Source organism: Tasmannia lanceolata, unplaced genomic scaffold (assembly GCF_043159265.1).
Source record: "Tasmannia lanceolata isolate RefF3 unplaced genomic scaffold, GAP_Taslan_0.1 ptg000024l, whole genome shotgun sequence".
NCBI lineage: Eukaryota > Viridiplantae > Streptophyta > Magnoliopsida > Canellales > Winteraceae > Tasmannia > Tasmannia lanceolata.
In genome coordinates, this window is record NW_027518701.1 from 7578446 (window position 1) to 7722624 (window position 144179).

Consider the following 144179-nt stretch of genomic DNA (forward strand, 5'->3'; position numbering starts at 1 on the left):
CTACTAACACCAACTAAAGGATATATGAGTCAAAGACTCTCTAAAGGAAAAGAAACACGAGTCAAAGACTCCACTAACACCAACTAAAGGATAAATGAGTCAAAGACTCTCTAAAAGAGATGAAAACACAAGTCAAATCAGATAATATAAGATTGAAAATCTGTGATCAAGATGAAATGAGATAGCATAAGATTGCTTTCAACGGATGGATCATGAATGACTAATCCTATGAGATCTTTGGAAATGAATGGGATTTACATCCTAACCCCAAAGGAAAAGTTTTTTTTTTTAATCTTCGCACATTTTATCAGTGTTACCTGAAGGCATCAACCCTAACCCTAATCTAACGGAGTGGAGAAAGGATCTCGACTCATGACTTTGTTTGTGTACCTATGACCGATCGTAGCCATTGGAAGATGGACTACGGCCTAATCTAGACACAAATGGGTAGGATATCCTAAACTAGGCTCACACACGTGATGCACATGTGTTCGTATACTACATGCATGTGTGGGTTAATCTAGGGGTAAGGCCAAGAGTTCCCTTAGCGCGAATCCATGTTCGATATACTGTACCAGTGTCCGGCGTATCAGTACGTGAACAAGAGATCCGTTTACGTACCATAAAGGTACTAGGCTAAGGGTGGAATGCTTCTCTAGCACAGAGGCACCAGGTGATGAAATCCCAGTCAACCATGCTAGATAACACTCCGGGTTCCTAAAATAGGACGTGTGTGCATGTGAGATGCAGGGGTTTAGATGCAAGTGATGTAAGTGTGTGCAATAAGTTCGCGCAATCTATGATGCCTTCAGGTTTTGTTAGATTAAGTTTGAGTAAATGTGATTTTATCAATGGATTTTATCAATTTTAATTTCGAATTTCGAATGTTGAAAATCACTTGGTAGTAATTAATTTCAAATTTTCAATGGATTGTATCAATTTTAAGCATATGAATGATTTTACAAGTGAAATTATTGCAAACGAATTCGAAATGAGTTGAAATTTCTACAGCAGCAAGATGGGAATGTATGTAGCTTAATAGATGAGTTTTGCAGATTTTTACATTAAATTCATATTTAATCTTGATTTAACAATTAAATGACCAGATTGCCAAATTAACACAGAAACTACAAGAAATAGACATATAAATTCTATGCAATTTCTACAGAAATAAGATATCAATAAAATGAGCATGCGGTGAGAATTTCATAAATTATAAAGACTATTTACTACCGATTTCGGATTTTACAATTTTCAGACCAGATTAAGAATTAACACTACATCCCATATGAAAACAGATCCAAATCACTCGAAAATTTTACAGTAACAAGAAATATGGAAGATAAGACTACTGTAAAAAGTTTAAGAATTTTAAGGGTGATTTGATGTCAGTAACAAGTCTCACAAAATCTGATAATTTTCAAAGAAAGCATTAAATAATATACCAAATAAACTCCAAAAATCCTTAAAAATTCATGGTAAAATGAATCAGTACCATATTAATTTCCCACGAAATTGCATTAAATTTGGAATCTGTTTGGTATATAATTTAATTTTTCTTCGTCAAAAGATGTTTTTTTGAAGAGTTTTCTATTTTTAAAACACAATTTGCGGAAAAAATCAGAAAAATTCGGAAAAATACAGAAATATTTTGAGAAAAATGCACCTACCTGTGGTGAAGATCTTGTCGCCGCCGATCCGATCCGCCGTCTTTCGCTTTCTCTTAGAGGGAAGGATTGGGAGAGATAATGGAAGAAGAATATAGGGAAAGGGATTTGAGGGAGTGATTGGAAGAGATAATGGAAGAGAAAGAGATAATGGAAGGTAAATCTCCTCCTCTTTCTCCTCTTTTTTATGGATGGGAAGGAAGATATATATAGGGAGAGAAAGAGAGAGAGAGAGATGTGTTGGTGGAGAGCTCATCATGTTGTCCCTCTTAGTGGAGAATCCATCATCATTCTTCTTAGTGGAGGGCCCATCATGTTTCTTAGTGGAGAATCCATCATCATTCTTCTTAGTGGAGGGCCCATCATGTTTCTTAGTGGAGAATCCATCATCATTCTTCTTAGTGGAGGGCCCATCATGTTTCTTAGTGGAGAATCCATCATCATTCTTCTTAGTGGAGGGCCCATCATGTTTCTTAGTGGAGAATCCATCATTATTGTTCTTAGTGGAGGGCCCATCATGTTTCTTTAGTGGAGAATCCATCATTATTGTTCTTCATAAGAGGCCTCACAAGAGGCCCTACTGAGGCCCCACAATGTGGGCCCCACAACGCGGGCCCCACAACGTGGGCCCCACAATGTGGGCCCTCGGTTGATTCGAATTTTAAACAAATGTTCAATGCGGGCCCACCAAACGGGTCCAAATTCTCCCTCGCTTGGATTCTTATGAATAATCTCTCTCAACCTCTCACGGAAAAATGCAAAACATGGCGGAAATGATCGGATGGGGTTTCTCCCAAGCATAGCGAACTTGGGTCCGGTCAAAATGGGGTGTCTACAGCAAGCAAACACAAGATGGAAGATCAATTGAAGACCAAGACTAAAAAGAAGTTGAAAGCTACATAGGTATCATTGTACATCCTTTCTCTTTAGATTTTCAAGTCAAGGCAAAACGTTTTTCAAAGTGTTTTCAACTTGGTTTTCAAAGAACACTTAAGAACTTAAAATGCATTAGTGAATGGTTATGTGGTGGACCAACATGTTGGGACCCTCATAAACATTCCAAAATAACCATAGGGTTTGAGTTCCAAAAGCTAAAAATCAAACAAGCAATAAAAATCAAAAACTGCGGATTTTTAGGCTTCTCGGAACTCCGAGAATTTTTCTCGGAGCTCCGAGCTCGGAACTCCGAGAAAAGGTCCAGTAGCATCTGGACATTTTCTCGGAACTCCGAGAAATGGTCCAGTAGAAATTTTATTTCTTCTGACCGTTGTCTCGGAACTCCGAGAATATTTCTCGGAACTCCGAGAATGGTTCTCGGAACTCCGAGAACCTTGCGACAGCTCAAAAAAGAGCCGTTGGGTTTTGAATTAAAATTTGTTTTTTGTTATCTACACCCCCAAACGGTCATATTTTGAGGAGAGACTATTTATACAATATCTAGAGGATTATTTCCTCTCTCTTGATTTTTGAAAAACCCTCTTAAGCACTCAAGCAAACTTGCAACCCTTTCAAGCTTAAGATTTTTGGTTTTTCCCAAACTTGCCTTTCACTTGTGAACCTATTGAGTTTGGATTTAGAGCTATCACTTGCAATCTTTGTTGAAGAGCAATCAAGGAACTACAAAGGGCATCAAGCTTTCAAGAAGAAGCCAAGCTATCAAATCTTCCATATCTTGTATAGGTGGCTAGGGCATTCCTTTTTTAATTCCCTAGAGAGCAACCGCTTAGAACTCGGCGGAGAAGGAGAGTCTTTGTAAAGGTGTAAGGGCATCCTTGTTTAATATCCCTTGGAATTGTAACCGCCTCGGAGCCGGGCATCGTGGAGGTCTCCAATAGTGGAATCCCTCAAGTGCGACCTTGAGTAGAGTGGAGTAGGCCATTGGCCGAACCACTATATATCGGTGTGTCATTTCTCACTCTTGCATTTCCATTATTGTTTTGGTTTGGCATTTCACTTTGTTCTTTCAATTATATTTGCACTAACCAAATATTTAATTAAGTGAAGAAAAATTCCAATTAGGGTTTATAGATAATTTTCAAAAGGCCTAATATTGAGTTAAATTCAATTCACCCCCCCTCTTGAGTATTTCAAAAACCCCCTCCCTTTCTAGCTGTTCTTTATATTGACTGGTCGAAGGATCTGACTTGGGTGTCGAAGTGGTCGTCCGGGACCCACCCCAGACCCCCTGAGCCCCTTTTGTTTGTGATTGCAGACCCCGCGGAAGCCCTCTACCGACCGCGCGATCGCAGACCCGGATCCAGACGCCATCAACGCCCCAACCATACTCACGGCGTAGGACATGACAACGTCGTATACCTGCAAAGCAAGCTTTACAAGTTTACAAGGCAAAACAAAATAATATCAGATCCAAACATAATATAAATTAAACTGAAGGAATTTAACAAAGTCTTTTACAAGTTTCACATAATACTCACTGTCTAACTGATCAAATGAAACTAAAAGATATCCAAAGTTAGTGATCTAGAAATTAAGCCTCCTCTTCCTCGTTCGCCTCATGAGTTTCGAAATCTAAAAGTGTTGTAAACCCTGAAAGCTCAATACATAAAAATAGACTACTTTAAGTGTGGGAATAAGCCTACCAAGGATCGATAAGGGTCAACAAATATAATCAGAATTGAATACTAGAGTCTCAAACAGAAATAGTGTGCATAGCAATAATCAAAGGTGCATGTCAAAACAGAATACTGAACAGGGGTGCAATAGAAACTAAATAGTATCAAAACAATAGTCAAAACTAAAGGGTATCCAGAATACAAATCCACTTCGGAATTACTGGCCTGGTCCAGAAGACGTGATCTTGCTTACACCGGTCGTCCATGGTGTTGGAACTAATTCCTCAAAGTTCTTATACTAGTCGACAGTGCCAACATTCTATCCTACTAATGGGCTAAAAATCCAGTGTAGTACCCCGATGGTGGGTATCAGAAATCCAATGTCCATGGAGGGTATACAAAATAACACAAGACTCAATGGAAGTGTTCAGATAATGAATCAAAAGTCCAAAACAAATAGTGTCAAAGGGTAAAAAAAAAGATTCTCGGCAGAGGTTCAAAGTCTCAGATGACAAATAAAAGAACCCAAGCAATAGCTGAGCGATAAATAGAGCAATGGCAAATACCAAAGTTGTAGGATTCCATTGGGTTACAAAAAGGCATGATAAACCCACGATAATTTGATGCAGAACGCATGGCATTGATCAAATCTTCTATTTTTTATTTCTTATTTTCATCATTTTATTTTTAGTATTTTTTTGGGCATCAAAACTTGTCTATTTAGCTTGATTTTGGTATTTTTAGAAATGTTTTTCGATTACCTATCTAAAGAGCCAAAGATTACACGATTTGGACTTGATTTGGCTAAGTTATAGGCAGTTTTAGGATAGGGTAAGTGTCAATTACAGGATTACTATTTTAGAAATATTTTAGCCATATTTCTACTTTTTATTTATGTTGATTTAGTTAGAAGATTTAGAATAATTGTTAGGCAAGTCTTTAGGGTTGCTATTCTTAGGTTTTGGCTCTTTATATGATGTAATGGCATGAGGAAAGAAGAGTGACTGAATAAAGTTTATTTTTGGGACATCTATTATGAAGAGAGCATTGGCTCTTTCACGTGTTATATTGGAGTTTTTCTCCAAACCGTGGCATGGGCTTCCAACCCCCACGAGATTATTTTAGTCGCTTCTTGTGTTGATCTTCATCTTGGCGTTGCCACTCTCATGCTCCCGGTGTCATAATTTCTGAGATAGTGTAGATACAATATACGGTACGAGTTCTCATAGACAATAACATACTGAAATGAATAGGGTTACAAATCACCCAAAGTAGTATGTTACTACGTACCTCAAATGTTCTCTTCGGACTATTCCAAACTCAAGATAAATCATATAATACCACAATCATTCCATTATTACCAATAGGGAACCACAAAATATGAACCAAAACACAAATACCCAAATTTCTGGAACCAAACAGGGTCAAACGGGAGAAGAACTGTAATCCAAACTAGGGACCTCAAAGTATTTTGAAAGTATGCGTTTCAGGCATGTCTGTAGAGTACACGAGCATCGAAACGGATGAAAAACGAAGAAGTTGTGATTTTTCGAAGTTGGGCTGTCTGGGAGAAAAATTGCTCTAAAATCACCTGACCTTGTTGGTTCGGACGTCCGAACCCTGATGTTCGAGCATCAAAAGCCTCGGGATTGGGTTTTCTCCCCAGGTCGTGAACTTGCTTATTTTGGCCAATTGTCCCCAAACTTTGAGAGGTCATATTTTTTTCGTCTGAACTCCAAATCCGAGGTCAGATCCAATGGACTCCTTACGATGAGGGGAATCCACCAAACCCAATTTCACGGTCCAAAACTACATAGACAATTTATTGTTAAACAATCTAAGCTTTTAGGTCAAAATCCCCCAAATCTAAAATTTTAAAACTACAACGTCTTGATCTTGGATCCATTGGGGATTCAAAGGCAAGATAACCCCTAAAGAATCCAAGGCCAAGTGTAGGGTTCATCTTGAACATAATTAATCATTATTTCATCCCTTCTAAATACACTAATCTTTCTTTTTAGGGTTCTTTAATGATCAAAATCAACTTCGGGTATGGATCTTACCTTAATTCATGATCTCCGATTACAAAACTTGATCTTCTCTTCTGTTCCAACAAAAAATTTCTCAGAAGATGTATTTATAGGCTTTCTTAAAGAATCCCTAATAAAATAGACTTACTCTAAGACAAAAATGCCCCTTTTCTAAAGAGGGGGACGAATTCGCAAGTAGAGGTAATTTCGGGTATTTACAATTCTGCAACAGTTACAGGAGAATTTAGCTGCCACACAAGATCATATAAAGAGTTACGCCGATAAGAAACGTAGAGAGCGAGAATTTCGCCTTGGTGATTATGTAGTCTTACATTTACAACCCTATCACTGTTGTTTTTCTGAGTTCAATGAAATTAGCAACAAAGTGTTTCGGTCCATATCAAGTGTTGGAACGCATCGGGCAAGAAGCATATCGATTGGATCTTCCACACGGTAGCAATATGCTTCCCGTTTTTCACGTTTTATGTCACAAAAAAGAAAATTGGTGACAAAGTTTCATCATCAACTACTCTACCTCCAATTTCATATCAGGGTATTTTTCAAATTCAGCCCTACAAAATTTTAGACCGTCGATCAGTAAAGCGTCATAACAAAGCCGGCACTGAAGTATTAATTCAATGGTCCAACATAGCACCTGAAGATGCTACATGGGAAAATTGGTCAAGTTCCAGCAACGATTTCATGATTTTGCACCATGACGACAAGGTGCTCTTTAAGGGGGATGGATTGTGAGGTTCCCTCCGAAATATCCTGCTGATTTTTTGTAAACACCCAAAAACCCCCTTCTCATAATTTCGCTCCTCTTTGTGTGTGTGAAGGGTGTTTTTGTCCTTTGGTTAGAATTAAGAATAGGGCTTCTTAAGTATGCCTATAAATACTCGGAGGGTCTGTGCAAAACATTAATCAACCCTAATCATTTTCTACATCCCCAAGAGAAGATTATCGTGGAGGAAGAAAGTTTTGGAGTCCGAGAACGCGAGTTAAGGTAAGACTGGTGTGTTAAATATGATTTGTGTCTGTGAAAGAATCCCTACAACAAGGATTATGTCTTGGAAAAAGAACTCTCTGGCTGATCTCGGATTCTTGGGGTTTGTTTCGTTCTCAGATCCCTGATGAACCCAAGATCAGATTGTTGTGGCCTTGTAAACTAAGACCATGGGGATTTTGACCTAGAAACTTGATTATTTTACAATAATTATTCGTATTGATTCGGAGTGTGAAATTTAGTTTGGTGGATTCCTCTTGTTGCAAGGAGTCATCAAATCCGTCCACGCGCGATTTGGAGTTCAAATGAAAAATAAATGAATTTTTGAAGTTTTGGAGAAATCGGGTGAAAATATGGAAGTCTCGCGGAAAACCCAGCCCATGCTTCGGATGCCCGAATAAAGGTGTTCGAACGCCCAGTTCGGATGTCTAATTAGGGCACCCAAACACATGTGAACCCGAAACCCGATAGTTCAATTTTCCTTCGAAAGTTCTCAGAGACGTCTGAAGAGGCTTCCGAAGGGGGAGTTCGAAAGTCCGAAGTGGCTTCCGAAGATATTCGGACGTCCGGAGATCCGGTTCGGGTGTCCGAACTAGTTGGAATTTGTGAATAAAATTGGAGATTTTGGATTTTGGAATATTTGTTCTGGCTCACTGTAAGCCCAAGGGTGCAACTCATTCATATTTTGATGATTAACAGACCCAAATTGATGGTAGAATGTTAATGGTTCTAGTGTAGTGATTTAGACAGGAGATATTAAAGTCAACACTTAAAGCAAAGAGAAGAAGGGCACAACTTGGAGAAAGTCAAGCTTTGGTGGTCACCCTACAATCATTGAAGAATCAAGAAAACCACAAGCACAAGAGCAAGATAGAAGACTCGTCCAAGTCCTCTATCTTGCTCTAATCTACAATTTATAGGCTTTCTTAAAAACCCCTAATCTAAGCCAGTTCTTAAAAAACAATAACGCCCCTCTTTAATGAGGTGGACGAATTTTCATAAGGGGGGTATTTTCAGGTATTACAACTAAATTGGATAAAGCTCGGATCTATGCTTTGAATTAGTTTGGCTTGTCCTTGTTGTACTAGCTATGGTTAGAAAGAAAAGGTGAGGATGTAAAACATTTGCTCCGCATGATACTTCAATGGACATGCGGAGATTTGCTAGGGACCATTGCATAAGGCATTTCACGCTCGGGCTGTTGCATAAGAGAGCAGCAACCTCAGATGAATTAAATGCATAAGACAAAAAGTATGCCTGTGTGGCTGCTCACCCATTCAACAGCTCGGGTCACAATGCCTTGCCCGATGGTCCCTAGCAAATCTCTAATTTGTATGCATAGCTTAGTAAATTTACAATTTAATTTAGTAGGGGAGCAATTTGAAAAGGGATCTGCTATCGTCCATCCCAGAAGGCATTTTGCGGATGGGGTGTTGCATGTGAGAGCAGCCACACCTGCTCACTTTTCAACAGATTTTGTCTTCTTTCATGAGGTGGATGCTCTCACATGCAACAGCCCATCCGTAAAATGCCTTCTGCTATGGACGCTAGCAAATCCCATTTGGAAATCCTGAATATTTTCATGAACTATCCGATTTCATAGTAAAATCTCAACCCAAATTCCCAAAAATCGACTATGTAGCGTTTTGGTAGCATTCCTCGGGTATCTTTTGTTAATATATTTCTCCTTGGTATTTATATCTCTAATTCAATGGACCCATTCATCGGGGCAGCCCCATCTTAAACCATCCATTGCCAAAAAAAAAAGAAAAAGGAACTACTGTAACACAGACTGTTTTTCTTTCACCCTCGTCTATTATATTTATGACCACTCTTTTTACACTACAAGGAACTACCTCCACATAACAAGATGAATGGTCCAGATCGTATACATGCGCAACTCGATACTTATTCTAGAGATGGCAATTAACAAAAAAAAAGAAATTATGTCAGCACAACCATGATTTAATAATTGCACTAACCCATCTTTTCAAAAAACTTTCACTGGCCAATTAGAAAAGAAAAGGCAAGGTGAGTTAGTGCAATTATTAAAACATGGTTGTGCTGATATCATTTCCCTAAAAAAAGAGAAGAAATTCCTTAACACCAGCTACCACAGCCTTATTTTTACCTAACTTTTTTCTTTTTCCAGGTAACTATTTCTCATAGAACAATCCCTATCCAATTAAAGATGTGCCCCACTGGAAATCCCAAAATTCTTTACTTGAATAGGCCTATTGAACTATGCTAAGTTCAATATCAGTGATCAATCTGCAATGCATAGAGTCCACAAGCCCATAGACTACGTAGAAGCCTTTCTTATCTTACTTTTCCTATTAAATAAAGGGTTCAATTACAGTTATAACTAACAACTGGGTGACAAAAATAACCACAAACTTGAGACCATTTTCAGAAATAGAATGAAATCCTTGTCTATTAACCAAATTTAGAGTTTTGATTTCGGTTCTGGATTTTGTGTTTTAGCCTTCCTGATTACTCCCTCTTGAGTCAATGATACAATAAGCTGTTCAATCAACATAGAAAAAAAAATTCAGCATCCAACACAAATTTTGGCATGGAAGAAAAGAGAAGAATGAACTGAATGCTTCTAATTAGGTGTTGAGTGGTTCATACCTCTCCCTTTCTGTTTAACATGCGGCCAGAGCAGAACCCACGAGCATTACTGGCAGATGGGCTCTCTATCTGTGAACCCAAGCACCAGAAGTTAGAGTCTAAGAAACCATAGATGAGGAATCTCAAGTGTTCAAGATATTATCTGATACATACCACAAATAACAACCATTCATCAGCTTTGAAGGGTCTGTGAAACCACATCCTGAAAAATAAAGTAAAAAGGAGTGGATATATTATTTTCTACACAAGTGTAATCCTGCTAGGAAATATTTTTCCTAGAACATATACGAAAGTGAGGAGTCATCTGTTTTGGCATGCAAGGAGGGATTGTGATGCAACCCTAGGCTTTTATACCAAATTGGTGCAAACCTAGCATTCGTAGTTTACTTTCTGAGAATTTAGGATCATAAAATGGGGTATAGATCATAGTTGCCAGCGCGGGAAGCAAAAGCAAGAAGCGAAGGCTCTTGGGAAGCTGGGAAGCTGGGAAGCGGGAAGGAAAGCATGAAGGGAAGCGCCGGGGTAAAGTGAAGGGAAGCGAAAGGGGAGTGTGCAATAATTGAAAAAATAACAAAATATGAAAAACAAGTAAATTCCAGTTTCCAACCAACATAAGCAATTTGAATCCAACCATCATAAATGACATGCAACACGTACTTAAAGGATGCTTTTGTTGACAAATGCCTAACTAGATCAAAATTTATTTTAGAGACCAAATGAGATTTTTTTACTAGACTTTTGGGAATTAATAATGTTTGGACATGATAGAATTTATGAATTATTAAAATTGGCAAAATATCCTGTCATTTGGAAGTTAAGATTTTGACCCGGCTCGGAATGAGTGAAAAATATCGGATTTTATATTAGAACTGAAAAAGTTGACCTTTTATCCTTTAAGATTTGGGTCTTCAAACTATTTTAATAAATCCTATGGAGGGTAATTCCCTATTTACATGTAAATCTAATGTAAATGGACACTAAAATAGACACTAAAGACATTTACTAATACCCTATGCATGTATTTCCCTGTATTTCCGTTTTCATGAAATTTTGTAATTGATATAATGTTAAGGTCGAGAAATGCACGGGGAAACACACTTCCCAAATTGGGGAAACGGACTACCGAATTTGGGGAAACACACTTCACGATTTGGGGAGACGTGCTTCCCCAATATTGGGAAGAGTGGCGTTTCCTTCTTCTAAAACGCGTTTCCAAGAAGCACGCTGCCCACTTTCCAGGGACTTTTCCGGTAACTTTGGTATAGATCAATAACAACAGCAACATATATTCCCAAAACAGGTTAACTCAATTCAACTCAACTGAACTAAGCCTTTGTCCCAAACTAGTTGGGGTCGACTAATGAATCCTTTAGAAAATTTTCATGAAGAAGGTGAAAGTGTCTACCCACTCAAATTGACTAAGTCTAATCCTGACACATTGGGTTCATCTACATAGATCATTTTCTTCTATTCTCTCCTATCCAAGGTCATGTTCTCTGTTATGCTCCTAGCCATCACGTCTTGCCTCACTGTTTCTACCCAAGTTGTTTTCGGTTTGCCCCTTCCTCTTTTAACTCCATCAACTTGGCACGAGTCACTTCTTCTCACTGGAGCATCCAAAGGCCTGCATTGGATATGCCTAAACCATCTAAGTGGTGTTTTCTCATCTTCTCCTCAATTGGTGCTATTTCCACCTTTTTCGGATGTCTTCATTTTTAATTCTATCTAACCTTGTGTGGCGCACATCCATCTAAGCATTCGCATATCCGCTACACTCATCTAATGCACATGCTGCTTCTTGGTGGCCAAACATTCTGAGCCGTACATTATGGCTGGCCTCACATCTGTCTTATAAAACTTTCCCTTCAACTTGGTAGGTATTTTGCGGTCGCACATAACTCCTGAAGCATGCTTCCACTTCAATCAACCTGCTCTTATTCTGTGTTAACATCCTCTTCAATCTTTCCTTCCGTATGTAGGGTTGAAACAAGATAGCGAAAGATATCCCTCATAGGTACCTCCTATCCAGTCATATTTACTACATCCTCGCGCCGCCTCCTTACATTACTAAAGTTGCACTTCATATACTCTATCTGAGTCTCACTCAGTTTAAAACCTTTGGATTCCAAAGTAGTTCTCTGTAACTCTAACTTAGCATTAATTCCTGTTTTGGTTTTGTCAATTAACACTATGTCATCTGCAAATAACATACACCACGACACCTCATCATGGATACCCTCCGTGAGTTCATCCATAACTAGCGCAAAAAGATAAGGGCTTAGAGCTGATCCTTGGTGCAGCCCTATTGTTTTTGGAAACTCAAACTCACTAGAAGTTCCATCTGTAGTTCTGATACTAGTTACTGCTCAATCGTACATATCCTTAATCACATCAACATATTTAGTAAGCACTCGTTTCCTTTCTAAGGACCCACCACATAACACTCTTAGGAACCCTATCATACGCTTTCTCCAGATCAATGAAAGCCATATGAAGGTCCTTTTTATTTTCTCTAAATCTCTCCATTATCCGCCTAATCAAGAAGATAGCTTCCATAATCAATCGTCCGAGCATGAAGCCAAACTGATTCTCTGACATCTCTTTTCTTAGTCTATGCTCAATTACCCTCTCCCAAAGCTTCATGGTGTGACTGATTAGCTTAATTCCCCGGTATTAGCTTAAACAATGCATAATAATCAAATAGGTTAAACAAAGCATAATTATCAAATTCAACAATGGTATTCATAGAAATTTTAAATTATAGAGTTAATTCATCAAATAGAAATTAATTTAGCCCAATGTCTGTTCAAGTCCACAAAAAAATAACCAGTTTATGGAAAAATAAACAAACCTCAAATAAGGTATCACAACATCAGATCTATGATGTAAACCTAACTATGACGCAATCAACATTTTAGTTGAGGTAAGAGAATGATGGTGGATGATGTGGTCAAGGTAGGGTGATACGAGTAGGGCTAATTAGGAAAAGTAGAAGTGTAAATCTGATGGAAACGGATTGGGGGTAGGGAATATAGGGGTAAGCTGCTAAAATGAATAGAAAATGTTCCGTAGTTGGGAGTGACGTGTTGGGCTTCGTGCCTTGATCCTCCATTGCAGGTAATGGTTGAGAAGAGAAGAGAGAGAAAGCAAAAGCAAGGGAAAGAAGGGCTTATCTCAACCAAGACAATGAGAGATGAAGGAATAAGGATCAACATCAAGTAAATGGGATCAAGCAAGAGAAAGATAAGGGGGAAAAGGAAAACAGTTCTAAACCTAACCAAAGGGTGAAATGGAAAAGGAAGAAAAATAAATGTAGGATATAAGACGGGAGAAAAAGAGAAGTGATACAGTAAAAAACAAATCCTACATAAAAGAAAAAACAACACATGTCCAATATAGAAAAGCCAAATCTAATGACTAAGACTTCTGAATCACATAAGATTGACAAAAGAGTCCATGACCTCACGGCTATCATGGAGACCACCATCCAGTTAAATAATGGGCTTAATATTGAAAGCGAGCAATTGCTACCCTACAAAAATGAGATGATTTATTTCATACAAGTTAGAAATTGGCTTCTCCATATCGTGATGTATTTTATTGTGTCCATGTATATTTAGTTGTATTGAGCTAGCCTATTTCCTTTTATTTCTTTGTTTCCCTACATTTGTATAGTTATTCTTTGTATATAGCAAAGGTGCTCACTCATTTCCCCATACTTTTCACCATAAACTCCTCGTCCATCTCTTATTCTGTCTTCTACTTCTCATTTCTTGCATTGATTCCATCTAGCATCATGGTATTAGAGCTAATACAAAACTAAAGATTTATGTTTCTACTTTGTGTTTATCAAACCAAAGAAGAGAGTTTTGATTTTGTTTGTGAGAAATGCAAGAGATGTTTCTAATATGATCATTATGATCCCTTGAGCATAATCAGCTGATTTGTGCTCCATTTCATAGATCTTACAAGGGCTAGTTATAGTTTTCCCCCTTTTTCCAATCTTCCTGGCATATATATGCAATTTCTTGCATATTTCTTGTTTTTAACCAAAAGTTTTGAGGATTTCTAGTTCTTCATCGGTGTAGTCTCTTCAAGCCTCCCTCTATTTTGTTTCAAAGTCCAAGCTACACCTTGAAGATGCGACAAGACAAGATGTGAATGCTTGTTTTTTCTTATTCGATTTTTAAGTAAACGGATTTTTTGGAGACATTTTTAGCTTGTTTGTTGGGGTGCTCTCTCTCTCTCTCTCTCTCTCTCTCGGGTTGGCTAATTTCAATTGTCATAATTTTTCCCATATGAGGACAATCTCCTTTGTGTTTTTGGCCACCTTTTGTCACCTTTTATAAATAAAAACCTAGATTGTGAACATCATATCTTTCCATATATCTATTGAGCTATTTTTGTGATTATCAGCTATTATCTCTTGTTATACTTGGAAATCAGTTATTTTTTCTTCATTTGAGCTTCGTCATCATCTTTCTGTGCCATTTGTTTTGGTCATGTATCAAGTTCTTTTTTATGGATTCTCCCACTCTAGAATCCTAGAAGTCCCAATAGCTTTTGAGAATAATCCTACCTTCATTACCGCCACCAAGCTATCTTACACTACTTAGTTTCCATAGTCCAAGGCATTGTTTTGAAAATCTTACGATTTACGAGCCGATTTTACGATTAAAAACAAATCTTATGCATAACGATTTGAACCCCATGATTGAAACTTAATTTGTATGAATCTTACAATTTTCAATTGAATCTTACAATTTGATCGTAAATCCTACGATTCATGCGATTTAACCAAATTAGAGTTTGTATAAAAGAAAATTAACTTTCTTTTGAAATACCTCATTTCCTTTCTACAATACAAGAAGCCTTCGAAATCACTCTAAGTAGAAGGAATAAAACAGAGGACTAGGAGTTCGAACAAATCGAACTAGTCGTGCACAGTGCATGTGCTTGAAGGCATTACTTACATCAAGGTGGGAGATGACTATAATGAGGACAACACCGATAGCTCTAATCTTTTATGACTGATAGTTTTCATTTGATGTTTGAGACTTTGAGAATTGATATCATCTCATGTCTTTTTTTATTTTTAAGATTATTATCCAATATGTATGGGTTTGGATGAGAAATAGATGATTAGTATGTGTCAAGTTTGTTAGAAAACAATTCGTATTACGATATTCAATGACTATCATGTTAATTTCTATTCGTATTAATGAATTTGGACGAAGAATGAACAATTGGCTATTTTTTTTCTTTAACTTGTTTATAAGCATAGAAAACTTTACAATTTTTTATTATTATTATTATATATATATATATATATATATATATATATATGAATGAATCTTACGATTTACGATCCGATACGATTCGACAACTATTACGATTTACAATTCGATTCCGGTTTTCAAAACATTGGTCCAAGGACATTTGACTATATGCCAAAGGGCGTATGAAGATAGGACTTCTTACCGATGCCACTCCAAGGCCCAAGGATGGAACCACTGAGGCCAACAAGTGGGATGCCAACAACTCCAACATCTTAGGGTGGCTCTTCAATTCTATGAAGCCCTCCACTTATCGCATCTACATGTTTTTTGAGTTGGCATCGAATTATGGAACAAGCTAGCTGCGGTGTTCCTAGTGAACATGATCACGGGATATATCAGCTTTCTCAGTGCATTGCCAGGTCTATGCAGGGGAGATCGGACTGTTGGAAAGTACTATGGTGCGTTGGAGCGTATCTGGACTGAGATGAGTCACAATGTGCTTCTCTCATATTTCACATCATAGAATGCGGTTATTTTAGCCAAATGAGAGGAGACAATATTCATACCTTAGTGGACTTCGCCTTGAGTTTGTGTAGACACAAAATTACATTCTCCCCTCCCAACTTATTGCTTCCCACAGCAACATCTATGGCATCCGGTTTGCCATTGAGGCATGTCACTCCAATGCGGTTGCACCCGTGGTTATTCACAAGTCCTCTTCTGATCGTATTAACCTCTCATATTAGACGATTTGATGGCCTATCCTTGTCCTCCCAGGTTATATAGTTCCTTTGTTTTCATTTTTTTTTTGAAAGATGACATATTTTCATTGATACTAAAATAATTGCATTGGCGACCAGGAGTCCCACCTGGCAGTACATAGTATCAAAGAAGACTGGGCAGGGCGTACGCTAAGCCAGGAAATCTAAAAAAATATCAACAGCAAAAGTCTGGGCCCTTTTTTCCTGTGCCATTCCGTGGTCGGGCCTTACACCAAGATCAGTACAAGAGAAGCTTTTCCAAACCATGCCCATCCAACTTCCATCACTACAATCATTCCGACTATCTCCATCATCTCCCTCAAACAGCTTCCAACAACCCCATTACTTTTTAGCAGTAACACCACCCAATTATCATTTTAAAGAATCATCTTAACAACGACCAACAGAACTACCGACTTCCCCTCTGAACATCCCTTTTTTTCTTCCTCACTCTACTAATATTAACACTACAGACCAAACCATATCTATTCAATACTTCATTGGAGACAAATGTTTAAAGCCCTCAGTACCCCACCAAAAAGTGATAGGACTTACTTTTTAATATGAACATTTTTCCAACTCCAAGAGAAGTTGCTCAATCTCGGATACAACAGACTCCTCGACCGGGATCTTTTCCCCTAAGGTCTTTTTCCGACTTAAGAAAGCTCTTCCATCCTCTTAAACCCTGACGCCTTATCTTCTTCCCAACGAAGAAGTCTTTCTTTCTTTTCGTCTTCCAAGAACTTGATGAAGAAAGGGTGCTTGTGCAACGGCGAGTGGGATTCTTTTACATTGTGAGAACCTGTGAGGTTATAGAAGGTCTCTGGACGATTAGCGACAGCCTCCTTAAACAGTTTCCATTGACTATTCAGAAAGGTTTTAATCTTTTCTCTTGGTGTTGGCAGAACCTTGGAGGCCTAGTCTTCATTGTATTCCAAGGCACGCTTGTGAGGTTATAGAAGGTTCCTTTGTTTTCATGAAACCCAACAAAAACATAATCAAGCTCCATATAATCAAGGTTTAAAATTTTGGTTTCGCTTTCGGCTTCCGAAACTGAAATTTTGGCTGAAATACTGAAATTCAGATTATAAAAAAAAAAAAAATTCATCAATGTGCCAAAATTTCGGCCGGCTAAAATTTCAGTAATTTCAGCCTAACTTTTTTTAAAAAAATTACATTTTCCCAAAATTTCGGTCAAAATTACTGAAATTTCTGAAATTTTGGACTCTGGCCGAAATTTCGGATTTTCGTAGTTTCGGTTTCAGCGCCGAAATTTCAGTATTTCGGCCTAAATTTAAAACCATGCATATAATACGACCCTTCCACCCAAATATCAGGATTGCTCTTTTGAAGAAGATGCAAATAAGATCGAGGGAAACCCATGAATGCAAAACCAATTGACAATGCCTCTCCACAGCCCCCTATCCATTGAACAATGGATTAGTTAGTGACTAAAAGAGTTTACATCCTTACACAACATGCGACGATTTGCCATCTGACATCTTTTTTTTAGCACATCTATGGTGAATGGTGCTGACCATTATCCAAATGATCTTCTTACAAAAGCTTTTAGTATTTGGGCCGATGTGAAATCTCCAAATGCACATCCAATGAAAATGACTTACAAGAGAACAGAAGAAATTTCACTCTATAAATATGCCATTGTGATTGGGAGTCCAAATTCTCTGATCCATGCCAGGGGACACATTTTCAAGACAACTCAATAACTCAAGGAGTGTATCAATCTCTTCATCTTTGACAATATGCCAAGTAACCCAGCCGCAGACTACTCTATCCCCCCCCCACTATCGGACAACACTCGACACTACAAACCCCGTTCTCACAAGCTAACCTATATACACATAACACAAGGGAAAGATACCAAACCAAAAAATTTATCATACTCGAATTCCCCCTCCCCCCACGTAGCCCCAAAAAAAAAATCCCACACTAAAGTTGGCAAAAGAGAGGAGTCATTTGTAACACTGTTACCGGGGTCTACATCCCACCCTCCAATCGGTGATCCGAGGTCACACGATCCTAAACGTGGTTTGTTTGTGACCAAGATCGCCAAAAAATGGTGACCTGCGGCGACCCCCAAAAAAGAGAGATGCACATAGAGAGAGAGAGAGAGAGAGGGAAGAAGGTGAGACACGTATACGAATGATCCTTTTAAGAAGACATTGATCAAGAACATACTAATATAGATAATACTATTGTTCGACTGGAGGATTTGAGATGGAGATCACTTGATGATGACGACATAGAAGCTTCAGACGATTATATAGAAAAATATGATATAACATCATCCATGCATCCTTTGATACTTGTTTCTAGCACAAGACCCGCTCCTCCAAATTCAAGAAGGCCATCAATTCATCAACTGGGACTACAACAAACTTGCATATCTAGCTTTGCAAGAGGGAACACTTCGATGGACATGGGAAAGAGAGCTACACAATAGTTTATTAGTTTGATCATTTGTCATATATTTAATTTAGAATTGGGTAGTTGTTTTCTGTTTACTTTTAGTTAGGATTGACAATGCAATATATGTTGGTACTTTTAGTAATATTTGAAGATCTTTAAACTTTATATATTTCGGGTTGGATTGGAACTGGAATTTTCATTTTGAGTAAATATGAATAACATGCATGAGATTTTTATTTTGTTTATTAAATGTATGTAGTATGGACCAAGGTTTTAAATGTCGGTTTCGGTGTTGGTTTTGGCCATGACCGAAATATTTCAGTTTCGGTGGAAATTTTGGTTGAAATCTTGTAAAAAAAAACATAAAATTTTGTTTTTATAAAATTTTCACTGATGTCTCAAATTTTAGTTGAAAATTTTCAAATTTTTATGGACAATTCTAAAATTTTGGTGGAAATTTTGTAAAAAGGGTAAAAAGAAAATGTTACTCTAAATTTCGGCAAAATTTTGAGGAAAAATTGTAAAATGGAAATTCTATGTTTTCATTTCGGCCGTACTCGAAATCAGGAATGTCGGTGATTTCGTTTCGGTTTCAGCTATGGACTATTGAATGATATTCTGGTAAAAAGGAATGCTAAACTCAGGGGCACCCTTACAGAAATTGGAGAAAAGGGCACCCCCATTGGTTGCAACATCACAAAGTGCAATAGATGCTCTTTCACTTTTACATATTATAAATGCACTTTATGAAGTTGCATGGGGGCGCCCTTTCCTCCAATATATCCAGGGGCACCCTTCAGTCTAGCAATACTCCTTGTAAAAATATAAAAAATTATATATATATATATATATATATGGGATTTGCTAGGGTCCATCGCAAAAGGCATTTCGCCACTGGCGGCACTATTCACGGTATTGTTCACGGGTACTATTCACGATAATGTTCACGGCACTATTCACGGGTACTGTTCACGAGTACTATTCACAGGTACTGTTCACGGGCACTGTTCACAGTGAGAGAGAGAGAGAGAGAGAGAGAGAGAGAGAGAGAGAGAGAGAGGTGGAGGCGAGGCGATGGTGGATAGCGGAGGCGTTCGTTCACGGTCCCTGGGGCATCGTAATACTAGGGCTCTGATACCATGTTAGAGTCAGAGAATAAGAATGAAAGAATTGGAGACTTGCTTCCCCTCAGTATGATATTTATATTACAAAGACAAGTACAATGACTATATTGCCCTCAGGCTTATTACATATATCTAACATATATATATAGTTATTTCTTTTGTCTGTAATGTTCATATTATATATATAAGAATTTATATATATATATATATATATATATATATATATATATATATATATATATATATATGAGAAAATGAAGTATGTGCAGTTGCACAGATAAGCTATCTGTGCATGGGTATAAAAATCAGCCCTATTGGTTAATTTTTTGGGGGGTCCAAAGCATTCATTTGGAAGGCCCTTCCATGGATAGGGTGTGTAACAAAAATCAGCCCTATAGGATCATCCTAACCCAATCAAAGATGGAGGGGAAAATGGACATACACAGGTACACACCCTATCCATGGAAAGGCCTTCCAAATGAATGCTTTAGATCCTCCAAAAAATGTGGCCCCCCTATGCTGCACAGATAGCTTATCTGTGCAACTGCACATACCTCTCTCTCTCTCTCTCTCTCTCTCTCTCTCTATATATATATATATATATATATATATATATATATATATATATATGAGAAAAGAGTTCTTACTCCTTAGAGTAGATAACTTATCTACTCCCTAGGCTTAAAATACAGTAGGGGCCACATTGTTTGGGTGATGCAAACAATTCATTTGATGGGCCCTCACATAGATAGGGTGTGCCCAAAAAATCAGCTCCATATGATCATCCCAACTGTTTGAACTGTGGAGGCAAAAACTGGACATTATATATATATATATATATATATATATATATATATATATATATATATATATATATATATATATATAGAGAGAGAGAGAGAGAGAGAGAACTGTTGGTGAGCTTAAGTGCACCACTTTTTTGGTGTGCTTAAGTTGTTATAACGCCGCCCATTGGTGCGCTTAAGCGGGACCCAAACATTTAAACGAATGGGAGGCGTTATAACAACTTAAGCGCACCCAAAAAATGGTGAGCTTAAGCGCACCAACAGTTTTCTCATATATATATATATATATATATATATACACACACACTAGTAAAAGACCCCGTGCGATGCACGGGCCGACAAAGAACTGTACGGACCACATCATAGGTTGATCCAAACCGTCCATGTGATGGAACACAACATCAATACGGTGTGCCCGTAAAATCATTTCCATAGGCTGATCCTAGCCCTCCAATCTATAGAGGCTTCCATAATCTGTTGTTCCTCTCCAGGTGCCCGGAATTCATAAATATGTTTACAGGTGTCCAGAATTCATAATATCCTCAAAAAATTCATAAGGCAAAGTAGTTTTTTCGTAATTGTCATATATCGATACCTCATCGTTGTAGTTTTTCCCGTAATTGTCATATACAGGTACCTATTTCGGTACTTTTTCAGTAATTTTGCGACTTTCAAGCACTCTTTCCGTAATTTCCCTCCAAAACTTTAGTACGTAGTGATTATTATTGTCTTTGTCCACTTTTTTTATTCAAAAAACATAAAGGAGGGGGTTAGGATTGAAATTATGTAGCTTTAATGGGTGCCTTTGTTACAAAGCAGAAAGGAGGGGGTAGGATTGAAAATATGTAGGTTGAATGGGTGCCTTTGTTAAAAAAAGTCAAAAAAAAGTGATGTGTAATTCTATTAGAATTTTGGGAGAAATTCAAATAATTCTCTCCTTTTCTCTTCTGCTATATATATATATATATATATATATATATATATATATGAGGAATAAGATTGTGCGGTCGACCGCACCTAAGCTTAGGTGCGGTCGAGGGCCCAAACACATAGGTCCCACATTTTTTGTGCTGATCAAAACCATTCATTTGCAAGGCCCCATCATAGATAGGGCGTGTACAAAAAATCAGGTCCATTGGATCATCCTAACCCCTCCAAAAATGAAGGGCAAAAATGGGCAGATTTGTGGCAAACGGTGTCTGTCCATTTTGACCTCCACAAATGGATGGGTTAGGATGATCCTAAGGAGCTGATTTTTTGTACATACCCCATCTATGTAAGGGCCTTTCAAATGAATGCTTTGGGTCATCCTAACAAAGTGGGCCTGCATGAGTTTGGGGCCCTCGACCACACCTAAGCTTGGTGCAGTCGACCGCACAATCATTTTTCTCATATATATATATATATATATATAGGTGAAAGGTGGGGGCATGGAGTTTTAACCATGGTTTTAAATTTTCACTGAAACCATCCCGAAATGACCAAAATGTTTCTGTTTCCATCCTAACGAAACATACTGAAACCAAAACCATAATTATATTAGTGGTATACCATATCAATATGTGTTACATTATTATATTTATATGAATAACATGTGAACTATATAGTATGGACTGAATTATCAGACATGCACGACAATTCATGTAACCAAGTTGCTAAACATTGTGGATGGTTGTTTTGCTTATGTGATAGTTTCCAAGTGTGTATTTGTTATATATATATATCGGTGAAAGGTGGGGGCATGGAGTTTTAACCATGGTTTTAAATTTTCACTGAAACCATCCCGAAACGACCAAAATGTTTCTGTTTCCATCCTAACGAAACATACTGAAACCAAAACCATAAGTATATTAGTGGTTTCCCATATTGTTACGACAGAGTTTAGAGAGAAAAAATGAAATGAGTTAGGGTTCTCTCCCCCTTACTCATATCTATATATTAAAGCAAAGGATGTACAAAGTCCTAAATGCCCTTAAGCAAGTTACATATTCCAACACTCCCCCTCAAGCTGGAATGTAGATATCATACATTCCCAGCTTGTTACATATATCACTCAATTTGGATTTATTCAAGGACTTTGTAAACATATCAGCTAATTGGTCCCCTGACTGAGTAAACACAGTACAGATTTCTCCTTTCTGGATTCTGTGGCGGATAAAATGGCAATCCACTTCAATATGCTTGGTGCGCTCATGGAAAACTGGATTGTTAGCAATGTATATAGCAGCTTTGTTATTACAGTAAAGCTGCGAAGGTGAAGATGGAATGAACCCAATCTCAGAAAGAAGTGAGCGTAGCCAAATAAGTTCGGTGCTCGTCTGTGCCATTGCCCTGTATTCAGCCTCTGCACTGGACTTAGCTATAACATCTTGCTTCTTACTTTTCCACGAAACGAGATTACCCCCTACATATGTGCAATACCCAGTGGAAGATCGCCTATCTGCTGGGAATCCAGCCCAATCTGCATTAGAGAATCCTTCAACTTTCAAATGACCATGCCTCTTGAACATCAATCCCTCACCTGGAGCCCCTTTCAAATACTTGAGAATCTGGACTACTGCAGCCCAATGAGAAGTACGTGAAGAGCTCATATACTGACTGACGACTCCAACAACATATGAAATGTCTGGTCGGGTAACTGTCAGATAGATAAGCTTACCAACCAGCCTTCGATATCTACGAGGATCCTCTAACAATTCTCCTTCTTCTGGGACAAGTTTCACATTAGGATCCATAGAAGCAGAAGCTGGTTTAACTCCAAGATTACCTGTCTCTTTAAGCAAGTCCAAGACATACTTTCTCTGTGATAGGAAAAGACCTCTAGAAGAACGAGAAACCTCTATCCCCAAGAAATACCTGAGCTGCCCCAAATCCTTAGTAGAAAACTACTTTTGTATAAACGTTGTATACCTTGTGAATTGCTCCCTGCAATGATTATATCATCAACATACATTATCAACAGAATACACCCAGCTGAAGAGTGATGACTGAAAACTGAGTGATCCACTGCACATTGTTTCATGCCAAAGCGCATAACTGCCTCACTGAATCTCCCAAACCACGCACGTGGAGATTGTTTGAGGCCATAAAGTGACTTGCGTAGGCGACAGACGTAGGAGGATGTCTCCCCCTGAGCAACAAACCCAGGTGGTTGCTCCATATATACCTCCTCAGTCAGATCGTCATGGAGGAAGGCATTCTTAACGTCCAATTGATGAAGAGGCCAGCTATGATTAACAGCAAGAGAGAGGATGACACGGACAGGTGGAATCTTGGCCATGGGGCTAAAGGTCTCAGTATAGTCAATACCAAAAGTCTGTGTATACCCTTCGCGACTAACCGTGACTTTAAGCACTCGACAGTACCATCAGGGAGATACTTGATAGAGAAAACCCAGCGACAACCAACAAGACGAGCACCAGGAGGTAAAGGAACTAGATCCCATGTGTCATTACTATGTAGAGCTCCCATTTCAAGGTTCATCGCATCACGCCAGCCAGGATATTCAAGTGCCTCAGCCACAGACTGCGGTAAAGACATAGAAGACAAAGAGGAAACAAAGCTGTGGAAGGAAGGGGTTAGCTTATCATAAGAAACGAAATTCGAAATAGGGTGTGCAGTAGAGCGGGAACGCGTACGAGACGCAATAGGAGAATCAGAAACAATTGGAGAACCAGAAACAATAGTTAATGGAGGAAGAGACGATACCTGAGTTTCTGGGAGAGGGATCACCGGCTCAGAGGATGATTGTGTGAGTGGAGGTAAGACAGACTTATCGTTTGCCTGAGGTCGTTGATACTGCTTTGTAGTTTTTGGTGGGACTGGCTTCTCCAACGGTGCAGAAGAAGGTGAAGCGATAGGGAGTGGCTGCACAGAAACAGGTGTCACGGTAGGGAGTGGCTGAACAGAAACAGGTGTCACGAAACAGAAGGAAGTAGATTTGGTAAGGAAAGAGATACCTCGGAATCGAAAGAGGATGAGGAAGGTTAGAAAGCCTCAAACTCGAAGAACGTGACATCGGCTGAGATAAACCAGCGACGCAAACGAGGGATATAGCAACGATAGCCTTTCTACATACGGGGGTATCCCAGAAAGACACAACGCTCAGACCGGGGGTCAAGTTTGTCGTGCCCAGGTCCAAGGTGATGGACAAAGCAAACACAGCCAAAGACACGAGGCGTGAGAGGATATGGTTCACCATTAGGCGTTAAAACCTCGAAGGACGACGCACCCTTCAATACAGATGAAGGGAGGCGATTAGCTAAGAACCACGCTGTGAGGAGGGCATCACTCCAATAAACCTTAGGAACACTCATCTGAAAGAGAAGAGTACGACCTACTTCAAGTAAATAGCGAAGCTTCCTCTCAGCGATGCCATTTTGTTGAGGTGTACGCACAGGAAGACTGATGAAGAATCCCATGATGGGAGAGATATGATTGAAAGCCATTTGTTTCAGAAAAATATTCTCTAGCATTATCTGTACGACGACATTTAATATTTGAATTATATTGATTTCTAATCTCAGAATGAAATGTGCGAAAAACATCAAACACCTCAGAACGATTTTTCAATAAATATAACCAGGTCATGCGAGAGAAGTCATCAATAAACACAATAAAATAATGAAATCCAGAACTAGACGCGACCCTAGAGGGTCCCCATACATCATAATGAACTAACTCAAACGGACTAGACACCCTACTGACGACCCGGAAAGGAAATGACACTCGATGGTGTTTCCCGAGTTCACATGACTCGCACTGAAAAGTAGAAAAAGGGCCTGGAACAAGATGAGTCTGTTGCAGCCGCTGAATGGAAGGATGCCCCAGACGACAATGCCACTGAAATGTATCCACAGAATTGTGTAAGATAGGAGGCGGCCGGCAGTCAAGACGATAGAGTCCATCTACCTCACGACCCGTTCCAATCGTCCTCCCAGTCGAGAGATCCTGAAACAAGCAATACGATGGGAAAAATAAGACAGAGCAATTAAGAGATTGAGTAATCTGACTAACGGAAAGTAAGCTAAAAGATGATTTTGGAACACATAAAACAGAAGATAAGGTTAGTGTAGGATGAGTTGAGGTATGACCAACACCAGCGATGGGAGTAGTGGACCCATCAGCAAGGGTGATAGATTGTGAGGAAGACGAAAAAGAACGAAATGACTGAAGCTGAGAGGAGTTACCGATCATATGGTTTGATGCGCCAAAGTCAATGATCGTCATATGGTTTGATGCGCCAGAGTCAATGATCCATGACCCTGAGCTAGAAAGAAGGGTAGTGGGTGAACTACCTGGATGGGCGAAACCTGCAGAGGAATGACGAGAACCGAGGCGAAGTCGTTGGAACTCCTCATAATCAGCACAGGATAAGGTATATGTAGGATCCGCTAGGGCTGGAACAAACGCTGAGGGAGCGGAATCCAAAACAGAACCAGTAATAGCTCCCATGTGCGCCGACCGTGGCGGACGAAGCTCGGGATGTAGGGTATAGCAATGGTCAATATATTGTCCCTCTCGCTGACAGTGAGTGCAAAAGGAACGGCCACGGCCACCACTAGAACGGCCACCACCACGGCCAGCACGGCCACCACCAAAGGAGGCCCCACCATGAGGCGGACGAGTATTGCCATCATAGGTCACGAGAGCTGAGCCATCAACATGAACAGATATCACTGGATCACTGGGAGAGCACTGTTGAACTCGGGAGTATACCTCAGTAAGGGAAGGAATATCACCAGATCCGATAATCTGCTAACGAAGGTGCGTGTACTCTGGACCCAAACTCTCAATGTACTACACAACACGGATCTGATCTCTCTGACGGGCAGCCTCCTTGAGATCTGTGGTAAGCGGCATGTAAATATCAAGCTGCTGGCATAGACCAACAAACTGGCTATAATGGGTGGCAAGAGGTAGACCACCACGGCAGAAGCGCACCCACTCAGAATAGGTAGAGCAGATACGACTGATGTTTGCCACGCCAGAGTTAAGAAGAGTAACCTGATCCCAGATTCGTTTCGCAGTAGGAAGAAGCATCAATGGCCCAGAGACGTGAGGGGCCATACTCTGCCATAGAAGAGTACAAACAAGAGCATCCTCATGTTCCCATCGATCAAAGGTGGGATCAGTCGTAGGAGGAGGATCACGACGAATAACGTGGGCTTTGCCACAGGCAATAAAATACTTCTCGACGGCCGCTTTCCAAGTAATGTAGTTTGCCCCGTCCAACTTAACAGTAGTAATCTGGGGGAATGATCCATCCATAGAGAGAGGTGACGACGAAGAAGATGCCAAAGGGGGTGTCTGACGAACAATAGGAGTCACTCCTGAGGAGGGATTCTCAATCACTTCCTCCATAACAACAAACCAGAAAGAAACAGACAACCCAAACACAGGCGAAGAAGAGTAGATAACTGAATAGGAGGGCAAACTAGGGCAAGCCAAGAAAGCTAGACGCGGCTCCAAGGATGATGGTCATCGGCGAAACGTGAAACGACTGAAGCCATGAGGCACAAAGAGGAGCCGCGAAGACAAACAAGAAATCAAGAAAATAGAAGATGAAGATCTAGCACATAGAAAGAGGGTGAAAGTGGTTTAGGGTTCACAGATAAATGAAATAAAGAGGGGGGAAAATTATTTCGGGTATATATATATATATATATATATATATATATATATATATATATATATATATATATATATATATATATATAGGGTGAGGGGGGGTCGCGGAGGACTGGAAATGGAAGGGGCGGTCGCGGTGGCGAGAGGGTGGGTGGGGAGGTGCGGTGGGCGCGAGTGTGTAGAGGGGGGGGGGGGGGCGGGGGGGTTGGCTGCGGGCAGGGGGCTGCCGGGGGGGAGCAGGGGGGCAACTAGAGAAGAAGAAGATGAAGAAGAAGAAAAGGCAAAGGTTTTGGGTTTTGGGTGTTGGGTTAAAGTAAGGGTTTTGGGTTTCACAAGAGAAGCAAGGGAGAAGGAGATGGAGAATAATGGAAGAAGGGTTTAGAGTTAGGGTTAAGTGAGGGAGATGGAGAAGATGAAGGTTAGTGGAGAACCCTAGGGATCAGAAAACCCTAAGGCTTTGATACCATGTTACGAGAGAGTTTAGAGAGAAAAAATGAAATGAGTTAGGGTTCTCTCCCCCTTACTCATATCTTTATATTAAAGCAAAGGATGTACAAAGTCCTAAATGCCCTTAGGCAGGTTACATATTCCAACACATATCAATATGTGTTACATTATTATATTTATATGAATAACATGTGAACTATATAGTATGGACTGAATTATCAGACATGCACGACAACTCATGTAACCAAGTGTTTGAAATTGCTAAACATTGTGGATGGTTGTTTTGCTTATGTGATAGTTTCCAAGTGTGTATTTGTGCATAGACTAGCATTTCTTGAAGTTTGATCTTGAAATTCTACAATTTGCATTTGTATATATACGTTTCTGTGATTTTACAGGATTTCCACCGAAATTTTCAACCTAAATCATAACATTTCCATTTTTGTGGCGACCCAAACCAAAATTTAAAACCTTGGTTTAAACTTGGGGAATATATTTGAAACTTGTAAGGTTTTCGAAGCTCGTAGTGGAGTGAAGAATTGGTGAGTTTCTTTTTAATATTAATTTGATTTCAAAATAAGTATTGTTTATCTATTGATCTCCTTCTCTTTCTTTGGTATTGAAAATCTCCAACAATTAGTTTTCCTTTGTTTGCATCAATCAAGAAACATCTTGTTCTTGCTAATCGCATAATAAGAATTGAAAACATTAAAGAAAGATTGGAAGACTAAAAGTAGCAGAATGCGCATGATAGTTTTTGCTTAACTCCCAGCATGCATGGGTTCACTTGAAAATTAAAGTATAAAGAAAAAAATGACCATTTTTTAATGAACTTTCAAGACCATCTCAGCATCACCAATAATACAAAATTACAAATGAGATGCATAATCTATTTTAGAAGTAGATCTTCCTGGAGCTGAGTTAGTACACACACACACATATACACATGAACACACATTGTTACATCTCCCTTAAATTATTGAATATAATCCACAAGCAGATGAAAAATAGACTCATTCAACTGAAAATGTACAGTAATATACTATTCAAAATCTACATGTTGATATTCTCTCCAGATTAGCTTATATAGAACTTATTGTTTACTTCAAGGAGATTAAGGAATTGAGACATACGAGTGATCAAGACTGAGTGATGCTGTCTTCAAACCCATTTTACGGTGAGGATTCAGGCTTACTCCTCCGAATATAAGATCGGAAGCATATGCCACCACACATCTGTTGCAAAGCCATTCGAGAAAATCAGGCTCATTAAAAGTTGTGAATAATGAAATGTGTCATTATCATCCAATAAGAGAAATGGAAATATAAGAACCAAATAATAATTTATATCATTTTCACCTGTATGATTTTTCGTCATTGTGCCCTTGTAATTGGCACCTCAAAACACATTAACAAATGCTTTTTTTTAAAACATGCTATTTTAATTTTTGTCTTGTGATAAAACTGAAACAAAAAATAAAAGCATAGACCATTCTTCTTTTATGTTTCAGGAAACAATCAAACTATAATTAAAGGTTTTACCTAGCCATTTATTTATGTTGATTGTTCTAATTCATGCCACAAAATTCACTTGTATCGTTCCAAGGATGCAGTTTTCTTACCAATTCCAACCTTTTAATTTACAAAGTTTTAATCACTAATCACTGAATCCCCTGGGCTTACCCGATGCGGGTGGTTTTACAGGCTATTGCACACATCTGTAGGGACTAGTCCCACCCTAAAAATTGCAGTGGGGACACCCTATGTCACCCAAAAAAAAAAAAAAATTATAATCAATGCTTCATTTAAGAAAACTAGATGTCATGCATGGCACCTGTGTCATGTCACTACAATTGTAACCAGTGGTCCAACTGAAATGTAACCATGCAAACAATCACACTTATAAAACTTGAAAATCAAAGGAAAATAAGATCACTGGTTTAAAAGTCCCACTTCAACAAATCTAAATTTGAATGGGTGCAGAACGAAGCAAAAAATAAAAGTACAAATGGCCCATTATAAAATACCAAATCCACATAACAAGCATTCAGGCAAGTGAAAAAATAATATACGAATTTGAAAATAAATGAAGCTAGCAACTTACCTATGCAAAGCTGGGTCATCTGAAAGCCTTCCTCTAGCTCTAAACCAGTACTTCATACTGCAAACAAAATAAAAATAAAAAATTGATTATCACTAAAAGGAAACACAGTGTATGTGAAAAGAGTCTCCAAGCTCCCACGAAGGGTCACTATTGAGAAATAAATCAAGAATACATTCAAGGGAACAAAGAACACAAGGAAGTATATCTAACCTTGGATGAGAATTATATCGTCTCACAGAGTTGCTTTGATCACAAAACCTTATTTCTATAGGCCACGGTATAAATTTTGCTCTAGCCACCCTCTTCCGATAATCCCTGTGTTGCTATCCAATTGTTAGGCCTCATTATAATCACAACAAACTGGAACATAGAAGTATATTTGGCAGTTCAATATGTGAATGTGATCGAGATAATAACACCTTATTTAGAACCAGTAAAACATGGTGAACGAGTACAAGATACTTCACGGAGGAGATAGTCTATCCAAAATATACACATAATTACGTCAAAAGGCAACGGATATAAAACATGCCATGCAAGAAAGCCCCACATATGCTCCATCATGACCAAAAATTTATTCAAATTTTCATACTCAGACTGCCAGTAGTCTAGAATGTAAATCAACCAAAAAGGATTAGTGAGTTTCAGCGGATAGTGCATTGTGAGCATATCCTAAACAGACTATCCATAGGACCTCTAATCCTATAGCAAACCTACATTTCATTGTGGAATTTATTAGTTTTCTGAAGCTATGTAACCTGATCTGAAGCCTGTATATCCAAGAACTTTAAGAGCCTATCCGGAGTGAGACAACCTTTGTAAAGTGTAGTTTAAAAACAAACAAAAACACCTCAGTAGAAACTTAAAGTCCATATATAGCTTATTTATTTGGTTATGTTTATTTATGAATATTATATAATATTGTCAAGTCATAGATGGCGGGAGCCTCGTGCACAACGCAGCCCTTTTTATTGTCAAGTCATAGATGAATGATGTGTCATGCAGTATATTTAGAAACTGTAAAAATAAGGAGACGAAGATTAAGTGGGGAACACCTTGCACAATGAACAGAAAAATAGGCAAGAAAAAACTATTACACTGATTACCATTCAAAATAAAACTGGATCAAAGCAGTATAGGAACTACCAAAAGGATTCAGTGTATGAGTCCTACATGGGAAGGCGCGGATCAGTAAGGCGTCTCTCCCGCAGCTCTTCCAATGATAGAAGCTGTGACGGAAAAATTGGATTTCACCAAACAGATGGACTTTCAAATAAATAAATATAAGTCCATTTCAAAAAAATTAATATTCCATTTCAAAAAAAATAAATAAATATAAGTGAACTTCATTTACCATCTCCGGCGCAGGCACTTGAGGCATCTCAACTTCCTGGTGTTCAAACCCAGCTTCTTCCTTCTGTAAAATAGATTAAACCAAAATTGATGCATATATTAAACATGCAAGAAATCATGCAATGGTATTTCCCATTACTGTAAGAAAAAATAGGATATGCCAGTCTATCATCAAATTTATAATATTTAGATATGAAAAAATGGCCCAATGGTAAAGTCCTTCCATGAATTATTGCAAACCATGACTTAAATGCTAAATATATAGTTTGATCCACAGTTACTAGGTTGGAAAACGAATATGGGGCACGAAATGTGATATAGAAACAAGAAAGGCTGGGAAAAATAGAAGAGAAACAAGAAATGGAGAAACGGGAAAAATCATACGAGAAAAACATTGAGAATCATCTTACAAAACGGCTTAGAAATGTTTTAGAAATGATAGAGAAACATCAAGGGAAACACATGATAAATAAAGGGAAAAAAGAAATCTGTGTTTGCAAGTCTGTGTTTGCAAGTCTAGAATTTCTTAATTTCAAATTTCTGCGCGCTTTTACCCATACATACATGCAATTATAATCTTTTTCTTAGTTTTCATTAAAATTACAGGCATACATACATGATTTAATTATGTTTTTTGAAATCCCAATAGGCAACACAAGAGGGGGGGTGAATTGGATTATTAAAATTTTTGCCCTAATTATGTATAATGTTAAAACCAATTTTAACAATTAGCAATTATAAATTTAATTAGGCTTTTGAAAAGCATTCCAAGTTTAAATCTAACACTTGTTCAATTAATCATAAACGTAAATGAGGGTTAGAATTTACCAAACACCCAAAGGAGGATAGAAGAAGAGCAAGGACACCACACAATGATTTATAGTGGTTCGGTCACAAACGGACGTACTTCGCTACCCAAGTACTTGGTCTTTCCTTAGGATTTTCCTTCACTATGATAGATCTCTTTAAACGACGAGTCCCAAGCTTTACAATGTACACCGCCTCCAAGGGAACAAACCCTCTTTGCAAAACGCTTCCAAGGAACAATCCCTCTTTGCAAAACCGCCTCCAAGGAAATCACTCATCTTCGCAAACCGCCTCAAAGGTAGTGATCCCTCTTCGCAAAAGCCTCAAAGGGAGAAGCTCCTCTTCGCGTCGAATTCACCTTTGTTGTTAGGCCGAATCGTAGACCCCGATTACAATGAGAATGGAAGAAAATAAAGCTCACTTAATGCCTCTTGATAGGCTAATACAAACACTCAAAAGCTCACACTCTCTCCAAAAGATTACACCAATAAAAGCCCTACGGATATCCTCTTGTTGAATGTAAATGTACAAATCAAAGTATGAAGAGGAGAAAACTAAAAAACCTTAAATTTGCAAGTTTAGGCTCAAAGGATTTGAAAATGATTTGCCAAAAGGTTGATTAGATGGTCTAGGATAGGGTTTAAATAGCCCATGGAAAGATATGACCGTTTGGGGAGTAAAACTGTAAAAACTGGGTTGAAAAAGTCAACCTGCGCAAGCCCCAACGGCTCTTTTTCCAGGCAGCGGCGGTCGACCGAGGCACGGCGGTCGCCCGCCCTTATCAAGCTCTTTATATAAATTTCAAATTTCAGACCGGCCCATGGCGGTCGTCCAGCGAGGGCTACCTGGACTTTTATATTTTTGTCCAGGAACACCTCCGCGGTCGCCCAGGAAGCCCCGGTCGACCGACCTGCTATGTTTCGACAAGTGCTGGATTTCCAGCCACCTTGCCGCGGTCGCCCGGGGAACCCCGGTCGACCGGCCCTATTTGAAAATCCTTTTCAACTTATAAAAATCCAAGGTCTTGGGCAATGGTCTTTGGGCTTTTGTCCAAGGTTTTCAAATACATTTTGGGGAGTGATGATGGTTTCTAAAGACATCAAATTTGTTTTACGAAACCATTTTGAAAACCTTTGAAAGTGCAAATACATTTAAAACAAGAAGACTCCAATACAATCTAAAAGTGTAAACCTTGAGTCTTCTTGATGTCTTGGCTCCTCCACACTTTCTTGGACATCTTCAACTTGTGAATGAACTCTTCAACTTGCTTTGGATCTTGTGACTTCCTCCATTCTTCAAATCATGTTGAGAGGTACATGAGGTGGTCACCAATGCTGGTTCAACTCCAAGCTTCCATTAGCACTTTGCTCGGCATGTTTGTGGGAACTTTTACTTGAGCTCTTTCACTTGAACATCTTCCGAGGATGATGTCTCCCATGTGTGTACAAGCTCTTTGGTTCCTTTATGCATGTTGATCCGCAAGCCATGTGTTGAGTTGTGTAATAGCGATATGACCTGTCAGGTTCCTGTCTAAGGCACAACACTACAAAGCAACACATTAGTCCATAAAGACTAATCAATTTGGGTTTACTAGCATCAAAACAAAAAGGTAAAGGTGAATGTTTGAACCCTTGAGCTTACATTTTTTTATCTGCATGGATTCACATTCGCGTGTCAGGATCCAACACGGATTTGAGGTGTCGGATTCGGCAAACCTAAAAAATAAGACTCAAGGATTCGGTAATTTTTACTAAATAAAATAAAATTTTAAAAATTAAAAATTGATATATATATATATATATATATATATATATATATTTGTGTGTATGGGCGCGCTTGTAAAGGGTCGAGGCATTTTATTAAGAGAGTCGAAGGAGGAAGGGGGTTGATGTTGGAGGGTGGAGGGTTGAGGCGCTAGGGTTTTTATTAAAACAATACAGAATGTGCTTTTATATAAAATAAAAAAAAATTAAGCGGAAAACATGCTCAAGGGGAAATATACAAGATTCGCATTTTAAAACATACAGTGATGTGTTGGATTCGCCCGAAAATACAGGATTCATGCAAGACACGTCTACGTCAAGAATCCGGGTGTGTCCCATGTGAATCCATGTCTGATTCGCGTGTGGAGACTTGTCGACACGGATTCGGCATCAGGGGGCAAAGAATCCATGCAATGTTTTATATATATATATATATATATATATATATATATATATATATATATATATATATAGAGAGAGAGAGAGAGAGGAATGATAGATACAAGGGAGCCCTTGCATAAAGAGCCAAAAAAGGGCTCTTGATTGAATCCACATCATCAAATGTAACTGATTTTACCTTTTCAATCGATTTTAAAATGTAACTGAAAATGACGTGGATCCAATGAAGAGCCCTTTTGCGGCTCTTTATGCAAGGGCTCCCTTGTATCTATCATTGCTCATATATATTGTTATTTAGCATACATTTTTACTCATTTCTAGTTTTTTATATTATATATACTCTATCGTTTTTCTTTTTAATATGTACTCCACAATTTTTTAGTGTGATTCCTGCAAAATGTTTTACATATGTTTTCTACGCATTTCTCATACGTTTCATACAAGTTTAACATATTTTCACACAAGTTTCCCGTATGTTTCCCACATGTTTCCCATATTTTTTCCATGTGTTTAGAAAACATTTCCCCAACTTTTTCACATTTCGGAAATGGGGAAACGCATTTCCCACCCGCAAAAGTCATTTGCGGCAACTATAGTTTGATCAAAGATAGCACCATAGGGAGCTTAATGAATTATGGCAAATCAAGGCTTAATTGTTGGAGATATATTTTAATCTGCATGCTTCCATAGACAAAGCCTCTAGCTACTCAATAGGGAATGTAAGGTTTTGTGGAGATCTTAATGTTCATCTTACGCATTGCTAGAAACTTGGAACTTTCACTGAAACTAAAGGCCCTGCTTGCAACAAACAATATTCATCTAATTTGTAAAGTCCATATAGTCACTATTGAAGAGTATGTAAGGGTAGTTTAGTCATTACTGGTAGTACGAGGGGTATTGTAGTCTTTGTACACATGTTGCCCTAGTTGGGCCTATATATACATCATTTACATGGGAGGACTCCTCAGTGGAGAATCTCACCATCTTCTCCCTCACTCTTCTTCTCCTCTTTCCTTATACACTTCTAACACTGTATGAGAGCAAAGATCCTGAAAAGAGGAAAGAAAGAAGAGTCTCTCTCTCTCTCTCTCTCTCTCTCTCTCTCTCTCTCTCTCTCTGACTACTACTGTTAATAGTCCTACCCTAACTCACCACACCCACTTGTGAATCCCTAACCCCCCCAACCCTAAATCCATCCCAAAACCCTAAATCTCTCTCCAAAACCGCAAATCCTTCTTCCCCAATCCTAAATCACTAAAAACCCTAACCCCTTCTTGTAAGTCCCTAAACCCAACCTCTTTTGTAAATACCATTTGTAAATCCATCGATCCAAAACGCAAAAAGAAAACCCAAAAAGATCCCCTCTTGTATATTTTTTTCCTCCTTTTCCCCCATTCATACCTTCTTTTCTTGTTCCCCACTGGTTTTACATCCATTAATCTCTTTCTTTCTCAATCATTTGTCCATTGTTGGGGTCATTCTAGTTTCCTATTCCCTTTCTTTATGGTTTAAATCATCCCTTTCATTCTCTTTTGAATCCCCTTCTCCCCCACTCCATCCTAATCTTTATTCCCTCTCTATATCCGTTGTGTTATATGGTGTTTCTGTTGATCTCAAAGGTGCATGCCAAGTGTTCGTTGAAATTTCTAAGAGAGATGTCATACCTATGGCCTCAACTTGAGGGGGAATGTTGAAGGCCTCATGTAGTTACAAGGATGGAGTGTTGCCTTGTCGTTGTTATGTTGTTGTCTTGTTGTCGTCTCAGGGTTGATGTAGTCCCGCCCTCTTCGTTGGTGTGTTGTTGGTGACTCAAGTTGATGTCATTTCATCATTCCTTGTTGATAGTCTTGTTGGTGGTTGTTCAACATGGAGTTCCCTGTCGGTGGTTGTTCTTCCTCTTCTGTCTTGTTGTCTTCTCTAGTTGATGTTGTTCTCCATTCTTTATTGGTAGTCTTTTGGTTAGTTTGTTGGTGGACAGGGGTTTTTTGAATGGTTGTGGTTGGTTGTTGATTTATTGCTTGTGGTTGGTTGGGTTGGTTGTGGTTGTGGTTAGTTTGTTGGTTGGGTTGATCATGGTTGAGATCATTGTTGTTCTTTGTTGGTTAGTTCTTCACATTGTTGGTTGGTTCCGTTCATGCTTGGTGTTGTTCGTGGACTCGCTTTGTGAGTCATGTTGTTGATGCTTCTACATAATGAGTATAGTTTCTTGGCGTAGTTTTATGCCTTTTGTCATTGTTGTAGTTTGCGTTGCAATCCACCTTATTGGTACTTCTACACGCGTAATTTTATGCCTTTTTTTGTGATTGTAGTGGTTTGCGTAGCAATCCACATTGTTGTTGGTGGCTATATGCCCGGTCATTAGTGTTGCTTTCAGCCTCGTTGTTGGTGGTGGCAATATGCCCGGTCATTTGCGTTGCATTCGGCCTTATTGTTGTCAGTGGCTATATGCCTTATCATTAGCTTTGCTTTCGGCCTTGTCGTTACTGGTGGCTATATTTGGGGTCATTGGCGTTGATTTCGGCCTTGTTATCTGACGATGTGATGTTTTGCCATCGTTGGTTGGTTGTTGTGCGTCACTTTGTTGTGCCCCTATTGGTTGGTGGTTGATCCTTGTGGTTGTTGGCTGATTTTATATTTCCTTATGGGTTGCGGCTCTTCTTCTATTAGCGATGTGATGTTCACCTGAACTCTGCTCGTGGTGCATCGTCGGTGGTCATGTTGCATCGTCCTTGCTCGTGTGCGCACCTTTGGTGCTTATTTTGCTCGATGGATCGCTGCTATTTCCCTGTCAAGGTGTCTCCGTTCGATCATTCGTGGTCTGCAGATTTATTAGTCGAATTCTCATTCAGGGGAGGCCCTGCTGTGATCGCCTTCGCCGTAGTGCTACTTCAGGAGGGTTGTTCTTTTCTAATGTGCGTTGACCTCGCTGTTGTATTCTTGTGGCCATTGCTATTTTTTGTTATGTTTTTCATTATTTATTCACCACATCATCTTGAGAGGAGTGTTGTACCAAGCTGGGCCGTGTGTATGGGATGATTATCTTTTTTTGTTGTATGGGCTTTACAGTTGTTTGGATGGGTATTGTAGTTTTATTTGTACCAAGTTAGAGTTCCATAGTATATACACTATAGATTGAGGGGGGGAGTGTTGAAGAGTATGTATGGGTAATTTAGTCATTATTTGTAGTATGAGGGGTATTGTAGTCTTTGTACACATGTTGCCCTAGTTGAGCCTATATATACATCATTTACATGGGAGGACTCCTTAGTGGAGAATCTCACCATCTTCTCCCTCGCTATTCTTCTTCTCCTCTTTCCTTATCCACTTCTAACAATCACCATACTTGATTAACCGGGTTAAGGTTTAAAAACCAAATCTAATAACTTCCCAAAGGATTTGAGATACATTACTTGCATCACAAAACTGCATGAATTTAATGTGTGGTGAAAGTACATGATGAAAAATATGTGAAAAATGCACTAAAATTCCTGACTTTGTGGTTCAATCGCAGCTTTCTTCTTTCTATTCTCCAATGGAGCTTGGGATACGACAAACAAGGTACCAAAGCTAAAGGTTCTGATTAGGGTCTTGAAGAAGTGGAGAAAAAAGCCCTAGTACGGTTTCAGTTGTGGAGCCGCCACCCCCCTATTTTGTGCCCAGTGGAGCTTGGGAATTAAAAATGCACTTAAATTCCAGACTTCGTAGTTCAGTCTCAGCTTACTTCTTTCTCTTCTCCAATGGAACTTGGGATACGGCCAACATGGTACCAAACATGGTTTCAAATTTCGGTTTCGGAATGCGTTTCGGTCCTCACTGAAACTGAAATTTTGGCTGAAATTTCAAAATTTCGGCCGAAATCCAACGGAATCTAATCAACGACTATTTTTTCTCGTATTGAATTTCAACAAAACGACCCTAATTGGGTTTCGGTTGCGGAGCCGTCACCCCTACTGTATCCCCCCCCCCCCAATATTTCACTCTCTTTGCCGAACGACCCTAAACTCCAAATCCTAACAAGTCGCACCACCCTACCCCTCACTACAAGCCCTAGCCGCACCCATCTTCCCATCCCAATCCTTCGGACAACCCTTTTTGGGTTATTCGATCCTAGTTTTTTGGTATTTTTCAACATCCGTTTTACCATTCCCACCAACCCTTGGTTGTTCGGGTTGCACACTCCACCTTCTTCATTTTTCGAGCTTGGTTCAACTTCGCTTCTTCATTCGGGACCTTCATCGTTGTTGTGCACTTCAGATGTGAGTCACACTTGGTTGTTTTCTCTTCATGGTATTTCGCCATTGACGTGTGTCCCAATGGGGCTTGAGTTGCTGTTTACTTCGCTCGCACAAGTTATGTGGCTTGTGTCTGGATAGTTTCTGATGGCTCTTGTATGATATGTCAGTAGTTATGCTTGCCGTTGGTGTGGTTTGGTTTGATTCCTTGTTGGTGGTTCTTGTCGTTGGTTGGTTTCCTAAATCCTTTGTTGTTTGTGTTTTCATGGCTATTGCTTCTGGTTCTACTCTGATGGAGCTTCCTATGGTCCTGTTGAGCCAATTGATACTTGGTTATTTCCCATGCTGAATATAAGGAATTTTTGAGGTCCAAGGAGAAAGGCATACATCCTACATCCACTCTCACCAAGGAAGGTAGCACCCCATCCTGTTTTCTCAATAGTTCTGGCTCTTGGCTCATTGACTCTGAAGCCTCCAACCATATGAATGGTCAATCTAGTTTACTTCATTTTAGTCATATTCTTCGTCCGGTAATTTTGTTATAATGGCTGATGGGACTACCTTTTCGGTTTCTAGGGTTGGGGTCGCCTCTCCTAATTCTGGCCAATCCCTTTCCTCTCTTTCTTATGTCCCGTGTTTTCCGTTTAATTTGCTCGCTTTTAGTCAACTCACTAAAAAAAATCTTCATTGTTCTATCACTTTCTTTCCTTGTTGTATGTTTTTGGATCTACAATCTGGGAGGAAGATTGGTTCGGGTCATGAAGTGGACAGGCTATATTATTTTGATCAGAAGGTTACTGCTACAGCTTTACGGAGTTCTATTGACTGGCATCAATGGCATTGACATTTGGGCCACCCTCCTGTGGAAAAGCTACAGCATTCTTCGCTTGTTTATAGTCCAATAAGTCAATTTCAGTGTGAGTCTTGTCAGTTTATTAAACATCGCATCTCTTTTTATTCTAGAGTTGTTAGTCGTGTAAAAGAGTCCTAGTTAGTCCATTCAGAAATATGGGGTCCATGTTGGACTACATCTTTGTTTGGCTTTAAATATTTCGTTGTCTTTGTTGATGACTTTTCGAGAATGGCATGGCTATTCTTAATAAAAGATTGTTCTAAGGTATTTAGAGCATTTTGTTTTTTTATTCTGAAATTTCTAATCAATATAATTGATCAATTAAATGTTTGCGTGGCGATAATTATCGTGAATACTTCTCTACATCTAATGGCTTTCAGCAATTCTTAGAAAATTGTGGTATTATTCATCAATCCTTGTGCCTACACTTCTCGGCAGAATGGGGTTGCCGAGAGGAAACTTAGGTATCTTCTGGATATTGCATGAACCACTGTGTTACAGATGCAGGTCTCGAAGCCTTTTTGGGCTGATGTTGTCCTCACTACACGTTTCTTAGCAAATCGTCTTCCATCTTCTGCTTAGAATCATCCGACCCCTTTCTCTATTTTGCACCCATCTGGCTAGCCATTTCTTCTTCTTCTTCGAGTTTTTGCTTGTGTTTGCTTTGTACATAATCTATCTCCTGTCTGGATAAGCTTGATCCCCATGCAGAGAAGTGCATATTCCTTAGCTACTCCAGGACCCAAATGGGCTACCTCTGTTACAGTCCTAAGTTGTCGATGTGTCTGTCGATGTCACCTTTTTTTAGGATACCACATATTTCGCGGACTCTCCTAACATGTCTACTGGTGATCCTCCACTTCCTCTTCCTTTACCATCCTCGGCTTTGTCTTATTCACCTTCTCCAGTGCAGGTTTACTCCTGTGGTACTCGACTAATTGTTCTCCCTACTTGTGTGGACCGCCCTTCATGCGACCCACGTCCTTCTCAGCCTAACAGATCTGACTCCAACCCTCAAGTACATGTTCCCTCTGTTATAGTTGATGATGCACAAGTTTTTTCTCGCACACGTTCTCATTCTGTTGTACATTTGATTTCTAATGTTGTTTCTTATTCTCGTCTTTTGCCTGTTTACCGTTCTATTCTATCTATCATGTCCTCTGTTTCTCTTCCTCATTCTATTGCAGAAGCATTAGCTCATCCAGGTTGGCAAGCCGCAATGGATTTTGAGATGGGTGCACTTCACTGTAATGATACTTGGCAGTTGGTCCCTCTTTGTTGTCGTTAGGTATTTTCCGTGAAAAACTTACCATATGGGACAGTTGAAAGATTGAAAGCACAGCTGGTTGCCAAAGAGTACATACAGACCTTTTGCATTGATTACACATAAACCTCTTCAGTTTCCAAAATTCCTTCCACTTGTATTCTGATTTATATGGCAGTGAGCATGGGCTGGACGCTTTATCAATTGGATATAAAAAATGCCTTTCCACATAATAACCTATAGGAACAAGTCTTTATGGTGCAACCTCCAGGGTATGTTGCACAGGGGGAGATGAAGCATGCAATATGCCGTCTGCGTAAAGCTTTTATGACCTTAAACAATCTCCTCAAGCTTAGCAAGCCAGTTATGCAATTTGGCATGGAACAATGTGTTGTTGACCATCCTGATTTTAGCTCTCAGTTTGACGAAGGATACATCTAGCCCTCCCTAGATCTCGCCATGGCAAGAGCCTCGTGCACTAGGCCGCCCTTTTGACGAAGGATACACCATCCTAATCATTTATGTGGATGACATTATTATTACTTGGAGTAATAGATAAGGCATACAAGGACTGAATGATTTTCTTGAGAAGGAATTTTACACAAAAGATCTTGGTCACGTTAGGTATTTTCTAGGAGTGGAGGTAGCCTATTCACGTGGTGGATTGTCTCTGTCACAAAGAAAATGTGCAATAGATATATTGGAAGAAACACTACTCTTGAGAGTGAGACCTGCTAAAGTACCCATGGATCGTAATATCAAACTCTATCATGATCAAGAGGATTTACTAGAGGATCAAGGTAGATACAGAAGATTAAATGGAAAATTGATTTATCTCACTTTGACCCGTCCAGATATCTCATTTGCAGTCGGCGTGGTGAGTCACTTCATGAGCTCACCATCTCATTGCATAGCAGTTACCCAGATTGTAAGATACCTGAAGAAAGCTCTTGGTAAAGGAAAAGGCATAATCACATGAGATTACAGGACTGTACTGATGCACATTGGGCTGGGTCACCTGTGTATAGGAGGTCTACTACAGGGGTACTGCACATACGTGGGAGGCAACTTAGTTTCATGGATAAGTAAAACGCAAGATGTGGTAGCCCGTTCAAGGGCTGAAGCGGAGTATTGACCATAGCCCATACGTGTGGTGAAATGATCTGATTGAGATCTTTTTTGTCAAAGAGATTGGCTTGCATTCCTCATCTCCAGCATCACTATATTGGGATAAAAAGGCAACGGTTTATATTGGTTGAAATCCAGTCTTCCATGAGAAGACGAAGCACATTGAGGTGGATTGCCACTTCATTCATGAGAAGATTGAAAAAGCGGAAATACGTAATGTTTTCACTAGATTGGGCAATCAGCCAGCTGACATGTTTACTAAACCACTAGACATAGCGAAGTTAAATGATATGCGTGCCAAGCTGAGGATGTATGACATATAAACTCTAGCTTGAGGAGGAGTGTTAGACGAAGCGGTGTAATTACATACCCAATTATTTTAGACATTGAACACGAACCCTAGTTACATATATATAATACATGTTATGAGAGGGAGAGTCATTCTACTCTCTCTTCTCTTCTTCTCCTCTCTCTCCTTTCTTCTTTCTTCTTTCTCTTCTCTAATGGAGCTTAGGATACGGAAAACATAAACTTGTAAGTTGGAGGATCCCTCGTTTTCAGTTGATTGCTAAGTGATGTTAACTGGCCATATATAAGACCAAAGTACACTTGTATTAAATGGATTGACGCCTAAGCATGAAGAGGAAGCTTTGCTTGAACAAAAAAGTAGAAGTTACTTGCCCCCACTATTCCTTCCAGAAGTTACGTATGTATGGATGTGGGTGTGAGTACATTTTGTACAACAAAAAACTATTAAACGATGTGGCAATGGATAAGAAGGTTGTTTGTACACCAATATGCCTCACAGTTACTCATCCAAACATATTACATGTAGGGAACCTGAGTAGCCAGTTTATGGATGCATTTAGCAATTCTCATCTGGTAGCCATTGTGAAACAACCAGTTACTCCAAAAGCTTAAGCTGTTGGAGAAGGTGTTATTATACACCAATATGCCTCACAGTTACTCATCCAAACATATTACATGTAGTGAACCTGAGTAGCCAGTTTATGGATGCATTTAGCAATTCTCATCTGGTAGCCATTGTGAAACAACCAGTTACTCCAAAAGCTTGAGCTGTTGGAGAAGGTGTTATTAAATCCTTTATATTTTACCAGCCATTTATAGAATTTTAAGGTAGACATCTTCACCGATTAAATCACTCAAGTGATAGATGAAGAAGAGACTATCAGCATTTAATTGGGAATCTTATTTATTTGACTCTTACATATTCAGACCTTATGCTGGGAAGTCAATTCATGCATAAACGATAAAAACATCATTATGAGGATGTTATTTGCATTCTAACGTAATAGAAAGAATCACCGAGTAAAGGTATACTGTATCAGAGTCATGATCGCTTGGATGTTAGCGGATACTGTGATGCTGATTGGGTTGGCTTGTCTGAGGCTAGACGGTCTATCAGCAGGTATGGTATGTTGGTAGTAATTTGGTGACATAGAAGAGTACGAAGCAATCTGTTGTTTTGCCCGTTCTTTAGCTGAAATTGAATATTGATCGATGGTTCGTGCTACATCTGAGCTTATGGAAAATATATTGTCATGCCGTCATACATATTTTATCTAATCCAGTTTTTCATCAGAGGATTAAGCACATAGTGTTGGAATGTCACTCTGTCCATGAGAAAGTGTCTTCTCATACTATCTCCATTCTAGTTGTTTGGTCTGCCTCTCACTTGGCTAATATACTTGTGAAAGGCTACAGTCCGGGTTCATCTTCGTGATGTTATTGACAAGCTGGACATGCAGGTAGAAGAATAAAGGCTGGATGGGACCCATCTTTTGCATTGTTGAAAGGTGAAATGGGGTTTATTAATTTTTATTGTGGTTTTTAGTGTAGATGCGTAGTTTTGTACTTTAATCCTTTCCATGTGATAAAGTTGCCTATGTTTGTGACTTATGTCAATGAACCTTATTTATCTCTTATTTTTTGCGCAAAAATAAAAAAGAGAAGTCCATGGGTGGGGGTTTTCTCCAACCACTCAAACACCTCCCTTCCTCATCTCTTATTCCTTTGTCTACTCATTATCTCTTTGTCTCTTCTTCTCTTCCGGTTTCTTATTTTTTCTCCTGTAGTTTTTCAACCTTGATTTACTAATCTAGAAGAGAGGAAATACCACATCCACAATCCACAATAATCTAAATAACATCTGACCAATGAATGTGTTTTACTTTTTAGAGATTTCTAATTTGAACTGTGATAGAAAGAACTTGTAAATGTCAAACCTTTCAGCAAACACTTTTCTATAGAAGATATCAAACAGAAAAACAAGAAAGAAATCCCATTCTTGACATACATGGTTTTCCAGTCTCAAAAAAAAAAAAAAAAACAAGAAAGAAAAGACAGAAAACTTTTTTATTAAAGAAAAAGGAGCACACAGTAGGCCACTAAAGTGATTAAAATTTAAACCATTTAAAGCCTATAATTAATATTTCTAAACATGTTACTAAATCTAGTGAGAAAATGATTGAATGGATAGAATGCATTACCTGAAAAGAAGCAAGCAAAGTGAACATGACATTTCCTTGTTGTGTTGCATCAACTCGTCGGGTAGCAAAGCTATTCCCATCACGTGCACGATGAACCTGATATATAATCGGTACTGCAAAAATATATTGATGAATCAAGGAAGAACATAAAAGCTTGTATCAAGCGTCAAAATGCTATGTGAAAATAGAAAAAAAATGGACCTGATATGTCACTCCATTCAAATAAAAAAAAGATGCATTACATTAAGTTAGAAAGATCCACACAATCAAGAAGCTATATGAAATCTTATAATGAAAACTTCAAACACTAAAATCATGGATGAATGGAATAGAGGCATCACGATCGTCTTTGAAAAAATTTTAATGTTCCAACTCAAAATTAAACCTCACATAGACGGCTTATAGGCACCACTACTGGGGTGTATATACGTCGTATGGAGATGCTTTTTTAAACAAGTATACATAACACATTTTACATATATAAGTAGAGAGGATATTACCACTATACCCCTTAGTTTATGTACTATATAAAAGGCACATTATTGTCATTGACTAAAGTGACTATTATAAATACAATGGGAGAAAAGTTGTTGGAGAGTCAAAGCAGTGATTTCCCTTTTGTTTGTGGTTTCATTTGTGCTGAGTGTCTCCAAACCACCACCAGCCACCAACGACAGATGAAGCCGGCGACGCCATCGATTCTACTAGTCCAGCGATATAGTTCCCAGAATGATGGACATATAGAAGAAACAAGGCGCAGGCGCAGGCGCAGGCAGAGCACGGGCAACCACTTGACCTAAACTTACACGGATCAATGAGCAATATCGATCCTTTACTACTACTCGGATCATATATCCATTAACATATCATCCCAATGATTCAAATCAATTTACTATGATCTACCCCTTCGATGGTAGTGTGCAAAATCACTTCCAAAACCATTCATCAATCCGTTTCCGGATCAAATATAGAACGGTTAAATTGATAGAAAATTGATCCGAAATTTTCAACAATAAAATCAATTAATCAATCTGGATCAATCACCATAATCCAAAGGTGGCTCCGGTACCAATTGTTAACCTAGAATTACACATAGTAGTTAGTGGAAGCGTACCTCGGCCACGGCGATTAGATCATGAAGCTAAAAATTCTGGCAATCGGTCCTAGTGAATGTATCGATCTACCCCGTGCGCACCACAAACATTGAAAGGAGTTCGTCTAATCTGATGAAGGCCTTATGACTTGATTGAGGGAATCACAGGCTCTCTTCCTTCTCAGACCAGGAACCCCTTTGGATGGAATTCTTTATCTCTTAATATCTCTTTCTCGTCCCATCAAGAAGAGAGAGATATTTATAGAATCTAATTTGATTAGAACTAGGAGTTCTAATGACACCACACCACTAATTAGATATTATTAATTTATCCTGAAGATAGTATGGGATTTATCATCTAAAATTGCCTTTTAAAATAAATCACTAAGTGGGAGACTTCAAGAAGAGTTTGGAGTCCAACTCAATGTGTGGGTCCCAATGTGGGCCACACAATTAACGCCGACGGGGGCAGCAAAGGACAACAAAGAGGTAAAGTGGACTGCAGTATAGAAGAAAAGACATCAAGAAAACATTGGGACAGAAACTATAGACAGCAGTGTGAGAAGAAGATGAGTAGAAGGAAAAGAATGGCAGACAAGGTTGCAACCAGCAGAGTTGGAGGTCGTGGGGTGTAAGAGAGAACGGAGGTGGTTATCGGCCGCCGTATTGTACAGGGATGAAGGGTGATGTCAAGGGGAAATGATAAATTGTGGTGGGGGAGTAGCGGACAATACATAAGGGGGCTGGGACATCAAGGAACAAGACATGGGAGAAAGAAAAAGGAAGAGGAGAAAGGAGGAGAGAAAGGAGAGGGAGAGAGAGAGAGAGATGGCTGCTGCCTTGTGGCTGCCTTTTTTATTTTGGGGTGGCGGGGGTGTTGCTTTGATCCAATTGGCTATAAGCATCTCTTAAGTGACTTACCTTAAGTGACATTTGTTAAGTGGCTTAAGTGGGCCATGGCACGGTTAATGGGTAAAAAAAGGTGATAAGTCAAGGTAAAATGTGGGTCCTATCTGATGTGGCAGCTCCAACATCTAGGATAACAACATACCAAAAAAGAAACCAGCCAAAACTAGAAAAAAGGGCGGCCCAGTGCACGAGGCTCCCGCCATTCTGGGGTTTGGGGAGGGCTAGATGTGCACAGCGTTACCCCTGCTTAGCAGAGAGGCTGTTTCCGTGACTCGAACCAGTGACCACCAGGTCACAATGGAGCAACCTTACCGTTGCGCCAAGGCAAAAATAGAAAGTGGTCAGAAAATAGAAATTGGTCCAAAAAATAAACTATCCAAAAATGGAAACTCTCAGCGCTGAATCACAATAGAAGTGGAAGGCGATTACTTGGTGCAGAAAAGCTAATGAGAAACATTGTCCGGTGGATTCCCCACCTCAAAATTTTATAAAGTTGAATTTCAATATCTTAATATAGGTAACCCAGAAAATGTTGGTATCAGTCACTTCACTTGCTTAGAGATGATTCTATTGACACGGGGGCATTAGTATGGATGGTTCTAGTGAGGTAAAAATTAGAGGGTTATTGAAAAGATTACAAATTAACTTTGGATCAAGAAGGTAGGCACGTTTAGTGGAAGAGGACTTTGTGAGTGCTATTAATTTGTCAGGATGGAGCACCAATGGGCAGTTGGCTTGTCTGCAACAAGGACACTTGTTCGTATTGTAAGCCCAATGGTTCAACCTTTGGCAATTTTCCTAGTCATATTTTGAAGATTCTGTCGAAATCCCCATCTCTTTTACTCCAATACTCCATCATGCTAACAACGTGGTTAATGAGCTTGCCCGAACTTGGACCAACATAGACTCACTTGTTTCTAATGATGTTCGCAATGTTTTCTTGCGAGTAGGTTCAAATGAAAAATTAATCTTGTTTTTTATTAGTGAAAATTTGAGATGTCAATGACTTTGATACCAAAGAAGGTAAGATCCACAATGCACAACTCTGAATCAGAGAAGGAAAGATCCTCAAGTCAATAAGAGATAAAGGAAGAGTAAAAACATTAGATCATGCTCTAGACCCTGTTATTGTTCAAAGATCCCGATCCCTACTTGGGCATACAATGGTAAAAGAAGATTGTGAAGAGAAGAGAAAAGCAGCGAAGTGGAGAAAAGAGAACTCATGTGACTTAGCTCTCAACCCAACGATCTATCATATTTAAAATATTTCACTTAAAGTAATGTCCTTACAGCTAAGATCCCCAGCTCGAAGAAAACAACCGTGCAAACTATGCACAAGCTTAAAGCAATCCACAGTCTTACAAGCTGCTGCCAAAGCCTGCAAACAATAATGGAGACGAAATAAAGCTCGTGTCATATGAGTTCCCAAATATGTTTTCTTCAAATATGGAAACTCCAATCACTTAAACAAAGAAGTAAAAAATTCTCTTATAATTAGCACAAAAGGAAAGTAAGCATGTGAATACATTACTGCAAATTATAACTAAAATAGGATGTGGGATACAAATCTGTGTAGCAGAGAAAGAAAATGAAATCATTAAGATAAGCATGAATTATGTGACATCATGTAGGTACAAAGAATAAGCATCATAGAAACTATCGCTATTTAGCCATGCTAATCTTTATTTGTTTGACATCTAAATATCATCTCAACACACACTAGTTAAAATTCCCAAACAAACATTTGGCGCTACAGGAAATCATAGGCCTTATGCAAGAGAATGAGTTCCCTGATTCTATAAGAATCCACAGACATCTGGATAAATTGGCAATTTAAAATGAGTGCCAGCAAATAGCATAGCCAGCATAATGATATGTTCAAACACTCATGTTTCTTCTTCATTTTTTATAAAAACAAAATTAAGGTAAAAATCCTAAAAACAACAAAGCTCCCTAAAAACAAATATTAGATCTTCAAATGGATGTTAGTCTTCAATCACAAATATCACCAGCATTTTCAAAAAATCACAATTTTTTGCGATTTTTTGTAAAACGACAATCCAAAAATTTACCTGAGATTTTGAAAATTCATTCAGATTCTTCATATTTTATTTTCGATAATGACATTGGCAATACAATGTTTTAATAAATGCACAAACTCAGCGTCTCCTTCCTTTTTTAATTTGCTTCTGAGAGCTTCTTGGGAACCATAATAACCATAGACAGCTTTTTAGATAATAAGACATGTTGAACGTACTAAGGGTATTATGGTCATAGTATGTTAATTATTATTATTAATATATCGAATGGGGGGAGAGAATGCTTTGAACGTATTCTAGACTCTCACGCCAATCTCTCTCTCTCTCTCTCTCTCTCTCTCTCTCTCTCTCTCTCTCTCTCTCTCTCTCTCTCTCTCTTTTGCACCATGTAGTTATCTAACATGGTATCAAAGCTTCAAGGTTGAAGATCGGACCACCCATCCTTGAAGAAACCTAAAACCTAGAACTTCTAAAACTAACCCTGAAGACGCGACGAGACGAGACGAACACAATCCCTTCTCTTTCAACTCTAATCGTAAACACAACCCTAAAACCTATTCCTAACCCACTTGCACCCCCTATTCACACCCAAAACCTAACCCTAATCCACTCACGTCCCCTTCCCTCCACCCTAAACTCTAACTCTCCTTGTTTCTTCCCTTCACATCCTTCAAACCTAACCCTATCTTTTCAAATCAGTCCCTAATTCTTCGTTCTTCTCAAATCAGTCCATAAATCCTACTCTCTTCATAGTTTAAACTTGTTTCTTCTCCATATTTTATTCTCTTGTTGGTTCTGGGAAGTTTGTTGGTGATTCTACTCTCTTTCTTCTATGTGTTGGGGTATTTTTTTTTTTGTCTCTTTATTTGTCCCGGAACATTGTCTTTGTGCCTGCGACCGTGATTTGTTAACAGATTTAGTTGTATGTTGGTGTTGGTGATTGTGGTGTTGGTGTGGATGTTTACTGTTGGCGACTTTATTGGTGATTCCCTGTGGTAGATTTATTGGTGCTTGTTGGTTGCTGGTTAGAGTGATCGGTTGTGCCTCATCGCTTGGTTGTTAGTGATGCTCGGTGGTTGTTGTCGTTGGTGGATTGGTTGACGATTGTTGATAGTCGTGTTGGTTCCTTGTGAATGTTGGGTTGTTATGATTATCGTTCGTGATTGCTGATGATTGTGGATTTATTGTAGATTGTTGGTGGTGTTGGTTGGTTGTTGGCTGCTGAGTGTGGATGATTATTGGTGTTTGTTGGATTATTGACTCTTGTGTTCCTATTGTTATCTGTGGACGAATTGTTGGTGGTTGTTTACTTGGTCCTCGTTAATTATTGGTTATTTGGATTGTCGTAATTGGTAGTTATTATGGCTTCGAAAGATTCCTCATCACAGCCTAAGGTTTTTGAAGCCACTCTTCCCTCTTCGTTCCATTCATCTAGTGCTTTTGGTCGATTTGGCCATGGCCGTGATAGTTGTGGTCGTAGTCGTGGCCGTGATGGTGGTGTTGGACATGGCCGTGGACGTGGGCCCCGTTTTTGCACTCATTGTCGTATGGCTGGACATACCACTGATAATTGCTATGATTTACACCCTGAACTTCGTCCCTACAGAACTGCGAATGCTTCTGCTGCTTCTGATGGTATTTCTTCTGATGCTCCATCTGTGACTCCTGATACTCTGGTTGTCCCTCGTGTTGAATATGAGGAAGTTCTCTGTACCCGGGACAAAGGAAAGCAGCCCACTGCCACGTTTGCGCATCAAGGTAGCCCCTCATGTTTTCTCTCTGGTAGTTCTTCTGGTCCATGGCTCATTGATTCAGGTGCTTCACACCATATGACTGGTAACCCTAACATTCTCTCTTCTTTCCACTCTATTCCGTCTATGGGTCCTCGTACTGTTACCTTGGCTGATGGAACTACATCCCCTATTTCAGGCATGGGTGTAGTCTCCATCTCGACGGGTCTTCACTTGTCTTCTGTTTTATATGTTCCGTCTTTTCCTGTTAATTTATTATCTGTTCGTCAATTAACGCAGTTTCTTAACTGTTCTGTTTCCTTCTTTTATTCTCATTGTGTTTTTCAGGACATGAAGACTGGGACGAGGATTGGCTTGGGCCGTGAGATTGATGGCCTTTACTACCTTGATCAGGATAGTGCTGGTGTTGCTCTTCGTACTTCGGTGGATGCCTATCAGTGGCATTGTCGTTTGGGCCATCCACCAGTGGATATGCTTAGAAAGTCTTCGTTTGTTTCAACTCCAATTCCATCTTTTCATTGCGAGTCCTGTCAGTTGGGAAAACACCATCGTGTGTCCTTCCCTTCTCGAGTTAGTAGTCGAGTGTCTCGTCCATTTGAACTTATACATTCTGATGTTTGGGGTCCAGCTAGAACTACTTCGTTAAATGGACATAAATATTTTATCATATTTGTTGATGATTATTCGAGGACCACATGGTTGTTTTTACTTAAAGATAGATCTCAAGTGTTTCATGCATTTCGTACTTTTTATTTTGAGGTGGAAAATCAATTTAAATGTACGATTAATTGTTTGCGTACTGACAATGCTAAGGAATATTTTTCTGTGGATAACGGCTTTCATGATTTTCTTTCCTCTCGTGGTATTATTCATCAGTCGTCATGTGCACACACATCACAACAGAATGGTATTGCTGAAAAGAAAATTCGTTATTTGCTGGATATGATTCGTACGATTATGTTTCAGATGAAGGTTCCTAAGATTCACTGGGGAGATGCAGCTCTCACGGCATGCTTCCTAAGTAATCGTCTACCTTCTTCAGTTTTATCTGGTCAAACGTCATTTTCTGTCTTGTATCCTCTTGGAGATCTGTTTCCTTTAGTGGCACGTGTCTTTGGATGTACTTGTTTTGTTCATAATTTGTCTCCAGGTATTGACAAGTTAGACCCTTGCGCAGAGAAGTGTATTTTCTTGGGTTTTTCTCGAACCCAAAAAGGATATAAATGTTATACCCCTCGCCTTCGAAAGACATGTTTCTGCGGATGTCGCATTCTTTGAGGACCAGCCTTATTTGTCTGGCTCAGGTCCTCATTTACATGTTGACATCCCTAGCCTTCCCGTTCCTTTAGTGATGGGTCATTCTCTTCCAGGTCCTGTGGGTGCTCCAGACATTGCCACAAGTTCTCCTGTTGACCCTAAGGATTCTGTGGATTCTCTTCCAGGTCCTGTGGATTCTGAACTGAAAACTTTTACTCGGGACCTCGCCAGGTCGTTCTTTCGACGACTGAAGCATCGTCTCAGCCCACTGATCCTCTTCCACAGTCGGATTGTCAACCTTCAGGTATTTGTTCTCCTACTCATGATTCACCTATTGCATCCCGGACTAGATCACGTACTGTGGCTCATCCTATTTCTAATTTTGTTACTTATGAGCATCTCTTACCATCTTTTCGGTCCTTTGTCTCTAGCATGTCTTCAGTTACTTTGCCTAAGTCAGTTACAGATGCTCTCAATCATCCTGGATGGAAGGCTGCTATGGATGCTGAGATGGCTGCACTTCACTCCAATAAAACGTGGCAGTTGGTTTCTCTTCCTTCTGGTGCCCAACCTGTTGGCTGTCGTTGGGTCTTTGCCATCAAGTACCTACCAGATGGGTCTATTGAACGTCTCTAAGCCCGCCTTGTTGCTAAGGGGTACACTCAGACATTTGGCGTTGACTATCAGGAGACTTTCTCACCGGTAGCCAAAATTCCGTTCGTACAAGTACTGATTTCTTTAGCTGTTAATCGTGGTTGGCCTCTGTATCAGCTTGATGTTAAGAATGCCTTCCTTCATGGTGATCTTTCAGAGGAAGTTTATATGGAGCAACCTCCTGGGTATGTTGCTCAGAGGGGAGATGTGCTCTTCTGTATGCCACCTTCAGAAGGCAATTTATGGTCTGAAGCAATCGCCTAAGGCTTCGTTTGGACGATTTAGTGCTGCCGTTTTGCGCTTTGGCTTGAAACAGTGTGTTGTCGATCATTCCGTGTTCAGTCACAAATCTGATTCTGGATATATTCTCTTGATAGTGTATGTTGGTGACATTGTAATTGCAGGAGATGACAAGTCTGGCATCCAAAATCTAAAGTCCTTTCTTCAAGGAGAGTTTTCCACTAAAGATTTGGGCCAGCTCAGATATTTCCTTGGTATTGAGGTAGCACGGTCTCGTCATGGACTAGTTTTGTCACAAAGAATGTATGTGCTGGATATCTTAGAGGAGACAGGCTCAATGGGGGTGAAACCTGCGACTAACCCTATGGATCCAAATGTTAAATTTCTTCCTGATCAAGGAGAGTTGCTGAATGATCCAGGTCGATACAGAAGACTGGTTGGAAAACGAATCTATTTGACTATCACCCGTCTAGACATATCATTTGCAGTTGGTATGGTTAGTCGTTTTATGAGTGCTCCACGTACTTCCCACTGGACTGTTGTCATTCAGATTATCAAATATTTAAAGGGTACTCCAGGTAAGGGTCTATGCTTCAAAAAGTATGGACATGAAAAGGTAGAAGGTTTTAGTGATGCAGATTGGGCAGGATCTCCTGCTGACAGGAGATCAACTACGGGATATTGCACGTTTGTAGGAGGTAATTTGGTGTCTTGGAGAAGTAAAAAGCAAGATGTTGTGTCCAACTCAAGTGCAGAGTCTGAGTATAGAGCTATGTCATATACAAGTGGGGAGCTAATATGGCTTCGATCCTTCTTAGCAGAGATTGGTTTTTCATCTACATCTCCAGCACGGTTGTATTGTGACAATAGAGCTGCAATTCATATTGCAACAAATCCAGTCTTCCATGAACGGACCAAACATATTGAAGTTGATTGTCACTTCATTCATCATCGAATTCAGAGTGGCGAGATCTGCACAGTGTTTACTCGATCTGCAGATCGAGTTGCAAATATGTTTACCAAGCCATTGGGTAGTGCAAAACTAAAAGATTCTTGTAACAAGCTTGGAATGTATGATATATACCTTCCAGCTTGAGGGGGAGTGTTGAACGTACTAAGAGTATTATGGTCATAGTATGTTAATTATTATCATTAATATATCGAATGGGGGGAGAGAATGCTTTGAACGTATTCTGGACTCTCACGCCATTCTTTCTCTCTCTCTCTCTCTCTCTCTCTCTCTCTCTCTCTGCACCATGTAGTTATCTAACAAGACAAAATGGCTTGGTGCAATTATCATAACATGGTAGTGCCAATATCAGTACCTTTATTTTTTAGCATGAAAATATCACAAAAATGTCGGGAGAAATTTCCTATATAAATATTTGTGACTAAGAACTTAATAGACCACATGTAACCTAACTTAAACATTAGTAGGTGTTTAGAGTATAAAAAGACAAAAAAGGGCAAAAAAACTAAATTTTGGGGAGTTAGGTCTTAAAAACGATGTAGATCAATTTTGAACATTAGTATATGATCAGTTTCACCCCTTAGATCAACCTAAGTAAAGCCTAATTTCTAGGTTTAGAAAGTGTTACATGTTGCTGTAAAGCCAAAATTAAGCACCCTACTAGACAAAAAAACTAACTATGTTAGTTTTCTTAGGGCCGACCAAAACATAGTAAAAATTTACCTAGAAATTAAATACAAATCACTGAAAATCCCTAGATATCATAATGACATAGCTTTCCACTACTGTGATGGATGGAACATTGTATGTCCTACTATTTATGTTGGAATGATGTTCTAGTCGCCTTCAGCATACTTCTGGATCTATGTTAACCCTCTTGTTCTATCATGTCATCTTTGCTGAATTATTGGCTTGTTCATGAACTTTGCTTGCATTATGAACCTTCTAGAAGCATAGGTTTCGGAAATTTAGTTATTTTACTTCAAAATAAGTCAGAAAATTCAACCCCGTTCAGTTAATTTAGAGAATAAAGATCTTTATTTATTTTTCTCTCCGGTGAGATGTGTGGTTGTAGCATCACCCATCAAGTGTTTGGGCTTTTAGAGCGACTTCCATGGTGCATAAGAGCAGAATTACACTCCTGCCTTCTGTTGATAGATCCACATTGACAAGATACACCTTAACTAACTCTTCAATGTGTTATGTTTACTTGTAGGGCAAACCTGTTAGCATGAAATTGAGAAACAACTTCAGAATGAACTGATAAAAATACACTAGAGGACACAGTTACCAATCACCAATCTGGTGACCTAATCGGAAAGTAGAAGGGGACTATGTCCTGCTACCTTAGAACAACTCATATTCCAATGGAAACAACTATCATTCAGCTGAGTGCTTCAAACAATTATACAATATTGTACCTTCCTGAAGAGTAGCGTGAAATTTAGACGAATGAATCCCTTTAACAAATCCAGCAACGAGTTCCAAACAATAAAGCTTATTGTTTGCTCTCAAACTCTTCGGTTTCTTGCTTCAAGTTTTGATAACATTCATACTATAGTTGGATATATTTTAGAAGAAAAAATATACCCTAATTTCTTTCTTCATCTTATCCCTTAGTTCATCTTCACCATGGCTGGAATTTTGCTTCTAAAATGCGAAAGCATAACCCTGGATTTTAATCACCATGAGATTAACCTGCTCCTTCTCCGATATTTTAAGTTATATGACTCTCCATCTCGGTCATCCAATCCAATACTTTTTCAGCATGACAATCGTCACTGAAGTATGGTGATAAACTTTTAATTTGGATGTCCTGATCCTTATGTAACTTGAACACCGTCACCACCACTTACTAGTACTCGATTTTGTCACAATTTAACTGAATTTTTCAAGTATCAACTCTACTTATGATCACCTTATCGTGAGAAGTATGATGAAGGGCTGAATATTTCTTGTTCTGGTAAGTGGTGTGGAGATTTGGGGATGTGTTTCATGCCCTCTGATGTTCTCTAGCAACATAGTATAAGGAATAAGTGTTGTATCACTTTTCGAGTTGTGATTCTAATAAAGTCTCTAGACGTGTGAGGTCAAGTGCATGGTCCCCAGTGGTGCAGGGTTATCCCAAGGTTGCCAGAGCGAGAATCGAAGGCTTCCGGGTTGGTTGGAAGCGGGAATCCTGAAGTCGCCGCGAGATGGTCAGAAGCGGGAATCGTAAAGTCACCGGGGAGTCGCCTGGGAATTGTCGGGGATTCGCTGGGGAGTTAGGTATCACTGGGAATTTCGGAGGAATCGCCGGGAAATCGCATTTCACATAATATTAAACCGCGGTTCCCAAAAGTAGGAATCGAGTTTCCGGGGAATCATAAACCACGATTCCCAAAAGTGAGAATCAGGTTTCTGGCGAATCCGAACCGGGAATTCCAATTTTTGGGGATTCGAGAAGATTCCCGTTTCGGATTCGAGAACCAGGGAATCGAGGTTCCCCACTCCCAAGGAAGAATCTTGCTTCCTTGGGTTATCCTTGGGACGCATGTCGTTTCTTTAAGGGATTAGATAAAACGTAAGCATGCGCTACATAGTTTTATTAGATAAAACGTAAGCATGGATGATAAAGAGAATGGGAGAAAAGTCGGGAGGTTGAAAGTGACAGTAAATCAACCCTCACAAAATTTCAGACCTTTAATGTTTATCGCATGCCTCTCTTTTTTTTCTTTTTATAGTTTGAATGATGAGAAATAATATAAGATGGAAGAAGTAAAGAACCCCACCCCTCACCCACCCAAGATGGTCAGTACAGAGAGAGAGAGAGAGAGAATACATAAAAACCCTTAACGAGAAGGAAATCGAACATCTCTATGCCTTCCCTAGCAGCACCAGCCCGAGCTAACCTATCTGCATGATCTCCTCAAACCAATGTGCAAATCTCCATGAACGGGGTTGACTCCTCTTCAGCCACCAGATAACGTTAAGGGAGTCTCCCTCTACAATCAGCCTATCTAGGACATTACTCTCTACTATCCCCATCCCCTGGAGGACTGCTCTCACCTCCACCTCATTGGAATCCGCAACTCCAGTAGATCCTGAGAAGGCCCTACCTCGTAACTCCTGCCTCATCTCTTAGTACCCCACTTGCTCCTTCCGACCCAGGATTTCCTAGGATGGAACCATGAATATTAAATTTCAATTCCGGGATCTAGTGGCTCCCATCCAAGAGATGGGAGTAATCCCTAGCATTCCTTTCTTTCCACAAAACTATGTGTAGCCAGCAAGACCACATTCCACAGGATCTTTCCTTTTGACGTCCAACGCACTAAGAACCATCTCTCCAATAGGTCACTCAACCTTGATGGAAAGACCCACATCACTCAGCCTTAATGTATATCGCATGATGAATATTACAAAAATGCAACTTACAAATGAAAAATGTAATAAAACATAAACTGCAACAAAACTTGAGTACCAAATTTTCATGCAATATCACCATACGATGAAGATGACAGTATTCAATAACTGCAAATCTGCAAGGTCCTAAAAACATGCAACTTGGTAAAGTCACACAACTCAATGAGGAACACCCAAAGATACGTTCTAAGGGCAACAAAATATTACAACAAGTGTGTTTATATGCATGGTTTCAGATTTCGGTATAGAAATGTGTTTCGGTCCTCACCGAAATAGAAATTTCGGCCAAAATCCGACGAAAACAAATAAAATAATATTTTATCTCCAACAAATTTTCAGGAGAAATTACCGGAATTTCTAAATATTAAATAATAAATAAAATAGAGATTTTTGGGTGAAATTCCTTAAATTTTGGACGAAATTTTAGGAAAAAATGAAATTTCAAATTTTCGTTCGAAAACGTTTCGGGTGTAACCGGGTTCGATTTCAGTCTCAACCGAAACCTGAAATTTCAGATTTTGGTTGAAATTTAAAACCATTTTTATATGTACGTACGCATGTCAATAATTAATAGGCATATCTAAGCGAATTAATCTTATATAAAACACGCCATTTCAAAAGATCAAATTGAAACAAGCTAAAGCTTTCCTGTCCAATGAACTGTCCTCCAAAAACTTGTGCAAACTTTGGAGCATCTGGCAATGTAAATCCACGGAATATGTCCACCTTCAAAAGAAAAAGAAAATTGTACATGAGCATAACCTGAAACATAGGATTTTCATGATGACCTCAGACAAGGAATAAAATATGCTTTATCATGGCATGAAGATAAGAAGTGAACATGGAATTCTATGGTAAAGAAATTAAGGGGTTCAAACTTCAATTATCTAAATTTAACTAGTTAGATTCCCCAAGTTATGATCATTAAGAATCGTATTTCCACAGAAAATAAAAATGAATTGTAATAATGTTTGTTGAATAACATGTAAAGGTAGTTTAGGTAATATATGTAGTGTAGAGGGTATTGTAGTCATTGTGTAGATGTTGCCCTATTTGGACCTATATACATCATTTACATGACGAGCTCCCTCGTGGAGACCCTCCATCTCTCCATTCCTCTTCTTCTTCCTCTCCCTAACCCTAGCCTCCATTTCTAACATGGTATCAGCACCAAAGGGCTGATCCTCAGTGAAAGTGAAAGAAGAAGAGTCGATCCCTTCATCTCCACACCATTATCTCTCTCTCATTCTCTCGTGTTCCTTCTCTCGCAAGGCTCTCATTTTCTTTTTTTGAATAGTAACCGTTGGATCATCATTATTGCGCTTTCGACTGTTGGATCATCTTTATTTGCTTTTGGATTGTCATTTTTGCTTTTATTATTGGTCGTTGGATTTATCTATTGGTTATTTAGTATGCCTAGATGTGGAGGTTGTCCACATCATCTAGGGCCCATTTTTGCACCCACCACTCACCCTTGTTTTATTTTATTTATCCACTTTTCCATTTATGCCCCTACTTCTCACCTTGTTTTATGTTATTACAGGAAGGGTATGTTGGTCCTTTCACTTGGAGAATTGCTAGCAAAAGATTATAAATAAAGGGTGGATGAAAGAGAGCCCTAGTTTTGAAAGAAGTTTTGAGAAAACCAAAAAGAGGCCAAAAGGTAGCCGTCTCCTCTCTTCTCCCTCTCCCACGTCCTCTCTTTCTCTTCTCCCTCTCCCACGTTTTCTCTTTCTCCCCCTCACGGCTTTCTCTTTCTCTCTCTCTCCCCTCTCACGATCTTTCTCTCTCTCTACCTCTCCCACGACATTCTTTCTCCCTCTCGTTCTCTCTCTCCCCCTCACCTTCCCGCTTTCTCTCTCTAGTTCTCTTGATCTCTCACTTCCTTCACTCGTTTGATCTCCTCTTTCTTTCTTTCCCTTATTTCTACCCTCACCCACTCTCTCATGGCCATTTCACTTCCATTCATGGAGGCCTTTTGCTGTCCGGTATTTCGAAATGCGATAACGGTCTTCTCCATCATCACCTTGGACCTTTGCTAGTAAGATCTACAAGTGGAAGGGCTGCTGCGTTTTCAGGGTAATATTTTTCTATATTTTCAGCCATGTTACGACCCTTTTAGCCTTTAGGAATCCTTAGGAACATCCCTAGTTAACTACCCTAGGATATTTTGAGCCTTTGCCATTCTATCATCAAGATTTGGGCCCTAGATCTTTATTTTTGTTTGTGGACAGCAACTTATCAGGGAATAAAGTTAGATATTTGAACCTTAAATCCTCTTCTTCTTACATTAATTAAGTTATTTTATGCATTTATGCTTAGTATAGAATGTTTTCCGGATCATGAGTCCTCTTTAAAGATATTTGTTGACTCTTTGAGTTGCAATTAATCATCTTTTAGTGCTTGTTCATTTAATTTGGGATGTGGATATGCCTATATGAATGTGACAGTTTGGTCCCATCAAGCTCCTAAAATCTTGGTAGTTATTCGCGACCCTCCGGGTATGCACCAACGTTCCTCTATTCCGTGCGTCTCTCCGTTCTTTTTTTTCGTGCGCAACTCCCCCAAAATCTGGAAAGTATCTACCAAATCCCTAAAATATCTCTTCCACAACCTTATTTTCTCTCACTTGGCCCATGCAAAAGATTTCTCTCATCTCTTGGTTTTCTTTTCTTTCTTTATGGGTTGTGTAAGTGTTTTTGGGTTTGCCGAAAACCAACCCTAAAATATCTGAACAATATCTCTTGAAAATCCCTCTTCTATATGTGTTGCATCCCCTTGTGATTATTAATCGCACTCTAGGTTCAGCGATTACCCATCATGCAATTAACCTCCTCATGCGATTACTCCAAGTGATTACTCCCTTAATCACATGCGATTACTCCCCCTAATCGTACGCACTTAATCGCCCTTTTCTCTCCAAGTTCTTGCGATTACTCCCAAAACAAAAACAAAAACTCAGATCTCCCAAGTTGCCGCAACCCTCTACTCCTTTATCTTCTGTTGAGAACCTATTTTGAGTGTCTCCACCATCTATTCCCCCTTTCTTTCTCTTTTGAATCTCAAATCTCAACTCAAAATCTCTTTATTTTCTCTTTTCTATATTTTTTAGCCTTCTTCTTGTTCTCCAAGGTTCACCCCAAGTCTTTGATGAAATGTCTAAGAGGGTTTTGGTGCCATGCCTTGGAAGTCTTCTTTTCAAGTTGAAGGTATTAGGATTTCAACTTGAGGGGGAGTGTTGTCATGTAGTTCTTGGTGTTGTCCTCTTTGTTGTCTTTTCTTGAGTGAGTATTGTCTTGCTTTCTTGTCTTGTTGTCTCTCATGTAGTCTCGCCCGAGGGGGAGTATTGTTGGCGATTCTATTCTTCGTCCTTCTTCATGTTGTCTTCTCTTTGATGTATTTCACCATTCTTGAATTGTTTGGTTTCTTCTTCTTCGCATTGTCAGTCGTTCTTCGCATTGTTCGTTGTTTCCTCTTCGTGTTCTTGGCGTAGTTTTACATATTATTGTCCAGCTATATGACTGTTTATTAGTGTTGGTTTCGACCTTATATGCTCCAGACGATGTGCTTTCCGCCAACGTTGGTCTGTGTTCTCTTCAGGCGACGATTTACCGTCGACCTTGTCTCCAGATGATGGTTTCCACATGTTAGTTAGTTATCTTCAGGCGACAATGTTCATGCCGTCGACCTTCTCTCCAAACGATGATTTTTCCATCGTTGGTTAGTTATCTTCAGGTGAGGGTGTCCCTGTCGACCTTCTCTCCAGACGATAGTTCCCCCATCGTTGGTTGGTTATCATCAGGCGGCGATGTTCATGCTATCGTTCATGTCGTCGACCTTGTCTCCGGACGATAGTTTCGCCATCGTTGGTTGGTTATCTTCAAGCGACGGTGTCCTCTCGACCTTCTCTCTAGACGATGGTTTCGCCATCATTGGTTGGTTATCTTCTTATCTACTGCCGTCGACCTTGTCTCCGGAGACCGGACGATGGTTTCCCTATCGTTGGTTGGTTATCTTCAGGTGACGATGTCCCCATCGACCTTCTCTTTAGACGATGGTTTCCCCATCATTGGTTGGTTATCTCGAGACGAAGGTGTCCCCCGTTGTTGGTTGGTTCCGATCACCTTTCCGGTGGTTGTTCTTCTCTTGGCGTTGTGCTACTCAGCTGATGTCGCTGCTAACCAGCGCTACTTTGTTGGTGCTCGTGCACGCCTTTGGTGCTTATTATGGGTGATGGATCGTTGTTATTTCCCTGTCGAGGTGTCATTGTTCGCTCCCGCCATCATGTTGATTCAAGGGGAGCTGCTCTTTTTTATAGTCGCCAATCTCGTTGTTGTATTCTTGTGGCAGTTGCTATCTTTTCATTATGCTTTTCATTATGTTTTACCACACCAGCTTGAAGAGTGTTGTACCAAACTGTATATATGAGATGATTATATTTTTCCCTGCATGGTTATGTTAGTTGGTTGTTGTAGTTTCTTTGTAGCAAGCTGGAGTTCCATAGTATATACACTCCAGCTTGAGGGAGGGAGTGTTGAATAACATGTAAGGATATTTTAAGTATTATATGTAGTTTAGAGGGCATTGTAGTCATTGTACACATGTTGCCCTATTTGGGCCTCTATATACAACATTTACATGAGGAGCTCCCTAGTGGACACTCTCCATCCCTCCATTCATCTTCTTCTTCCTCTCTCTAACCTTAGCCTCCATTTCAACCCACCACCTCTTTGGAGAATAGAAAAGCACCCATACAACACTACTTGGACAAGCCATCCCGGATAATGAGAATCATTCTAGAAAGGAATGACCTCATTACCCTAGAACAATGTTGATAGGTCAAAATTTTCATTTATCATATTGAAATTCACCAAGAATGAATATAAAGATAATTATTTTAGAAATCATGAAAGAAAAGACACTCACTCGAACATAACAAATGGATCATGAAACAGAATCTTCATATCCCATTTCTATATAAATGTTCTCACGCACCTCTCTGCATGGAAGTAATGGTGATTATTTTGTTTCAATGGTTATCAGAGATTCAATTCTGAATATTAAACACAATATCTAATGTGTTGTTGAAATCACAGCATCTAGCTGGTTAAACTGTTAAACCTTAGCCATACAGCATTAAATAATAAAATAGTCAACACTGATCAACCCAAAAGAAGCAACCAAAGTTGAAAGCTTGTTGTGGAAAAAAGAGAATTAGGAATGGAATATCATTAATATTCATTAGAAAATTCACGTATTTCAATTAGTCAAAATCTAGAATATTTGAGTAAAGACTCATCAATCAACAAAGAACAATCCCAAAATTGCGAGAGGAAATAGGAAGCCACCAAGGCGCCTACAAGAAAAGACATGGTACGAAGGAAAGAAGAACATGTTATCATACACCTCCTGACAAAAATGTAAAACAGATAACATTTCATGGCTTTATTTTATTTTAATCGTTTTCTAAAATAGAATGTAGAAAATCAAAAAGAGAACTGTAAGTATTGATTAAATCAAAGGCATAGGTGATTAAAAATTATCCATATGAAGAAAATATAGTAAAATTGGGGCAACACTGCTCAAGGTGGAGATGATATAACTGAATTTAATAGATTGTCCGCAAAAAGGAAGAACAAGGAATTGAAGATCCATTAATATTCACTCAAAGAGCAACTAATGTTGATCAAGTATGCTTAACCAAAAAGAAAAAAATAATCGACGATTAAATTTCCACCGAAACTGACACGAAACGACCGAAATGTTTCTATTTTGCGCCCCACCAAAACCGATGCTGAAACAAAAATTGTAAGTGTATTAGTGGTGAACTGATACGTATCAGTATTTTTACATATTTTCATTCATACAAGCATTCTCATGTATGGGTGTAAAATAATGAGCTCGTGAGTAAAATAATACACCCCACCCCGTCAAAACATTATGGTGGTCCCCAACCTATGCATGGGATTGGTTGGAGATTGTGGGACCTACACCATCTAAATATAAGGAAAATGATGTGTCCCACCATTTTACACCATGTGTTTATAGGGTGGGCCCCACTCATGCTATTCATGAGGTGTAAAAAAGTTCCACCATAGAAAAAGTTCTAGTAATTTTTTATATAGAAAAAATTTTCCATGCAAAGAAAACAAATGATAGAGGAAAGAAACATGGTTAGTAAATATATATATATATATATGAGAAAAGGGTTGTTGCGCTCGAGCACAGAAACGGGGGGGGTTTATCCTAACCATTCAGTTGGAAGGCCCCATCATGGATGGGGGGCCTACGAAAAATCAGCTCCATTGGATCACCAATGGGTGTCCATTTGTGGGGCCAAAAATGGACAGATATTGTTTGTCCACAAATCTGTCCATTTTTGGCCCCACAAATGGACACCCTAAGGTGATCCAATGGAGCTGATTTTTGGTGGACACCCTACCCATGAAAGGGCCCATCAAATGAATGCTTTCGATCCCACCCAAAATGTGGCCCACCCCTGTTTCTGTGCTCGAGTGCAGCTAAGCTTAGCTGCGCTCTAGCGTAGCTACTCTATCCTATATATATATATATCAGAAAAGTGTAGCTACTCGGTCTTGTAGCTAAGTCATCTACTCGGTCGGGTTAAATACAGTGGGGGCCCACATTGTTTGGGTGATCCAAACCATTCATTTGAAAGCCCCTTACCTAGATAGGGTGTCTACAAAAAATCAGACCAATAGGATGATCCTAACCCATCCAACAGTGGAGGGAAAAATGGGCAGATTTGTAGACAAACTGTGTCTATCCATTTTATCCCATTTTCTCCTCCATTGTTGGATGGGTTAGGATTATCCTATGGGTGTGATTTTTTGTGGACACCCTATCTAAGTAAGGGGCTTTCAAATGAATGGTTTGGATCACCCAAACAATGTGGGCCCCCACTGTATTTAACCCGACCAAGTAGATAAGCTTAGCTACAAGACCGAGTAGCAACACTTTTCCGTATATATATATGAGAAAAGTGTCTCTAGTCGGCCGACTAGAGAACCTTCTCTAGTCCGCCTACCCAAAACACAGTGGGCCCACAATGTTTGGATGATCCAAAGCATTCATTTGATAGGCCCTGACATAGATAGGGTGTGCCCAAAAAATCAGTTCCATAGGATCATCTTAACCCTTCGATTTGTGGAGCTAAAAATTGGACAAATTAGTGAAGTTTTATACCCATCCATTTTAACCTCCACAAATCGTAGGGTTGGAATGATCCTATGGAGCTGATTTATTGGGCACACCCTATCCATGTCAGGGCCTATTAAATGAATGCTTCGGATCACAAAAAAACTGTGGGCCCGTACTGATTTTTTGGCGGACGGACTAGAAACATCAACCCCTTTATATATACATAATACATATATATATATATATATATATATATATATGAGGAAACTGTTGGTGACCTTAAGCGCACCAAACTTATGGTGTGCTTAAGCTCCCCGATCACATGGGTCCCAAATTTTCTGTGCTGATCCAAACCATTCATTTGCAAGGCCTTATGATAGATAGGGGGTGTACCAAAAATCAGCTCCACAGGATCATCCTAACCCCTCCATTTGTGGAGGACAAAAAATGGGCAGATTTGTGTCTGTCCATTTTTGTCCTTCACAAATGGAGGGGTTAGGATGATCCTATGGAGCTGATTTTTGGTACACCCCCTATCTATCATAAGGCCTTGCAAATGAATGGTTTGGATCATCCTAACAAAGTGGGCCCCCAAGCGCACCAACAGTTTCCTCATATATATATATATATATATATATATATTAAAAAAAAATATGTATAAACATAATATATTATTAATAATACATAATAAACATAATATATATATAAACATGTATAAACATAATAAACATAATATATAAATATATATATATATATATATATATATTATGTGTGTGTGTGTGTATATATATATATATATACACACATAATATATATATATATATACATTTTATATATATATATATGAGGAAAAGGATTGTACGCTCGAGTGTACCTAACCTTAGGTACGCTCGAGTGCCAAATCACATGGGTCCCACATTTTTTTTGGTCATCTAAACCATTCATTTGCAAGGCCCCATCATAGATAGGGTGCATACCAAAAATCAGCTCCATAGGATCATCCTAACCCATCCATTTGTGGAGGTCAAAATGAACACAAACTGTTTGTCCACAAATCTGCCCATTTTGCACTCCAGTTTTGGAGGGGTTAGGATGATTCAATGGTGCTGATTTTTGGTACACACCCTATCTATGATGCGGCCTTGCAAATGAATGGTTTAGATGACCAAAAAAATTGTGGGACCCATGTGATTTGGCACTCGAGCGTACCTAAGGTTAGGTACACTCGAGCGTACAATCCTTTTCCTCTATATATATATAAAAAGATGATAGATGAATTACATATGAAATACAAAAATATGTATTATGTATACATATATTGTGTATACAAATGTATATAAATTACACGTGAACTTTGGTATGTAGTAAATTATCAGACAAACGAGACAATGCATGACACTACGTGTTCGATGTTTTTAACCTATGAGAAGCGGGATGACAGGTGGTAAGACCGTAAGTAAAGCAAACATTTTGAAATACGAAAAGAGTCCACATTTGTATTAATTGAATATGTTTCCATACATTTCTGTGATTTTACAAGATTTCTACAAAATTTCAAACCCAAACCAAAATTTAAAACCTTGATGATTAGCAAAGTTTTTAAATTTCGATTTAGGTTTCAGTTCTAATCATCACAAAAATGGGAACATTTCGGTTTCGCTTGAAAGTTTTGATGGAGATCCAGTAAAATCACAGAAACACAAGGAACATATGCAAATGATAGAATTTAACAATAAAACTTCATGAAATGCTAGAATATGCACAAATACACACTTAAAAGCAATCACATGTGTGTGAGACTAAGAAACCATCACATAAGCAAGACAATCATCCACAGTGATTTAAAAACATCGAACACATGGTGACATCCACCGTCGCTCATGTCTAATAATTTGCTACAAACCAAATTTCATGTGTAATTCATATAAATATGTATACATAATACATGCACAACTTTCCACATGGAAAAAAAGGGGAGCCCAATGCACGAGGCTCTCGCTATTGCAGGGGGTCTTGGGAGGGCTAGATTTACACAGCCTTACCCCTACTTTGCAGAGAGGCTGTTTCCGTGACTCGAACCCGTGACCACTATGTCACAATGGAGTAATCTTACCGTTGCGCCAAGGCTCGCACAACTTTCCACATGTAAGTCATATAAATATAATAATGCAACGAACACGATATAGCAAACTAGTATTACACTTACAATTTTTGTTTATGCATTTCGATCGTTCCAGTTTTGATTTCAGTGGAGATGGAAATCGGAACATTCCGGTCGTTTCGTATCAATATCAGTGGAAATTTAATACCACGATGGCAAAAACATAGTACATTAAGGATGTTAGCATGGATTGTGTTGAGTATTTCGAGGATTCAACCAAGTATGGAGTCCAATTTCACTGATGAAGGCAGATTTTGAAAATGGCATGCTCTTTTTCTTGTAGGAAAACGTTGGATGCGTAAAATATTTCCATCTTATGTTTTAAAGAAATGGTGAAGCTGCACAGTGTTCCACAAATGATCACTAGTTGAGACACAAAGTGATGGGGACGGTAAGCACCCGTTTTAGACTTACTCTAGGCACGGTTGCAAACCCATGGGGGGCCGATAAGTGGCATATTTGCCCTTTTGATTTTATTTTATTTGTTGATTTTCAATTGCCAATATATATGGGGATGATGTATTGAACATTTCCAGTTTTGGAATAATATTGCGTGCAACTTTCTTCTCCCTTACTTCTCGTCTTCCCTTTTCTTTCTTCCTTCTTCCTCTCTTTCCCTTCTTCCCCTACACTTTCTTCTTCCTTTTCTCGTCCCTATCCTACGTCCAGTGGTATCAGATCAGAGCATAATTTTTGGATTTGGAGTTTTATGGATTGTCGAAGTTTGCTTTGAAGATTAATATGATTGGTGCTAAACTGTTAATCACAGCTGACACGATTTTTTGGTGTTCAATCTTTAAATCGGAAGTAGTAGTTATTGTCAAGTTCACTCAGTTCTAGAAAAACCAGTCGAACAATGTTGGTTTGACATTCACAGTGAAGAACAGCAAATTGTTTTCGAGACATGGTTATAGTACGCAACTAGATTCCGGAATATGAAACCACCGCCCGTGATTGGCTGCAATCTTCAAAGTTCATGAGTACATCGTCACGCCCACTGTGTTACACCCACTCACATTCAGCCATGCCGCCTGGCCACCCCTCTCCCGCAAGCCAAGGAGCAAACACTACCTTCTTTCTCATCCATGAAGCCCACCCGTTTTGTTGCTCACAACCAGCGCTACACAATCTCGAGTCGTGTCCAGCCACTTGGTTACTTCCTTGTCCAACCAAGATCATCGCAACCCCCATCCACTCATAGCAAGGATCAGGTTGTCCGTGTCTCTTCGACACACAACCGCTTGGTTGCCATTGTGGCCACCAAGCCTACCCAATTCACACCATCCACAAGTCGTCGCAAGTCTTGCATAGCTGCTTTAGGTGGATTTCCCGTTCACCCACAAATCGCGGATAGATTTTGGCACTCGAATTAACACGTAATAGATCCGATGTAAGAGCTTCCTTTCTTTCAGTTTCTGTTGCCGTGCTCCAACGGGGAAGGAAAGCCCGTGTAGCCAGTGGTACCACCAAAAATGAAAACGGAAGCTTGAGTTTTGTGTTGTCGTGTTTGACTAAAAAGGAAAAGCCAAAAAAATAAACAAAGCGAAAGGGGGGGAATAGCAAAAAAAGGAAAAAAATAGAAAAGGGGAAAAAAGAAGAAAAAATACATCTCGTTTCACTCTGTCTTCTCTTTCATACTCTCTTTCTATCTCTCTCCCTTTCTCTTTTTTTGTCTCGCTCTCCCTTTTCTCTGTATGTCTTCTTTCTCTTTTCTCTCATACTTTTTCTATCCGACTCTTCTCTCTCTCACGAAACATCTCTCTCTCTCTCACGAAACATCTCTCTCTCTCTCTCCCCATGCTATTTGAAGACTACACTCTTATTCGGGTCGTTTCTAGTCGGATTTCAAAGCTGCCATCAACATGAGAATTGGCTGGGACAACCTGAAGATTGCATCCAATCTAGTCTCAGCCAACAACAAGCATCAGTGCTGATTTTGGATAATTCTCGTCTGTCGGTTGTGATTCGAACACGATCAAGGCCATCCGAGAGTCCGATGCGAGATCCACGAAAGGGTTTCTGTTTCTTTTGACATCAGAAATAAATCAAGCAGTGGTATGGTAGAAATTCTAGCTCAAAGATCGTGGAGTAGTGAATAAGCGCTATTGGAGGCATTTTTTTCAATACCGATTGACACTCTGCCAAAAGGATTAGGTTAACAAGTATCGGCGGACAGTGGACACCATTTCAGAATTGAGCATTGGCTCATGCGACGTTAATCCGCCCCAAAATGACTCTACTATTTGCTCCATATTTTAATGGCTACAAACTATGATACTTGTGGTGATTATGAGGTTGCATGTCTACAGTGGATTGATGCTATTGAGGCACACCATGAATACTACGGTTATGATCACCGAGCGACCATTTACCGAGTCAGAGACATCATGAGAAGAAACGTCAAGTCGATGTGGATATACATGTTAACAAAGCGTCATGACATGGGCGGGCCTCTATTCCGTCGATGAGAGGAGGTCAATGATGAGTTTATGTGGGCTTGTGAGGCATTGGCTTATCATCAGTGTCAACAGAGGTTGATACGTGAAGCAACAACTTGTCATGAACAAGAAGCCGAATCTGAGGAAGCGATAAAAAGGCTAGAGCTTCTCATGAGTTAGTTGGATTGGCAGAGGAGTCGCTTAGCTATTTCTTCTCCTCTACCACCCGATGATGAGGTTAGTTCTCAAGAAGGGGAGGAGGAAGTTGTGAAAACTAATGAGGAGTCACGTGATACACCGGATGCTATTGTACGTGAGGCCGATATTGATGTTGAGCTCGAGCCTATTTCAAAACATGCTCAGTCAGATCCTCCAGCATAGCCAAAGAGAGCAGATACAGAGCCAGAGTATATAGTGACGGATGAGGCATTGCCAGAGTATGGAGAGTTGAAGCATTCCATTGAGGATGCTTATTCCACATCATGACAAGAGCATAGTGCCAATGTTGATTCTGCAATACATGTTCAGATTGAGAGGATTGAGGAGGTTGAGACAGAGGGTTTCAGTACACAAGACGACAATTAGGAGGATTGTCGGTCTGATTTCAATGAGCAAGATAAGATACATGGATTGGTGTCACCCACAGCTATCACGGGATTCACGCAGGTCCAGGAGTACATTGCTATCTTCCCAGCCACTTTACTTTGCAGAAGGGGCTTGCGTTCTTACGATTCTACATGGGTGATTTCTTCCCTATCACTCCGCCCGCGTTTCATACGACTTTCACGAGTGTTGTGAGCATTATACAGCGTGACTGACTTCGACGAGTTACTACTACTGCTAGAGTGGGTCATTTACATATTTGATTGGGGCGGAGTACCACAATGACAAGGCTCGTGGGGGAACTTGAGGACGAGTACTTTCAAGAAGGGGAGAATGATGGGAATTGTAGGCACCCGTTTCAAACTTACTCTAGCCGCAATCGCAAACCCATGGGAGCCAAATAAGTGGCATATTTACCCTTTTAGATTTTCATTTTTATTTTATTTTATTTTATTTTTATTTTAGATTTTCATTTTTATATATATATATATATATATATATATATATATATATATAAATATATATATATATATATAGAGAGAGAGAGAGAGAGAGAGGTGTAGCTACACATACGTGCAGCTAACTTAGCTACACCGACGGCTTAAAATACAGTGGCCCACATTGTTTGGGTGATCCAAACCATTCATTTGATAGGCCCTCACATTGATAGGGTGTACCCAAAAAATCAGCTCCATTGGATCATCCCAACCCTTCAAACTGTGGAGGCAAAAATGGACAGATTTGTGAAGGTTTTTACACGTCCATTTTTGCCTCCACAAATCGTAGGGTTGGGATGATCCTATGGAGCTGATTTTTTGGGCACACGCCATCTATGTGAGGGCCCATCATATGAATGGTTTGCATCACCGAAACAATGTGGGGCCCACTGTATTTTAAGCCGTCGGTGTAGCTAAGCTAGCTACACGTATGTGTAGCTACACTTTTCTCATATATATGGGGATGATGTATTAAACATTTTTAGTTTAATAATGATATTACATGTCTTTCTCTTCTTCCCTTTTCTATCTTCCTTCTTTCCCTCTTCCCCTTCTTCCCTTCTCTTTCTTCTTTTCATTTTCTTCCCTTTCTTATCCGCTTCTGGAGAAGCTTTTGGCAAATACTGGCTAAAAAAATCCAGTACAATAGTGTGTACCATCCATGAACAAATGGACAGAGCACAAACTGACATTGACAACTGTTTTCGCAACTTATTGGGAAGTATCGCAAACAGTAGGAAGCGACAGTTGGACTTAGCATTACCACAACCATACTTTGCTTACAATAGTTAGAGCTGATAAAAGGAAATGAATCTTTAGACTGTTTATCAGTGGAATCCTGATCATCTCCTGGATTTCGTACCACTCCCAATATGTGGGATCGTGAATTGGGACACAAAAGATACGATGAACAACATTATCATTAGCAGGTTAGATGGAGGCTCGAAATTCCGGGTACAAGGTTCAAGTCAAAAACATAGAAGGCATCAAGAATTTCAAGGAGGATTCATGGTCTGTTTTGCAAAAATAATGATTTCCAATGGGTACATACAACAAGTTGAGCAATTGAAGGACTTGTACAAATACCGTGGCAAAGGGAAATACACCAAATACCCATTGGGAGATCGGGGCACACTACTTGAGGATATCAAATGGGCAACAGTTCCATGCAAGGTTGGCCAACACATGGGCCACAAAGTCATAAGGGACCCAAAAGATAGGAGAAAATGAGGGAGGTGCTAATACCCTCTCAAGACGTCTTTATTAGAATTGATTTTAGTTTCTTATCTGATATTAGATATATTTTAGTGATTCCAATTAGTCAATTAACTACTTAAGTAGGGTAATTTTGGTCTTTTACATTGTGTTTTAAGAGATTGAATATGGGTGTAGAAATTGTGGAGTGGAATAAAAATATGATTACATTTTATTTGTGGCCTGAGATAACAAGCAAAAGAATAGGAGAGGGAAACTATGTTATGAGAAGTTTTTCAACAATTCTGAAGAGGAACCGGTCCCTCCATCTCCATTCTAGGTGCAGGTTCTACTTTAGTTTGGAAACACTTTTAAATCTAGATTATATATTCTCTATTTTTTTCTGAATTTTTCCTTTTTCATAACTTGGATCAAATACATTCAGATATGTCCCTAGATCTACAAAAGAAGGGAGCCAATTTTGGGCTCAGTTGTAAATAGAATAATGATATTGGCACTACCGTTTTTTAATGATTACATCAAACAAACATGAGTGTGAACTTCCTCTAGAAAAAGAATGACTACATTGACAAAACTGAGGAACATACTTCTATCGGTTCTAAATGTAATATATTCTCCACCATTGAGCATGTCTGAAGAGTTTCATCTGCATTCCAGATTGACTTTGGTTGCAACAAAGTACCATGCTGATGAGGCAGTACCAAGCAGGTCAGCTGCCACACTAAAAACAATTAGAAACTGGAAGTGCTTGCACGATAACCTATGATACATATCTATGGAGTGATAATTGAAAATTGTACATCATTAATATAAACTAGCACTACAAAAATGATAACTGCAGCCACCTTAGACGATGAAATTACATTGACTTGATGAACAGAAGTAATAGTACCTAGAAAAAGACAAGAATCGATTAAAATCATTAGAAAAGGAAAAACAAGTATTAAAGTATGCAGAGAATAACATAGGTACTTGTCAAATTATACCAACAGGTATCACAGTAATGCATTTATAAAAATGAACTTCAATTTTGCAGGAACTATATGTTGTCATTTCCTAATCACACAATCATTAGCTAGCAATAATGTAATTAATGAGTAAAAAGAGATGGAAATGCATTTCAGAATCAGTATTACTTATTTCTGACCAAGAACATGGGTTGAGATCAATAATGTTGATTAGTCCCTATTTGACAAAATTAATTTAGCATAGTCCCGTCCTATTCTCTTTCTTCTTTTATCAAACCTTAACAAATTGTAACCCTGATTTGTCCCCTGTCCTATTCTCTTTCTTCTTTTATATTAAACCTTAACAAATTGTAACCTTGTTTTTATTCCATATCCCCCCCCCCCCCCCCCTCTCCTCCGAAAGGAAAAAAAAAAAAAGTAAAACAGAAACTTTAACCAAATACTAATATGAATATAGAGAAGAAATCCTAAGGAGAGGGAGCAATGCCTGAAGGGTGCTAGAGAGAGTACGTAACTTATAAACATACAGTAATCAAAAGGTTAATAAACCATTAATTAATTCATATTATGCGTGAGTTGGTGTGGTTCAAGATTCATATGGAACCAATGTGTTTTACTGTTTGCAAGCAAATTGATTCTTACTATGTTGGTGAAAAGGTCACACAAATCTAATGTCTACACTATGTGCTGGGTAACAAGATCAATTAGTTGACATACTTATAGACGAACTTGGAAGTCAGTTTGGTGGTATGTATTCCAACCTCAGAATGGATGATATTTGTTGAAAACCTAGTATTATTTTGTATAATACATTATCAGGTTATGCCCCATCATTATGTCACTTATGTGTGACATACTGGTAAGTTCTTGAAGTTTCGTATTATATATAATACAGAGTCAGACATTGTGGCATTTCACTTCAACCCACAGAACTTCTTTTTCTCCCATTCTTATTGTTCTCTTTATTCTCTTTAATTTACGGCTTATGTATCTCCTTTCTTTTTTCATTCCCCTTCTTCCCTTCCTTTTCTTTTCAGATCTTCGAAAGTTGGGATCGATATGAACCCAAACCTAGAGTTACCTCAACATGCGCAGCCCATGTTGTTAAAATCATACGATTCATGATTTGAATCTAGGATTCAAATCGAATCGAGGGTAGAACGATCCAAATCGGAAGGAAGAATCGTTTCTCCTAAAACTCGTACGTAAGATTTGGCTTTGAATCGTGCAATTTTTATGATTTTTTACAATTCTTTTTTATTCAATTTTTTTTTGGTGATGGAGCCTTTACGATTAGAAATAAATCGAATATGAACCCCTCGCCCAAATTAACAACCTAAAAACAAGTAAAGAAAACCCTAACTTAAATACCGGTGTAGCAACCGAGAGGGGGGTGAATTGGATCCCCACTAAAGCCGGATCCCAAGCTGGTACAATCCCCACCACAACTCTTCAATAGAACAAACCCTTCTCACTACAAGTTTAGGGACACCGCCCTTCTCACCAAATCAAATGAAGAACAAAGGAAAATCTCTCTTAGCCTCTATGTAGGTTTGATCCAACAATGATAAAGATCACAAATACTATCCAAGGAATGATACAAGTAAAGCCTATGGAGATCTTCGAAAGGATATGCAAAATCAAAACTCTTTGAAGAAATCTAGAAAACTTGAAAGTTTAAGCTCAAGGATGATATTCAATAGTTCCAAAAATCCTTAAATCTACGAGAAAATATCATATTTATAGCACACAATGATTCATGATCGTTTGGGATAATTTGGGCTAGAAAAGTTCAAAAAACAGTAAAAAAATCAAGTAGACGTTATGCCCCAATGGCTAGTTCCTCGCGCAGACTCGGTCGACGGCAGGGGGCGGTCGCCCTCGCCTAACACGTTGGAATATTTTACTTTTGTGTCTCTGCACACGGCGATCGAGTGGGCGGTCGCCCACGGCTGCAAAAAAATAGCCTTTTTAGGCCGGTTTGTAAAATTCATATCTCATTTCCATTGGATTTTGATGTTCTTATACTCTAAGGACATGAGAAGAATCAAAGGAATCTGAAAAAAATATTTTCAAAAATATTTGAAAATCATTTAGACCAATTAAAGTGGAATTAAGGTCTGTGGTCCACTATGCAAGTGTCGATTTGAGGTCAATTCACTATTTGCCTCAACTTGGCACTTGGGCTTTGGTTCTTGGGCTATGGCCTTTTGTTTTAACAATGTTTAGGACCTTTGAAAATGACTTTCCATGAAATACAAATAGGTCTCAAGGGTGGTTTCGAAAAAGGTTTGGAAAACACTTTGAAATGCAAAACCATCTGAATGAGATCTCCAATACAATCTAAATTGTAAAATACTTGAACTCCCTTGATTGCCTTGGCTTCAAAGGTCATCCTTGGGCTCTTGGCTTGTAAGTAAACACTTAAGAATGCTTGGTCCATGTGACTCTCTTGAATGGATTCTTCGTTTTGAATGCATGAGTAGATCATCATCACTTGTTCAACTCCAAGCTTCACTTTGGCATTGTACAAGGCATGCTTGTGGGATCCTCAACTTGAGCTCTTGACTTAGACATCTTCCAAGGATGATGCCCTCCAATGTGTGCAAGCTCTCTTGGTTCATTTATGCACGTTGATCCTTAAAGGCTCAAACAATGTCTAGTGGTTGAATTGTGCTAAGTTGGATTGAACAATCAAAATCCTGTCTAAGGCACAACACTACAAGGCAACTCATTAGTCCATAGAGACCAATCAATTTGGGTTTTCTAGCATCAAAACAACAAGGAAAAGGTGATTAGTTGAACTCATGGGAACCCTTGGGCTTACACTAACTCTATTCTCCTCCTCATCTTTCCTACTTCTACTAATACCAGCCGCAAGTTTTGATTACTAATCATAAATTTTTATATTTAATATAATTGTTTTGAATGAAAAATAAATAATTACTAATTTTTATTATTTTTTTTTTTTATATTTTTAACGATCCGATTTACGATTCGATACGATCCGAACCCTGTCGCTATTTACGATTCGATTCCAATTTTCAGAACCTTGTGTGCAGCAATCTCAATGGTTGGCAGCAGTGTTGGATGGGTTTTTTTTTTTTTTGTTGAATTCCCCTTTCCTTGTAATCAAGAAAAGAAAATCAAGTGGAGTCGACTTCACAAGTGATTCAACATACCATTTGGAAATAATAAAGTCTACATCAAGTGCATTGAATGCCCCACAATCAGAATCAAAGAGGATGAGTCAAGGGGAGGGACGGCGAAGCCGCCGGTCCAAAAGCTTCCATCAAAGCGAAAGATCTGATCCAACAGAAATCCCGCATATTGAGGTTGAGGCAAAAGATGTGAAGTATGTGTCGAAGCTAAGTACTAAAATCAAGAATTTAGTGTCAAATTGTGGGGATTGTGATGTGAATTGAAAAGAATAGATAAGATGAAGTGTGATTCCCACAAACCGTAAGTGATTACTCCATGTTGTTGTAAGTGATTTAATTTTCAATAATCAAAATTTTCTTTGTTGGCAGTGGAGAGCAACAATTAGGGTAGATCATTGATCATAGATCAATCCGAATTTCTTGGGCTTTAAATGACCTATACTAAGTTAAATGGAAAGGATAAACTACTACCCGTTTACTCTACTCAGTAGTCTACTTTCAATGATAATAAGCTCCCTCTCAAACGAGAAGAGTATCCAAGGTTTTAAATTTCGGTTCAGTTTCGGTTTCCGCCACCACCGAAATCGAAAAATTTTGGTTTCGGTGGAAATTTCAGCCGAAATCATTTCGGCGAATCTCTAAAATTTCGGTGGAAATCTTGTAAATAGGTGTAAAAATGAAATTTCGGTTGAAATTTTGGCAAATTTTGGTAAAAACAATTGATTAAATGTGAATTTTGTTTCAGTCCAGGCTAAAACCAAAATATTTCGGTTGAAACATGTTTCGGCCGAAATTTCAAACCATGAGTATCAACAACTTAAGAAAATTCAGCAATCTTCTACAATCCCTCAACATTTGCCAGTACATGCATTGAATTGTTTTATTTTATATCATTTGCTCCTTGGGTTATTGATTCAAAAGCTCCACATCATATCATGTGCGTCCTCTTTGTTAAATAAGCCTCTTTCATCCGGCATTATTACCTTGAATATGGTATGGTATCTAGAGTCATTGGAATGTGTATTGCACATCCTAATTCTAGTATACCTCTATCTCCGTGTTGTTTGCTTTGAAATTTACTTTAACTTTTATGTACGTAAATAAAATCACCCGTTCACTTAACTATTATGAAACCTTCTATTCATCACATTGTGTTTGTCAGGATCTAAGGGAACAAGGAAGAATGGTGGATGCCATGAATTTGGAGGGATGTACTACTTCGTAGAGGCATGTAAGGCTACATTTCAACTTGGCGATTCTCCAAAGTGGCATTGTCAATTGGGTCATCCTCCATTGAAGAGTTTGAGGGTCATGGTTCCTTCTATATCTTCTTTGTAGAAGTTAAATTGTGAAGTGTGTGAATTCGTAAGCATCATAGGGTGTCTTTTCCTCTTCTTGAAAATCATCAAGATGTTTCATTCTCTTTAATTCATTTTGATATATGATTCTGTGTCGTATTACAATTTTATTGGGAACTAGATACTTTGTTACATTTGGGGATGATTGTTCATGAATGAAATGGATTTATTCAATGAATGCTCGTTCTGCAATATTTTTTTTATTTTTAAAGCCTTTCATATGGAATTTAATTTTTCGTTCTAATAATGCATAAAATACAAATATCCCATCTTTCAATCTTATTGTGATCATCGTAGTATTTTAATTTTTTTCTTTAATGGTTAATCATCATAGTATATTGCATTAAACTTCATGTGGAAACTCCTCAACATAGTGAAGTTTTTGAAAGGAAAACTTGGCATCTTAAGTGGCAAGATCACTTGTTCTATATTAATGTTCCAAAAACGTATTGGATTTATGTTGCGCTCCCAACCTGTTATTTGAACAATCACATGCTATCATCCGCGCTTCTATCTTGTTTCTTGATGTTCCTCTCTTTTCCTTGAAGTGTGTTTGGATGTGGATGTTTTGTTCAACGTCTTGGTCCCAAGCTAGAGATACTTGATTCTCGTGCTATTAAATGCATTTTATAGGGTTAAAGTCAATTTCTAGGAAATAATGTCTCCAGAAGTCACAATCTTTGAGCCTACGTCTTATTTTCCCACTCCTACTTAGGTGGATTGACCACTTTTTCTTCCTATTATACAAGGGTCCTTTCATAGGAATAGTTATTTAACGTTGTAATGCAGGAGTCTCACCAGGTATCTTCACTCAAACTATACATTAGACTGCAGTATCTTCACTCAACCTATACATTAGAAGGCCTAAGTCTGTCTAAACACCAAATCCACTACCCACCATCAATTTTGATGCAGCCTTCTTGAAACTACATGTTGCACTTCAAAAAGATACAAACTTGTGTACAGCCCTAGAATTCCTATAGCTAGTCGTTTGAACCCCACTCTTCCTCATAAGAGTTGTGCCACGAGACCACATATAGGTAAGACGAGTAAGGGTCATGGGCTTCTAAGACCCAAACAATACAGTACTACATTAAAAAATTTCCAACCATGGTGAAATGTGTCACATACATGGTTTTAAATTTCGGCCGAAACGTTGGCACAAACCGAAAAGAAATTCACATGAAGTCGTTTCTTTACAAGATTTCGCCGAAATTTTACCGAAATTTCGCCAAAATGTAGGCTAAATTTTCATTTTTTGACTTTTTTTACAAAATTTCCAGCGAAATTTAAAAAATGTACACCGAAATGTTATAATTTCCAACGAAATTTTCGAAATCACCGAAATTTTAGACATTTCGGTCGAAATTAAAAAAAATAAACGAAATCATAATCATATTTTTACATGATTTCGGCCGAAATTTCGGCCCGAAACCGGAACATTTCGGTTTCGGTGGTGGCCGAAACATTTCGGTGGTGGCCGAAACCGACATCAAAACCGAAATTTAAAACCTTGGTCACAGATCGTCTGATAGTCCACGCCGGACTTTCGATCATCAAAATAACCTAACAGAATCAGTAGCTGATTAGGACTGACCTTGAAAGAAAAAATGAACCACATTATAAAAGTTCACCTGGGGGGACTGAGGAGCAATCTTGTATGGGCAAGCATGATGAAACTCTACTTGATGGGATCATGTGGGGACAGTTTGTGTCACGCAGCACATGGCAAGTCAATCCATTAGAAATTAAACCCAAGACATTGTCATGTACACCCCTTGTCAAGACTGCTAGGAAATTTGATTCCATCATTGTTATTGTTGATGGAGATGTCTCATTTCATGTCGATCTGTGTAAGTAGGATAATCCAGTCATTTTAAGAGAATTTTGTGCAAAATCGGGGTTATACTTCATAGTGAATTTTATTGTACTTTATGAAATATAAAGTGACTTCAAAGAAAATAAGTCCCAATGTGAAGAGCAAAGATCAATTAGTTGAATTGTTCACTGACAAGTTCATCAATTGTTTGTCAAATGCGAATTTTAAGACATTGCTACCAAGTTGGAACTGGTTGACAATTGTACCTTTGGAGGAGTCTTAGGTATTCTTGTTGTTAGAAGTGTATTGTACCTAAGGGCAAGATACTCTTTGTACTATGTTATCATTTATATAAATACATAAGTGAGGGGGAGCTAATCTCCAACTCACTCATTCTCTTCTCTCGTCTCTTCTAACATGGAATCAGAGCCTTAGGGTTTGGCTCCGTAGGGACCACGATTGTTCTCCTCTCTCCTTATTCTTCTCCACCACTCTCCTCCTCTCCTCTAGCCGTCCACCTCGCTGCCCTCTCTTCTCACTTTGACCCTCTCCCGTCATATACCCACGCCCTCTCTCTCGCCCTTCCACCTTGTTCCTCCACCTCGCTGCCTCCCGCCCCTCTCTCATTCCCGGCCCCGCCCCCACCCCCGCTGCTCTCTCTCCCATCTCTAACCCAACACCTCACGCCCCTCCAACCCTAATCCGACCCACCCCTCACCCCCTTAAACCCATCCCCTTCTCCCTCGCTGCCCTCACCCCACGCCCCTCTCATTTCCGCCCCTTGTTGCTCTCTCTCCCATCTCTAACCCGCCACCCAACCCACACCCTCAACCCTAAAACCCTAACTCTCTCTCTCTCTCTCTCTCTCTCTCTCTCTCTCTCTCTCTCTCTCTCTCTCTCGCGGGTTCTAAACCCCTTCTCTTCAATGGCCTAAATCATCTTAGGTCATTTTTTATCCATTTCCACGACTCCGATCTATGTTGATTGTTTCCCTTCTCCTCATTGCACGCCACGTGCGCTGAAATGTCCGAGTGAGGTGTTGTGCCTCTGATTTCATCTCCTAGCCTCTATTCTCCTCTTGGCTAGTGATCATATGTCTCGTTCTACTATGTCTCTTCATCGGAGCCGCAGTATCATGGTCGGGCCCAACGTGCGACTCTTGACCTCTCTACTGTTTATCATCTACCGTCGTTGTAGTTGAGAGTGTATATTTTTTTCACCATGGACCCTCCTGTTAGTTCAACTCATACTATCGGATTGACTGCTCTACCTTCGACTACCTTCTCTAGTTATTCCCCTTCTGTGGAGGCTTCTTTCCCATAGATGACTTCCGTTCCACTTGAAGGGTCCATTCCATCTCTCACAAGGATCGTCCCTCGTGGGCAGCGCTGTATGCAGCCTCATGGGTCATGTGCCCCTTCTGTTGATACCTCTACTCTTGGCACGTATGTTGGTGGTGACCATTCTGGCCGTGGCAGTGGTCGCTTTGCCAGAGGTCAGGGCCATCGAGGTTGTCTTCGTCGCCGTGATTCTGCAGGCGGTCATGTAGCTAGTGAGTGTGGGCGCCCTTACTGCACTCATTGTCAGGCAGCAGGGCATATTGTGGCTACACGCTGTTTTACATCTGGGACTCTCTCCCCCTACTCTGGTCACATCATATATGCCAGCCTTCCTGATGCCTCTACATCCTCCTCCACTGGACCAGTAGCACATGATAACTATTTCCTTATATCCAGGGCCGACTATGATGAGTTTTGCACGTATGTGCGCAGCGCCGAGCACCTACTACACCTTTTGCACAGCCCAGTGGTTCACCTGCTTCACTTCTAACTACTTCTGGCTATTGGATTATTGATTCTGGGGAGTCCAACCATATGACGGGTAGCACTGCTTCACTTAGTTTGTTGAAGCCTCTATTGTTACTCTGGCCAATGGGACTACTGCACCCATATCTGGTATTGGTATTGTTTCCCCTCACTCTGGTCTTGCCTTGTCATCAGTGCTTTGTATTCCATCCCTCTCTTCAGCGACTCCAGCAGTCCTCTGTTCTTTCTGGCTCTCTTCAGCCCTTTAGTGCGAGTCATGTGAGCTCGAGAAGCACTATCATGTGCCCTTTCCGTCCAGGGTGGTTAGTCGCGTCTCGAGTCCATTTGAGCTAATGCATTCCGATGTCTGGGGTCCTTCCCAGGCTCCTTCCCTTCTTGGTTACCGATACTTCATCATTTTGTTGATAATTTCTCCTGGCTTTTTCTTCTTAAGGATCGCTCGCAGGTATTTATTGCTTCTCGTACTTGCCATGCCAAGGTCACTACCCAATACAATTGTCGTCTTAAATGTTTGCGTACTGAAATTGCTCGGGAATACTTCTATGCCTCTAATGGCTTTCAGGATTTCTTATCCACTCGTGGCATTGTCCATCAGTCCTCTTGTGCCTACACATCTTACCAAAATGGTGTAGCCGAGAGGAAACTCAGGTATTTGCTTGATATGACCCACATACTTCTTTTTCAAATGTGGGTCCGTAAAGCCTATTGGAGAGATGCCGTGCTTAGCTCCTGTTTATTGGCTAATCGGCTTCCCTCCTCTGTCCTTGATGGTCAATCTCCATTTTCTTTCTTGCATCCTCAGCGTGATCCCTTTCCTCTTACTCCACGGATCTTTGGTTGTGTGTGCTTTGTCCACAACGTCTCTCTGGCCACAATAAATTGGATCCTCAAGCGAAGAGATGTATCTTTCTGGGGTACTCTCGAACCTAGAAGGGTTATCAATGCGATTGGGCAGGGTCTCTAGGAGATCCACCACCAGATATTGTACCTCTGTTGGGGGCAACCTAGCATCATGGCGAAGAAAGAAATGGGGCGGCATAGTTTCCAAGTCAAGCGCAGAAGCAGAATACCATGCCATGTCACATACGAGTGGAGAGCTTATCTGGTAGTGCTCTCTCCTATCTGAGATTGGTTTCTCTTCATCTCTCCCAGCTCAGCTTTATTGTGACAATAAGGCTGCTATTCACTTTGCTACCAATATTATCTTTCATGAGAGAACTAAACACATAGAGGTAGGTTGTCACTTCATATGTCAGTGAATGCAAAAAGGCAAGATATATGTTTCCTTCACTCAAATAGTGGATCAGCTAGCTGATGTTTTTAGCAAGTCTTTGGGTACAGCTAAGCTAAATGATATTTGTAACAAGATAGGAATGTATGATATCTACACTCCAGGTTGAGGGGGAGTGTTAGGAGTGTATATGTGCCTAAGAGCAAGATGGTCTTTGTATTATGTTATATTTTATATAAATACATAAGTGAAGGGGCGCTAATCTCTAACTCACTCATTCTCTTCTCTCTTCTCTTCTAACACTTGTAATTAAATAGAATTTTAGAGTGGTTTTGATACTTTTAAGTTCTGTGAAAATTTTAGCTTAGTAACCATTATGTCTTAGCAATGAAATTGAGCATCACAATAGTTTCCTTTTACCTCCAAGTAAGGAAGAGCCACAAATCAACTTCCTTATATTAAGAAAGAAAAGAGACTACTCTCCAAATGGAATCGAAATTTGTTCTTTTATTATCTAGCATAATCAAGTCAAACATGTATAACTCAAGCCCTAATATTTATACCATGCTCACATGGTTCTTCTCCTTGTTATGTGTGTTTCTTTGGACTAGAGACATCATATGTTCCTGATGCAGGTTGGCACAACAGATTAGAGCCCGATACCAGATGATGCACGGAAGCCTAAGGTTGAAGGTGGTGGTATATGTGATGCCAGGAAAGGTGGAGGTTTCGGTGGGGTAATGTGAAAAGGTAGGGTTTAGGTGAAGGTGGTAGTAGGGCTAGGAGATGCTGTTGAAGTAGGTGGTAATGGTTGGCCCCAAGTTTTGGAATGGACGAGCAACTGCTATTAAGTTCAGAATTTCTAAACTAAATATGGGAGACGTGGTAAAGAGAATTAAAGGTTCAAGAGATGATTTTACTTATTGGTTGTGAAAGTTTTCAGCCTTGACAAGCTGAGGACGACCAGCTGCTATGGGAATTCAGTAAGAAAATGTGATGGTTTGGTGAGAACTAAATTTCTTGGCATCTAGACTGCATGGTTTTAAATTTCGGTTTCGGTACCGGTTTCGAACCCCACCAAAATCGAAATTTTGCCAAAAGTTTGAAATTTCGGCCGAAATCCAGCGAAACCAGAAAAAGACTATTTTGTTCGATATGAAATTTCGGTAATTTTGGTCGAAATTTCGGTAAAATATTAATTTAATTAAAATAAAATAGATTTTTGGGTGAAATTTCGGAAGAAATAAAATACCATTTCGGGTATTATTGATTTTGGCGTCGGTCTCCACCAAAATCCGAAATTTCGGATTTCGGTCGAAATTTAAAACCATGGTAGAATGGCGGAACCAAGAGCAAAAATCAGAAGAAACCATTTTGCAGAAAATTCAGAAAGCTGAATTTTACCGACATGAAAGTAGGGCTGTTGAAAGACCAAAAAAGAACAGGTTTCAGCCTGCTGAAAATTCAGCAGCTGAACTCTCCTAATGTGGCTGTTTGCAACTCCAGGAAGCTCAGAAAACTCCAGAAATTCAGGGTTTACGACAACACACCAAGATAATTCACAAACTCAAAGATAGCAAACACTCAAAGAGAGAATTTAATTCAGATAAGGGATTTTATTCAAGAAAATGACCAAAGATTCACTGATAGGAGGGGGTATTTATGGATGTAGAACCCCTTACATTAAGTAGAAACCTAAACCAACTAGACTTACCTATTAGAAATGAAAGAAACTCCTTGTTCGACCATACTACCTTTTAAAATTAAAAAACCTTGTTGACCGTCCCATATATATATGGGGAAATCTATAGGTATGCATGCTAACAGTATGTAAATACCTACATATGTGTACATGCATAAAATTACATGTATGAAACATGTACATATAACTCTCAGGAAGCATCACAGCTAAAAGTATGTTATGTTATGCTATATCACAAATGCAAACGCATGTGAATGCAAATATATCATCATGCATGTTGGCAGTACTTAAATTCAAACATACATATCAGGAACCACACCTAAAAGCAATGATTATAGGATGTAGAAATAATACACTAAAATCAAGTTCATATAATGAATTTTGCAACCTTCAATATATATGTAGAACATATAGAACAGGTAATTAATGTGACACAGGAGAAAGCAGTGAAAAATTATCGAGACACATGCTCACGTTAACTAACAAAAGAAGAACCCAAGTCTAGCTGAAATGAAGGAAAGAAGAATCGAAAAAAAAAATGTATGGTAAGAAAAGTTAAGAAAATCTTCTCCACACCAAAGCCAAAATAATCATATTGCTTCAATTGAAGCTCTGGATGATTTCCTTCCTCAGCATGGACAGGTCCAGAAACCTCGGCCTGCAAAGAGTAGATGTTAAGATTGCATGTATTATATTTATATCATTCCCTATGAAAGATGTTCCAATTTTAAAAACAGCTAAGATATGTACCACTTCCATGACAAAAAAATGTCCATTCCTTCAATTCTGTCAAGGGTAATGACATCATAGAAAATGTGTACTTTCTCATATAACAAGAAATGAAACAACAAAATGTGAATAAACTTACTACAGCAGAATCTTGGCAAATGAAAAAACAAAGGGGAGTAGACAATGTGTACTTTCTCATGTAACAAGAAATGAAACAACCAAAAGTGAATAAAATTATAAGGAACCCAGGTCTAAAATAATGATAATGATGTTCACTCGTACAGTTGCATCCAACTCTAAGAGAAAACCCATAACACAATGGAATAATGACACTACATGGAAAAATAAAGAGGTCGATTTCCAATAAAGCATTATAGGGTGCTGCTCTATGTTGCATCAGTACAGATACGAGTGTCGGAATCCGACACGGGTATCAACTGTCGGATTCGCCAAACCACAAAATGAACGACTAGTGGATTCGCCAAAATACTGAAATTTATTTTTTTTTACCTAATAATATGACTATGACAAGTGATATAATGAAAATTTTAATAGGCATAGTAGATATAATGTTTTATTTCCATTTAAGAAACTTACTACTAGGATGGGTTAAACTCAAAACTTGTGGTAATTGTAAAGTTGTGGTTATAGTATTCAGGAAAGAAAACAAATAAAAGAGGTCTAGGAGTATCATAAAGAATCCTGAAGTATTGCAATCCGAGACGTGTCTAACACAGACTCTTCGCCCATCTAGAAGAATCCATGTAACACGAGTGCTGCTAAACTGATGTGATGCCAGTTATAGAATTTATGGGAAGAATTAGGGTCAATAATAGTGAACTCTTGGCAAAGAATAAAGGAGTGTTTCGGCCATCTACATGCATAGAGAAAACATTCCCACTAATATTACATTTTTTAATAAAGTGGGGGTACCAGTGGAAAATGATATTTCCAACCCCACCCCCACAAAAAAAAGCAGAACTTCTTCATTCCCCTAATCTCTCGTATGGTTTTAAATTTCCATCAAAACCGACATGAAATGACCGAAATGTTTCCGCTTCCATCCCCACTGAAAACGAAACTGAAATGACTGAAATGCATAAACAAAAATCATAAGTGTAATAGCCGTTTACAATATTAGTATGTATTATATAATTAAATTTATACAAAGTGAATGCAAAATGTGGTGCATGCATTATTTATAAATATTTATATGAATTACATGTGAAATTTGGCAGGTACTAAATTGTTTCACATGTGTGACAGACATGTCATTGATGTTTTTAAACCATTTTGGATGGTTGTCTTGCTTATATGATAATTTATAAATGTGTATTAGTGCTTATTCTAGCCTTTTCTGAAGTTTCATATTCAAATTCTATCATTTGCATATGTTTTCATGTGTTTCCTTGATTTTAAACGGTTTCCAATGAAATTTCTAACCGAAACCAAAATTTTAAACCTTGTTCTCTCGACTTCCTCTCTTCCCCCTCTACCCCACTCACCTTCTTCACTCCCCCTCTCTCTCGACTTCTTCCATGTCCCCTCCTCTCTTCCTCTCACGGCTTTATGTAGCCACCAACCCCCCCCCCCCCCTCGTCCTCCAAAAAAGGGACAAAAATCCCTTTTTTTGTCCCTCCATCTCTTCTTCTCCCATTTCGCGTCTTGCTTTCTTTTTTCCTCACTACTTCTCCTCTCACCCTCATGTTTGGGTTTATAAGCTACCTTCCTTACCCCTTTCTCTTTCCTCTCTTGATCTTGATTCTCCATTCTTCTCCCCCTGTCTTTATCTTGGTTGTGAACAACATTTCTTTAGCTCTCTCTAGCCTGCTCTCTTTCCCCTCCCGGCCAGTGCCTACAGTGGAGGATCAAGACCTTAGAAGCACAAAGCGGGTGCAGGGGCGGGAGCGGGGAGGCGTGGGGTCTAGAAGAGTCTAAGTTTGGGAGCGTCATGGGAGCTTGTATGTAATATTTTCTTTATATATCTTTCAAAATTCAAGTACATCAAAAAATAATAGTTTCTAACCATTTTCATATGTATCTTTCAAAATTTAAGTACATCTAAAAGCTAATTTCTAACCATCTTCACCATCTTCATTTGTTTGCACTCGCTCCTCGTGTCTTCTGAAGATGCACAAGCCTTTGTGCTTGCTCCAACGAAGTACTTTGAAGAGTTGGAGGAGTTTAATATAAGGAAGTTGGTGATGGTGGGACTTATAGAGTAATAGAAGCAAGCTGGGAGCGTCATTAGAGCGGTTCCTGTCTCTCTGGGGTCGCACTCCCTGGAAGATCCTTCCTAAGGAGCGCCGAATCGAGGTTCTGAGGTGGGAGCGGCACCCCGAGAGGAGGTTCCTGCTTCTAAGATCAAGACATGAAGCCCAACAAGTTACTCCCATGCATGGTTTTAAATTTCGACCGAAATCCAAAATTTCGAACCGAAATTTCGGATTTCGGTGGAGGCTGACACCGAAATGACATAAACCCGAAACGGTATTTTAGTTCGTCCGAAATTTCGGAATTTCGGTCGAAATTTCACCCAAAAAACCTTTTTTTTTTTTTATTGAACTAATATTTTACCGAAATTACCGAAATTTCGGTAACTTCGGCCAAAATTTTATATTGAATAAAATAGTGTTTTCTTTGTTTCGCCAGTTTCGGACCCCACGAAATTTCGAAATTTTGTGGGGTCCGAAACCGGTACCGAAACCGAAATTTAAAACCTTGCTCCCATGTTGACCGAAATTTTGAAATTTCGTGGGGTCCGAAACTGGTACCGAAACCGAAATTTAAAACCTTGCTCCCATGTATGGATTACATTCACCTTTATTTCAGCAGCATATTTTAGTTCTTATAGACCATAGTTAGGCGGTCTATAAGTTCTTCAATTGCAAGCCCGACAAGTTCTTCAATTGATTTTAGTTCTTATAGACCATAGTTAGGCGGTCTATAAGTTCTTCAATTGCAAGCCCGACAAGCTACTCCCAATTAACCCATTTATCCTACCCCTTGAACCCTTCTCATCATTCCTCACACCCTTATTTCACCCTAATCAATCCTACCCTTGTCGCCTCTAACTTCCTACCATAGTCTTACCATCACCCATCATATTGTTACAACATTGCCCTTGTTGGGCATCTTATAGACCATAGTTAGGTGGGTGAACATTATAGATCTGATTATTATGATAGAATTTTAGTTGATGACTGATTTTATTTTACATTAACTAGTTGTTTCTTGCTGGGACTTATTGTATGGAACATGGTTTAGTGAATTTTTTTTTTAAATCCTTTACTGACTTTAATCATTAATGTTATGTTTATGGTAATTTGAGGACTGAATGCTTCTATTTTAATTGAATTGGAACTCATATTACGCTTCTAAATTTCCAAAAAGAAGCGTGTGAACCCTAGGTTTGGACCACCTCAGATTCTTTTTATGGGTATTTATAAGCTCCTGAATTAAATTAAGATTTTTTGGTTTTTTAATTTGGATTTTGTAACGAAATTATAAAAAAATCAGTTATTATGTTATAGTCAAGAGAAAAGTATCCAATATTAGACACCTCCTTTTCCTATTTTGGTACCTAGAAGCCTAATTTGGAATACATGGTACATGTTTATGTAATGCTGACTGTTCATTTGTTATTCCATGATGGATGACAATTGACAAATAACCCAAAATTTAGATTGATGTCACGATCATAACCAGCCAAACAATGGACCTTTTCCGATTGAATGCAGACAATTGGTCTCTGTCTTGTTGTTTACTGACTAGTCGATTCCCCAAAAGTTCTTCAATTGCAAGGTTAAGACCATCATCCCATGGGCTATTCTCCATCCACAATAAGGTCCTATGGATTTAATGGTCACAATCATGTACATGTGTCCCAGAGGATTATAGTGCTTGATAATAAAATGAAAAGAAAGTGTGTACCACCAAACATTATCTCATTTATCAAATTATGTTTCTTCCCTTTTTTGAATATTTTGAATGCGTGTTAGTCTTTAATTGTACTAGCAAAAGGCACATGGTGATGCACACAGGGAGAGAGAGAGAGAGAGAGAGAGAGAGAGAGCATTAGAGAGATTTTATTTGGGGGTGAGAGGGTGGGTTTGTCCACCCCGTCAACCAAAACTAACACGCATAATAAGGTCCTATGGATTTAATGGTCACGATCATGTACATGTGTCTCAGAGGATTATAGTGCTTGATAATAAAATGAAAAGAAAGTGTGTACCACCAAACATTATCTCATTTATCAAATTATTTTTCTTCCCCTTTTTGAATATTTTGAATGCGTGTTAGTTTTTAATAGTACTAGCAAAAGGCACATGGTGATGCTCACACAGGGAGAGAGAGAGAGAGAGAGAGACAGAGACAGAGACAGAGAGAGAGAGCGCATTAGAGAGATTTTATTTGGGGGTGAGAGGGTGGGTTTGTCCACCCCGTCAACCAAAACTTTGGAAATCAATTCTAATGTGTCCTCCCCAATTCTAATGTGTCCTCCCCAGGGAAAAAAGGAGGAGCTTTGCTTATATATAGTATAGATTTGGTTAGGCGGTTTGTGTGTTTCTTAATGAATTTATTCAAACAAACAAAAAAGATGGCAATATCTTATGGCTATGTCTGTTAAGAGGGCTGATATTGATTCCCCTCTTTTATGGTAGTGTCCCTTTTGGTTTTTCCTTTATAAAAAAAATTTAAAAGAATGAAGACAACATCTGTGTCCCTTCGGTAGCTCTAAAGATCAAAAAGGAGACAAGTGAGAGAGAAGAGAAAGAAAATAAGAGGGAAGAGGAAGAAGAGGAGATGAGTGAGAGAAGAGAAGAGAAAGAAAGGAAATATAAAAGAAGATATGTATATATAGGGAATTGTTAGCGTCCATCGCAGAAGGCATTTCACGGATGGTCTGTTGCATGTGAGAGCAGCCACCTCGTGAATGGAAACAAAATCTGCTGAAAAGTGAGCCTGTGGGGCTGCTCTCACATGCAACAAACCATCCGCGAAATGCCTTCTGCAATGGACGCTAGCAAATCCCATATATATATATATAAATATATGTGTGTGTGTGTGTACGCGCGCGTATAGGTGACTGACATGGGCACAATCATGTTTTGATTAATGAGAAAAGGTTTCCTCGTCTTATATGCTTTAAGTAGTTGTCAAAGGTTGGTGACAAAGTGTTTAAGGCATATAAGACAAGGTGATTTTGTCTCATTATCAAAAACATGGTTGTGCTGATATCAGTAGCACACACGGACGCACGCACACGCGTGCGCACAAATATATATATATATATATATATATATAAAGGGTTCCTGCTAAAGTTAGCAGGTAAGCTTACCTACTAACGTTAGCGTAAAACAAGGTGGGCCCACATTGTTGGGGGGATCCAAAGCATTCATTTGGAAGGCCCTTTCATGGATAGGGTGTCCACAAAAAATCAGCTCCATTGGATCATCTTAGGGTGTCCATTTGTGGGGTGAAAAAATGGGCAGATTAGTGGACAAACAGTATCTGTCCATTTTCACCCCCACAAATGGACATCCTATGATGATCCAATGAAGCTGATTTTTGGTACACACCCCATCCATGATGAGGCCTTTCAAATGAATGCTTAGGATCAGCCCAACAATGTGGCCCACCCTTGTTTTATTCTAACGTTAGCAGCTAAGCTAGCTGCTAATGTTAGCAGGAACCCTTTCCTAATATATATATATATATATATATATATATATATATATATATAGAGAGAGAGAGAGAGAGAGAGAGAGACAGAGACAGAGAGAGAGTAAAGTGTTTCTGAGCTCGAGCGTCAAAAGCTCATGTGGGCCTACATTTTTGGGGTGATCCAAAGCATTCATGTGAAAGGCCCTTACATGGATAGGGTGTGGACCAAAAATCAAGTACATAGGATCACCCTAACCCATCCAAAAGTGGAGGGAAAATGGACAGATGCTGTTTCTCCACTGTTTCTCCACAGATCTGCCCAGTTTTTCCCTCCACAAATGGAATTATGGAAGGGTTAGGATGATCCTATGGACTTGATTTTTTGTAGGCACCCTATCCATGTAAGGGCCTTTCAAATGAATGCTTTAGATCACCCCAAAAATGTGGGCCCACATGAGTTTTTGAGCTCAAGCTCAGAAACACTTTCCTCAGCTTAAGCTTAGCTGTGCTCGAGCACAGAAACAGGGGTGGGCCACATTTTGAGTGGGATCCAAAGTATTCATTTGATGGGCCCTTTCATGGGTAGGGTGTCCACCAAAACTCAGCTCCATTGGATCACCTTAGGGTGTCCATTTGTGGGGCCAAAAATGGACAGATTTGTGGACAACCAGTATCTGTCCATTTTTGGCCCCACAAATGGACACCCATTGGTGATCCAATGGAGCTGATTTTTGGTAGGCCCCCCATCCATGATGGGGCCTTCCAAATGAAAGGTTAGGATCACCCCCCCCAATGGCCCCACCCCCTGTTTCTGTGCTCGAGCGCAGCTAAGCTTAGTTGCGCTCGAGCGCAGCAACCCTTCTCTCTCACTCTCTCTCTCTCTCTCTCTCTCTCTCTCTCTCTCTCTCTATATATATATATATATATATATATATATATATATATATATATACATATATATATATATATGTACATATGTATGTATATGTATATGTATATGTATATGTATATATAGAGTTTTTATATGATGCCTGACCGTCAAGTACCGTAAAAAAGGTACCGCCCTTGATATTTGATCCAACAATAGCCCACTTTTTAAGAGGCTGTTGTTGGATCAAATATCAAGGGAAGTACCACCTTCACGCTGTCGGGCACCATATAATTTCTCATAATTTAGAGTCTGTTGACTCTATGTAATGTATGTACGAACTTCTGGTCCCCACTGTAATTTTCATAGATTCAATAAAACTGTCATCTTTCAAATATATATATATATATATATATATATATATATATATATATATATATGAGAAAACAGTTCCTACACACATGTGTAGATAAGTTATCTACACACTAGCTTAAAATACAGTGGGGGACCACATTGTTTGGGTGATCCAAACCATTCATTTTTAAGGCCCTCACATAGATAGGGTGTCCACAAAAAATCAAATCCATAAGATCATCCTAACCATTCGAACTGTAGAGGCAAAAGATGGACTAATTTGTGAAGTTTTAAAGACATCCATTTTACATCCACAAATCGTAGGGTTGGGATGATCCTATGGATCTGATTTTTTGTAGACACCCTATCTATATGAGGGTCTTTAAAATGGATGGCTTGGATCACCCAAACAATGTGGGCCCCCACTATATTTTAAGCTAGTGTGTAGAGAACTCTCTACACATACGTGTAGGAACTGTTTTCTCTCTCTCTCTCTCTCTCTCTCTCTCTCTCTCTCTCTATATATATATATATATATATATATATATATATATAGAGAGAGAGAGAGAGAGAGAGAGAAAAGTGCTTCTAGTCTGCCGACTAGAGATCATTCTCTAGTCCGGCGACCAAAAACATAGATAGGGTGATCTAAAGCATTCATTTGATAGGCCCCATCATAGATAGGGTGTCCACAAAAATCAGCTTCATAGGATCATCTTAACCCTTCCATTTGTGGAGCTAAAAAATGGACAGATTTGTGCCGATTTATAGCCGTCCATTTTAAGCTCCACAAATCACAAGGTTGGGATGATCCTATGGAGCTGATTTTTTGTGGATACCCTCTCTATGTCAGGGCCCATCAAATGAATGCTTTGCATCACCCAAATAAGGTGGGACCCATGTTTTTTGGTCGCCGGACTAGAGAATGATCTCTAAAAAGCAAATAATATATATGTATATGTATATATGTGTGTGTGCGCGCGCGCGTGTGTAGACACACACACTAAAAAGCAAATAAACAAAAATCATGACATCATGACATAAAAATACATTTATGGCACAAAAATACATAAATTGCCGTTCGAAATTTGGTGGGCATCATATTTTCTTTTCAATGAACAAAGAAGTTGACCTCAAGTATAATATGCGTGTGTGTGCAACCAAGTTCCATGTGAGAACAATGAAATTTAGAGTCTTAAGGAAGATGCACTATAGCCGACCCTAACTAGTTTGGGACAAAGGCTTAATTGAGTTGAGTTGAGTTGAGTTGAGTTGAGTTGAGTTGGGTTGGGTTGGGTTGAGTTGAGAAGGAAGAGGCACTATGAATGATTTTTGTTTTATTTTTTTTGAATGGCCGCACTATGGATGATAAATAGATAAATTAACAAGCTATGCTTCATAAAATAGGAAAAGGCAGGTGGATCACAAAATCTAACAAAATTAATCATCCTTCTAAACTCAAGCCACATGTGTACTTTAGAACCAATCAGAAATGGGTTAAATCATGGATAGGCAACAGGCCAAAATTCGTATCAAATGAACTTCGCTATGCATTTGATCAATAGAGTTTTGCTTGTTGAATGTAAGCAGTTAAGAATTTTTTTACCAGTCCACTTACAGACAAATCAATCAGATGGTTAGGACAAATTGGTTGGGATTGCTTATCATAACAAATTTTAGACAATGGTACATCCACCATGGGGTGTGCCCCTTGACCAGTTTTTCTACACCATACATACACATGTTCAGTCGAGATTAGGTCAAGATGTAATTTTGGGATGTCTCATAAGCCAGCAAACCAGTCATATTGGATTATTCTTTGGAAAGTGAATTATGCTTGTTGCAGCTATATCTACTCCAAACTTAAAATTACAGAGTAGAATGAAAAGAGCCTACCTCTCCCTCCCAAATGAAATAAATTCCATCCCCAATTTCCCCCTCCCGAACGACATAATCACCACAATCTATAACATAAAAGCACGCATAAGTGCATAACCCCAACAAAAGAATCAATTACCAGAATGCCGTTTTCCAAACACAAAACAGATAATTAAAAGATGACACCAAAAATTCACAAGACACCAAGTGCCATTGGTGAGCATTTACATGTACGTTAAATAAATACATTAGTAGACTACAATTCATTTAGCCCTTGTAGTTTCAGAAAAAGTAACATATTGTTTTGTTTTTTATTTTAATGGTAAATTGTTGTTACTTCGATCGATTGCTTCTAACATTCGACAAACGCATATCAAATACTTGGAATAGTAAAAACTAATCATGATTGTTGGGGGTTCCACGTGAAGGCAAAGATCCCATATCATAAAAGCTATGATTTGGCCGACACTTTAAACTTATTGTCGACACACGTGTCGTGTCGTGTCGACACGACACCCGTAACACGACACGACACCCGTGTCGACACTCATTTAGACACTTTTAAATGTACTGCTAGAAGTGTCAGTAACTTTATATGTATGCATGTGTATGAGTGTGCCACTATTTCTAGATTTTTGGGGGTTGCCATGTCAGATACCTCGTATCCATGTCGAAACTCAGCATACGAATCTGTGTCCACAAATCAAGATCATATGTACTTTCTATTTTAGTTGTGTCCCTGTTTCTAAATTTTGGGAGTTTGCCGTGTCCGACACTCCGTGTCCGTGTCAACACGCGACACCCGTGTCCGTGTCCACAAATCATAGCATAAAAGTAAATTGATGTGGATGGACTTATAAGGACTTGGGCACCATCCCCTTAGCAGGTAGCTTTTAAGGGTGAATTATACCCAGGTCCCAACAAGTGGTATCAGAACTAGGGCGTGGTAACTCCTGCATGGCCTCAAGGATGGGAAAATCCCTCAGGCAAGATCTCAGTAACCCCGGTGTACCCTCGAGGACGGAGAAAATCCCTCAGGGAAGATCTCATAGTTCCCATGTTGCTCCCACGTGGAGGGGCAAGATTATGCACATTGCTTTCGCGTAGAGGAGGAGGGAGTTGTGGGTTCCACGCAAAAGCAAAGATTCCACATCAGAAAAGTGAATTGATGTGGATGGGCTTATAAGGATTTGGGCACCATCCCCTTCACAGCTAGCTTTTAAGGGTGTGCTCTACTTGGGGCCCAACAAGAGGTATTAGAGTTGAGACATGGTAACTCCTATGTGCCCTCAAAGATGGAAAAAATCCCTCGAGGATGGAAAAAATCCCTCGATGTGTACCCTAGAGGACGGAGAAAATCCCTCTAGGAAGATCTCCTGGTACCCACATTGCTCCCGCGTGGAGAGGCGAGATTGTCCACATTGATTCTACGTGGAGTGGGAATTAGTAGGGGTTCCACGCGAAAACAAAGATCCCACATCGGAAAAGTAAATTGATGTGGATGGGCTTATAGGGACTTGGGCACCCACCCCTTAACGGTTAGCTTTTAAGCGTGAGTTCTACCCGGGTCCCAACAAAATATAAACGAAATTAATAGCGCTAACCCGACAAGAGCAATAGAAACTAACCAGTAGAGAGAAAAAATTATTTTCGACCCATGTGTTTCATTGGAACTTACGAAGGGCATACAGGACGAGGTGTCGTGGTGTATGTTATTTGCAGATGATATAATATTACTTGACGAAACCAAAGCAGAAATTAATGCTAAGTTAGAGTTTTGGAGAACTACTTTGGAATCTAACGGTCAAAACTGAGCAGGACTAAGACAGAGTAAATGGAGTGCAACTTTAGTAATGTAAGGAGGTGAGGCGAGGATGTAGTAAATATGACTGGACAGGAGGTACCTAAGAGGGCTATCTTTTGCTATCTTGGTTCAATCCTACAAAAGAAAGGGAGAGATTGAAGAGGATGTTAACCACATAATAAGAGCAGGTTGGTTAAAGTGGAAGCATGCTTCTGGAGTTATGTGCGACCGTAAAATACCTATGAAGTTGAAGGGGAAGTTTTGTAAGACAGCTGTGAGGCCAGCCATGCTATACGGCTCAGAATGTCGGGCCACCAAGAAGCAGCATGTGCATAGGATGAGTCTAGCGGAGATGCGAATGCTTAGATGGATGAGCGGCCACACAAGGGTAGATCGAATTAAAAATGAAGACATCCGTAAAAAGGTAGGGGTGAGACCAATTGAGGAGAAGATGAGAGAGCACCGCTTAAGATGGTTTTGGCATATCCAATGTAGGCCTTTGGATGCTCCAGTTAGAAGAAGTGACTCGTGCCAAGTTGATGGAGTAAAAAGAGGTAAGGGCAGACCAAAAACAACTTGGGTAGAAACAATGAGGAAAGACTTGACGGCTAGGAACATAACAGAGAACATGACATAGGGTAGAATGGAAGAAAATGATCCATGTAGACGAACCCAACTAGTGTCAGGATTAGACTTAGTCAATTTGAGCCAGGTAGATCCTTTCACCTCTTTATGAAAATTTTCTAAAGGATTCATTAGCCGACCCCAACTAGTTTGGGACAAAGGCTTAGTTGAGTTGAGTTGAGTTGTGTGTTTCATTGGAACCACTTGTAAAATTTATCTATAAATATAGTGCAAAAGCACCCTATAATGAATTGGGTTTTATCCCTATTTTCAATCTCATTTAGAAATTAACCAATAGAGAGAAAATATCCAAGTTCTAAGTCTAAAAAAAGTAAAGAGAAAATATACAAGTTCTAACTCTAGAAAACCAACAAATCTCACCATAATGTTTGAATTGGACAACTTCAGCGATCTTCTTTAGAGATGAAGTTGAGAGTCTCTGTAGCAATGGTACTTGCCCCAGAAATCCGATCACTGCTCCTCCCACAGAGATTATTCACAAACACACCAAACCCAGAAAAAATAAAGGAAAAAATCAGAGCTACTGTTGAAATTTACTCAGTTGGAGACTCGATAGTAAGAGAAAAGTTAAGCAGTTTTCAAACGCAAACATAGAAATTAGGGTTTTTGGTTTTACCTGTTGCGTGATCCATTAGAAGCTACACGTTGTGAAGGGGAGTTTTTATAGGCTTGGGTTGCAGAGTAGAGAGGGGCGATTTTTATGCAATAAAGGCTTGCCAATTTATGATTGATAGTTTCCAACCTCGAATCATTATTTTGATTTTCTGCAGCTTGTCAAACGGCCAATTTGAGAGTATAAGAAGAAGAGAGGAGTGCAAGTACTAAAACAATGGAGTGAGAATGTTGGTTTGGTCCTGTTTATTTAACGAGCCTGCAATGGAGACGAATGGTCTCCCAACCGTCCGATTGGACCATAATCTTCGGATTTCTAACCGTCCATTTATGGGTCACGCAACCCGAATGGTTAAGCTTTTTCCAATGTATGGCTTTTGGATATGGCATCTAGGTGCAACTTGGGTTGGGGTCGACCCGTACCCGACAGGTTTATCCCAATTTTGGGTCGGGTTAGGTTGGCATTTCCTCTGGTTCGGTTGGGTTAGGGTTGAGGCCTTGGCAACTGACCCAACCAAACCCGTTCTCTGTCCTCTAATTTTATCGTGATTTTTATGGGGTTATGCTTTATCTTGTGAGCCCAACTCCAACCAGACTCAACCCGAACCGATTTGGAAAAAAACAAGTTAGATGAGTTGGATTAGGGTTGAGAGATTTAGAGGCGGGTTGGGTTAGGATTGACCATCCTCGACCCGAGGGTCGGGTTAAGGTTAGGGTTAGGGTTAGGGTTGAGGGATTGCTTCTTGCCAACTGTTCTAGGGATGGATACTTAAGCCTAAAATTCATCATGTGCCGAACAACTATGCATTTGGATTGTCGCTATAAATACGTAGTTAGGGGTGTACAACCCGAACTCGTTGGGTTAAACCTGGAAAAAAAAAAAGTTGGGTCGGGTAGGGCATCCTTCGGGTCGGTTTCGAGTTGAGTTTTTGTTCGGGTTGAGTTTTCCCAACCCAGTTTGGGTTCGGTTTGAGGGCTTGGGCAACCCGACCTGAGTGAAACCCGGCATTTTTTATCATTTTTTTGGGGCGATGAAAAATTCACACCCCCTGTAGGATAAGTCGCACCCCCTTTAAAGGAGGGCATGTGGCAGACTTTAATGCTTTTTAACGTCAATTCACGTTAAAGGGGTGTGAATTATCCTACAGGGGGTGTGAATTTAGGGAGATGTACACACTTCTACAATTATCCTTCGGGTCAGGTTCGGGTTGGGAAATGGGTTCCTCAAGTCAAGTCGGGTTGGAACCCGGATCGGGTTCAGATTGAGTAAATGGTTCCTTGGGTCGGGTTTGGGTTAGTCTCAACCTGATTCAACCCGACCCAAGTGTTGGGGTTCCACGCAAAAGCAAATAGTCCCATATGGGATAAAAGAAATGGATGGGGATGGGTTATAAAGGAATGGGCACCCTCCCTCTAACAGCTAGCTTTTAAGGGTGAGTTCCACCCCGGTTAAATTCCCAACAAGTGATATCAGAGCTCAGGGCGTGGTAACCCTGGTTTGCCTCGGAGGGCGGAAATGTCCCTTGGGGAAGATCTCGAAAACCCCGGTGTAGTTATCTTGTGGTTCCCACGTTGCCACCGCGTGGACGGGCGAGATTTTCCATGTTGCTTCCCCATGGAGTGGGAGATTGTTGGGGTTCCACACAAAAGCTAACAGTCCCATATCGGATAAGTGAAAGGGATGGGGATGGGCTATAAAGGAATGGCCACCCTCCCTCTAACAGCTAGCTTTTAAGGGTGATTTCTACCCTGGTTAAATTGCCAACAGCAAGTTGCCACCTGTTGGGAAGGGAAACAGATTCCATCTTTTTCCTCCTTCAATTCCAACTGGGTGGTCATTTCTAGGCCCCTGATTTTGTTAATTTTTTAATCAAATGCAAGAATCAGGTGGAATCGTAATAAGATATCGATTCCAGCACGTGATTCTAGCATTCAAAACGCACCCAGAGCGATTTGTTAATAACATTGAACAAACAAATTCCTAATGGGCTGTTTCTAAAGGGATAGAAATCCTTGGATAAGTTGTTATAGGGATTGGGTATCCTGCTTCAAATTTTTTATGTTGAACAAGCCCTAGGGTTGGCTTTTCTACTGCCCTGCTCTATTTCGACTGCAGGATTTTTCTGGATAAGTTTGGAATTTATTTTTTTTCTAAACATCTTGCTTGTTTTACACATCAAAAAATCTATCTTGAAGAAACCTTATTAAATTTTTACTTAGAGGAAGTTCAATTTATGATAATATCCCTCTAAATTAACCATAATCATATTTCGTCCCTCTAAATTGTGGAAAGCAAAACAAAATTCCTAGGAAAAAAAATTCCATTAGAAATGTATTGCCGGAACAAACTATAACAATTCTAGCAAGGATAAAATAAACCCCTGCTGGTTATCCAATTAAGGACAACCTCCAACCATAGCCTTGTGCCCATTTGAAGGTCACTATGGATAGTTAAGATTGTCAAATTGAAGCATTTTTTGTTTGGCAATGATAAATTCGCAGTCCCTATTGGATAATTCACACCCCTTTAAAGGAGGATATGTAGCAGACTTTAACCATTTTAATATCAAAGGGGTGCGAAGTATCCTATATTGGGTGCGAATTTATCATCGCCCTTTCTATTTTATAAACCATCCCGGTAGGGCCCCACACAAATGAACCCACAATATTCTAACGGCTATTTCTCTCGTAAGATTTTTATTTTAAACAGAATATAGAAAGTAGAGGGAAACCCTCTTTCTCTCTCATTCAAACTAAGGCATGAGCTCTATTCCTTTTTTCTTTTTTTGGAATTTCACTCGATTAGGGTGTTTTCTTAGGTCTTATGTTTGTTTATATCATAGTAAGAAGTTTTAGGATTATATGTTTGGTTCCATCTTATGTAGGCTTTTTACCCATTTAGGCTTTCTTCTTTGATCTCACGATTTTTTTTTTATCATTGAAAGACATTTTTGTTGTTTCCCTTTTGTCTTGCTCCTTTTCTCAATGTGAAATTTTGTTAGGAAATAAGTTTGGTGTCATCTTATGTTGTTGTTCTTACGAATTAGGGTCTCTTCTCTGATCATATGTTGCTTTCTATCATAGAATGCTATTTGTTTCCCTATTTTTCTTTTGGTCCTGTTGTCTTAGGAAAATAGGTTTGGTTTCATTTTATATTGGGTTTTTTTTCACTGAATTGGGGTTTCTTCTCTGAACATATGTTTGTTTTTATCATACAAAATAACATCTCATGAAAATCTGCATCATAAAGTTTTTGCAATGCTCCAAAAAAGAAAACAAGAGTGAATTTTTCTGCTTGTTCCCAATTAAAATCATAGTTATTATGTTCTAATTTTCTTTTTATCTTATATGATTTTAGCAGGTTCTTTACAATCCAAAATCAAAGCTTATTGATCAACAGTCAGCATGAGTCGTTCTGAGATGAAACCAATCGATTGCAAAAGACGTGGAAAGTGTGTATTTTCGAATAGACTGAGAGGGTTGAAGAAGAAGATCTTTGAGCTCTCAACTCTATGCGGTACAGATGCAGTCATGGTGTGTGTCAGTTCAGATGGAGACCACATTGAAACTTGGCTCGACAAACGATCAGAGGTCGTCCGCATCATTAAACGATATAAGGACAAGAAAGAAAGTGTGAAGAATAATGAAGATATTGCAAGCTTGTATGAGAAAAAGGTCATGAATCTGCAGCAAAAGCTTGATCAGAAGCGAATTGAGAATGCTGGCCTGCTCTATCCTTCACGGGATGACCGTTTGGACAACTTTTCACAAGACTCGCTGAAAGAGATTGAGATGACGAAGAAAAGATTTGAGATGCTTAAATCTAGTAAATAGATATTGTTGAGTAATAAGGCAAAGGGAGATGGACCAGTAATTCAAGATGACTGCAATGCACCTCCCATTCCCCTCCCTTTATCTGATCATATATCATTGGACTTATTTTGACATGGGTATTCCTAAAGAGGTGACATATGACTATTGCCAGAATTATGGAAACCCCTCATCAGGTTGCTCAAGCACATACTTAGGGACTGGGACTCCGGAGAGCATGGTGTCAACGCTTGAATGCTTCTTTGATATTACACCTCCAGGTGATTGCACTGATTATGAGGACCCCCTTTCTTTTGACATTGGCTTTGAAATGTCTAATTATCTTCGCAAGGGCCTTCCAACCTGCGTGGAGCCAGTGTACTGCTAGAATTTAGAGACTGAGACTGAGACTTCGGAGAGCTTGGTGTCAATGGGTGAGCATTTCTCTGGTTTTACACCTTTAGGGGATAGCACTGATTTTGATGATCTCAGTTCTTTTGGCATTAACTTTGACATGTCTAGCTATCTTGGCATGGATCCTGAAACGAGTGTAAAGCCAGACCATTGCCTGAATAATGGAAACTTGTCAAGTTACTCGAATTTATATTCAGGGTGAGGGACACTGGAGTGTGTGGTTTCTCAGTGGGCGAATGTTTCTCATGAAATGAGATGTTTGAGATCGGTGACAGGAGATAATACATTTTAAAGTCAGCTAGTTGGAGAAATATCGAAATAAGTAAACAAATGGAGCTCCAACAATTTTGCAAGATACAGTTTAAATTTGTACAGTTATTGGATAGTCAATCAATTGGACAGCATGTGAGGAAAAGTATGGAGTTTAGATAGTGCAGTCTGTTATGTAATATATGTTTTCGTTGTTACCATTTTGCAAGAGACTTTTTTTTATACAGAGATGGGATAGTTATTCAATTGGATAGCATGTGAGGAAAAGTATAGAAAAGTATGATGTTTATAAAGTCAGCTCACCGGAGATGTCAAATAAGGAAACAAGGAGTTCCAACAATTTTGAAAGTTATAGTTTAGATTTTTTCCATGTAATACCATGTTTATCTTGTAATTTGTGAATGAAAAACTCTCTCATTACTGTACTCTGTTCTGATATTAGACAAAAACTTGAGTTTAACTTGTTCTTGTGCTGTCTCATGACAATTCTCTGTTCTGATATTATACAAAAAACTTAAGTTTAACTTGTTCTTGTGCTAGACTTTCGACACGCTCCATTAAATGACAAAATTTATAAATTATACTATACATTATGATGATTATGTATCTGGGTGCATCTTGTGTTGTGATGGGTTACATTGCTTGCTCAGTCATTTAGAACTTTGTATAATGCAGCTCTTTGGTGGTGTTCCAACTTTGCCTATCTTATCTTGTCTTTTATCATTTAAATATGATTATTTGTAAATGTCACTGATGTTGACACTACCATGTTTTGATAATTGCACTATCACATCTTGTCTTTTATTATTTAAGCAGCTGTGAAAGGTTATTACAGTTCCCAAAACAGTTCGTAGTTGCCAAGTGGAGTTGGTTGCACCCAGCTTGTTACACATCAGCTATTCCAGCTGTCAAAGAGCTGGCCTTGAGCTGGCTTTTTCTAGAGTATTCACCGTTTTCTAAAAATAGAGAATAGGAAGCAACACTTGGGTTTTGGAGATGAAATAAAATTCTCGGTCTGCAGTCCTAGACTGATTTTCTTTCTTGAAGAATCCTCTTTGTCTATGGTGAGTTCCTGGATCTACATTTCTCTCTCTCTCTCTCTCTCTTTTTGAATGAACGCTATTCTGTCGTGAATTCAACTAAGTTTCCTTGCTTTGTTTCTTCCTCTCTATGATTCTAATGTTGTTTTCTTCTATGATCTAGTATTAAAAATGTTTGAACTTAATTCATATCTGAACATTGAGATAAGTTCTTGAATCTTTTAGCAAGATATGGAAGTCACATGACAGCAAGAGCTTTTTACTGCCCTACCTGTGTGACTGCCTGAGTAAGCCTCCCGAAAGTTCACCTAACTTACATCTATCAGAAGAGACGAGAACCTACAGAGATTTACTCATAATTCTAGATCAAAGACATCAATTTCAGGTTCACTAAAAAATATTCCTGCTGTAAGTGATGTTTCTCTGTTTCCACTTATCACTCCCATTTCATTTGATAAACTATTGGCATTTTGAATTCCTACTAAAAGAAGTAGAGATCTAAATTCTCAAAACTCACAAAGAACTTTCCTCACTTTGAAAAGGAGTCGTGTTCTCAGTTCTTGGGAATACTAGCAGGAATTGCTTCTAGCTCTCGGTTTTGGCTAGAATTCTTAATCTCTAGTTTTAATCTCACCAAACCTTTATTTCCTGAGAGTGATAGTTCTAGAAGTAAAAATTTATTATTTCTCATCTTCAATATAAGAGGAGTTCACCATATAATCAAGGCTGCCTCTTGATTGTGGGCTAGTATTGATCATTCATGGGTAATCTTCAAGTGATTGCCTGATTGTATGATGTGGACACATGGACAGTCTTGGAGTGCGCTATATTTTAGCTTATTTTAGTGTGGTTTTCTTAGTTCCTGCCATATAGTTGGGAGGTTAAATGTGTTGAGTGGCAACCAATGTAGAATTAGGTCCCAAGAGAGGGTAAGAGCATGTAGTTTGGGAGAGGTGTATCGTGGTAAGGTGAAGAAATACTCAAGGGAGGAGGAGAAGGGTTGGCCGATCAAGTGAAGGGGCATGGAATGCCTTTGTGTGTTGTTGCCATGTCAACCTTATGACAGCTATATGTGCCACATGGCATTGCAAGAGGAAGGCCACCTAAGCAAGTACAGGTGGCATCAAGTAAGGCTCCAACTGTACATATTCTAGAGAGTTCCATTCTCTCTATAAATAGGGAAGCAGCTCACTTGCAAGACAATTTTGGGGGGAAGATGAGAAAATAAACAGATTGTGTGACATTTTGGGGAGCTCATTTGAGCTTGTGTTGAATAGGAGTTTTCTTTCAGGATGTGAGGAGAAAGTTACTTGGAAGAGTAAGGCCCTTTCTTCCTCCTTCCACTACTTGTCTTGCTTGTAGGAAGAATCGTACTTCTCTAGTTATGAATTCAAGATTTCTCTTGTTTATGTGTAAATTCTGCTCTGTCTTGAATATCTACCCGGTTTTACCTTTCTTGCCGTATTTCTTATGTCTTTCCATGTAATTCGTGTTTACTGCTAGAGATCAAATGCTAAAGATCACTGGTGTGATCTTTTCCATGAAGAGATCTGATCATATATAACTGTCGGCTCTTCCTTGTTTCACCAAATTTGTTTGAAAGTACCTTTGGATGAAGGATTGCTCATGCAGGATACCATTACACATTGGGTTTAACCTCCGATGGTCTCAGTTTCAGGGGCTAATGTAATTCTGGTCTTGTTAAAGATCTCCTAGAACTCTGGTAGCTTTTTGATACTCGATCAATGCTTAAACGAGGTACTGTAAAGAAGCTGATCCTTGTAGCTTCTGTATAGTTACTCACAAGAGCAGAATTTGTTCTTACTAATTGATCTAAATCCTCACTATTAATGGAAGTCAACTGATCATCAAGAGTCACTGTAACTTCCTTCGTTTAAATGTCTTTTGAATTCTCATACCATACAGGCCTACAACTACAAGTAATCAAGAAAAGTATCACCTCCTCTTGCTTCCGCTCCGATATTGTACCACATCATTGTATCCACAGCAGGTCTGATATCCTCCGTGTAAACATAGCTTCCATAGTTTTCACTTCACATCAGGTGGGGCCCACCATTTTTCACCATTCATAGCATGGGCAGGAATGCTAGTATCTAACAAGGTTGTCAAGAAAACTTGTGGCTTTTATGGTAAATGCTAATTCAACTATTTAAATTATTAATGGATGGATCCACTTATGTGCAATTGCAAAGTCCAATATTTAAAGCCCAAGTTTGTGAGTCAAAGTAGAGGCAATAAGGAGTAGTGGGTCTCACTGAGTTCTGTATACGGAACAGATACCACAATCTTTTGACAATGTGAGATCCACCTTTATCCTTCACCGATGCCATACCATGATGCCATATTACTCTGTTTTCTCCTTTTCTGATATGTCAAGGTAGTTGATGCTTGTGCAACATTGTATTGGCATCACCAACAAATGCAGCAACAATGGTTGTTCTTAGGTTCAAAATCTGTTTAAATTGTGAATGTTATACTGTTATGAAATTTTGTTCTTTAAAACTCCATGGCCAAACATGTCCAAAGACAGAGTTGTGTTTCACCCCTGAGTTATATTCTTGTTTTGAAGGAAAAGGAAGGGAAGTCCCCCCAATCCCCGGTCAGGATACTCTCACAAATTCAAAGCATTGGAAGTAGCCTTGGTCATGGGAGGGAAGAAGATGCCCATGAATTTTTAAGGTATGCTATTGATAAAATGCAATCTGTGTGCCTAAAGGAGGGTGGTGTGAGGGCAATGGGTACACAAGTGAGATGAAACTGCTCTTATTCAACTGATTTTCGGTTTTGCAAGTGTGAGTGACATGAACGGATGATGGATCTTACTGTTGAGAATTCAGCTTCTTTTCCTCTACAAACAGTGAACATGCAATTAGAGCAGAATCAAGATTAAAGTGACAAGTTACTGCCATACCAATTTTTGTCGCTGGCACAGTCCTACCTTTAATTATACTTGCAAAGTGTATCATTTTGTGTTTATTTGTATCATTCCTATTATTTCGAGTCCAATTACCTTGCTTGTTAACTCTACGGAGCTTGAAGCAGCACTAAGCACAATTTACAATTACTGATGGGTGTAATTTATGCCCCCACACACTATATTGTGAAATTTATAAATAGTACCATCCATTATGATCATACTGTATATATCTGAATGCATCTTGTGTTGTGATGGGTGCAATTTAGGTCCTGTTAGGATTGTGGTAATTTTTAGGAGTTGTTTCAGGAGAAATTTAGGTCCACACTAAAAAAGATAAATTGAACCAGCCTTATTCAATTTTTACTTGGAAGACGTTCAATTTATGATAATATCCCTCTAAATTAATTCCTCGTGTTGCACCCCTGTAACTTTTTAATTTTCAAAAAAAAAAAAAAATCCCTCGAAATTAACCATAAGCATACTGTTTTCCTCTAAATCGTTAAAAGATAATTTTTTCCCAAGAACAAATTTTCCGTTTCAAATATTTTTCTGGCAATCCAAATGGAGCCTATATTATAAGGCAAGGTTTTACATTTCGACCGAAATCCGAAATTTCGGGTTTCGTTCGAGACTGAAACCGAAATTGGGTAAAGTCGAAACGTTACAAAATTTTGACCGAAATTTTGAAATTTCAATCGAAATTTCGTTTTCCCAAAACTTTCGGCCGAAATTTAAGTAATATCTCCAAAAAATCTGGTATTTATTCATTATTTAATAATATCCCGAAATTTCAGCCGAGATTACCAAAATTTTGGGGACTGAAGAAATTTTTTATGGGCTAAAATATTACTTAATTTGATTTTGATTGATTTTGTTCGAAATTTTGAATTTCGGCTGAAATTGGTGAGGACCGAAATGCATTCCGAAACCGAAATTTAAAACCTTGGTTACAAGGGTAGCTCAGTCGCTTAGAAGTATTTATAATGCAAACTCTTTAGAGGGGTTCCAGTACAGAAACTTGATAACTGGTTGGATACCAAGTCGGGAAAAGGATATGGGAACGAAACGTGAAACACGGGAAAAAAAAATTAAAGGGGAAATGAGAAACGGGAAACGATAGAAAAACACATGTGAAACATCTTGGGAAACACATTGGAAACGTTTGAGAAATATTTGGGAAACACAACGGAGACTTCTAGGAAACATCTTGATCTTATGCCAATCGGACTTCCTCTAATAAATAATAAGATTGTGACTATAAGGAATCAGCCTCTAGCTCAACGGTAAAGACTTAAGTTCTTCATCCGTGAGGTCAGGATTCATTCCCAGCTTACCAACCCAAAAAAAAAGAAAAAAGAAAAAAGATGTGACCATTGATTTGATACATTCAAAGCATGGCCTAGCAAGTGGATTGCTTAGGTGATGTAATTTTTAACAGTCGTATATTCTGCATATAAAGTAATATTCATGGATAAAAAGCCGGCATTTAAAGTGTAATATTCATGGCTAAAAGGCCACCATTTAAAGTGATTCACAACTAGCAAGTGGATGGTTTAGATCATAATACTTTCAACTGTACCATGCTTTACGTTTAAGGTAAGGGAAATGATATATTTGCCCTTTTTTAACTTGGGACAGCCCCTCTAGTGAAAAAGATTAGTCATAAATAGGGGTGCAAATTGAACACGACCCACATCGCCCGACCCGAAAATAACATGGGTCGGGTTTAGAAATCATGGGTCTTGGGTAGGGTTGGGTTTTAAATTAGAAAACCCAATTCAATCTTGGGTAGGGCCGGGTTTAAAGGAAAAAAAAAACCCGAAACCTGACCCGACTAATATGGGTGTACTGTGACTTTCTTAAATATCTCTTGGATAATATAGAAAATTATTTTCCAATATATTGATACAATTGTTTTCATTGAGGTGATCATGTCTGTTACTTGAAAATATAGTATCCATCTTATATTTATACACTTGATGACATAAATTTATAGATTTTTGGTGTGAAGATTTGTTTTTTTCTCTACAATCTTTAAAATTAGTCACTATCCCACACTAAAAAATGAAAACCCGACCTGACCCAACCCGACCCGAGAAACTATCTTGGGTAGGGTTGGGTTTACCAATCTCGGGTTTTTGGTAAAAAATTAGACCCGACCCGACCCGAGATAATTCTGGGCATGGTAGGGTTTTGGAAAACCCAATCCGCCCGGCGCCTGACCCGAGTTGCACCCCTAGTCATAAATACACTTGAGAGCCTGTCTCAAGTTAAAAAAAGGGGAAAATATCACTTCTACACTTAAATTTTATATTCACAGCTAAAAGCCACCTTTCACGTTTTTCAAACCAATATTCACACATGCCAAAAAAAAAAAAAAAGGCTGGCCTTTTACAGTTTTCAAACCTGCCTTCACATGAAAAACAATGTTTTAGTAAAAACGTTTTGTTAACGAGTGCCCCGTTAAGGTGCATTGGAAATGTAAATCTGCAAATTGTTTGAGAAAAAAAAAAACTCAAAAGCCATGTAAAACTCTTAACTCCTATGTAAATTTATTGTAGATTTACATTTTCAATGCACCTTAACGAGTGCCCGGGCCGGGCATTCGTTAACAAAACCCTTTGTAAAAAAACCAGTCAATGATATTCACTGTTACAACATTTATTGGGCCTCACTGGGTCCCACTTTGCCTCTGTGAGGAGTGCTTGTATCAGGTAAAAACAGAAAAGAAGAGTATTTATATTGGGAAATGATATACCCCCGTAAACAGATAAAACGCCCCTTAAAATTCACCCCTTGGGAAGTGATATATCTGCACCTTTGGATTACTTGTGACATCCGGCAGCAGTGTATCAATGACTGCAGAGGGACTAATGTTCTTCACGTCAGAAGGATTCAATGAGGCTTACACAGCTATTGCGTGTCCCAAGTAATCCAAAGGGGTGGATATATCACTTGACATTTTTCTTTGCTTAAAGGGGTGATTTTGTTCCTCGGAGGGGGGGAAATATCATTTTCCTTTTTATATTAATTATCAATATAGATGGTGCCTTTATCAAATATCAGTAGTGGATTTAATGCCACCGTAAACCTCATTTTCCTATCTTCGATCTCAACATCTTTGGTCTCATAATTCCGGCCAGAGATTATACGAACAAACGGGTGTGTGAAGCTGCTGCCAACCGTGGGAATGATGGATCCAAGGTAAGATTTGTCTCCCTTTTTTATTTTCGTCTTCATACTTTTCTCTTATTTATTATTATTATTTTTTTTTGAAAAAACTACTTTGAATCTGTCGTTTCTGGAAGAAAACCCGTTCCTGTGTTTTAGAAACTCATCTCCCAAATGTTTAACCGTGTTTCTGAAGAATTTTAGAGAATTTCTATCATTCTTGAATATCTTGGATAAATTACAAAGACAATTGATGGTGCTTATAAAGAGCACTTACATGATAAACATAGAAATAAATCAAGACAATTATGGAAAGAGATAACACTAGAATATTCTAATCTAACCTAATCAAATCTACTTTCCTAATCTATCTTGCTTGCCTCTTCTAATCCACTTGGCTAATTTATCTAGTTGCTTCATTTAGCCAACTTACCCAATCTGCCTCCAAGATGATCCAACGGTGAGATCTTAACCCAATCCAACCGTTGGATCCCACATATTCTAACATGCCCCCTCAAACGTATGTGGATTGAAAATCAACATACGTTTGATTACAATGAATTCCCCAATAAGAAAATAATTTTTTTTTGATTGGAACCACACTGCCGAAGTTTGATGATGAATATGCCTTGATGTGGTCGTCGAATGTATATTGCCGAAGAAGACGCCGCTTGTTGATTTGCCATGAAGAGATGGATGAGAACAAATCATAGCCTCAATGGGCTAGACAAGAATCAAGCCTCGATGGGCGAGTGGAAATGGGTCACTATGGACCAATGCCGAAATGTGTCACTACGGACCTAAGCCGGAATGGGCAAGAAATGGGTCACTATGGACCAATGCCATAATGGGCAAGTCATGAGGCCAATTTAGAATATCGAATCTTCTGGAAATAGGTCACATTGGACCAAAGCCTCGAAGAGCAAAAAGGATGCCTCGATGGGCGAGAATGAGCCTCAATGGGCCAGACACATGAGTCGGCAAATACCGATCCCCATGGAATTTGACTCTCTCAGGCACGAACCTCATAATCGAGGCCCCTCAACTGAGTAAAGCGATCAATTTCAGGCACACCTTAAGAAAGGCACCTCAACTGAAATAAAAAAAAATGAAGATTTGAAAATTTGGAGAAAAAGGAAAATAAGATGGGCGGCAATGAACGGCAACTGTAATAACGGCAACATATCAAATATGGGGGTTATGCATTTCACATAAGACGAAGGAAGGGGTGCGCTTGGTAAAATGAAGGGATTCAAGCCAATAGGAAATTCCAAGATGCAAATCTTAAAAAAGGGAAAGAATGGGGTGCAGAGAACAACATTGGGGTTATGAGGTTTGTAAAGACAAATGAGAAGGTGCCTAATGAATAAAGCTATAGGGTTGGCATTTTCATCTTCTTTACCTAATATCTTCTTTTTCTCAAGGCCCTTACAAGTCTTCTCTTTTGCCTTTAATAATATTTTGTACTCACACATATCGAAAAACCCAAGGAGAAGCAACTCAAGAACCTTAGGATGGCCTTGTACTCAACGAAGGAATGATCTATTCTCCCTGCTTCAACGACAATAGCTTGCACCTTCTACAAGTTGCAAAACCAATGGTCTGAGTGCAAACCACTTCACACTTGGCAGGTACAGTTTTGGGGATTGAAAGGGGACGAGTAGAGACGGATCTTGAAAACTTGAATCAATGTAAAACAAGACCAGGGAGAAGTGCCAGAGATGGACGGCGAGGACAAGGATAGATCAGATCTCGGTGGAAAGGAGAGGCAGATAGGAAGACAAGTTGGATTTGCAGCAAGAGTAGAGGTGTTTGGTGGCCGGGCATGAATTCCTACAGCTAACAAGCCGGGCGGACGGCTAGATCGGCCGTCCGCCGGAGAACGTACGAACGGATGTTGTTATCAGTATGGACCGATTTGCTCTGATACCATGAAGAAATTTTGGAGATTTTCACTAATCTTGGATTTCTTAGATAAATTACAAAGACAATTGATGGTGCTTATAAAGAGCACTTACATGATAAACATAGAAATAAATCAAGACAATTATGGAAAGAGATAACACTAGAATATTCTAATCTAACCTAATCAAATCTACTTTCCTAATCTATCTTGCTTGCCTCTTCTAATCCACTTGGCTAATTTATCTAGTTGCTTCATTTAGCCAACTTACCCAATCTGCCTCCAAGATGATCCAACGGTGAGATCTTAACCCAATCCAACCGTTGGATCCCACATATTCTAACAGTTTCCTGCAACTAGCTCAAACAAAAATTTGCATATAACATTAGGGAAATGATTTTAGCGCCACAATGTTTTGATAAACATGCGCTCCAGTTGTTTGTCGTGTAGCATTTAAAGGGCTTTAAGAGCCTTTTGAGAACCGTAATATCCTTTAAATACTACACGACAAATAAGTGGAGCGCGTGTTTATCAAAACATAGTGGCGCTGAAATCATTTTCCTAATATTATATCTTTCTATTATATCTATAAAGCTGAATGTGGTAAGCTGGGGTGTCACCACATGGCACTCCCATGTGGCACCCCGCAATTTAAAAAAGCTTGCAGTCCCTTATTTAAAAATGTTTTTTTTAAGGATAATGCCGCAAGGAATTCCAAAAGTTACTATTTTCAAATTACATGACACTTTTCCTAATGCCTTAATCAATAAGCTGAATGTGGTAAGCTTGGGTGTTGCCACGTGGCACCCCGAAATTTAAAAACGCTTGCATTCCCTTATTTAAAAAACGTCTTTTTTTAAGAATAATACTCCAAGGAATTCCAAAAGTTACTCTTTTCAAATTACATGGCACGTTTCCTAATGCCTTAATCAATAAATTATCAATATTTATATTGTTGATAATTTATCTTTCACTGATTTGGTTAGACGACCCATCTTATTTTTCTCCGTTCCCGTGTCAAACACGTTTCATATTCTTAAGTAAGAGTCAAAACCCAAACGACACTTCTCTTTCTCTATATCTCACGGATACGCCCCATGCATCGCATGGGACTGCAACTAGTTGTAATTAATTTACAAATGAACTAGTTAGTGGCATCCAATTCAACTCAACTCAACAAAAAAGCCTTTGTCCAATGAGAATAAATTAAAATAATCTCATTTGCAAATTTGGATCAGTTTTAGTGGGCATCCAAAGAACCCCTTGGCTAATGAAGGTGTTGCAACTGGTTCATGGGTCTGTATCCAAAGCAATGTTTAGCCTTTGGGAGTTCAAAGTTCCAAAATTTAGGTATTATTCTGTCTTAGGATTTTTCCTCTGATCTGATTGTTAGAGGGTTGATCCTAACGTCTATAGATAGGAGGGTTAGGGATCAACCTATGGAAATAATTTTTGGGGCACAACCTATTTAGACTAACCTATTTAGACTGTGGCCCATCTAATGGACGGTTTGGATCACCCCATGGTGCGGGCCATACAGTACTTTTAATAAAGTGAGGAGTGCGATCATCAAAATATAGTAGTGCTGATAACATTTCCCTAGAACATTTTATAACTAAAGAAGATGATGCTATAGATGCTGAGAAGAAGTGTGTGCAACTAGGCCCACGCATGTACTAATAGTTGGAAAAATCAAGTACATGGAATGATTCCAGCCATCAAATTACTAGATATTTCCCCTAATAAATATTAACCGTTGATCATTTTTGTCTCAATTTGTTTAAAGGTCATCATCTATCATCTGGTGATGTTGTCCTTTGATACATGGCCCACAGATTAGGTCGGATCACATTATGACGTAACTCTATCCTGGCCGTACACATGGAAAATCTAATCATCGAGCTAGTCTATCTACATGATGGGCCCTACCTATGATGCTTATGACCCCAAAGATCTAGATCTACCACCGCACATTTCCTGAGGCCCTGTTTGGATTCCAGGAATTTATTGGAAAAGTTTGGAAAGCAAAAATATTTGTAAAAAAGCCTACTGTTTTAACCCATGGAAAAAGATAACTTGAATCAAACTTTATGAACAAAGAGATAATGCTCCTATGTTTAAGTGGACCTTGTCTAACCAGGAAAGCCCTGAAGGTTGAGAATGTTGTAGCAAAAGTGGGGGCAAAGATATTAACGAGAATTGTCATAAAAAAGCGTTAAAGTTGCCCACTGTTCACATTATAAGGGGACTAGAGGGGGAGTGAAAATATCATCGGTCCAAAATGGTCCCCTTGTTATGTTGGGATTAGTTCTTCAGTGTAGTGAAAGGCCAACACCCTCTGTCCTTCTAACACCCTCCCTGTTTTTTTTACAGACCCAAAACCTATTAATCACTTTCGTCCTTCATACTGCTTCTATGATCTTTGCTCGTGAGATAGTGCGCCGTTTAGTGTTATATTGTTCTATGGTCTGATTCAATTTTCATGTAGACGGACCTTCAATTTATGATGATATCTATATAAATTAACAATAATTATAGGAAAAATTGTCAACTGGTGACACAAAAATACGAAAATAGTGAATGGGTGACACCCTTTTGAAAGTTTGTGAACGGAGGTCGAAACACCTTTTTCTGACATAGCCTTTTACCCAAATACCCCTCATTGCAAAAAGAACACGTTAAACTAGATTTTTCTCTCTGTTACTTTTCACCTACCAAAGTTTACCGCCTACCTCTTGCATTTTCCTCCATTAACGCCTGAAACCCACGAAGTGTAAGTGAAGTAAGTGAAGGTTAGTAGCTTATCTACTCTCTTAGGATTAGTGCTTCCATTAATGCGTTTGAACCCTGTCTTTTGTGTGTGATAATAACCCTGTCTGTATTGTGTGTGATAACCCTATCTTTATTGTGATTGATAACCCTATCTTATAACCCTTTTCAAATGATGACTTAGGGCTTGTGCTTCTATTATCTCTGAAATGGGGATTATCCCCCTTCTCTAGTGTTGAAAACCCCTGAAGGGAGGTTGATAATCCCTATTGCTAGTGTTGGGAACCCCCTGTTGAGGGTAATAATCCCCATTCTCGTTCGTCTGTTGCGAACCCCCTGTGGTTGATAATCCTCCTTCTCTTCTGTTGAGAACCCCATGTTGAGGTTGATAATCCTCATTGTCCAGTGTTGAGAACCCCCTCCTGAGGTTGATAATCCCCCTTCTCAAGTGTTGAAAACCCCCTCAAGGGAGGTTGATAATCCCCATTGCCAGTGTTGAGAACCCCCTGTTGATAATCCCTTATTTGCTGTTGGTAAGTCCCATATATTTACCTGATAAACTTGTTTTGACACTAGATACACCTCGGAGAGGCTTGGTTACCCCCTTGGAGAGTGTTGAAAAGCCCTTCTGCATTGTTGGTAACTCCCCTTCTATGTACTTGGTAATCCCTTTAGAAACTTGAAAACCCCTAATTTGCAACTTGATTACCCTTTACAGAAGCCTCCGTACGGATTTGAATCCCCCATTAGGTAGCTGATAATCTCTTAAAACACCTTGTGGACTGACTTTCAAACCCCCTTTAGAGTCCATAACCCCACTTATGAACTTGGTAACCCATTGTGTACACTTGAATACCCCTCAAGAAGATATGAAGATCCCCTTTTAGAAACAACTCTGTTTAGAACCCCTATTTAGAATTTTATAAAAATGTCTGAAACAATGGTTTCTCTTCTTTTACACTATGATGGAGATTTGACGGATGATGTTTCTTGGAAATACGTCGGAGGGAAGAAGACATTGTTATCTGTCAGCCGCGGAATAAATTTCGAAGAATTTCAAGCTGCAATCCGAAGAAGGATTGGTGTTATAGAAAGGCAGGTTTTACTATCGATAAAATGTCGATATGTTGTGGATCCATATATAGTCACTTTAATCGACGTCAATGATGATGATGTTCTCCAAACAATGTTAAGGATGTTTGACAGATACATGTTCAATTCTGTGATGATATACATAACTAAGAGCATAAATGACAAATGTATTAATTCCTTAAATTCGTCAATGCTTCCCCCAAACAAACTCTGCACTAGGAGACCCTCTCTTAATCGTAGCATTCCTTCTACTTCGATTCCGTACAAAAAACGTCTTCGTTTTGAAGTGGACTTGCAAAAAGACTACGAAAGTGAATTTGATGGGAGATATGTAAGTGAAGAGATCAGAGGTGGTCCAGCAGAACCTGTCATAAGGTATTGTAGTTCTTTGGCAATGTTTGAATACTTCCATATTTCAATTTATAATTCATATGGATCCAACTTGATTATATATTGCCGAACTATGCAGGTCTGAAATTGACTTAAATGAAACATTGGCAAGTGATTTGTATGGCAACCATGTTAGTGGAGGTATTGATGACTTCCAAAATGTGGGAGATGTTGAAGTGGACTTCAGTAATGTTTTTGAAGACGGTTTCTGTGTGAGGGGTTTAGATTTAGAAGAAGAAAGAAATGATGATGATAATGACGATGGTAGTGATGATGATGATGATGAGGAGGAGGAGGAGGAGGATGATGATGATGACGATTATGAAAATATCGGTGTTAGTCCATGCGCTCAGCCTTTCAGTGCGGATTCTCCTATCAGAGGGGGTTCTCCTATCAGAGAGGGATCTCAACCGGTTCCGACTAACAGTAGTCAGCCAATGAAAGCAGATGGGATGTTTGTTGGGGCCCATGATGTAGATACTAATAATCTTCAGTTTGAGCAGTTAACGGTTGGGGCAATATTTTCTAATATGCAACACTTCAAAAAGGTTGTCAAAGAGTACGCTATTCGGCAGAGGTTTATGTTCGTAAGGTCAAAGTCAACACCGAAGAAGTATGCCGTTCGATGCAAGGTAGAGGGTTGCAAATGGCGTATAACGGGTACTAATCATATGACCTGTGTGTTAGTGAAGTCGTTTGTCCCCGACCATACGTGTAGAACTAAATTAAGGGGCAATGATCACCCTCTTGTCACAGCAGCTTGGGTTGCTCAGACATGTTTACGCTTATTTGCTTGCCCAGATGATGTGAGGACGAGGTTCATACGAGAATATATCAAGATGCATTGGGGTATAATTATAAGCTATTGGAAGGCGTACAACGCGATGAACATCATACTTGAGATTAAGTGTGGGAATGTGGAGGACTCTTATCGAATATTGCCTGCACTTACAGTTCAGATGATGAGTAGAAATCCCGGCAGCTATATGCGTGTTTTTAGAGCCAGAGATTTACGACCTAGGGGAAATGATAGATTTGTTCGCTTATTTTGGACATTTGGTCCTAGCATACGGTCTTTTCATCGAACACTCAGGCCTATAATTTTGGTTGATGGGACACATCTGCGAGGGAAGTATTTAGGAATCTTATTGATTGCAATCGGGGTCGATGGTAACAACGGTTTATATCCATTAGCATTTGGGGTTGTTGAGACGGAGAACGAAGATAGTTGGAGGTGGTTTTTTATGTTGCTGAGGCAGTACGTATTGGCAGCGGAGATGAACATATTCACCATATGCTCTGATAGACAGAAGGGGTTGTTGCAGGCAGTGCCTAATATATTTCCCAATTCTCATCATAGTTATTGCATGCGTCACCTCGCCGCCAATTTGCGATCCGAGTTCAAAGATGTTCTACTTGAGAGATTGTTTTGGAAAGCCGCACGGACTTTGAGAGAGAGTGTGTTCAGAGAAACAATGGAGAAGATTAAGGTGAGGAATGAACGTGCACACAAGTGGATAAGTGACATTGCGAACGAACACTGGGCTAGTTTTTATTTTAAGGGGAATAGGTATGATGTATTGACTACAAATAGATCGGAGTGTTTCAATGCTGTCATGAAGGATGCGAGAAGATTGCCGATTGCATCATTGGTAGAGCACAGTAGACATCAAACTACAGACTTCATTCAAAAGCGTCAGAAATTGGGTCATAGTTGGCAAACAAAGTTGACTCATTACGCAGAAGAACGTATAACATTAGCGAGGGAAGAGAGCCGCCAGTATACAGCTTATCGAGTTGGGGTTCATGAATATGAAGTACGGTCCCTTGAACATACAGATGGCGTAAACTTGGAACTTCGCACGTGCAGTTGTCGTGCATTCCAAACATTTGGACTCCCGTGTGGACATGCTATGGCAGCCATTGGCATCACAGATTTTGATGCATACGATTACTGCGAGAAATGGTTTCATGTAGAGAGATATCGGGATACGTACGCTGAAGTTTTGCACCCGACACTAGACAGGACCCAATGGGAATTAAATCCCGAATCCTTGATGACAATATTACCGCCGATTGCAAAGAGACCACCGGGAAGGCCGCGTACGAGAAGAACTGATCGCGAATTGAAAGGTGGATTACATTACAAATGCACCCGATGTCGACAACTTGGCCACAATAGAAGAAGTTGCAAAGAACCACCCGTGGTAAGACAACAAGTTGACCAAACTGCTATTGGGCCTTCTGCACCCATACTCAGTAGGTCGGGCGTACCTTGCCAAGCTCCCTTCTTTGTGTAAGGGTGTAATTGAATTTTTTGAATGTTCTCAAATATTGTGATGACTTCTTTTTTGTTATTTTGTAAAGAATGGTTGTAATTGGAACATCAATACATGAACAATTTTTTTGGATATAGATATGCTATTTGTTCTCTATTTAGTAGTCGCTCTCCTACATCTAAACCATGAAAAGAGACTTCTCAACAGTCAGAATTGGATTACCGGCACAATCAATAGGATTATCAACCAATTCCGTAGGTTATCAACCAAAATCTAGGTTATCGAATCCCCCAAAATAGGTCATCAACCAATCGGAAGTGAGGTTATCAACACTCAAAATTGGATCATCAACCCATTCCCTTGGTTGATAAAGCTACTGGAATTCAAAATCCAGGTTATCGACTCCCTCAAAACGAGGTTACCAACATTCGAAAGTGGGTGATGGACCGAAATATTAAGGTTACCAACCTCCCTTTTTTTGGTTCATCGACCTTGGAATGTGGGTTACCAACCCAGAAAAAGGGTCACCAACCATTTTTCCAGCCGAGTGAAGCTGCTGGAATTGGAACTTAAGGTTACCAACCTCCCTTTTTTTGGGTTATCAACCTTGGAATGTGGGTTATCAACCTAGAAAATGGGTCACCAACCTTTTTTCGAGCGAGTGAAGCTGCTGGACTTGGAACTGAAGGTTACCAACCCAGAAAAATTTGGGTTATTAACCTTGGAATGTGGGTTACCAACCCAGAAAATGGGTCAGCAACCTTTTTTCCAGCCGAGTAAAGCTGCTGGAATTGAAAATGTCTAAAACCTGTATAAACACAAACACAAACACACTTAATATTCTGTTCACAAACACAAACACACATCATATTACGTTTTAATTTATAACTTCCCTACTCATTCAGAAACAGAAACACACATGTCTAAAACCTGTTTAAATTTACAAGTTCCAACATTCAAATTGAAACACAAACACAAATACACGTCCATAAAACCTGCTTACATTTACAACTTCTCCACATTTATAAACAAGTTCACAATTCCCTGTTTCACCAACCAAGTTCTCCACCCATTCACAAACACAAACACACTTCCATTAAACCTATTTCAATTTACAACCTCTCCACCCATTCACAAAGAAAAACACAGACACCCTGCCAACTTCCTTTGCCATTTAACAAATCCCCTGCCAATCTCCATTAAAAAATAAAGTTTGATCATCAGAAAAAATAAACATCCATCAACATTAGAAGGTGTTCCTATATAAGTGTGCAGTCCCCAAACTCTCCTCGTAAAAATCTCTCACAGAGTTGTAGCCGAAATTCAGGAATGTCTGTCGGCCCAAAGTTCAGTGGTTGACCATGGTAGAGATGCTCAATCGCTTTTAGGACAAAAGCGCCGCAATCAACCCTGTATAAAAGCATGCATTGAATAGAGTTACTTTTAAGCTAACTACGAATGAGATAGGAATACTAACAAAAATTCAAAAGTTTTAAGTTTGAACCCACCCATTGTTCTGCTTTCGGAAGCCATCCATCTGTGAATATGGAAAGTCATCAATGTTGCAACCCCGGCCCTTCAAATATTCCTTCATTAATGCTACCTGAATTTAAGACAACGAAGGAATATTGAGTGTCATACATATGGAAGTAACTTTAAATGTTACGGAAGATGTTAATTTACTTACAGTGGGAGATGCTCGCTCCTGAAATGAGTCCCCTTCCATTGAGTTGAACTCGACCATCTTTTTATTCACCATATCAACAAGCACAAGAGCCCAATGAAAGTCTTGACAGCATGGGATTAAAATCATCCCAATATCTTCTGACGGGATATGGTCAACTGTACGATGCAATAGCTCGTTCACCAACCGATCGGACTCCAACTTATGTTTGTCATCCATTAAATCACGCCCTGAAGTCTTATATCCCTGTACAATGAAATGAATTTTGTGGAAAACTAAATCATGGATAAGTTGTAAAGTAACATGTATAGCTACAAAAAAGCCTCTTACATGTACTGACGAAGGAATATATACAATCCGTCCAGTCAAGGCATTGCTGGAGGCGCACAAATACTTCCCATATACATCCAACACCTACAACTCAAAAAAAATTCTTAATTACCTCAACAATGGGTACTGAAGACAACACTTAATTTAAAAAATGACACTTACTTGGCCACTGAGGACTCCTTTAAGGTTCCACAACGTTTCGAGATCCTCGGCCAAGACTTTTACCCCGTCAACGGTCATGACAATACGACTGCAAAAATATACAAAGGTTAGAGGAACCAAGTATCTAACTTTGAATAATGGTTAATTGAAAACAAGTGTACTTGCCTTTGCTCTTGTTTTTTCAACTTCTCAATGAGATCAGTTCGCCTCCGTGTTACTTTCTTCGTTGCCCTCTCACTTTTTTTCTTTGTCACTGGGGGTACTGTATAGGGGCTACTCTTGGCGTAGCTTGGTTTCCTATCCCTTCTCTGATTTTTCACTCTCCTCTCAATGCTCCCTAATTTTTCCGTCCCCTTCCTCTTCGCTTTACCCTCAGGGCTATCGAGAATGGTAACAACATCTGACGCTCCTGTTACAACTGCTTCATTTACGAAGCCAACATCTTCAGCCTGACTCATCACATTTATGACCTCCATATCTTCCTCCTCTCTTCTTTTTTCCCCATCTTTCCTCAATTCTTCCTTCTCCATTTCAGCTTTGTCTCCCTCCTGTCTTCTCATCGCTTCCCACTCCTTCTGTATAATTTTCCTCTCAGCTGCAATCTGTATTCGTAAATTCTCTTTCTCCGCCTCCATCTCCACCCTGACTCTTCTTAACCTCTCCTTCTCCTCTTCATTCTGTCCCCTCTCTTTTTTTATATTGTCCCATGCCTCTCCTATCTTCTCCCACTCTCTTTTTATCCTCCTATCCTCACTGGCCTCCTCAGCACCCTCCTGACCACCCTCCTCAACTACAGTATCCCTTCCTTCAAACGCAGGTGTGGCGATCAATGTTGGGAAAGTAGGTGACTGCCCTAATGGTTCTCCCTGCCCAATGATTCCTTCTTCCTCGGCTTCCTAATATACAAATAAGGGATACAACACACAAAATTTGTAAACATTACCAGGTTAAATAAAACATAATATAAAAAGAGGTCCATTGCGATACCTGCTCAGGAATGTACTGCAGTTCGTCCTCTCGTGGCGTCAATGTCACCACTACCTAACGATTTGAGAAAGTTGTTAGATCAGAAAATATTACAGACTATCTAAAATGGTATCTAGTAGATAGGGTCTCACCTCAGATTTCTCTATCTTCCCCTGCTCAATCATATAGTACTTATTCGCTTCATTTCCTTTCGACTTCCACTTCAGAATACGTGGACAAGCATCTGGATTTTTTGGTATCCACAACTTCGTGTGCTCGAAAAGCCACACCTGCACACACAAGACAGACTTTGTTAATATTTTATTAATAGGAAGATAAATAAAAAGGCAAACTATTGCAGAGGCCATGATACCTGCAATGTCAGGGAGCAACCTCCAAGATATTTTCCCCCTGCGACGGATGCGTTTAAATACTCGAGTAACCAATTGTATACTGCTTCCCCCCAGTTATAGTCGCACATCTTCTCTAAATCATCGATATAGGGCCAAAACAGCTGGTCGGCCCGATGTGCAGCCTGAGTGAATAACACAGTAGCGAATAGGTGTAGCACGGCATATTTCACACAAGTCTCTATGGAGGGTTGGTCCTCTAGACCAACTAAGGCCTTGATTTGCACAGAAAGGTCAGATGCCAGAACAGATCCTCTACGAAATGGCCACCCAGGCAGTAAAGGAGTGGGTTTACTCTTGTCCGTCCACGGAACCCTCGCCAAATTAATTTTTTTCCCTCTAAGGGGAAGGCCTAAAGCCAATGCAACATCGCTAGCCCTAAATGGAACTGCGATACCTCCTAGCATGAATGTCTTCGTCGCCGGATCCCACTTACTGTGTAGTGCTCTAATTAGAGGCTTATGCATGACAGCCTCTTCTAGTGGATTCTGTTCTAGGCGGATGAAGTCCTTGAAAGGGGTCTTGCCTATAGCATCATAGTGGGACTGCCTGAACTGTGTACTCCGCATCTCCTTAATAAAGCACGATGGAGAACATCGTGCAGGGACATATGGATCCTGTAAAACAACATACATAATCAGAGCTTCAACTTTTATCAAGTAACTTAGATTAAAACTGTAAAAATCAAATACACTTACATGTTTCGCCTTCACTTCACTCTTCTGACCTTTCATGTTGCTTTTCATCTTCTGACCTTTCACTTTTTTTTTCATCTTCTGACCTTTCACTTCAACTTTCTTCTTCTGGCCTCTATTTTTCATTTTTGCCTTCCCAACTTTCAATTTTATTTTCCCCTTACCACCTTTCATTTTAATCTCCTCATTCTTTAAACCCATTCCGGGCTTCCTATTACACTTTCGACTCCGGCTCTCATTTGCCTATTAACACAATTAGAGAATAAAAGAGCATTCTATTGAGTAACAATCTAAAACGAGAACAAAAAGGACTACACTTACACGCATCTTCATTGTAGACTTTGCCTTCTCCCAATCCAACTATATAACTGTCACAAAAAAAGAACATAATCAATTGTAATGTAAGTTCCTGTTTCTTAAAATGCGGTTCGCAACTCAAATATGTGATTCTCAAGTGTACAAACCATACCAAAAATTACTATATGAACAATGATCTAAAAGAGGATTGGCAACAATCTGAAAATGGGGATTATCAACCTCCCTTGAGGGGGTTTTCAACACTGGAGAAGGGGGATTATTAACCTCAAAAGGGAGTTCTCAACACTACAAATATTAATTATCAACCTCAACCGGGATTCACAACACTGGAAATGGGTATTATAAACTCCCTGAGGGGGTTTTCAACACTAGAGAAGGGGGATTATCAACCTCAATAGGGAGTTTTAACACTGGAGTAGGGGATTATCAACCTCAACAGGGGGTTCTCAACACAGGAAATGGGGATTATCAACCTCCCTTGAGGGGGTTTTCAACACTGGAGAAGGGGGATTATCAACCTCAGGAGGGGGTTATCAACACTGGACAATGAGGATTATCAACCTCAACAGGGGGTTCTCAACAGAAGAGAAGGGGGATTATCAACCACAGGGGGTTCTCAACACACGAGAATGGGGATTATCAACCTCAACAGGGGGTTCCCAACACTGGCAATAGGGATTATCAACCTCCATTCAGGGGTTTTCAACACTGGAGATGGGGGATTATCAACCTCAATAGGGGGTTTTTAACAGTGGAGAAGGGGGATTATCAATGTACCTAGAAAGGATTCTCAACACTGAAAGTGGGGGATTATCAGCCTGAAAAGGGGTTCCCAACACTGCAAATGGGACATTATGAACTACCTAGAGGGGGTTCTCAACACTGGCAATGGGGGATTATCAACATCCTAGAGAGGGTTACTAACATTGGAAATGAGGGGATTATCAATCTACCTGGAGGGGGTCCTCAACACTTAAATTGAGGGATTATGAACCTCAAAAGGGGGTCCCAACACTGGATATAAAGCATCCCAACACTGGAAAAGGGGGGTACCAACACTGGAAATGGGTTCTCAACACTGAAAAAGGGATATTATGAATCTCAAAAGGAGATTCTCAACACCGAGAATGAGAGATTATCAAAAGGGGGTTCTCCACAGTCAAAATCAAAGAAAATAGGGAACAAAAAAAAAATTTAAACCCTAGACATGTAAAGACTTCCAAATACTGATAATGTTACACCACAAAGCACAAAGGTAGCTTAATAGAACGAAAAAAAAAAATGTAAAAAAATATGAAATACGACACCCTAACATACCTGCACGATGGGGATGGGGGAAAAATAAAGCCCACGCCGGAAAAAATGAATCCCTCGTCAGAAAAATGAAGCCCTCGCCGGAAAAATGAACCCCTCGCCGGAGAAAAATGAACCCCTCGCCGGAAAAATGAAGCCCTCGCCGGAGATAAATGAACCCCTCGCCGGAATAAACTTGATAACAGAGGAGAGAGGTTCGGAATAATGCAGGAAACCGCACCACTCCAGAGAAAAATGAGAGTCTTCACGCCGGTCACACCTCACGCCGGAGAAGATGGGTTTCAGGTGGTTAAAATGGAGTAAAAGTGAAAAAAAAACCCTCTCTACAGTTAAAAACGAAGAGACAAAAAGCCTCTCTACAGTTAAAAAAAAAACCCTTTGTACAATGGGTTTTTCGTTCTTAAGGGTATTTACGTAAAATGGCATGTCAGAAAACGTATTTCGACCTCCGTTCACAAACTTTCAAAAGGGTGTCACCCATTCACTATTTTCCTATTTTTCTGTCACCAGTTGACAATTTTTCCATAATTATATAATTTACTTCAATATTGTACAAAGAATTTTTTTCCAAGAAAACATTTTCCATCAGAAATGTTTTTCCTGCAATCTAAGGTGATTTCTAGCTGTTCTAGTGATTGATCCTTTTCCATGGACCTCATGTGCACCTCGTGGATGTGATCTGGTTCGTTGATACTATTTTTAGATGAATACAAGTATATCACATTGCCATTGGCCCCACCTTGATCGGATGATCATATGTAAGGATTTTTGTACTGTATGGCCAACACCATAGGACGATCCAAACCGTCCATTTGATGGGCCAAAACGTAAATAGGTTGTGCCCCAAAAATCATTTCCATAGAATGATCCCAACCGTCCAATCTATAGATGTTTCCATAATGTGAGTCCCTCTTTAGATTGGAGGGTTAGAATCATCCTATGGCAATGATTTTTTGGGCACAACCTATTTACGTTGTGGCCCCATCAAATGGATGGTTTGGATCATCCTATGGTGTGGGCTGTACCGTCCATTTTGAAAAATAGGGAGTGCAGTCAATTTAATTCTATTCCAGCCATTGAAACCCAAAAAAAAAAAAAACAGAAAAAAGAAAAAACGAATTGAGGTTACCCGCGGGTAAACCCGATCCAACCCCTGTTTTGGCGGGTTGGGTTTACTGAGAACTCATCTCACTGAGAAAAGAAAAAGAGATAACTATCTCTGTAAAGGTCATATACTGAGTTGTCTCAGTAATCAACTGTTTGATGTATTTTTTAGAATTGCGTCTGCAAAAGGGTTGTGGGAAACTCTAGAGAAGAAATACCTAGTCGAAGCAGCGGGTTCTAAAAAACATCTAATTGGAAAATATTTTTGATATCAGATGGTAGATGGAAAATCCATTATGGATCAAGTGAATGAGATCCAGTTGATTGTTTCTGACATTCTTGCTAGAGGAATCAAAATAGAAGAACAGATACAAATTGGTGCAATTATTGAAAAACTACCACCTTCATGGGAGAAATTCCAAGATACATTATTGCATGACAGAAATGATTTTTCTCTTCAAGACTTGTTTGTTAATCTTAGAACTGAAGATGAAAATCGTTTCAGAAAACAGAAATCAAGGCCTATGAGTTTAACTCTAAGGCAAATCTCACTGAATCTTCATCTGGAAAGAAAACTTCTTCTAAACCTGCATCTGGATCAGGAAAAGGTCATTTCAAGAAAAATAATAAGGATTTCAAGAAAAAGAAGGGTAACTGCTTTGTGTGTGGGAAAGCAAGTCACTATGCTAAAAACTGTCGGAAAAATGATAAGAAGAAAAACCCTCAAGGAAACAATGCGCCTCAGGCTAATGTGGCTGAAGATCAATATCTTTCAGCCGTAGTATCTGAAGTGAACCTAGTTAGTAACGTGAAGGATTGGTGGGTGGACACTGGTGCCACTAGACACATCTGTAGTGACAGAAGTGTATTTTCTTCCTACGAGCTTGTAGGGGATGGAGAGCAACTTTTCATGGGAAATGCGTCATCATCTGTTGTGAAGGGTAAAGGAACAATGTTGTTGAAGCTTACATCTGGAAAAGTTCTGAAGCTCTGTGATGTCCTTCATGTACCAGATATAAGAAAGAATCTGGTGTCTGGGTCACTTCTGATCAAGAAAGGTTTTAAACTGGTTTTTGAGGCTGATAAATTTGTAATCACTAAAAGTGGTGAATTTGTGGGAAAAGGGTTACTCTAGTAAGGGTTTATTCAAACTGAATGTAACTGAGAACATTATGAATAAAGCTTCATCTTCTTCTGCTTATATTACTGATTCTTCTTGTTTATGGCATGGTAGACTAGGTCATGTTAATTATGCAACTTTAAAGAAAATGATGACCATAGGTTTAATTCCTAAAAGTGATCAAGTAGTAGAGAAATGCGAAGTATGTGTGCAATCAAAGTACTCTAAGAGAAATGTGAAGTATGTGTGCAATCAGAGTACTCTAAGAAGCCTTTTCACAAAGTAGAAGAAAGAAAAACAGAACTATTAAATTTAATTCACAGTGATGTATGTGACTTAAACAATGTTTTAACTAGATGAGGTAAAAGGTATTTTATTACATTTATAGATGATTTTTCTAGATATTGTACTGTTTATCTTATTAGAAATAAAGATGAATCTTTTGATAAATTCATTACATATAAAACTGAAGTAGAAAATCAGTTAGAAAAAAAGATCAAAATTTTAAGATCTGATGGAGGTGGTGAATACACTTCTAATGCTTTTAGTGAATTTTGTGAAAACCAAGGCATAATACATCAAGTTACTGCACCATACTCTCCACAGCAAAATGGAGTTGCTGAACGTAAAAACAGAACTCTAATGAACATGGTAAATTCTATGTTAGGAAGTTCAGGATTACCTCAAAATTTATGGGGAGAGGCTCTTCTCTCTTCTTGTTATATTCTAAACAAGATAACTTTTAAAGATTCTGACAAAACTCCTTACGAGTTATGGAAGAATAGAAAATCACATTTTAAATACCTTAAAGTGTGGGGGTGCTTAGCTAAAGTTAGGATTCCAGATCCTAAGAGTATTAAGTTAGGTCCTAAGACTGTTGATTGTGCATTCATTGGATATGCAAAAAACAGTAGTGCATATAGGTTCTTGATTTATAGGTCAGATCATGTTGATATGCAACCTAACACCATAATAGAATCTAGAGATGCTGAATTATTTGAAACCTTATTCCCTTATAAGACTAGTCTAAGTGAGAACACACTTAAAAGACCCATTGAATCTAGAAATAAAGATCATCTAGTGTCTGAAGAATCACTAGAGCCTAGAAGAAGTAAAATGGCAAGAGTAGAGAAAAACTTTGGTCCAGAGGTCATTGACTATCTTCGAGAAGGAGATCCAAAGACATATAAAGAGGCAATGTCCCTTCCAGATTCTTCATTCTGGAAAGAAGCTGTCAAGAGTGAAATAGACTCCATTTGAGTAATGGGACATGGATCTTGGCAGATCTGCCTCTTGGTTGCAAACCTATTGGTTGCAAGTGGATCTTTAGGAAGAAATTAAAAACTGATGGAACTATAGATAAATATAAAGCTAGATTAGTAGCTAAAGGGTTCAAGCAAAAAGAAGGAATGGACTTCTTTGACACCTATTCACCTGTAACCAGAATAACTATAATAAGAATCTTAATTGCCATAGCTGCAATCTATAACCTGGAAATCCATCAAATGGATGTCTGGTGAATTAGATGAGGAGATCTATATGGATCAACCTGAGGCTTTGTAATCCAAGGCCAAGAGCAAAATGTGTGTAAACTTATAAAATCTCTATATGGTTTGAAACAAGCCCCAAAACAATGGCATGAGAAGTTTGATAGTGTGATGCTATCAAATGGATTCATAATAAATGAATCAGATAAGTGTGTATACAGCAAATTTAGTAGGGATAGTGGTGTTATTGTTTGTCTGTATGTAGATGATATGTTAATCATCGGAACAGACATTAGTGTCATTAAATGCACTAAAAAATTTTTATCAAATAATTTTGATATGAAAGATCTGGGAAAGGTAGATGTAATCCTGGGTATCAAAATTAAAAGAAACACAGAAGAAGTAATTCTATCTCAGTCTCATTATGTAGAAAAAATTCTTAGAAGGTTTAATCAATTTAATTGTAAACCTGTGGCTACCCCATATGATTCTAGTATAAGATTATGTAAGAATAAAGGAAGACTTGAATACTCTAGAGTTATAGGGAGTCTAATGTATTTGACGAATTGCACTAGGCCAGACATAGCCTATGCAGTAGGTTGACTCAGTAGCTATACCAGTAATCCTGGTAGTGATCACTGGGAAGCTCTAATTAGAGTATTGAAATATCTTAAAGGAACCATAGACTATGGTTTGCATTTCACTAAATATTCTGTTGTACTAGAAGGGTATAGCGATGCAAATTGGGTATCTGGATTTGAGACTAAATCAAGGAGTGGATATGTTTCACTCTAAGAAGTGTAGCAGTTTCTTGGAAATCAACCAAGCAAACGTGTATAGCCAGATCGACTATGGAGTCTGAGTTTATTGCTTTAGAGAAAGCAAGTGAGGAAGCTGAATGGCTTAGAAACCTTCTGACTGATATTCCATTTTGGAATAAGCCAGTACCGGGTATTACAATCCACTGTGATTGTCAAGCTGCTATTGGAAGAGCAGGTAATAATGTATATAATGGTAAATCCCGACACATTCGTCGGAGGCATAACTCCATAAGACAGTTGTTAAAGAATGGAGTGGTAACCATTGATTATGTAAGATCAAGTGATAATATATCAAATTGTCTTACAAAATGACTAAATAAAAATTTAGTCATGAGCACATCGAGGGGGATGGGGCTGAAGCCCACTGTTTAGATCACCTATAACAGGAACCCAACCTATCTGACTGGAGATCCCAAGAAGTAGGTTCAATGGGAAAAATAAGTTATTTCAGTGATCTGTTTTGCACCAAGTTGTATGTGAATTAAGTTCACTAAGCCTATCCCTATGGTGTGGGTGCAACCTGTAACAAAAAGAGGATGAGTTGTAGGACTCTTAATGTTATCTATAGCTGACTAGCTGATTGTCAGTGGGGTGCGTAGTTACAAGGCACTCTTGATAGATACACCTATACGAGTGTGGAAGTGTGGCCGCTTCCTATGAGAATGGGCTAATTTCTCTAGAGCGCTCATGAAAACAGGACATAGCACATGGCCGAAAAGTGCAACACCGTATGAACTTGCTTATGCCTTCTATGTTGTGTGTGTGGTATGTTGTCTCAGTTTATTACTAAAAGTGCTTGGTTCAAGACGTATGTTCACCGAGTACTTGATAAACTCGATATATCTACACTAAGTAAAGGTTCAAGTCCAAAAGACACCTCTACTGATGCATAACACATCTTGCCTTGATCAAATCTATTTACATTTATGATTTAATTATTTCTTGTAATTTAGAAGTAGTGGGGGATTGTTGACTTTTTATGTGAAAAAAGTCTTTTTGTAATTCAAACTTACAATGGGGTGTTTTTAGTCATTATATGTATGCTTTTGGGCTTCCCTCCAAAAAGACTAAAGTCATGAGAAAACTTTAGTCCTAGATGGGAAGTGTGAGAGGATGAGAGTGACCATATATATACTTTCACTCTCTTAACCTTGTGAATAAGCAAGAGGTCATGGGGATCCTACGCGCACGGATCGCCCACTTGGGTCCGGTGGGCTTTTGATCTTACCACACACGCGCGCCGCCCGGCTCGGCCGGCCACGCGCGTGGACCTAAGACTTTTCTTTTTCTTTCTTTATTTTTCCTTTTAACGGTCAAGAATTTATTTATTTTTGTTTTAACTCTTTTTTTACCTTTTGAGATTCCTTAATCGTGGTTTAGTGACCGTTTGGAAAACGTCTCTCACGTACTAAAAGAGTGCGACGTTTCACCCTAACGTGTCGATTACCTTTCTATATAAATCGGTTTTAGAGAAAACAAAAAGATATCCTTGACGGATTCTTCTTATGCTCTTTCTCTTCTCTGGTTTTCTCTCTGGTTTTCTGCTCAGGGCTTTTGGCAAATATAAGCGAGTTCTTAGGCATCCGGGCTGCGTGAGTGCACACCCCTGGAGCGAGAGTTGTATCCTGGAGGCATATGTCAAGACGCCCATCTGCACTGTTGATTCGTCATAGTGGGGGCGAGATTTGCCTTAAGGACAACGAAGATTCTTCGTGCCTCAACTCGCTAAGTGATCTAACGATTTCTTTTTTCCTTTACAGATTATTATTGCAGAGAATAGTATTATTGATCTCTGTCTTCAAGTTGTCAAATTAATTTGTTATAAGGTATTCTCGAATCCTAAATTACAGATTTGCACATCAATTTTCAAACAGGATATGGGGCGTGATTGAGTAATAGCTCTGTAATTGGAGGTTACTGTGAACGTCACCACCGACTCAGTGGTTAGAGTCCTTTCGTTATAGGAGTTTGATTCCTAGAGAGTTTGTGTTTATGTAGAGGTAGATAGCATGAAAATAGGGGTTTATTTTTATCTAGAATTAGATAAAGGTTGAGTGTGGATATATGATGTAGGACGGTCCCTACACATAGCTGAACATATCTTGAATGTGGTAGATACCTATCTTAAATGTGGTAGATACCTCCAAATTTCATCCGGCGCAAATTGACGTGCAAATTGTCATGCGGTGCCTAACACGTCGAAAATGTGTTCGGTGCAACATTAAATACTTGTAATTAAATAATAATTATTAAAGCCTATAAATACAGTTGAAGAGGTTTGTAAGGGCATCATCAATTGAAATAAAGTTTCAGTCATTTGGTATTAAATTTCTCCTTGGGGATTCAAGGGTTTGCTAGGCAAGATGTTGATCTTCCCTTCTTTCACGACTTCCGCTCCGTTAATATACAACCGAACAAGCATCTCATGTACATATAAAAAAGTGGTGTATGAATAAAATGATTTTTGACTTCCACATTTTCTCTTCCTGAGAGTGCAACGTTTTCTTTTGCTAGGTTTGTTTGCTTTATTTTATATAGTTCTTTTCATACTCCACCTTCACTCCTTTGTTAAATCCTATAGTTTATTCTTCCTAAATACCAAAGAGAGGTTCACAAGTGGTATCAGAGCAAGGTGTTTGATCGGAATACCGTCGGTTCTTGGATTAGCTTCGTGTGGATATCGAAGTGGGAATACCAGTTTGTTCTTTGGTTGGTTTGAGGTGATATCGAGGTTGGAAGAAGAGATGCAGAAAGTGTTGGTCCGGCGGCTAGACCTATAGTAGCTCATATGACCCATGGCCTAGGGGAAGTGCAGGACATGTAGTTTTCTCTATATAGTTTAGAAAGTTAGTTTGGCTTAGAGGTCTTTGTAAAGACTTTTTGCTTTGGCTTTTGAGACTTCGAGTGGGAAAGAACATGGAAAATAGTAGCTTTGAACGGCTTTGAGAAAGAAGGAATTTTACAACGGGGTTCTTTCTTTATATTCCCAAGTCCTGACATTGCTCATTTAAACATAGATAGAAAATGCTAAGGAGGAATGATGTATAAAGTTGGGGGCTATAAAAAATGCCAATGCTCTTTTTCTTGGTTTGTCTTACTGGAATGCCCTTATGAAATCATAAATTCCATTTTTGGGTTTTTAAGTCCAGTTAAAAAAAAAGATGGGAAATGAATAGTCTTAAGTCAATTTAGGAAAAGGAAGGGGAAATTTCATTTTCCAAACTAAAAGTAGGGAATTGCTAGCGTCCATTGCAGAAGGCATTTCGCGGCTGGTCTGTTGCATGTGAGACCACCCACCTCATGAATGGAGACAAAAGCTGTTGTCTTTATTCATGAGGTGGCTGGTCTGGCATGCAACAGACCAGCTGCGAAATGCCTTTTGCGATGGACCCTAGCAAATCCCCTAAAAGTATTATCAGAGTTTTTGGGAACATAGACCATTATTGCACCAAGGATGGTCTCAAGTGCAATTCCCAATAGTAAAAATAGTTGACTAATATTCTCTCATCTCCTAAAACAGTGTTGAGCTTTCTCATTAAAAATGGTTATCTTCCCTTGCAATTTTTGTGACTGAGAATGCTGTCCGAAGGTAGAGATGTCCAGAGCCAGACAGGTAAAACCAGTGTTTAAAAACGCGGATTTGACGCGGAACGCGGCCAAGAAAAATCCTTGTTGACTCGGCGCGGACGCGGCCAAGAACGCGGTTAACACGGTTGACAAGGTCATAACTCGGGAGAGAAAGGAGTTTATTGACTCTGTAAGGCAAAACGCGGAACGCGGATGTGGTGAAACGCGGAATGCGGCCGAGGTAAAAAGGAGTCGACTCGGGCGAGTTCCTTGCCGAGTCAAGGAGTTTTTAAACATTGGGTAAAACAGATCAAATGAGATAATATCTAGTCTGATAGATCAAATGAGATAAAATCTAGACCTAGCCTGTAGAATGAGTTGTCAAAAGCAAGAACTGTAACTGAAAACCCACCGGGAAAAGAGAACATGAATTGATGATATCTGCAAGGAGATGTCAAGAGCAATTATTATCACCGGAGAAAAGAGGGAATGTGAATTGATATTTGATACCTCACCAGAGAAAAGAGGGAATATGAATTGATATTTGCATTCTCACTAATTAGATCTTTACATCCCGGGGGACTTCTTGGCAAAAATTCCTTTTATTCAATCTGCTTCTAAACAATTATTGTACTTGCATAGCCACACCGAGGGTCCAAAACATAAATATGAATTGATATCTGCTCACCCACTTGCATCTTTACATTCTAGGGACTTCTCCATGTTCCTAGCAAAACGGGAATTATGCTTTTAAAAAGGAGAAGAAGGTGTCTTCTCGTGGCACGTGCACAAGAGACTAAGAAAAGCGTACAAATCCATAGATATGCCAAAAACAGATTTGAAACTGACCAAATCATCGGTCAATTCTACACCCTTTTAGTTAGCTACTAGGGTCCATCGCAAAAGGCATTTCGCAGATGGTCTGGGCATGTCAGACCAGCCACCTCGTGAATGATAACAAAATCTGTTGAAAATTAGTGAGTCTTTGTTGCTGGTTTGACATTCGACCCTAGCAGATCTGCACTCTCACTTGCATCTTTACATTAAGAGGTTTTAATCTTCCGCTGTGAATCGCATTTAAGTCCCAAACATATGCTGCCCCTCATTGCTTTTCTTTTTCTCTATTGCCGTTCTCTAGCCCTAGGCCGCCATCCGATCTATGCTGCAAGCATCCGCTGTTGGCATTCCTTATGACTCAGTGATCAGATCAGTAAATCAGGATGATCCTAAGCCCTTGTTCCATCAAATCTCATACAGGGTTCTGTGGTGAAAATGATGTGGCCAATGTTGAGAGTCATCGCCGACTCTCTTCATATATAGTGCCGGAGGGGACGGGCCGAAGCTGTGTGGCACGCGGCACGGACCCACATGGATGGACATGAGACATATCCTAGCCGAACTAGGATTCTTAATTAATTAGAGTTTCTGTTAGTTTCTAATTTGAGTGGTTGTGTTAGATTGAGATTGGTGGTTTTATGGTTTACTTTGGTTAGGAGTCATTGGTTAGAGTTTTGTTAGAATTGAATAGTCAAAGAAGAGTGTTTAAGGGTGAGGAGATCTGATCTATGACTTAGAAGAACCCAAAAAATGCAACCGGAAGCGAAAATTATTTTCTATTGGAAAATCAAGAATTGGAATCATAAGGAGATTGTACTTATCTGCTTTGGAAGAAAACCTTTTTGTAAATCAGATTGAAAGCGAGAAGGCTGAGTCGTACCACTTGATTACTCTCCTTAAGAATCGTATCCGCCCCCTAGCGGTGCAATCGGGATTTGCAAACCGATGCTCCAAGATAAAACAACCAAATATGGCTCAAGTCCATGTGCCTTCGCTGACTGATCCATCCGGAATCACCAATGGAACTATGCTCAAATGGGAACGGAACGGAGGAAGGAGATGAACAGAATAATGGGACAACAGAAACTCTTGCTTTGTAAAAAACTAGGAAGTGCAAAAACGTCTTGGTTTTTCTGTGTCTGTTGAGAAAAAATGACTGTTGAGAAAAAAATCACCATTAACAACCATTAACGTTTCTCTTCCAACAGTCATTTTTGTGACTGTTGAGATTTGAAACGTTTATGCAATTAAAGGGGTGTGACAATACAAGAAACGTGGGGTAAAATTAAAACCGTTTTGGGCATTAAAAAGAATCTTTTCATTTAAACCCAAACTCAAACCTCGGACTACGGCCAGGCCCGACCCAGCGCGTGTGCGTGTGTGCTTTTTTATACATGGGCTTGTGCTTAAGTAAAAGCCAACAAATTCTAAAGCCCCTTGAAGGCCCAAGCCTTTCTCTAACTCTCCATCTTATATGGATGATAAACTTTCTCACAAGTTCCTATGTGGGACTATTTAATTTGCTTGTAGTTGGGAACCAACTCCATACACACTCCAAGATTTTGGGTTCAAGTCTTTATTCAAGCAAAAGACTTTTGGTTTCAAAATAAAAGAGGGAAACTTTAATTTGAATTTTCCCTCTAAAGTCAAAAAGCATCTTTGACTTTTCAACTCAAATTTTGATTTAAAATTCTAAGAACTAGTTATCTGAAACGAGAGATCATGGGGCTATTCTTGTAGTTCTAGGATAGGTTGAATCCTATCAGGATTGTGTGTTTATTTTATAAATAGGCTGTAGTGCAAAACGTGTCTGTGTGACAGAGAGTGAGAAAGAGCAAAACGTTGACGGAAGCTATGTTTTGTAACTTGAATATTATTGAATTATAAATTTCTCTCTCCTCTCTCTCCTCGCTTTTGTCCTTTGTGCATGTTAGATTGTTTTGTTCTTTGAGTGAACAAGTGTATCAAAGCTTGGTTCTTTGATCCTTCCTTTCTATAGCCAACTTGTTTCTTATTTTGATGTAGCCATATTTCTTTAGAGCACTGCTTGGAAAACAGAATCCCATTTTGGGAAAAAAACATGGGCATTAACCAGTGGAGCCAAGTCGACTAAAAGACAAATGAGGGGAGCTCAAATCCTCATAAAAGCATTAGCATTAAATACACATTGAAAAGTGTCATATCCACAGTCATTTCAATCCCGTTTTCAAAGTGTTTTCCATTACTTTATAAGTAGTACGTTACTTATTTTAAAAGGACTCATGTAGTGTGTGGAATCATGTAGTTTGTCACATATGTACTTGGGAAAGTTTGGGAAAGTTGGATAATTGACTTCTAATAAATCTAAGCAGTTGAGTTAAAATAGGGTAGGAGGTTGAATCTTAACCGGAAATCTAGAGGTTTCTTTTTGGGAAATGTTATCAGCACTACTATATTTTGATGAGGGCACTCCTCACTTTATTAAAGTACGGTATGGCCCCCACCAGAGGATGATCCAAACCGCCCATTAGATGGGCCACAACCTAAATAGGTTGTGCCCCAAAAATCATTTTCATAGGTTGATCCTAACCCTCAATAGATCGAAGGGTTAGGATTAACCAATGGAAATGATTTTTGGGGCACAACCTATTTAGGCCGTGGTCCATCTAATGGGTGGGCGATACCGTACTTTTAATAAAGTGAGAAGAACCCTCATCAAAGTACAATAGTGCTGATAACATTTCATTTCTTCTTCTTTTTTCCTATAAAAGCACCTACGTGTAAGGGTTGTTGCACGATTGGAATTTTTTGTGAAATAGAGTTTTCTGTTTTGCTTTCTTGAATACAAAATTTGCATCACACATCGTGGATTTGAAGGTCTATTTGATCAAAGGTTGATTATAGGGGTGCAAGTTTGGCCCTGTCAGCCCTGACCCGCCCTGAGCCCGAACAGGGTCAGGGCTGGATTTTCTAACCCTGAGGGCGGGTCATGGTTCATTTTTTTAGACCCTGACTCAGGTCGAGCGGGTTTTGGGTTAATGCCTCGGGTACCCTGACCCGGCCCGACCCTGAGTTTTCTATTATAGAATTGAACCATCTGTGCATGTTTCTTTTGCTAATGTTTTCTATTATCTTGGATTGCTATTTCTTTAGATTATTATTATTAATTGTCTCTGTTGCCCGTCATGTTGTTGAATTCATATTGTCTTATTTTGTTCCATTTCTCTGTTTATTGATCATTTTGTTCCATATGATAAGTGGTTGCTTTATTTTTTGGCACTCTTAACAGGTATTTGCACTAGGGTCAATTAGGGCAGGCTCGGCCCGGCCCTACCCAATCAGGGCCAATCAGGGCGGGCGAGGGCCAGTACAATACCCTGTAGGGCGAGTAATGGGTTGAGGTTTTCCGAACCTGACTCAGGGTCAGGGCGGGTCAGGGCCGAGATAATGGGATCCAGGGTTGGGCTAGGGTTTTGAAAAACCCGACCCTGTTGCAGCCCTAGTTGATTATGTTGAAATCTGGTTCCACGATCAATGGCTGGTAGAGCTTCAATCTGTGATGAATCTGCACTCACAGAAAACACATTAGCGGTCCCAGAGTTGTGACTTCGAGAAACCACTCCGACACTCAAGTCAGAAACCGGCCCAACGGTCTAGGTCTAACATACATGGTTCCATCTAAAATTTGCTTTTAAGCGGCACTAGAATGCCAGGGAGGATCGGAGATGATGAGACTTGAGATCATATAATTGAGGAGATGGTAAAAAGTGGCTAAAAATCAGGTAAAATAAAATTATTTTTGATGAGATTAAATAAAATTATATTTTGTTTAATATATAATCAGCATAGGTTTTAAGACTATTGATATTGGATCCAACAGCAGCATAGGTTTTAAGAATCTATTGTTGGCTCAAATATCAAGGGTGCGTTTGGTTTGCAATAATTAAGAATCGGAATCGGCATCCATTCTTTTCTTATTCCAATCTCTTGTTAAAGGGAATGGAAATTCTGACTCTAGTGTTTGGGCAAGCACTGAAATTCATCAAGAGAATCAGTCATGATTCTGATTCTGGCGTTTGGTACCATCTGGAACAACATTGGAATGGAATCAAAATTTCAATAAATTTTTACCTTGTTGCACTTCTAGCAACACTGGACCCTTGGGTTTGTCAAGCCGAGTAGCAGCAGCATCGATTGCTGCAAACCTAAGCTTTACCATATGAGATCACCAATGGAAAAGAAGGTGTCCGTTGATTAAAAAAAGAGCACCTTTTTTTTCTGTTTGGAATGATAACTAGAACAAAATTCCAGGGATCGAGAATTCGACAAATCTTAGGCTTTCCTTTTTTATTTCTCCTTTTCAGTTGGGCATTTTTCTTTGCCCACCCCATATTGGAAAGAATTTTTATTGTTTCTTTTTCTATTAGGCATTTAGTTAAGCAGGTTGTACACTTGGTTTTTAGCTGTTATTGCAGTGGTATTCTGCAATTGCTGCCAAATTTGTTTTGTGCTGGAATTTATGTTTTTTAGTTTTTGATTCACAATCGGTTCTCTAAATCCCAAACAAACAGGGACTGACTTGTAAATCAAGGTGGCAAACGAGCCGTGCCGGCACGGCACAAAAATTGACGGCCCACAAGGCCCACGGGCCAGGCACGGCACGGCACGATTTGGCCATGGGCCATGCCATGCCAGCACGAATAAGGAAGAGGTTAGGCACGGCATGCGGCACGAGAAAACAGCCACATAAAGTCCCTTTTACAATGATTTTTGTCGTGCCAGGCGTACCATGCCGCTTCTCGTGCCACGTGCCTAAACCCTCAGCCTAGCAAGGCCCACGTCACTGTAGCGATCATGCCTTGCCGGGCGTGCCGCGGCCCTGCACGGCCCAGTTGCCACCTTATAAATTAGACATTAAAGCCTCTCTGGGGCAGTATTCATCTCTAAAACTATTATATTTGTTATTTACATATAATCATATTTTTACTTCAAAATCATTTACATATAATATCATATTTTTTTAGACCTATCCAAAGGGTTTCTAAATTATTGTAGTGAAAAATGGAGCACATACAAAGAGTCGTATTATACACGCTCCTAAATGACCGAGCTAGCCTATAACAAAAGGCCTTTTATCGATGCAGAACGCATGGTAATGATCAAATCTTTTATTTTATTTCTTATTTTCGTCATTTTATTTGTAGTATTTTTTTGGGACATCAAAACTTGTATATTTAACTTGATTTTGGTGTTTTTAGAAAAAAAATTCGATTACCTATCTAAAGAGCCCAAAATTACGTGATTTGGACTTCATTTGGCTAAGTTATAGGCATTTTTAGGATATAGTAAGTGTCTATTATGGGATTAATATTTTAGGATTATCTTATTCATACGTCTTGCTTTTATTTTTGTTGCTTTAGATAGAAGATGGAGAATAATTGTTAGGCAAGTATTTAAGGTTGTTATTCTTAGATTTTGACTCTCTATATTATGTAATAGCATGAGGAAAGAAAGATAGAAATTGAATAAAGTTTCTTTTTGGGACATCTCTTGTGAATAGTGCATTGGCTCTTTTACGTGGGTGAAGGAGCTTGGCTCCTTTCACGTGTTATATTGGAGTTTTTCTCCAAACTATGGCATGTAATTTCACATTTTAGTCTCTTCTTGTGTTGGTCTTTATCTTGGTGCTGCCTCTCACGCTCCCTGCGCCAGTTGGTATCAGAGCACAGGGGAACTCCAATGCATCCATGATGCGATGAAGAAGTCGTTGCAGCTTACGTCAACCAGCTTGATCTAGCCACAAAGAACGAAAAACTCCAACAACAAGTGAAGACTTTTATACACAGTTACCATTGCTCGAAGTTCACATTCATGAGAAGACGCCCATGGATTCGAGAGTGCATTTGAGAGCCCTTTTCATGGCTAAGCGTCATGTAAGGGATCACAAAAAAAAAGAATAATAAAAGGAAAATGAAGAATAGAAGATTGACGTGGTTCCTAATAATTATATTTGGAGGATAGTGGCTTAAACTCGAGGTCGAGTTTTTTTCAAGCGGGGGTGAATGATGCAGAATGCATGGCGTTGATCAAATCTTTTAATTTTTATTTCTTATTTTCGTTATTTTATTTGTAGTGTTTTTTGGGGAACTTGTGTATTTAGCTTGATTTTGGTGTTTTTAGAAATCTTTTTCGATTACCTATCTAAAGAGCCCAAGATTACACCATTTGGACTTAATTTGGCTAAGTAATAGGCAGTTTTAAGATATCGGAAGTGTCTATTACGGGATTACTATCTTAGGATTATCTTAGTCATATTTCTTGCTTTTTTTTTTGTTGCTTTAGATAGAGGATGGAGAAAAAATGTTAGGCAAGTATTTAAGGTTATTATTCTTAGATTTTGACTCTCTATATTATGTAATGGCATGAGGAAAGAAAGATAGAAATTGAATAAAGTTTATTTTGGGACATCTCTTTTGAAGAGAAAGAATTGGCTCTTTCACGTGGGTGAAGAAGCTTGGACCCTTTCACATGTTATAGTGGAGTTTTTCTCCAAACCGTGACATGGGAGTTCAAACCCCCTTGAGATTATTTAGTTGCTTCTTGTGTTGATCTTTATCTTGGTGTTGCCTCTCACGCTCCCTGCGTCAGTTTGGATTGCAAGAAAAATATTTCTTACGGAAAGTTCATTCATGGGAAAATTTTTCTTTGAACGATAAAGAGGAAAATGGTATGATTATGATAAATTTAGAGGGATAATATCCTAAATCGAAGTTCCCTTTTATAAAAATTGAATTAGGTTGGTTCAAGTTATCTTTTTTCGTGTGAAAAAGAAAAAGAAAACATTTCCCTTCCCAAACTTTTCTTGAAAATTAGTATCATAATAGGATTTGTTCAACTTATAATTTTGAACCCAAAAATCAAAATTACAACAAAAAGTTCACGCATCACAAAGGATCTTTGTTTGTGGAAACTGCCATACTTATATGAAGTTCTTGACCAATAATAGAACTGAGAATTCTCATGAGAGATTTGAAGTAGTTCTATGCTTTCAAGAAAGGAATTTGCCTTGAAAAAACCATTTAGCTGGCTAGTTCATTGTGAGTTCTACCAAAACTGATTGCAACCCGAGTGCTTTATAGCCAGCCTTTTCTCACCCGTCACAGCATTATAATGCCTTTCTGGATCAAGAATAGCCAAATTATAGCCAGTGCTTTATAGCCGGGCACAGACTACATAGACTTAATATAGAAAAAATAGTATACTTAAACGGTATCATAAAAAGAGAAAACATAGTGATATGGCATCGGTGAAGTATAATGAGGATCTGACATTGTCAAAAGATTATGATATCATTTCCCCTTTAGAATTAAAAATAGCTTCTATTTCAAACTTGATGCCTGAAAATGGCTTCTCATACTACAATAATCCTCAGTGGTTTCTCCATTTCATGGTGTGATATAAAATATGGCAAATTATGTTCTCTATTCTAAAAAGAAGTAATAAGAAAAGGGAAGCGATAAATTCGCCCCCTTTTCTTCCCGGGCCACCCCATACATTCTAATTGTGACCAAGGTTTTGAATTTCGATTTTGGCATGAATTTCGGTCCTAACCGAAACTGAAATTTAAGCCGAAATCCAGAAATTTCAGCCAAGAATCAGAAATTCCATCCGAAATTTGGTAGAAAGGAGTGAAATGTCGGTTTTTTGGGCCGAAATTTCAGTAATTTCGGCTGAAATTATGTAAACAAATAAAAAATAACATTTTAACTAAAATTTTGCAAAATTTGTTAAATTTCGGCAATTTTGATTTCGAAACATTTCGGTTTTTTATTTTTTAACTAAAATTTCAAATTTTCGCCGAAATTTGTTAAATTTCGGCCATTTTGGTTTTGGAACGTTTCAGTTTCTGTCTTGACAGAACCGAAATCCCAAATTTCGGTCCCAAATTTCAGATTGCAGTCGAAATTTAAAACCTTGATTGTGACCACTCCTTTTACACTAAAAGGGTAGCCCGGGAAAGAAAAGGGGACAAATGTATCATATTTAGAAGAAAAACTAATGGCCACACAAATTTTATGAAGAAAAAAAAGCCTAAAAAGTAAAAGGGATTTGTCTTCCAGTATGAGACAGTATGAGATATTGATAGGGGTGTAAACGAGCCGAGCTTGGCCCAGCTCGGCTCGGTTCATTAAGCTCAAGAACTCAACTCGGGCTCGAACCAGGCTCGAGCTCGGCCAGGCTCGCGAGCCTTACCGAGCTCGGGTTATATTAAGGGCAATGATATATTCACACCCTCAATCTTCCCTGGACAGCCCTATCTAGTGTAATTTGACTACTCTTTTTACACCACGGGGGTGGTCCAAGTAACAAATGGGGCTCCAAAAAAGAAGTGACATATTTTGCCTCTCCCTTTTACTCCTAGGACAACCCTTTTAGTGTATATATATTAATATATAATATATATATTTAAATATATTAAATCCTTAACGAGCCTTAACGACCTAAGTTGAGCCGAGAGTGGCCTAGCTCAGGCTCAGCTCGTTAAGCTTAACGAGCCTGGCCAGCTGGCTCGGCTCGTTAAGGATTCTAGCCGAGCTCGAGCCGAGCTTTTACCAAGCCGAGCTCGAGCGAGCTTCTGAGCCCGAGCCAAAATTGACACCCTTAGATATTGAGAATATCCAGTCACACTCAAACGTTAAATGCAGAGGCTAAAAACATCCAAACCCTTGATCAACAGATGCTTGCAATAGTGCACTATATGAGAATGCCTAGTCTCCCTCGCAACTTCTTCCCTTAACTGTTCCTTTATCTCTCTATTAGTTCTTTACAATAGCAATAATGCCCAACATAAAAAGAGAGATAAAGTCAGCAACAACACCCCTGACTTTTCTATGTTGACCATTATTGCTAGTGTGAGTGTACGGGTTCTTTGAATGTGTTAGGTGATCAAAAGAAAAGAAACGACTAATGAACTAAAGCAAAGGGACGATGACCTTTGCTTTACAGCCTAGCAAATGGAAAACATATTGTCTCCTTATTTATTTAGTTATTTAAAAAAAAATTATATTTTGCCACTAATGCCGGGAAGAGAAGTGTCTCAAGTTTCGCAAAGTATTCAGATACAAGATACAACTACACCCACTGGCTTTTCTATGTTGGGCATTGTTGCTCTTGAAGGGGTGTAAGTATAATTTACCAGCGCTTTAAATGTGTAAGTAATCAGAGTCGTCAAGAGAGAAGAAACGACAGATGAACTAAAGCAAAGGACAATTGCCTTTGCTTTACAGCCTAGCAAATGCACAACATATTATCTCCTAATTTATTTAAAAAAACTTTATATTTTGCCATTAAAGCCAGGAAAAGATGCGTATCAAGTTTCGCAGAGTTTTCAGATACAATTACTAGAATAGCTAGAAATCGCGCTGTTTGGGAATGTCTGATCAGAGATCTTGATCCATGGATCATTAGGATCCATCTGGTGCGCCCTGTTGGGTCGATGTGTAGATGATGACCATCAAACAAACTGTGAGAAATAAAAATGATCGATGGTTAACATCTACTAATTGGATGACTGGGATGATTCGTAATTTTTCTAACTATTAATATCATGAGTGGGCCTGAATCAAGCTTCTAATATATAATAGGGCTCTCATAGCTTCATCTTCTTCACTACTAAAATGAACAGGAGAAAATACCTTCGTTAGCTAAGGGCCTATCTTTGGGTGTCCACAAAAATTGGGCCTCCTTTGCTAACGAGATTATTTTAATTTCACCTTAGGCCATGTTTGTTTTGAATTTCGAGAAACGATTGTCAGTAAAAGAAACTGATTATTGGGCTGCAATGGGAGATGATCTGTAGGATGATGTGCCCCCCTTTTATCGTGAATTCACGTTATCTTAATTCACGTTTTATCTAAATTATTGTAGATGAAAATGGAACACATACAAAGAGTTGTATTATACACGCTCCTAAATGACTGAGCTAGCCCCGTAACAAAAGGCCCCGTTTGGATTGCAAGAAAAATATTTCTGATGGAAAGTTCATTCTTGGGAAAAAATTTCTTTGAACGATAAAGAGGAAATGGTATGATTATGATAAATTTAGTAGGATAACATCCTAAATCGAAGTTCCCCTTTATAAAAATTGAATAAGGTTGGTTCAAGTTATCCTTTTTACGTGTGAAAAAAGAAAGAAAGAAAACATTTCCCTTCCCAAACTTTTCTTGAAAATTAGTATCATCATAGTACGATTGGTTCAAGTTATAATTTTGAACACAAAAATCAAAATTTCAACGAGCCCAAGATCACGCCATTTGTACTTGATTTGAGCAAGTTATAAGCATTTTACGGATATTGTATAGGTCAATTACGGGATTTCTATTTTAGGATTATCTTAATCATATTTCTTGCTTTTATTTTGTTACTTTTGATAGAAGATGGAGAATAATTGTTAGGCAAGTATTTATGGTTGCTATTCTTAAGTTTTGACTCTCTATATATTGTAATGGCATGAGAAAAGAAAGATATAGATTGAATAAAGTTTATTTTTGGGACATCACTTGTGAAGAGAGCATTGGCTCTTACACGTGGGTGAAAGAGATTCGCTGCTTGTGTTGATCTCCAACTTGTGTTGCCGCTCTATATATTATCTTAGTCATAAAGTTGTTGCTTGTGTTGATCTCCAACTTGTGTTGCCGTTCGACACTCTCTGCATCAGTTGGTATCAAAGCACAGGAGAACTCCGACGGATTTATGACAGGATGAAGAAGTTGTTGCACCTAACATCGTACAACGTGATCTAGCCATAGAGAACGAAGAACTCCAACAACAAGTGAAGACTTTCACACATAGTTAGCACTACTCGAATCCCGCATTCATGGGAAGACACCCATGGATCTGAGAGTGCCTTTGAGGGCCCTTTTTTATGGCTAGATATCATGTTAGGGATCGAGAAAAGATGAAAAAGAGAAAGGAAGAGTAGAAGTTTAGTGCAAAGCCGAAAATTAGATTTGGAGGACGATAGACTAAACTCGAGGTCGAGTTTTCTCCAAGCAGGGGTGAATGATGCAGAACGGCAGCACGAAACAAATCTTTATTTCCTAATTTTAGTCATTTTATTTGTGTCCCATGTTTTTGGTGTCAAATCTTGCTATTTTTGCTTGATTTTAGTATCTTTAGAAAGATTTTTTGATTACCTATGTAACTAGCCTAAGATCACATGATTTGGACTTGATTTGAGCAAGTTATGGGCATTTTTCGGATATAGTACAGGTTAATTACGGGATTTCTATTTTAGGAGTTTCGCTCGTTTCACTTGTTAAATTGGAGTTTTTTTCCCAAACGGTGGCATGTGTCTTCAAGCCCCCACGAATTAATTTTAGTTGCTAGTTGTTTTGATCTCCGACTTGTGTTGCTGCTTGACGCTCCCTATATCAAGTTGTATGCTTTCAAGAAAGGAATTTGTCTTGAAAAAACCATTTAGCTGACTAGTTCATTTTGGGTGCTACAAAAAACGACTGCACCACATTATGGCAAGCAACTCGAGGGCTTTATAGCCAGCTTTTTCTAACCAGTCACAACATTATAATGCCTTTCTGGATCAAGAATAGCCAAATTACATGAATCAGATGGTTTGTACAGGGCATTGACTACCTAAACTTACTATAGAAAAATTAGTAGACTAAAACGGGTATTAGAAAAAGAGAAAACATAGTGATATCGGTGAAGTATAATGGGGATCTCACATTGTCAAAAGATTGTGGTATCATTTCCTCTTTAGAATTAAAAATAGCTTATATTTCAACCTTCTTGTTTGAAAATGGCTTCCCTTACTACAATAATCAAGGACGGATCCAGGGGGGCGAGGGGGGGCAATTGCCCCCCTAAAAGTTAGGATTTCCCCAAATCGTTTGGTGATCTTAGCCATATTTCTTAAATTTGAGCCTCTTCAAATTAGAGTTGCCCCCTTAAAATTAGGGATTTTTTAAAACTTGGTAGGTTTAGCTAGCAATTTATTTGGGATTTTTGCCTCATATTTTTAGCCCTTTTCTCGTGTAAAGTTCCTATATTGTAGGTTTGAATAGGAAATGGAAAACGATTTGGTAAGCGGAACCGAATAAGTAGCCTAATAACACATCAGCCATCTTTCAATTCCCTTGATTTTTGGCTTTTTTCTTGGTAAAAATGGCAAAACTACCGCCCCATGCCATGTGGCATATGGGGATTTGTTATGTTGGACTCTCGGTTCCACTCTATCTCCGTAGCATCACTCTATAGATTTTTTTTAATAAATCCCTCTCAACAAGCCCCCCAACTATGCTGAATGTCATATATATATATATATATATATATATATATATATATATATATATATATATATATATATATATATCTCTCTCACACACACACAAAACACTACAGGCCCACTTCATTGGATGATCCAAACTGTTCATATGTTGGGCCACGACATAAATAGGTTGCACTACGTAAATCATATCCATAGGATGATCCTAACCCTCCAATGATTGCCTGTTAGATTGGAGTGTCAAGATCATCCTATGGAGATGATTGACGGGGAATAGTGAGCCCTCTGGATCGAAATATGAGGTGTAAATTGTGGGCTCCACCTTATGCGTGGTTCAGGGGTGGGCCCCATCTATCAATACATGAAGTGCAAAATCGTGGGCCCCAACATGCTATAACAACCATTTTTGGCCCCCTTAAGCTGATTCCTGGCTCCAACAGTAGTTTCTCCATTTCGTAGTGATATAAAATATGGCAAATTATGTTCTCTATTCTAAAAAGATGTATTAAGAAAGAGGGAGTGATAAATTCGCCCCCTTCTCTTCCCTCTTCCACTCATATATTCTAATTGTGACCATGGTTTTAAATTTTGACCGAGATCCGACTGAAACCGAAATTTCCTTAAATTTGAAATTTCGCGAAATACCAAATTTCAGTAATTTCGGTCAGAAATTTAGAGAAAATGGCATTTTTTAAAAAAATAAAAAAATATTACAAAATTTCAGCCGAAATTTTGGAATTTCCGTCTCAAATTTTGAAACTTAATTCCAAATTTCGTACTGAAATTTCAGATTTCGGTGGGGTCCGAAATAGGTACCAAACCGAAATTTAAAACCTTGATTGTGACAACTCTTTTTTACACTGAAGGGGTAGCCTGGGGTAGAAGAGGGGACGACTCATTTCCCGAAGAAAAAAAAAATAATGGTCACACAAATTTTATGAAGAAAAAAACAGCCCGAAAAGTAAAAGGGATTTGTCTTCCACTATGAGACTCCATATTGTTGACTTTTTTATGCAAAAGTCTTTTTGTAATTCAATCTTACAAATGGGTGCTTTTAGTCTTTTACATTGGCTTTACTTTTTGCTTTAGGGCTTCTCACTCAAAGTTAAAGCTTCCCTCCAAAAAAGACTAAAGCCATGAGAAAACTTTAGTCCCAAATGGGAAGTGTGAGAGGGTGAGAGTGGCCATATATATACTTTCACTCTCTTAGTCTTGTGAATGAGAAAGAGGTCATGGGAATCCTACGCGCACGGATCACCCACTTGGGTCCGGTGGGCTTTTGGTATTACCACACACGCGCGCCGCCCGGCCCGGCCGGCCGCGTGCGTGGGCCCAAAGCCTTTTTATTTCTTTTCTTTTTCTTTAATCATTATTTAATACTTTTTACCGTTTGAGATTCCTTAATTCATGGTTTTGTGACCGTTTGGGAAACGTCTCTCACGCATTAAAAGAGTGCGGCGTTTCATCCCAACGTGTCTATTATTTTTCTATAAAAACGATTTTACAGAGATAGAAAGTAGACAGAACGGATTCTTCTTCTGCTATCCTCTCTCTGGTTTCCTTCTGGTTTTTCCAACCTTTCTGATCAAGGCTTTTGGCACATATAAGCAAGTTGTTAGGCATCCGGGCTGCGTGAGTGCACACCCCTGGAGCGAGAGTTGTTGTATCCTGGAGGCATACTGTGGACCCCGATCCGAGAGAGTCGGCGGTGAGGGACGTGCCCCACACTAAGTCTCAGGATCATCCACGTGAATGGAGAGCTCTACCAAGGAACTCTCGAAAGAAGTGCCCCTCACAGCATGAGTGGCGATACAAAAGGTGAGATACCTCTCGATTCGGGGACTAGCCCAGATTCGAGGCGTACCTTAAACAAAGAAGAGTCGCCATCCAAGGAAAAAGGCAAATGGGCCTTGGATCCCATACTATGCTCTGTTGCAACGGATAACCAGAGATATAAAATAAGGTTCGTGCCTGGTTACGAATTCGGAAGGTCTAAAGAGCACCTCATCCGCCCAAGTGCAAACACCTGGTCTCTTATGCTATTTACTTAATAATTTTGAAGAGCTTTGGGGGAAAATCATATGAAATGGGAATGAATATCTCCGAGAAGACGTCTATCTAATCATGCATGTCTCGGAGATGAAATCAAAGGCACACAAGATAAAATAAAAGAAACATGTATCACCTA

At 39.1% G+C, this 144179-nt stretch overlaps 2 protein-coding genes and 2 long non-coding RNA genes across 5 annotated transcripts; 1 reads left to right on the forward strand and 3 right to left on the reverse strand.

Annotated features, from left to right (window-relative positions):
- Window positions 1-9568: 9568 nt before the first annotated feature.
- On the reverse strand, window positions 9569-95052 carry LOC143856917 (acyl-CoA hydrolase 2-like). Of its 2 annotated transcripts, XM_077367167.1 has the most exons (17): window positions 94822-95052; window positions 94566-94658; window positions 91775-91842; window positions 82834-82915; window positions 71038-71084; window positions 70780-70905; window positions 56765-56843; window positions 47092-47178; window positions 43800-43912; window positions 30845-30907; window positions 30664-30719; window positions 29701-29805; window positions 29491-29547; window positions 28521-28622; window positions 10064-10112; window positions 9911-9979; window positions 9569-9800 (listed from the first exon to the last, which is right to left on the reverse strand). In XM_077367167.1, the coding sequence occupies exons 1-17, from the start codon at window positions 94835-94837 to the stop codon at window positions 9723-9725; spliced, it is 1290 nt and encodes a 429-aa protein (XP_077223282.1). In that variant the 5' UTR covers window positions 94838-95052; the 3' UTR covers window positions 9569-9722. The 2 variants fall into 2 exon arrangements, with proteins under 2 accessions (XP_077223282.1, XP_077223283.1); XM_077367168.1 differs by lacking the exon at window positions 91775-91842 and having other exon boundaries at window positions 94822-95051.
- A 5229-nt stretch (window positions 95053-100281) lies between these two features.
- Window positions 100282-103394, forward strand: LOC143857366 (uncharacterized). The gene is made up of 2 exons (XR_013238636.1): window positions 100282-100375; window positions 102942-103394. It is a non-coding gene; the product is annotated as an uncharacterized LOC143857366 (long non-coding RNA).
- A 12676-nt stretch (window positions 103395-116070) lies between these two features.
- On the reverse strand, window positions 116071-116750 carry LOC143856891 (uncharacterized). The gene is made up of 3 exons (XM_077367149.1): window positions 116581-116750; window positions 116402-116496; window positions 116071-116303 (listed from the first exon to the last, which is right to left on the reverse strand). The coding sequence occupies exons 1-3, from the start codon at window positions 116704-116706 to the stop codon at window positions 116153-116155; spliced, it is 372 nt and encodes a 123-aa protein (XP_077223264.1). The 5' UTR covers window positions 116707-116750; the 3' UTR covers window positions 116071-116152.
- An 11-nt stretch (window positions 116751-116761) lies between these two features.
- Window positions 116762-117400, reverse strand: LOC143856892 (uncharacterized). Its single transcript, XR_013238419.1, has 3 exons — window positions 117070-117400; window positions 116908-116991; window positions 116762-116823 (listed from the first exon to the last, which is right to left on the reverse strand). It is a non-coding gene; the product is annotated as an uncharacterized LOC143856892 (long non-coding RNA).
- Between the last annotated feature and the right edge of the window lie 26779 nt (window positions 117401-144179).

Excerpts from the sequence above, each read along its gene's own strand:
- LOC143856891 (XM_077367149.1), bottom strand. The coding sequence starts at position 116,706 with ATGATTTTAATCCCATGCTGTCAAGACTTTCATTGGGCTCTTGTGCTT. Across the intron at positions 116,497-116,580 it reads AGGAGCGAGCATCTCCCACT|GTAGCATTAATGAAGGAATA; the intron begins GTAAGTAAATTA and ends TCTTAAATTCAG. Across the intron at positions 116,304-116,401 it reads TTCCGAAAGCAGAACAATGG|GGTTGATTGCGGCGCTTTTG; the intron begins GTGGGTTCAAAC and ends GCTTTTATACAG.
- LOC143856917 (XM_077367167.1), bottom strand. Across the intron at positions 29,806-30,663 it reads ACTGATCCGCGCCTTCCCAT|GGATTATCGGAAGAGGGTGG; the intron begins GTAGGACTCATA and ends ATAGCAACACAG. Across the intron at positions 9,980-10,063 it reads ATGAATGGTTGTTATTTGTG|ATAGAGAGCCCATCTGCCAG; the intron begins GTATGTATCAGA and ends TTGGGTTCACAG.